The 144,179-nt window shown below is 44.9% G+C and overlaps 1 protein-coding gene across 3 annotated transcripts; it reads right to left on the reverse strand.

Moving 5' to 3' along the window:
• Positions 1-11,813: 11,813 nt before the first annotated feature.
• On the reverse strand, positions 11,814-80,173 carry GOLGA7 (golgin A7). 3 transcript variants are annotated; one of them, XM_029604130.1, is made up of 6 exons: positions 80,039-80,173; positions 77,865-77,992; positions 68,571-68,723; positions 40,324-40,425; positions 37,762-37,826; positions 11,814-12,834 (listed from the first exon to the last, which is right to left on the reverse strand). In XM_029604130.1, exons 2-5 carry the CDS (start codon positions 77,973-77,975, stop codon positions 37,779-37,781), a joined length of 414 nt encoding a protein of 137 aa, XP_029459990.1. In that variant the 5' UTR covers positions 77,976-77,992; positions 80,039-80,173; the 3' UTR covers positions 11,814-12,834; positions 37,762-37,778. The 3 variants fall into 3 exon arrangements, with proteins under 3 accessions (XP_029459990.1, XP_029459991.1, XP_029459992.1); XM_029604131.1 differs by having other exon boundaries at positions 80,028-80,145; XM_029604132.1 differs by lacking the exons at positions 37,762-37,826; positions 40,324-40,425.
• Positions 80,174-144,179: the final 64,006 nt, after the last annotated feature.

Below are 144,179 nucleotides of genomic sequence, written 5' to 3' on the forward strand. Positions count from 1 at the left end.
TTAAGGCCGGATTTTCAAAAGGTTACACACACCGGGCCTATTTAAAAAAGGCCCAGCGGCGCGCATAAAGCCCCGGGACACGTGTAAGTCCCGGGGCTTTACAAAAGGGGCAGGGCACGGGCAGTCCGGGGAAGGGGTGGGAAGGTCAGGCTAGGGGGAAGGGAAGTTCCCTCACAGGCCGATCTGATATCAAAGTGGCCTGGGAGGGAATGGAGGAAGGCAGCGCAGTTCGGCGCGCATGTTATAAAATTGGGCGTACATGTGTATGCGCCAGGTAGTGCGCACATGTAGGCCATGTGCGCATGTTATAAAATCTACCCCTTAATCTCCAAACTTTTTTTTTGCCTCTTAATGATGATTTTTTTTATAAACTGTCAGCATAATAGGTCCTGATGGAAGCCTTTAACACTTTATATGTAAATCCTTATTTTTCCTAGAATTTTATATCTTCCAGCAGATTACTCAGCCTATGCTACATATTGTCTGAATATGGATAGAGATTTGCCAGTTTAGCTAGAGGCTCTAACTATATTAAGTATGCTAAAAGTAGCTAAGATGTTAGAAACTGCATCTCTGGACTCTTACTTCTGTGGTCATCTGCCATCTCTAACACTGAGGGCGAGATGTACTAAACATTTTACCTAAACTAACATAGTAGAAGACGGCAAATAAGGGCCAGTTGACCCATCCAGTCTGCTCAATTGTATTCCTTTCTGGTTTTCTACCTACTCCTGGAGGGATTCTGCACACAAAATTTTAAAATTTTTCTAAATTTTGCAGACTTTTGTTCAGATAATACAATATGATCACTGTCTTTGAGTAATAATTAATTTATAATGCAATACAGAAAAAGTTATTACTCAAAAATTCAGAATTTCCCCATCATAAGGCCTGGCCCCTCCAGATTGCTCTCACCCTCTCCCAGACTCAACATCCCTCTCCAGCTCTCTCACCCTTGTGCCTTGAACCCCCTTCCCAATACGTGATCTCTCCTCCCCTCAGGTCAATCCCCCAGTTTGCTCACTACCTCCATCACTGCAGGCAGGGGCGGATTGGCCTATCGGGGGATCGGGCATCCCCCAGTGGGCCGGTTGCTCCAGTCACGTGGTCTCCGTGCGTGGCCGTGACGGAGCCGCGCTCGGCAGACGTGATGCATCCTGGGCCGGTGAATCCCCGGGCCAGTCTTCCACGGGAATACGCCGCTGGCAGGTATTCCTGGATTCACAAGGCTTCCTCAATTTGCTAAGTGAACTTTTACTGTTTAATATATATTTGAGCCTAGTATAGAAATTGTGTGTGACTAGAGAATTGGATCAGGGAACAGCGCTTGATGTGATTTACTTGGATTTTAGTAAAGCTTTCGGATACGGTCCCACATAGGAGACTTGTGAACAAAATGAGAAGCTTGGGAGTGGGTGTGGGAGACAGTGTGTAATGGTCAATGGAACCTACTCTGAAGAAAGAACGGCGTTAAATGGAGTGGCAGAGGGAACAGTTCTGAGACTGATTCTGTTCAACATCTTTGTGAGCGACCTGGCGGAAGGGATAGAAGGTAAAGTTTGTCTGTTTGCATATGACACTAAGATCTGCTACAGAGTGGTCATGTCTGAAGGAGAGACCGCACAGACCATGGCATCCATTCTTGGGCATGCGAGAAGATATTTGGTTGCCAGGTACAGGGCTGCCAAGGCTCATCCCCCTTTGAATGTGGACTCTGGGGCACTCCATTCCAGGTCAATCAGCTGTTGTGCTGCTTGTAACAGAGGGAAATGGCGAGAGGTCTGTCGGAGCCCTCCAGCAGGGGGTTCGGTTTAGGTTCCCCTGAAGTCCCTGGGCCCGGGATAGCGAGCTCCGTCAGGCATTGGTTGACCAGGTCAGGGAGCTCGTCCTTTGTGAAGAAGCGTCTCATGGTTCGGTGAGGCTCTGTCCCCCGGGGGGGGGGGGGGGGGGGGGGGGGAGCTCCCTCTCTTCTAGGGATTCGGCTTCCTCCTCAGAGATGTCAGAGTCCCCATAGGTGGGGCTTCTGGGTAGTGGTAGCCTGTGCCTAGGTCTTGAAGGGCCTGGGACATGAGAGTCCTCTGGTGGAGCATGTGGCTGGACAGCCAGAGGTTCAGTTTGCATTTGAACAAAGGTGTGAATCCCCTTGAAGAACTCCACCCATGAGATCGAAGCTGGGTCGAAGCTGAGGGGCACTGGATCCTTGGGGTTCCCCCGTCTGTGGGGAGGTCCCCCTGGCTAGGTCCGAGGTACCCCCTGAGGAGCTAGAACTCTGCCCTGGGTGGGACTAGCCCTGAACTGGATCTCCCAGGGCTTCCTCGCACTAGGTGCACAGGGCGTCTGCCTCCTCGCTTTGTGTGGCTCTGATGTGGCATGCTGGGCAGAGGCCTTGAGCTTTTATCTCTGTTTCTGGAGGTGCCATGGCTGTCTGCGCGTAAACTTCTGCGCACCGGTGCGCTTAAGGTAAGCGTGTAGTTGTGCGCCCAGGTGTAGATATGTGCCCGGCTCTGCGCGTGTAACTTATGCGTGCAAGACCTGATGTGCGTGTAAAGCTATGCGCACATGTGCTTTGTGCGCCTAGGTTGGAGTTGTGTGCTCGGGCCTAATGGTGCCAAAATGGCGACAGCGAGCAAGCGGGCAATATGGCGACCCCCTCGGAGAGTCTCCACGTGGGTAGACCCTTGGAAATAACTGGGGCCTGGCCCTGCTAGGGTAGATCAACCCGGTGGCACTGGTCCCGGCCGGCGACCTGTGCTCCTCCTCGAACCTCGGAGACCAGATTCAAGCAGAAGATTTCTACCTTACCTTGTCTTCGGCACTTCCCGGTTGTGTCCTGGGCAGTCTCTGGCTGCGGGGGGAGAGGGCAAATACCTTCACCGCCGCGCTCGAGGATGCATCCGCTGCCTCTCAGCCGTGTCCAAGGGTCGGGGCCTAGGTCCTCGTCGCGATTCGGCCGCCGGACCGAGGCTTACCTCCTAGGGACCACGGAAATCTCAACTGGGGGAGGGACCCTAGGGTATCACCGCAGGAGAGTGGGGCTCCTCTTCAGCTCGGTTTGTTCTTTAAAATTTGGATTTTCTTTTTTGAATTTGTTTGAACGCTGTGAGAGCGTGCAGATAGTCCCTAACTGCTATGGAGACGGAAAATACTGAAGAGCTGCACTTCCTGCAGGGGTATATGTACTAGGGGCTGATGTCAGATTGAAATCTGATCCCTCTCCAACTGCTAGCAGGAGTACACTATACCCATTGGTCTCGAGTCCATCTGCTACACACTAGGAAATTAAACTGATGTAATATGTAAATATTAAAAAAAAAAAAAAGCCTCCCTAATTATTTTAACTACAGCATTCATAGAAACATAGCCATCGTTAGATAAGGTCCACTTGGGCCACTCAGTGTATCTCAACTTTACTCACCACCCCCACCACCAAGGTCCCTTTCTGTCGGTCCCACATGTTTGGATTCTGCCACTCACGAATGGACTCTGACTCTTCCAGGTTAAAGCACCATTAAGCTTTAACCCGTACGCTCTATGATATCACTTTATATTTATTTCCTGCCTTATCTTCTTTCCAGCTTGTTACAAGCTTCCAAGTTCTCTTTCCCTGTTGATTGTAACTTTGACTTATTCCTTCCTATTGTTTATTTTTTACTTACCTGAATTGTTACCACTGTTATACCATTGTTAATTGTAAACCGATCCGATATGGTTATTTACTATGAAGGTCGGTATAAAAAACTGTTAAATAAATAAAATAAATAAAGTATTTTGGCTCCTGTAAGTTTGTTCCAGGTATCCATCTCCCTTCTCTTCAACTTTATATACATGATCTATTGTCTCTAAGGAAAATGCTTTCTTGTGATGTTTATCGTGCCTGATAGATATCTCAGGGTTTCTTATTGCTCAATATCTGTTATTTCCAAATTTGGGAAATGTAGTTTAAAACAACCAATACATCCTGTTTCACAAACTGAACATAGTTAACTATTTATATGCAAATGCTTTCCTTGGACCATCTGTGACGTGCTGCTTCCTCCCTCGGCTGCCAACCCCGCCTCCGGTGACGTCAGCAACGCAACAAAGGGGCCATAAGCACCAGCGCAGGCCTGAAGGCGCCGCGCGCCTAAGGAGTGCAACAAAGGGGCACGCCCCTTTGTGTAGACCCTTAAAAATCAAATATCCTATGATCCAGATGATACTGATTAAATGGTTACTAAATTTGAATTTCCTAATTACAGTCTGTCTGAACAGAAACTACGCCACAAGGACCTCGAGAACCATAAAGACCCATCGCTATCAAAGGAATGTAAGCAAACCCCCGAACCCAAACCCGATCAATATTACTGATGTCAATTTTAACTGCTTTAAGCAACTGGTTACTGCTTTCGTTCTCATAAACATGTAATCCCTTACAAAAAAACCCCCCAAAACTGTATTAATCTCAGTTTTATTATTGGATCATAAACCGGACTTTATGGCAATAACCAAAACCTGGTTAAAAAGCACTGATACGGTAGTGATAAATCAAATATCTAATGAAAATGATGTATTTTCAATTCCGTGACCTTAACGTAGAGGTGGAGGTCTCATGTTCATTGCTAACAAAGATTTTGCTTTCAAGCTCATCCCTAATTGCATTGCACAACAATACGAAATTGTTCTTTTTGAATCGAAAGCATTACAAGTCTGCCTTCTTTATTGTCCTCCAGATCTCCTGGAGCACAATCTCTCCCCAATTACTGAATTTTTTGTAGCATTGATAAACCCCAAGATACCTTCTATAATATTACTTACCTACCCCCCCCCTCCCCCTTTTTAGGACAGAAGACCTAACTTACATATGAATGTTGAACCTCTCTCAACATGCCATACTTTGCTTGATGCTCTTACTGCGCTTAGTTACAATCTGCTGATCACAAACCCAATACACAAAGGTGGTCACTCGCTTGATCTAATTTTTTCCAATATAAAAAAAGTTATTCACTCCTCAGTACAATACACTCCGGTTCCCTGGTCAGATCACTCCTTACTTCACACACAACTGTTACAACTGACCCTGTCCACAACAATTTCAACCAATAACCTTTACTTACCTACCCCCCCCTCCCCCTTTTTAGGACAGAAGACCTACAAATTGAACTGTAGAAAAAGCTTAACTCCCTAGATACATCTAATACCATGAATGCCATTAACGCCTGGGCTCAAATGACATCATCCATAGCAGATAATATAAATCCTAAAAAGACAAAAACAATAAAAAGAATGGAAAAACAAAATCTGTGGTATACTGAACAGATAAAGGACACAAAGAAAATTCTTAGAAGGAAGGATAAAGCATGGAGAAAGTGTGGCATCAGATTTATTCTGAGTAGGTTTCACTCATTCCTGGCCCATTATAAAAAAAAATGATAAATGTCAAGAAAGAATATTACAGAAAAAAGATTGAGAAATTCTCTCATAATCCAAAAACGCTGTTTGACATTGTAAAAAAGCTAACTGATGCACCCCATGAGAGAGAGAGAGAGAGAGAGAGAGAGAGAGAGAGAGAGAGAGAGAGAGAGAGAGAGACTATAATATCATGACCCATAGGCAGGTATTTGTATCCCTACGGTAGGCCCACCTAATAACGAGGTGGGGATTAGGTAAGAGTGTAGGGGGTTAGGGGCCACTTTGACATTCTACGCGACACCTACGAACAGAACAGTGGTCTCTTGTGAAGATTTGCTGGCCTTCGGAATGAGGAAACTCACTCCAAGATGAGATTTGGGCAAGGTTCTCTCAACCTAGCTTGATGGACTCTCTAGCTGGGTAACATCAAGCTAGGTTGAGAGAACCTTGCCCAAATCTCATCTTGGAGTGAGTTTCCTCACTCCGAAGGCCAGCAAATCTTCACAAGAGACCACTGTTCTGTTCGTAGGTGTCGCGTAGAATGTCAAAGTGGCCCCTAACCCCCTACACTCTTACCTAATCCCAACCTCGAGTTACTAGGTGGGCCTACCGTAGGGATACAAATACCTGCCTATGGGCCATGATGATATGGCCAGTCAGTCTCTCTCTCTCAAAAATGGTCCCCCAGTGGTTGATTGCAGGAAATACAACAGGTCTGGCACTTATCGCAGAATCTGAAATGGTATCGCAATTTGCGGTAACTTAGCTCTTCGCACAGGTAATTAGCGCAAATTGCGATAAATACTATATTAGCATAAAACACGCACCTTTTGCTATCGCATGCGGTACTTACCGCATTTTGATAAATCCACTCCTTAGGGCAGCGGTTCTCAACCTGTGGGTCGCGACCCCGGCGGGGGTCGAACGACCAAAACACAGGGGTCGCCTGTGTTTTGGTCATTCGACCAAAACTGGTCTGCGGACCGATCCCAACGGCCCGGTCCGCAGACCAGTACCGGGCCGTTGGGGATTTTTGCCGGTCTGCGGCGCCGTGGCTGCTGCGGGGAGGCGGGACGAAGCTGGAGACCTGCCTCCTCCAACCCCAAAAGGGAGCGCGTCGCGGTGCTCCTCCTACTTACTTCCTGCCCGCAAGACAAATGTTGCCGGAGCCACACGGGCAGGAAGGAGGTGGCGCGTCAGCCGTGTGCAGAAGAGGAGCAGCGGGGCCGGGAAGACTAGGCCCGCTGCAGAGCCCATCCTGTGGCAACCCGTAAAGAAGAGGCCCAGAGGTGAGAGAGAGGTGTGTGCGAGTATGAGATGAGTTGAGAGATTGTGTGTGAGAGTGAATTGAGAGACTGTGTGTGTTTGCAGAGACAGCATGTGAGAGCCTCTGTGTGTGTGAAAGAGACAGCATGTGACAGTGAGAGCCTGTGCTTGAGCAAGGCAGCATGTGGGGGTGTGAGAGAGCCTGTGTGTGAGACTCAGACAGCCTGTGCCAGTGAGAGACTGTGTGTATGAATGATTGCATGACAGAAAGAGCATGTGACAGTGAGATCCTTTGTGTGTATGTGTGTGAGAGAGAAATGCATGTGAGAATGAGAACCTGACTGTGTGTTTGAGGGAAGAAGACAGGTGGAGAGAAAAGAAACAGAAAAAAAGGCAATATAAAAGGAAATTGCAAAAAAATAAAGGGAAGCAGATGTAAAAAAAAAATGTAATTACTTTTTACTGATTGGTACATGTAATCTTTGGGAATGTGCAAGAGTAGCACTTTCTCTATGGCGGATCTCACAATGTACGAGATCAACATGGAGGAAGTGGAAACCCAGGGGGCCTGCACAGAGGAGGCAGCAGAATGGGCTTCAGTGCCAATAGCAGCAATCAGCGCCTCCCCAATAGCTACGTGGCAGCAGTGGCAATAATTAGATTAATTGTTTTACTCAGCTGGAGGTGACAAAGTATGAAGTGGGATGTGAAATCAGCTTGATCTGGTGGAGAATTAGGATTGCTGTTACACATGAACTGTATTTGGCAAACATTAAATTAAAGGGAGCCAGGATAATCAATTGAAGCCTGCAGCTGAGGACTGATTCATTATGACTCATGTAGAAATTAGTGCATTTTCCAGATTAGTCTGCATAACACAATTCTCAACATTCAGCATTATTTCTGCTGCATAGAGTTTTATCTGAGAGCCTCTGAGGTTGTGAGGGAGCCAGTAAGAGTGAGAGCATTAGTGTGTATGAGAAAATCCAGGGGAGTAAGAGTGTGTGTGAGTGGGGGGGGGGGGGGGGAGAGAGTGTCTTACACCCTGAGAGTGTATCAGTGTCTGTGAGAGCGAGAGGTTATGGTGGGTATAAGAGCATGAATGTGTATGTATGTGACAGTGTATGTATGAGAGAGAATGGACATGTGAGTATGTGTGAGAGAGAGAGGATAACCTCCTAATCCTCGACAATATCAGGGTGACTGGAAATCAAGAGCTCCCATGTATGGACAAGCAGGGGCTTTTTAAAATCCTTATTAGTTTTAATTATTGTGTGTTATTTGATGTATGTGCTGTTTTGAAATATTTTATTGGTGTTTGGGAAATTATAAAAATGTATATGATTTTAATTAATAGAAATTCTATTTATCAGTAATTTTAAAGTATTCTTTTATTAGTATGGTTTTACTATTATAACTGATGCTTTATGTTTCTTAATTTTATTGTTTTATGAGGAATGGTGGTTCTGTTTATAAATGTCATAATAAATAAATATGCACTAAAATCCAACCCCATCCATAACCCCGCCCCCATATGACCAAAGCCCCACCCTCGTCCCGCCCTCGCCCCACCCTCGCAGGGCGAGGGCGGGGCGAGGGGTCACCGCAACATGAGGAACTGTATTACGGGGTCACGGCATTAGAAAGGTTGAGAACCACTGCCTTAGGGCCTTATTTTCTAAATGGATCGCACGCGTGCGAAACGTCCCTTATCGCGTGTGATACCAAAATGGGGGCGGAGTCGGCCCCGGAAAAGGAGAAGTCGGGGCGTCACCGGGGCCGACTCCGCGAAGACGCCGAGGACAATGAAAAGGTAAGGCCCTTTTCACGTCCGAGTTCGCGCCCAATAGCTATACCTTCTATGGTGGCGCTATTGGGTGCGAAACCGGCAGCGATCGCACTGTGACGGTGCGATTGCTGCCGGCTAGCGCAGGCCCACCCCTCGTTTCGGCCCCCCGTCCCTCATTCCCTAAAGTATCGCAGGCCTGTGATACTTTAGAAAATGAGGCCCTAAGTCTTCAGCACTGAATCTACACCCAAATAGGAAATAAACATGCAATCAAGGGAAATAGCAAAATGGACTAACTTTGAAGAAACCTCATCAGTAGACGTTGAAAACCTCATTAAACAATTGAATCCAGCAAACCACCCATTTGACGATATTCCAATCATAGCATTAAAACCTTTAGCACATATTTTAGCCCCCACTATCACTTCAATGATAAATAACTCTGAGTCAAGGATACCTACCCGAAATATTAAAAGAAGCAATAATTAGACCCGTGTTAAAACAAAATAATCTTGATCCAACCATACTTAACTACAGACCTATTTCAAACTTTTCCCTCCTTGCCAAACTGATAGAAAAAATAGTTCAGAAACAATTAACAGAACATCTGGAGAATAATGATATTCTTTTCCCGTCCCAATTTGGTTTTAGAAAACATTTTAATACAGAAGCACTTTTGATTTCATTGACTGACAATTTTAAAAGGTTTTGATAATGGCCAAAGAAAAATGTTAGTACTCTTAGATCTATCTGCTGCATTTGATATGGTTAATCATTCCATATTACTTGATAGACTGTCCAGAAATTGGCATTGAACAAACATCTCTACAATGGTTCGCATCCTATCCCAGAGACCACTCATATAGAGTACAAATTAACAATACCACTTCAGATATGATCAAACTAAAGACTGGAGTTCCACAAGGATCAGCGTCGTCAGCAACACAATATCTATATGTTGCCACTGGACTTGTGTACAAGGATGACATACAAATACTAACACCAATAAATGGCTCAATAGAAAAAACTTAAGTTAATTGCGCTGTACCTGTCAATAATCAGTCAGTATTTAATACAAACGAAACTCGTTTTAAATATAAATAAAATGGAAGTTGTTATATTAGAAAGAAAAACTTCATCAGGCACTCTTCCACCATTAATATTAAATAACTCCACGGTTAAGCTTTCTGACAAGGAACGTGACTTAGGAATAATAATTGAACCCGAATTAAGTTTCAAAAAACACATCTCAAATAAAGTCAGAGAAGGATATTTAAAATTAATGACATTAAGACACTTAAAACCGCTTTTAAAACAAAATGATTTTAGAATATTGCAGTCAATCTTCTCTAGCACTGACTATTGCAACGCCTTATTTTTGGACCTACCTGCATCAACAACTCGCCATTACAACTCCTACAAAACGCTGCTGCGAGAATGCTGGGGATAAGAAAAAATTAACATATAACCAAGCTTAATGGCCCTCCATTGGCTTCCGACTGATTCAAGTATTCTTTTTAAAGTTTTATGTATCCTACATAAAGTAATTTTCGGGGACCAGAATGACTGGCTGAAAGCTGCTACAAGATTACATACTCTTCAGAGAAACCTCAGATCGGCAAATAAAGACCTTCTGACGGTGCCATCTGTTACTTCAGCGAGATTAACCTAGTGCATGAGAGAGCCATCTCATTAGCAGGCCCAAAACTTTGGAATGAGTTACCCCCTGAAATAAGAATTCAATCCGATCTTAAAGTTTTTAAAAGAAATTTGAAAACCTGGTTATTTAAGAGAGCTTATAGCAGTACTGGCTGAGTCTTGTTTCTAATCTTATTCTTTTATGTTTTATCATTATTCTTATGTATCTGTTTAATTTTAACCTTGATAGTTAATTATATTGGTAAGTTTATTTTAAAATTAGTTTTACCTCTATTCTTATGTATTTATAGGTTATTTTATATTGAAGTGATGTATTTATTTTCTTAATCATGTAAACCGTTGTGAAAGTTTTACTAAAAAACGGTCTAGAAAACCTGTTAAATAAATAAGAAAAGATATTTGAATAATGAATGCAACCTGTAACTGTTTTGCACTCTGTGTCACATTAACAGAGAACTTGATGATGGTAGATAAAGACCAATATACCCATCATGTCTTCCCATTTCCCTACCTACCTGCAGGCCCCACTCATTTTCCAGCTTTACATATTGCTAAGGGAGCTTCTGTGCTTATTCCAAGCTTTCCTACACTGGGAGTCTATTCCACACCTCCATCACCCTTTCTATGAATATTTACTTACGTTACCCCTTTCAGCCTCATACATCAGCAGATTTTATACTGCGTGTGTACACATTCGCATGAGAGCCTTAACCACGTTTTCTGGAAATTTAAATGCTTTTTTTTTTTTTTTTTTAAATTAAAAGAGGAAATGTGTTCAATCGCCATTGTTGTGAATTATTCCAGAACTCTTATGCTCTGCACACATGCGGCAGCATAATGAATAAAGAAAGCAAAATATTTTAGCCTCTGTTGTGTGGAGAGTATTTCAAGTACTTCCATGGCAAGTGGCAAAGTTCATCAAGCCTTGTTTTCATGTCATTCTCTTGATAATTCTTTAAGCTGGTTAGAACAGTCAAATTACCTGCAGGTTGGCCTGTCATGCTATTTCCAGCTAATTAGTGTGACAATTACCATAGCAAAGCATATTGTGACCACCAGCATGCCACATGCTCCTACTATAAATTAAATTGTCCTAATATAGCTCTCAAAAAAAGGGACCAGCTCATTTTTCTTCATCCTTTCAAGTGGATTAATGGAGAGAATTCTTTAAACAGGTTCTCACTTTCATATGTTACCAAGGAATGTAATGAAAAATGCCAAAGCATGAATCTGTTAGTTTTAAGGCAACTCTTTTTCCTATAAATTATGTTTATTTATAATAAAACCATAGAGAAAAGCCAAATGTTTGTTACAGACATACATTAAAGGTAGAGAAGCCGGGCACTTTAAAACTAACATCTCCGCACTCATTTCAATGTGCTTCCACCATTTACCGAGAGGCAGTCTTACACATTCTGCTGTCTGCAATAGTTATATTAAAATAGTTGATTTTCTCCAGAAGAGAAAAAAGGCATGAAATACTGTTCATTTAGATTTAATTAACAGGAAATCTAAACTGCATTTTCCATAAAAAACTGACTTTATGTCAATATGGTGTGCTGTAATTCTATGAGGCACTCTGAACTGTCTTCATGTACACACTTGCTCTTCAGGAGAGCAGAGTCAGATGGGGGACCAGAGGAGTTGCTTAGCTTTTACAAAAAAAACATTTTTTGGAAGCAGTAGTGCTGGAAACTTCATCCGATATACCGTATAGGAAGCAAAATGATGCTTCAGGGCTGGCCACTAAATGCTCAACAATTGTCTGATCTGTCCAACTTTTTTTTTTTTTGGTTTGTGTTGAAATGATGTCTGAAGATCATGAATGCCTCTGAATTCAGATGGCATGAAAACAAATTAATCATTAACACCACCCAGGCATTTTGCAAATACCCATCTTCCATTCTAATTTTTAAAATATCTGACCTATCACCTATATACAGCTATAAAATCCTACTTTAATTTTGAAGACTGTTTCACCAATACATCTGAGCACTCAAAAGGGAACAAACTTGCAGTCTTGCTATCAGCTTCATTATTTGAATGCACAAAATTTAATACAGAAGAAACTACAGCAGGATGTCCTCAGCCTCGAAAAGGTTTGTTTCATTAAGAGAGTTCACCCTCAAACAGTCTGACAAATCACTTATTCCATCTCCCTTACGCTGCATCCTTAGAGCAAATGCACACAACTTTGAGCAACTTTCACGTGTGCTTCTTTTCAAAAAGTTTTAGTCTTCTACTTGGAATAATTACAAAATTATTGACCAGTTTAAAACCTTTAAGATTAGTGCCAAGACCCATAAAGGGCTCTTCCTGCCAATGCACAGGTGCCAGTAAACAGTGTCCAAACAAACCACTTACAGTCCCACAAACACATTACACAAAAAAGTGTTAATAGCTAGTGGTCACATTAACCACATATCCATCAATCATCTGAACTACAATTTACAAACCAAGGACCACAGCAGTTCTTGCAATGATTAGACAAACAGCTGAAAGAGTCTTTCAATATAGTTTAGAAAAATAAAACTGGATGCAGAGGAAGTAGCTCTCTCTCTCGCCCGGTCTGGAGCACAGTTTTTAGAAAAATGGTCTGTGTCGTAGATGGCACCAGAAGTTTCCACAGCAGACATTAAGGAATGATGCTATAGATGGGAGGTAGGGGAACTTTCAGTGGTTAACCGTTAACCATTTGGACAGAGACGAACCAGCCACAATTTGCCTTGATTCTGTAAAAACAAAACAAAAAAAACACAGTATGTAAGACAAATAAATCTTACTGCAGCCTCTGGCTTGTATTATAAAATGCTTTATGATCATTCATAATGCAAACTTGTAAAAAAAAGTAGATAGGTCCATTAATAACTATTAGAGAATTGGGGAACACATCCTCTTGCTGCCAAAAGCTGGGAATGAACTACATGAAATGGATCCTCTCACCCCCCAATTAGGATCTGTTGGATAGGATGCTGGGCTTGATGGACCACTGGTCTAACCCAGTACAGCATTTCACAACAAACAGAGGCTTTGCCTCTTAATCACAGCAGGCTGAGATATATACTGAATATTCAAAGGAAGAACAGACAGGAAGAGCGTATGATACTTTCCCAGGCAGGGCATCAATCAGGTCATCATTAAACTTGGATATGCACATGGAGTCAAAGAGAAGCAAGGCTTGTAATGCCATGAGGTACAACCAACTGCCAAAGTCTCCTAGTGATTCATGTTGATGCCATAACTCAAACCATTTTAGGATGTACTTTGCGACATCTCATTATAGCACATCTGTGCAAGTGAATGGCTACCAAAAGCCATAAAAAACTAACTTTTTTTTTTCAGCTTTGCATCTTGAGGCATTCTTTGAGTTGTGTGATCATTTTGTGTTTTTCGTACAAGATAACTGCACTCCCTGTATAGTGTGTATTATTCCAAAAGTACTGAAACTGACACAGAACGTATATGATTACTTAATATTCTCATGTCAGGTCATTAGTTTTGAAGTCTTTCTCTGCTGCTTGATGGCAAGACTCTTGACAGAGGGGTGTCACAAAAGACTTCATACAGAATGGCATATGGCTAGACTGTGCATTGCGTATGGTATCACTTATCTTTCAGGGCTAGGCACTTTTCCTCCTGTTCTTTGGGATTCCAGCTCAATCAGAACCAGGGCTGGGATTCAGCACTATAAAGCCTTCATGTGGAACTACTGGGAATTTTTTTTTCCCTATTATACATCTCCTCAGCCAGGGGCCATGCACTAAAAGCTCCTTCTGGTACTCTGCAATCAAGGGCCCTAGATCTAGCAATCAGGTGTCAACTGTTGCATGATAACTGGGACTTCTTCCCTGCTCAGGAGGGCATAAACGCAGCCTCCCTGGAAGCCCCAGCAGACCCAGTAAGTAAAAGATCTGACCAGCAAATCAAAGCCAGGTCCTTCTACAGGGCACTGCCACACTTCCATTGAACCACCAGGGCAGCCCTGTGATGTCATTTTTGATTTGATAGAGCATACGCTCTGTTGCGACTCCCCTGCACATAGCTTCCATGAAGTTAAATACATTACTGTTTAACAGTTTAAAGCAATTTAGAGAGACTGAAACTTAACTTCTATTACTAGTTATGTATGTTTGGGAACATAGCTTAGGGCACAGAGGTTAAAGCTATCCTTTAAGGCAAATCTTACTTGTTTAATGTACCTTATGGGCTGTATTTAAACAAAGGTTGCATACACCCTTGTGCACTGTGTGTGTACAATATAATGTGCTGTTTTAGGTCTACAGAGTCATTAAGGAAGACATTATGCAGACTGTTAGTGTCAAGCTGACATTTAGAAAGTCATTTTACACCCATCAGAGTCTCAAAGCTGGGTCTGCTTGTAGCGAGTGCACAGCTTCTAAATCACAATTAAGCTTAATAAAAATATTTGCCGTTCATGAAACTATCCAGAAGTTCTTAATGTAAATCTCATTTCAGAAATTTCAGCTGTGTTTGAACATTTTGATCAATTAGGCTCTTGTGGGCAAACTGCTCACAACCTCCACCACCTAGGAAAAAACATGCTATGTAGCAGTAATTGCTGTGAAATGACTCATGATAAATGGACTGGGCCAAGCAGATGCAGCTGAGGTGGGGGGGAGAACACACTTATTCTGATGTCACACAATCTAGACCAGACATGTCCTAGTGATGTTACAAGTTTTCAAAAGTGCAAATTTTATTAACTTGGAGATCTACATTTCAAAGAAAAAGCTACTGTTTATAAATTAATAGAGCAGCAAGCAATGGACCCTGCACCCTACTTGCTAATAGAACCCTCAGTTTTACATGTCCAGCAGGAAAAAAAACAAACACACTTTTGGACACCTCTTAGCTTTTGCTTAGAGAGAAGAAAAGATCCAAGTGAAAATTCTTACATTTATGAATGAAATTAAAAAAAAAAAAAATCCCATTAGGATGCAGTGACTGCCTGGTCAAAGACATTATTCTGTAATGTAGCATAAAGACACTCATTACTAGATAGGTGGTATCATGATCTGACCTTCCTAAAAACAAGTTAATAAAAAACAAACAAAAAAAAAACCATATGGACTCACCTCCCCTCATTTTTCATTTATATTTCTAGCCCAACCTTCTGTTGACCACACAAAAAGGGTTACAGAATAGTTTTAAAATGCTTACAACTGGAAGAGAGTACATGCTAACAGTTAAGATGGTTTCTTATCCAGGCACAGGAATGAAGCCCCTGGTTGAATAATCGTTTGATTCACAAGCAGATCGATGCTGGGGGCATTCACTTTGTGCCAACTGCAAGGGACGATCTGAGCTGATTTATGGCCTCATTTTCCATGGTAAAACAATGCTGTTGCTGGCATAAAATGGATGCTTCCAGGAGCAGAGGGCATTCTTCAAGGCAAACCAGTTCACAAGCCATTACAAATTGTAAATACAATCATGAGATGATTTTTACCTAGCAGGACAGCTCTCTTCCAGGCTATCAGAAAGTAAATAAAAAGCTGTTCACCAATGAAATGGAACAATTTGAGCTATCTATGACAAAAACTACATTAGAACTAATCTTTCTGATGGGGCATAAACTTTTTTTTTCAGCCTAGCAGTTTCCTCTTGCTCATTTGGTCTTCCAGTTCTATCAGAACTGGCTTCTGCTGTGGTACAGCACCATAAGCCTTCATTTACAAGTCCCCAGGGCATTTTCCCTAGTTTATATCCCCTCCCAACTCAGTCCAATCATCACAGAAACAGTCCTTGTCTCAAGGCTACAGACTGCATATCTCCGTCTGGAACCTGGCTAAAATGGACTCTTTCAGATTCCCTCCCCCCAGATTCGTAACAGCATGCAGCACTTGCCACGGGGCTGGATGCAATGTTCTTTTTAATAGATCACAATGAAAGCATCTGTTAACTGGACCAGAAAGGAGGATAGCTTTTTAAATTCACACTTGTTTTTTTACATGTAGAATTAAAAGGGTTCTTAAAAATAAACAAAACAAAAAAAAAACAACAAAACCACTAAACTTGTTTAAAATCAAATTAGCAATACAAAATATGTAAGGCTTAAAGATAAAGCTTTAAAAGGGAAAAGTGTGCTGAATCTACGAGTATGAAAAAAATAAGAAAGTTGGCTGCTATATGAAGAATCTTAAGAAACTATGATTTATAAATTATAACATTAAATGTAATTGTCTAGAGCAGCGGTTCTCAACCGGTGCGTCGCGACACACCAGTGTGTCGCCAAGCACCGGCAGGTGTGTCGCGTGGCTCCCGGTCCCTCCCGCTGCTCGTTCTTCCCTGCTGCCGTTGCCGCCGGGCTATCAGCACGTTCAAGCCCAGCGGGAACGGCAGCGGTGCAAAAAAAAAAAAAAAAAAAAGCTGTGGCATCCGCGGCTGCCCTTTTCTTCTTCCCGCGCCTGCATCCCCCCCCCCCCCGGACCCGGAACAGGAAGTGATGCGCGGGAAGAAGAAAGGCCGTGCCGCGTGATAAACTAGCAGGCACGGCCTTTCTCACGCGGCACGGCCTTTCTTCTTCCCGCGCACCACTTCCTGTTCCGGGTCCGGGGTGGGGGGGGATGCAGGCGCGGGAAGAAGAAAGGCCGTGCCGCGTGATAAACTAGCAGCGGCCGCTGCTAGTTTATCACGCGGCACGGCCTTTCTTCTTCCCGCGCACCGCGTATCACTTCCTGGTCCGGGGGGGGGGGGGGGGGGGGATGCAGGCGCGGGAAGAAGAAAAGGCCAGCCGCGGATGCCACAGATTTTTTTTTTTTTTTGCACCGCTGCCGTTGCCGCCGGGCTATCAGCACGTTCAAGCCCAGCGGCAACGGCAGCGGTGCAAAAAAAAAAAAAATCTGTGGCATCCGCGGCTGGCCTTTTCTTCTTCCCGCGCCTGCATTCCCCCCCCCCCCCCCGGACCAGGAAGTGATACGCGGTGCGCGGGAAGAAGAAAGGCCGTGCCGCGTGATGAAGTAGCAGCGGCCGCTGCAGCATCGGCCCCCAAGCTATTGCAGCAGACGGTAATCGGGAGAGGAGAGAGCAGCAGGAGCCTCCCGCGATCGATGGAATTCTTCCTTATTGGCCTGCGGGGGCTGGAGGAGGAGGAGCAGCTACCGTTGGGGGGGGGGGGGGAGGGAGAGAGAGAGGAAGTGAGTGACAGAAAGAGAGAGAAGCAGCCAGCCAGCCTGTGTGTGAGAGAATGTGTGTGATTGAGAGAAACTGGTCAGAGAGCTGATGTATGTGTATATGTGAGAGACAATGAAAGTGACTGCTCAAGGAGATGACTGATGTGTATGTGAGACAGTCAGGGATGTGTGTTTGTGTGTGTGTGTGAGAGAGAGAGAGAGAGAGAAAAAGCATGGAAGTGAGAAATCTGGGTATGTGAGAAAGCATGGGAGTGGGAAGCCTGTGTGTGTGCATGTATATGAGAGAGACTGGTTGGTAAGGTGACGGTGTGACTGGTGTGTATGTGAATGTGAGAGAGAGAATGTGATTCAGGGAATGAGAAGCCTGTGCACGTGGAGAGCGAGCATGGAAATGAGAGAGAGAGACTGGTGTGTGTGTATGTGTGTGTAACAGAGAAAGTGATTATGGGAATGAGAAGCCTGTGCATGTGAAGAGAGTGAGCATGGGAGTGAGAACCTGGGTGTGTGTGAGACACAGCATGGGAGGGAGAAGCCTGTGTATGTAAGACAGAACATGGAAGTGGGAAGCCTGTGTATGTGTGTGTATGCATGCATGAGAGAGATCAGGTGACGGGTGTGTGTGTATGTGTATGTGGGAATAAGAAGCCTGTGCATGTGAAGAGTGAGCATGGGAGTGTGTGAGATACAGCACGGGAGTGAGAAGCCTGTATATCTGAAAGAGAACATGGGAGTGGGAAGCCTGTGTGTGTGTATGCATGAGAGAGATCAGGTGACGGGTGTGTGTGTATGTGTGAGAGAGAGAAAGTGATTATGGGAATGAAAAGCCTGTGCAGGTGAAGAGTGGGCATGGGAGTGAGAAACCTGTGTGTGTGTGAGACACAGCATGGGAGTGAGAAGCCTGTATATCTGAAAGAGAACATGAGAGTGGGAAGCCTATGTGTGTGTGTATATGCATGAGAGAGATCAAGTGACTGGTGTGTGTTTGTGTGTATGTGAGAGAGAGAAAGAAAGTGATTATGGGAATAAGAAGCCTGTGCATGTGAAGAGTGAGCATGGGAGTGTGTGAGATACAGCACGGGAGTGAGAAGCCTGTATATCTGAAAGAGAACATGGGAGTGGGAAGCCTGTGTGTGTGTATGCATGAGAGAGATCAGGTGACTGGTGTGTGTGTATGTGTGAGAGAAAGAAAGTGATTATGGGAATGAGAAGCCTGTGCATGTGGAGAGAACAAGCATGGGAGTGAGAGACTGGTGAGTGTATGTGAGAAAGAGAAAGTGATTATGAGAGTGAGAAGCCCATATATGTAAGTGGAACACGAGAGTGAGAAGCCCATATATGTAAGTGGAACACGGGAGTGGGAAGCCTGTGTGTGTGTGTATGGCATGAGAGAAACTGTTCAGGAAGGTGACTGGTGTGTTTGTCAAAGACTGGGAGATGATTGGTGTGTGAGAGACAGAAACTGGTCATGGGGGCATGACTGGTATGGTGTGTGTGTGTGAGAGACATGGGCCCTAAGGAAGAGGACCATGAGTATAGAGCTTAGCCACTACTGCTGTTTCTGGTGTGTGCTACAGCCTGCATGGAAGAGGAGTAGGACAGCTGCTGGAGGGGGTAAGTAAAGGTGGCTTTTTAAGTTTATTTTTCTTGATTGACTGCCATTTTAATTATTTAATATTATGTGATGTGTCTGCTTTTTTTGAAATATTTTATTGGTGTTTGGAGAATTTTTAATAGTTTTTATGAGTTTTTAATTGTTGGATGTTATTCTGTTCATAGTTGTTGTGAAACATTTATTCTGCTTATTAGTATAGTTTTACAATTATTTCTGTGTGGGGATCTATAGCTGCTTGTTAGTTCTGTTTTCCTAATAAGAGGTGTATTGGTTTTTAGGGCCTGATTTTAATATTTATAGTGTTGCCTTTTCATAGATAGGGTTGCTCCTGTTTGAGTGTATTCCATAATACAGGTGTAACTGTGTGTGGATTAGTTTATGTGCATTACTACAGATCCTGGGAGTATGTTAGGTCGGTTCTGTGTCTGTTACAGAGATATTTTACTAGCATGTAAGTGTTTTATCAGTCTTATTTGTTGCGTTTTCTCAAGAGGACATGCATTGGTGGTAAACTGCTGTCTTTTCATAAGTAGGGCTATTGAGCCTGAAAGTAGAAGGAGTTTGAGTTGCTGTTACTGAGATGACACCAGAACCAGAATATCTTTTTTGTAGATGAGTTGAATGGGGAATGTCATAATTCTGCTTTACATCCATTATTGTGGATCAGGGGGGTTCCCATGGATGCAAACTGTACATTTACATCTAGCCCTGTGACGATCATGGGTCAGTGTGTCACGCATGTGAGAACCATCTGTCAGGTGTGTCCCGACAGAAAAAAGGTTGAGAACCACTGGTCTAGAGAGAACACAATCTAATTTCATGGTGGATTCCATTGTTGGATGTAATAAACTGGCACCAAGTCACTGACAGGTACTGGGAGTGGACTCCATTCTCACTCAAGATGCCATCACTTCTCACTGAGATCAATCAAGCATATCTGCTCGGTCTCAGACTCCCATGTTAGATCTTATTTGGCTCCCAGTATTTAAATTATGGACACTTGGGAAGCTATGTTGCAGCTTGTAGAAAAAGATTAATTTGCCCAATAAACTACCAGTCCTACTTTCTGGATGGTTTGGCCACGTTAAGAAACAACCTTGTCTGTCTCCTGGTATGTGTACAAAGACAGAAGTAAAAAATTATTATTTTTTTTTATTAAACAATGAAATGCTTTTTGTAGTTAATTAAAAATTCCAGGTACCATCCTAAGGCAACTGGCTACAAACCAAAAAAGTTATCTAGTAAATATAGCTGTACAATTAATACATCTGAAACTATCACGCTAAATTATTGCTTAAACAGTTAAGAGTATCTTATGTAGAAAATAACTAATAAAGCCAACACAAAAACATAAGTTATAACCATTAAGTTTGCTTACCGAAAATTGTATTTTCTGTAGATTGTACGATGAAACAGTTATGACATATGGGGCAACTTCATCCGGTTGCACCAAACAGACCTCTCAGCCAGTACAGCTTTTGCTCTACTGGGCAGGTGCAGGAATTCCTACTCTGGCGTTGCTTCGAGAATCCCCTCAGTCACTTTGAGAACTAACTCTAGCTAGGTAGTCGAATCACTTAGGAGATAGGTGGGTATTTAGCATGGCTGATTCATCCTGCTAACTATGGAAAATACCATTTTTTGGTAATTAACTTGCTTTTCCCTCAATAAAGAGGGCTGAATTACCATGACTTGTGGAGAGTCTCAAGCTAAGGGTTGTAGCAGTGTTTACATGGTGAGGTCCAGGTTGTTTTTTCAGTAGAGCGGACTACTGCGTGAACAGGCTACATAAAAAAATGATTGTCTAAATTTGTCATTTCTTGATAAATTGTCCAGAAAGTAATAGGATCAAAAAATGTGTACTAACAACCAAGTTGCAGCTTTGCAGATGTCTTCAAGAGGCACACCTCATAGATGAGCCATGGCTCTCGCTTGATAAGCATTGATAGAGTTTAATCTGGATACCTGCTAGAGCAGTGGTTCTCAACCTTTTTTGGGCCGGGACACACCTGACAGATGGTTCTCACATGTGTGACACACTGAACATATGACCATTATGGGGCTAAATGTAAACATGCACTCTGTATCCACAGGAATCCCCTCAATCCCCAGCAATGAGTGCAGAGCAGATCTAGGGCATTACCCGTACAACTCGCCATACAAAAAAGATATTCTGGTTCTGACAACATCCCAGTAAAAGCAAAACTAACTCCTTTTGCTACCAGGCACAACAGCCTTCCTTATGAAAAGACAGTAATCTACCACTATTGAGAAAACACAACAAATAAGATTGATACAAATGCCTACATGCTAGTTAAATACCTCACATCGGTCACACACCCTTCCAAGTACAGAAAACTACAAATTATAAATATGGAGACAAACTGGAATGGAAAACCAAAAAAGCCACTCTGCATGCAGTGCGAACCTGGAGGAATGGAAAGAGAAATATAGCACCTAACAGACTCTCAGGATTGGCAATAATGCACAGAAACTAATCTGCACAAAGTTACACCTGTATTATGGAACACACTCAAACAGTAACAACCCTATCTAAGAAATACAACTATTAAACCAGGCCCTAAACACTAATACATTTCCTATTGGGAAAAATAAGCCAAGTTGCTATACAGCCCTACACAGAAATAATTGTAAAGCTATACTAAAAATGTTACAAAACAGCTGCTGAACAGAATAATATCCAACAATTAAAAACTCATAAAAATTATTAAAACATGTCCAAATATCAATAAAATATTTCAAAACAGCAGACATTGCATAATACCCAATAATTAAAATCGCAATCAAGAAAAATAAATTTAAAAAGCCACCTTTACTTACCCTCTCCAGCAACTCTCCTACTCCTTTCCCTTCCAGGCCAATAGCACTCACCAGAAACAGCAAGGGCTGCTGAAGCTCTGTCCTCACAGTCCTCTTCATTATCACCCACAGCCAGTCAATCACACACACACACCCCTAATTAGACCCCACGCCCAGCCTCGGTCTCTCTCACACTAGTCATCTTCCTGACCAGTCTCTCAATCACACACACCAGCTCTCGCGCAGGCACCCATTCACACCCACACACACCAGCTCTCGCATAGGCACCCATTCACACCCACACACACCAGCTCTCGCCCAGGCATCCATTCACACAAAGACACACCAGCTCTCACAAAAAATGTCTTCCTTCACTGCAGGGATGGGCTCCAGTTCCGCTGCGGCTTTACTCTGGCGGGCCTTCTTTTTTCACCGCCACGGGAATGGGCTTCCGTGGTGGCCTTGGTCTGGTTTCCTCTTCGCCGCCACGGTCCCGTGGCGGCCTTGCTTGGTCGGGGTTGGGTTTTCCTCTTCACCGCCATGGGAATGGGCTCTCGTGGCGGCCTTGCTTGGTCGGGGTCGGGTTTTCCTCTTCACCGCCACGGGAATGGGCTCTCGTGGCGGCCTTGCTTCGCAGTTCAAAATTGCTATTCCTCTCATCCCACCCCCGCGCTACGCGATGCCTGCCTCACCGGCCAATCAAAGGCTTCCTCCCTACTTCCTACTCCCACTAGCAGGTAGAAGGGAGGAGGCTTCCAATTGGCCCGCTGGGGCTGGAAAAAGGGAGAAGGAAAGTACAATGTGGCAGTGGGACACCGGGAGACGTGACACACCTGCCAGTGTTTGGCGACACATCAGTTGAGAAGCGCTGTGCTAGAGTATAGCAATGCGCAATACAACTGGCTAGCCAATTGGACAATGTTCACTTGGCTACTGCTATGTCCAGTCATTTAGGATTGTAAGAGAAAGGGCTGTGAAGCCTGATGTGGATTGAATAGTTTTTTTGGAATAAGCCAATGCTCTTACAGTCCAAGGGGAGGAGGGCTCTCTCTCACCTTCATGTGCATGTGACCTCAGGAAGAACAAAGGGTAGGGATGGCCAATTCCAGTCCTTGAGAGCCACAAATGGGCCAGGTTTTCAGGATATCCACAATGAATATGCATGAGATTTATTTGCATACAATGGAGGCAGAGCATGGAAATCTCATGCATATTCATTGTGGATATTCTCAAATCCTGGTGTGTTTGTGGCTCTTGAGGACCGGAGTTGGCCACCTCTGACAAAGTACAATGGCTTGATTAATATGGAAAGCCAGAAGTATTCTATATAGATTGAACAATGAACTAAACCACGAAGTTCATTATCCCTCCTTGCCAACATTACTGCTACCAGGAATATTACTTTCCATGTTTTGACCTTGAGAAAACCAGGAGTCCAGTGATTCAAACGGCAGTTTCATAAGTTGTGCTAGGATCATGTTGAGAACCCATGGAACATATGGTTTTGTGACTGGAGGCTTAGTCTGCTATAAAACATCATGAATTTTGACACTAAGAGATGAGTGGAGATGGCATTTACCTTACTCATCTCAATAGTAAACTTAAGTCTTAAAGAAGTTAGAGAGAGCAAGTGTTTAAGTTCTTGGTTTGCATAAGAATGGATCCAAGGAATTTTGCTGATGCCATGTTAATGGTTCTCTTGCATGCTAGGATTCCTCAACTTCCTTTGGTAAGGACAATCCAGTATTTATTGAGCACTCAGACAAGCTGTGAGACTGAGGGATGGCAGATTTGAATGAGACATCCTCCCTCTTGGGTTAATAAGGATGGATCTAATTTGAGATGGATAAGAAGACTGTTGGATATCTGCACCAGATATGCAAATCAAGCTTGTCTGGGCCACAATGGAGCTATGAGAAACAGATGGGTCCTGTTTTAGATATTAGTGGGATTGGTGGAAACATACATGAGATCTGCGGTCCAGTTGAGCAGAAAAGTATCTTGAGCTATTCCGCGTTTGCTCGGAAGAATGGAAAGGAACTTTTCCAGTTTTGTTCTGACGCAAACAAGTATTGCTGGAAGACCCTATAGACTAAACAGCCTATTGGCTATTGATTGCTGTAGAAAAAAATTTATGTGGTCAAAAGACTGCTGAAATAATCTGCTTACATGTTGGAAATCCTTGTTTGTTTACATAGAACATGGCAACTTGATTGTCAGTCTGAATGAGGATGCTCTTTCCCTTGAGTTGTCGGGTAAAGGTTATTAAACTGCATCTAATCACCCTCTATACAAGGAGATTGATTTGAAAATGTTCTCTCAAAATGACCAAGTCCCTTGGGTCTGAAAGGGGCCTGTGTGAGCTCCCAAATGTCATTAGGTGTAGGAGAAAAACATAATAGTGCCCCCTCTTGAACAGTGAGAGGGTCCAGCCACCAGCATAGATCCTGTTTCATTTCTATCAAAATCTGTACTTTTGTAAACAAAGGCTGAGTGAGCTGATTCCACTGTGCATGAAATCCCTATTGTGGATGTCGCATATGAAGATGGGTTAGAGCAGTGGTCCCCAATAGCCAGTCGGGTTTTCAGGATATCCATAATGAATATGCATGCAAATTTTCTCTCATGCATATTCATTGTGGATATCCTGAAAAAACCAACTGGCTGGTGAGCCCCCAGGACAGGGTTGGGGATCACTGGGTTAGAAGAACATCTTGGATTGCTGCTGCCATGTCATCTAGAACAACCATCACGTCTCCGGCTGTCAACTGATGTGTGCGCAGCAGTCTGTGTACTAGTGACTTGAGAGCATTTACTCAGTCAAAGGGAAGAAACTCTGTCCTGCAGCAAATCCATGCATGCTCCAATTAATTTGATCCTCCGAGTAGCAATTAGAATTGGCTTCTCAAAATGTGTTAGGTTATGGCATGACTTGTCATACCTTCTTGTTCCTTGCTGGGTTTTTTTTTTTTTTCAATGCCATCTTAAAGGAAGGGGAGAATATGATTTTTTCCCTCCAACAGCCAATGCCCTTGTGCTCAGCTGCCCATTACAGCATTTGTATCCAGGATCACTTCTGGTATGCAGGACGCTGAAGGCTGATGCAGAGTCTAGTGAGGAAGCGCTCAAAATCACCAGGAGAGGAAACAGAGTCCTCTGGATCTTCAGCCACCATAATCTGGGTGATGCAGCACTTTATTTAGGCTAGGTGTGGTATCCAAAGATGAGATCATCAGTGTGATCGTGCAAGAGGGAACTTCCATTGTAGCTGTTCTGGTAGAACAGCTATTGCACCAGTGGAACTAGATTCTGGGTCTGAGGAGATTCTGTGGCTCTCTTCTGCTGGTGTTTGAGGAAATTGGAGTTGCTCACCCTAGTCGTATATTTTCATTGGATCTTACACTTTCTACTGGTGCTCCCTATGGAGCTTCTACTGGGGTTAATGAGACAGGCAGTGGTTACATTGGACTCTGTGGGATTTGTTTGTGGGAAACTGATTTCAGATTTCTCTACTAAACTTGCAAGTTTGTCTCAAAAGACTGAGCCTGTAGTTTTGCAACATGTGGGGCAATTAAAAGAACATGGCAATAAGATTTCTAAGTTGGAATGTGATGTCAAAAACCTTCAGTCTCTTAATGCAACTATATGGTGCAAAAGCAGGGATCCCTTTCCAGATGGGTTGGGTATCTGGAAAATCGTGAGACATCTCATTTTGTGATTTTTGAATTTTCCTAGTGTGGTGGGTGAGCTGCCTCGTGTGACAACTCTCTCATTGAAATTCTACACATAACTGTAGATACTATTCCCTTATTTAATAAGGTGTATTTCCTTCCATCTATCGCATTCCAGGCTCAGGTTTCCTCAGTTTCTTTCGATATGTCTAATTTAACCAATTTCCTGGAAAGTTCCAATACTGAAATCTCAGAGGGTACAACCTTTCTTGATTTACGTACCGTTATGAAGTTATATTAATGTAAGTTTTCTTGGTCAGGTTGTAAGAATATTCCCAGATTTAGCTAGAACAACCCAGGAAAGGAAGAAAAGATTTCTTGCTAAGAGACCAGAGGTTTGTGTATTAGGAACTTCTTTTTTATAAAAAGGTATCCCCTATAAATGAGTTATCAAATACAAATGGGTTTTTTTTGTCCCAGAGCAATTATGTGTTTTTCTAGATTCTAAAATCTTGGTCATTAATTCCAAGTTAGGACTTTCCAGATGTACATAATATTTAATATGCAGAGTTAAAACATGCCTATTGCAGTTTCTTTATAGTTTCCTTGATCTCACATTTTTCTGCTGGCTTCCTTCCCTTTTTCTATTTATGGGTTACATCTGCTGAGGAAATATGTATTTGTATAAAATTTACAAGTTTTTCTTTGCTGTTTCTGAAATTTGTATCTCAGCATCTTTCTGAATAAGCAAATTTGCATACCGTTAACTGTGTTTTCTGTAGATAGCGGGATGAATTAGCCATGCTATCTGGGAACGACCCTGGAGGCCCGAGGCAGGAATTTTAGAATGTACAGAGCTTTGCTCCTGCACACCTGTGAGGTGCCTTCCCACGCGGCTGCCTGCATCGCTCAGTTGGGTATAAAGCATAGAGAAGCAGAGTACCGCAAAGTAGAATAAGAGCAGGCAGAAGGAAGAAGGGCGGGGATGCATGGCTAATTCATCCTACTATCTACGGAAAACACCATTTACGGTAAGCAAACTTGCTTCAAACCCCCCCCCCCCCCCACCACCACCACCACCACCACCACCGATAAACAGGCTGAATTAGCCATGCTGTCTGGGAGTCCCCAGCCAGGGAAATGAAGCACAGTCACATGTCCAACCAGGAATGTTTTGTATGTCCAGATTTGTGAAGGATCATCTGTGCAGCAGATCCCTTTGATTGGTGGACAGTTAAGAATTAGTAGCATGACGCAGTACCTTCTGCCCCACGGACGCATCTGAACTGGCGTGTTGGAGGCAGTAGTGAGATGTGAAGGTATGCAGTGATGACCATATTGCAGCTTTGCATATGTCCTGAATTGGCATCTGCCGAAGGTGGGCAATTGAAGCAGCCACAGCTCTCAGCTGGTGGGCCTTGATCTTTGATTCTAGACGCTCCGATCTGGTAAAATAGCAGAAGTGGATGCATTGAGTCAACCAGTTCGCTAGTGTCTGTTTTGTTACTGGCAATCCCAGAGTATTCAGGTTGAAGGAGAGAAACAGCTGTGAATGTCTGTCTGGTGAATTAGCCTACTATAAACAAAGGACTAACATCCTTTTGCAGTCCAACTTGTGTAGCAAATCTTCTCGGCTGGATAGATGTGGCTTAGGAAAGAATATTGGCAATGTTATGGCTTGATTCAGATTAAACGCAGAGACCACTTTCGGAAGGAAGGACGGATGGGTCCGCAAGGTAGAATTGCAGATAAGGCTAGTAGTGAACTAGTGCTTGAAGTTTGCCTACTCATCTCACAGACATTATTGCTACTAGAAATAATACCTTCCATGTAAGATGTTTGCATTGGCTCAAATGGTGGAAGCATCAGTGTCTCCAGAACTATGTTCAAGTCCCAAGGTATGGCTGGACGTGAGATAGGAGGACGAAGCCTCAAGGCACTTTTCATGAAGTGAGATTTGAGGGGGTGCATGGATATGGCAGTTCCCTAAACAGAAGGGTGTGTACACTACTATGGTGCTGAGGTGTACTCTGATGGATGAAACCACCAGCCCTGAGATGTACAGTAAATGTAGGTATTGAAGTAACTGTTCTGGTGAGAACTGAAAGGGGGGGGGGGGGGGTGTCAAGCGACATTGACACCAGTGACTATCTATGCCATTTAACTGCATAATTTTTCCTGGTGGATGGTCTTCATGAGGAGATGAGAATGTCCTGAATCACTGTTGGGATAGGAAGATGGCTCAGTACTTCCCTTTCAATCTCCATGCTGTCAGATGAAGGGAGTCTTGCATGGGATGAAGCAGTGTCCCCTCCTCGTGTTAGGTTTGCCCTGTGTGGAAGAAGGACCGGCAGTTGTATGGAGAGGTGTGCATGAGGTAGGCATAACATAGCTGTCTAGGCCATGGCTGGCGCTATGAGGATAAGATCTGACTAGTCCGCAATGCATTTCTGGATCACCCAAGTGATTAGTGGGCTTGGAGGCAGTGCATATAACAGGCTCTCCGCCTACATGAGCAGAAAAGTGTCCTGAACCACTCTTCGATTGCTTGGATACAGACAGCAAAACTCTGCCACTCAATGCAACACAGAACTACCAAAGAGATCTATACGGGTTGTTCCCCCCATCTCTGGAATAGGGAGGCCGCCATGTCTCGATGCAGTTCCCACTTGTGAGGATGAAAGATCCTGCTGAACCGGTCGGCTTCCATGTTTTTATTCCTGGCAGGTAGATGGCCTGCAGCTATATTGAGCGAGTTAGCGCCCACTCTAATGTCAGGGCCGATTCTCTGCATAGTATCTTGGAAAGGGATCCACCTTCCTTATTTATGTAAAACACAGCCACTTTATTGCCCATGATTGTTTTGTGTTGAAGAATGTGAGGATGGCATACCGTATGGCTCATAGTTCTAGTAGTTGATCTGAAGTGCTCTCTCGCTAGGGGATCAAAGGCCTCGTGTTTTGAAATGAAGCACATGTGCGCCCCACCCCTTTGCAGAAGCGTCTGTAGGTAGTACCATCTGATGAGCTGAGATCCGGAAAAGGTGCGTCCCATTGTAAAACGCCGAGCCTCAGCCACCAGTCCACATCAGCCATCATTGGTCAAGTCAGAGTCACAGTTCTCGACAAGGGATGGAAACATTGAGACCACTGGGATTTCAGACCCCACTGCATACAGAATATGTGAAGGCACATGTGAGGAATCACATACACTGCTGCTGCCATAAGTCCCAAAACAGTGAGAATTTGACTAGCTCTGGGATGTGAAAGGCTCCAACGTTGAGGCAAGACTCTGAAAGGAACGAATCCTGTCCGCCGGAAAAAAGGCTTTGCTAAGGCGCCTGTTTATGATCGCACCTATAAATTGCAGGGTTTGAGAAGGGTCGAGATAGGATGTCTCATAATTTATGATGAAGCCTAGATTTTCCAGGCAGGTTATGGTCTGAATTTGATGGACTTGGATCAGCTTTGGGTTCAGGGCTATGAGTAGCCAATCGTCTAAGGAAGGAAAAAAGCTTTATTTCCTCCTTCCGCAGGTGGGCCACAGCTACTAGACATTTTGTGAACACCCTGGCAGCGTTGGGTGCTGACCTGAAAACAAAGGTAGCGCCAGGAAGAAGGGTGCATTGCTATGTGGGCATAGGTATCCTTGAGGTCTAATGAGCACATCCAGTCGGGCTGCAGAAAGGGTAAAATGGTCTTCAGAGAAGTCATCTTGAACTTTTCCCACAAGACGAAGTGATTGAGGGCCTGGAGGTTCAAAGTCTGCTGCAATCCTCCCCTTTTCTTGGGAACGAGAATGTACTGGGAATAAAATACTTGGAGCTGCCAATGTCAAGGCACTATTTGAAATCGCCCACCGATGAAGTAATGATTGGACTTCCTGTAGGAGGAGGAGGAGGAACATCTCCCGTGCCCCTTGAAGGTGGAGCAAGATGTGGAAACTGTCCGAAAATTTAGGCAGTAACTATTTTGGATGATGTTGAGAACCCAACAATCCAATGTGATTTGACCCCCAGCCTGAACAAAGGAAGTGAGGCATCTGCCCACTGCTCCAGTTAGCTGTGGTTGAGGTAGCTTCAAGAAGACTTTTGGGATTTTAGTCTAGTATTTTACGTCAGTTTTTGTGTTCACTGGGTTTGGCTAAGAGCTCGCGATTGGGTTTGTTGTGGCTGTGGCCTTTGTTGGTATGGGGGAGGCCTGTAAAGAGAATGGCTTAAGGGGCGCCTTGGGTAGAAGGGCTTCCTTTAGGTAGGGTAGTATCGCTTCGCAGGTGTCTGTTCTGCTGGCAACATGAGGGAGGACATCGCGGCACTCTGCTCCTTCAGCTGAGATATTGTCTCGCGAAGCTGGTCTCCAAACAAGCTGTCACCTTTGCATGGAAGGTCCGCAAGTTTTTCCATGTACATCCTCACAAATAGCACTTTCCCTAAGCCAGGCTATCCTTCTGGCTGCGATGGCTGCTGAAGTACATGCTGATGTCTCAAACCTCTTGTAGATCATGCGAAGTACATATCACAAGCCCTCTTCTATGTCAACTATACCAGCCTTTGCGGCTTATCACCTGCAGCCTGATCTCCGTTGGACTTCAGAGCTTGAAGGCATTCATAGAGGTATTGCATTACATAGAATTGGTGTTGAATCTTCGCATGCAGCATTGATCCCTGGATCATCTTATTACCAAAGTCGTCTAGATACTGGCCATCCTTGCCCAGGGTGGGGGAAGGGAGGTGTGTGTTGGAAAAGAGCCTGGTCTTTCTGGCTCGCTTCATTGTGGATTCCACCCCCACAGACATGCGGCAACAGGACCGGGCCATAATGGGTGGACTTTCTCATCCTAAACTTTAAGTCTGCTTTCCTGGAAATGGCAGGTGCGGAGAACGGCAATTCCCATGCTTTATCCATAACCCCATCCAGGACTAAGTGCGAAGGCAGGGCTGTAGGCTCTGATGGGACATCAAAAATCTTCAATAACCTATGGACCTCTGCTCTAGGATCAGGCATCTTCTTGGTCTCCAGGTTCTGAATGTGCCTACCTTTTCTATGAATCTGGAGTACGAGAGATCCTCTGGCAGTGATGTTGGTTCGGGTGAGAAGGGCAAACAAAATGATAAAGGGGGTGGAACAGCTCCCCTATGAAGAAAGGCTGAAGAGGTTAGGGCTGTTCAGCTTGGAGAAGAGACGGCTGAGGGGGGATATGATAGAGGTCTTTAAGATCATGAGAGGTCTTGAACAAGTAGATGTGACTCGGTTATTTACACTTTTGAATAATAGAAGGACTAGGAGGCATTCCATGAAGTTAGCAAGTAGCACATTTAAGACTAATCGGAGAAAATTCTTTTTCACTCAACGCGCAATAAAGCTCTGGAATTTGTTGCCAGAGGATGAGGTTAGTGCAGCTGGGTTCAAAAAAGGTTTGGATAAGTTCTTGGAGGAGAAGTCCATTACCTGCTATTAATCAAGTTTACTTAGGGAATAGCCACTGCTATTAATTGCATCAGTAGCATGAGTTCTTCTTTGTGTTTGGGTAATTGCCAGATTCTTGTGGCCTGGTTTTGGTCTCTGTTGGAAACAGGATGCTGGGCTTGATGGACCCTTGGTCTGACCCAGCATGGCAATTTCTTATGTTCGGGTGGATCTTCTAGGGGGACTAAGGGTATACCTGAAGATCCTGGAGAAGAATACACTGGGTCTCGGTTCAGTCTAGAGGCTGGCGGGCTCAACTCTATCACCAGCACTTCACCCTCCAATGTTCCCCGGAGTGGGAAAGAAGGAGCGGAATGTTCTGAAACCCCTACTGATGGGCTAGAGGGGGACTGTGGATGTTGAGTAGACACTAACATGTCGATGAAGGTCTGAAGAATCTCGATCTGCCCCTGTAATGCCTGGGAAGTAGATGATGTTGTCGTCTTCTTGGCTGGAAAATAATCCTCTGGGCCTAGCCTGGGAGACTCAGATGCTCGAGGCCACACAGTTTTCAGATGAAACTGTGTAGATGACTCATGTTGTGATCATGGGATCTATCCCTTTATTACTTCAGGACCACTGAATGTCCCTGGTCGAGGCTGAGGAAGAAGAGCGGCTGGAAATGCATGGAGCATCCACCTCAGAAGCACCTGAGCCTTCCAGATTAAAGAGCGGGAAGGCTACTGGTGAGTCCCTCGAGCGGTGGGAGCTTCCCCCGGCAGAGACTTGCAATGCATGATGCTCGTGTGTCTAATGCGTTGACACCACATGGTGGGATTTGCTTTTAGCCTTCACTTGCATGGATTGGGCTTTGTCATTGCCTTCGAAATCTGCCTCGGCGCTGGTTGAGTCGACGCAGTTCTGCTTAGCATGCAGACTACGCTCTCTGTTGGGCGATCTGCGTCGATTGTCTCCATGCGCCGGGTTAGACACCTCGGCTCTGTGCCGGTCTTCCATAATGAGCATAGAGGTTGGTTGGCTCCTTGCCCCCTCCTCTGTATATAGTATTTATTCTATTTTATTGCACTTTATATATTTATTGCTCCGCTCACCCCTTCTTTTTTTCCTACTCCAAGTTAAGGCTTCCTTGTTATAATGTAACTGTATGCTCTGTATCTCTGTTGATTGGTTAATTGTATATTCTACTTAGTTCATTGTAAACCGAATTGATTTGATTTGTATCAAGAAAGTCGGTATATAAAAAGCCTTAATAAAATAAATAAAATAAATAAATAGTGGTCAATGCACATGACGCAGGGACACCCTTTTTACTCCACTCCATGGCGTCTGAGGCTGTGCAGGCCTGTAGAGGCTTCCTACCCCTGGCCTTGCATCTAGACTCCTTTGGGGGTTTTAATTACTGAGACTTCCTGGTAGATGGCTCCAGGGAAGATGCCTGCATTTTCTCATTCAGCCTCCTGGACTCTCGGCCTGGGGAAGATTGTGTGGAGTGCTGAATGGGGGCTCAAGAGCCCAATGGGACCTCTTCAGACTCCTGAAGCTTGACAATCTTTGCAGCTCACTGGTGCTGTGCCTGTGGAGACATCCTGCCACAATCCCAGCAGGATGTCTAGTCATGGATCAGCCCCAGGCATAAAGTAGCAATAATTATGTCCATCTGTAATGGACATAATTTTACCGCACTGGCAAAACTTAAAGCCTGGGATCTTAGGGGCCATAGTAGCATGGAGTTCATAGAGGTGAGAAGGAGAAGAAAGAGAAAAAAACCCAAAGAGGCAAGAAAGAAGAACCTGCATCCGTTAGCTGAGCGGAAAAAGTGAAAACTGAGGCGATGCAGGCAGCGGCGCAAGAAGGCACCGCACAGGTGTGCAGGAGCAAAGCTCTGTACATTCTTCTTTTTTTTTTTTATTGAAGTTTCAATTTCAATACATTGAAAACATTAAGAAAAACTAAATACAAGTGACTCAAAAATATTATAATTCAGGAAATATGATTAGTTACATATTATAAGAATAGTGGGAGAACCAAATATCAAGCGGATTCACAAGAAAATAATCACAATAATAGTAAGCTGTATCACCATGTCATGCAGCATATATTTTCATAAACCAACCCCTCATAGAGCAATTTAAGTGCGAATCCAAGTATACATGTAGTAGTTGTGAATCTGAAAAGATATAGTTATCATTTTGATATATCAGTATACACAGACAAGGGAACCTTAAATAAAATTTGGCATCCCAAAAGAGCACCTCATTTTTCATTGAAAGAAAAAAGACTTCCTTTTTTCCTGCGTCTTATTTGTAATGTCAGGAAAAACTCTTTTTTGATATCCATAGAAAAGCTGTTGTTGTTTCCCGAATGATCTCAGTATGTTATCTCTGTCCAGCGCCTGTATAAAGGTCACAAACAAAGTTGCCCTTGCTTCAATCTTGGCTTCGTATGGTTTTTCCAGAAAATCTGTAAGATTATCATAAGCAGTATTATCCCGTTCCTCTTGTGGTTGATTTAATTCTTTGCCAGGGAGGTAATAGATTTTGGAAATCTCAGGCAGATTGTTTTCTGAAAAACCCAGGATATTGGTTAAATAACTTTTAAGGAAGTCTTTTGGGTTCGCCCATTTTGTTTTAGGAAAGTTAAGAAATCTTAGATTATTTCTCCTTATTCATTTTCCAAGAAATCCATCCTCTTCGTTGCCAAATCCTCGGATTTTATTAAATTAAATTGAACTAATCTTATATCCTTAATTTCCATTTCAGCTTTATTAAGGGGCTTTTCAACCATCTGTAACTTATTTTCCAGGTTATGTGTTACCTCCATGTTACGCTTTACAGCATTTGTTAAATTATTCATTGTAGTGTTCATCTTTATAAGAACTTTCCAAATTTCAGCCAGGGTTAATTTTGTCCAGCATTTCCAGCACAGTATTTAATACTACATGTATCTCAGTCTCCTTACCTCTTGTCTCCATGAGGCCCTCCTTGCCTAAATCCACTCGCTGTGCTTCATCCTTGTTCTCCCTGGAGCCCAAATCTAGCGGGCTCTCAGAAGTTGATGGAAAACCCCCATCCCTTCTCTGGGAGTCTCCAAGGCTTTCAGATGGTTGCGGCTGCGGTGGTTTTCTTGGATGTTCTGTCCCCCCTTCAATCTGGGGCCTGTAGGACAAGAAGGGAACTGTTGGTGCACCGGGGCCGAGTGACACTTCCTCGGCCTGGGCGTCCGACGGCCGCTCCCTGTCAGCAACGCCAGCGGCCTCGCCCTCCGGTGTCTGCTGCATGGTCCGGAAAACCTCTTCTATCCGCTTTTGTCGCATGGAAGCATCAGGAGTTGAGGTAAGGATCTCACGAATTCTTTCCTTTCTTTTCGAATGAGGCATCAGAAAAATAAGCTCTGTACATTCTAAGAGAAGTTCCCGCCTTGGGCCTCCAGGGGGCACTCCCAGACAGCATGGTTAATTCAGCCTGCTTATCTGCAGGGAAAAGAAAAGATTTTGTCTTTATATTTATTGAATTTACAAAGTTGAAAAAAAAAGTGTATTGAGTCCCAGGTACTGTAGAAGTTTACAACGAGAGCAGTACAGCTTCTTGGGAATTTAACTTCACCAGCCAGTCATTCAAATAAGGGAAGACTCAAATGCCCTGTTGTAGCAGATGTGCTACTACAGCTAGCCACTCTTGGTGCAGGGAACACTTTGTATTGATAGTAGGAAAAAGTAAACTATAAAATGCAGATAATGCCAATGGTAGGGATATATGAGAATAGGAACATGTGTATCCTTTAGGTCCAGAGAACAAACCTATTGATTTTGACTTTGTCCTGGAGTTTGTGCTTGTTCAGGCTTCTTAAATCTAGGATGGATCTCAGACCCCTAGATTTCTTGGGAATTGGAGTAGAACCCTTGGCCATATAGATAGCAGGAATTGGTTCTATCACTCACTGTTTGAGGAGAGACTGCATCTCCAGACGGAATTGCGTCAAATGAGACAGATGTGGCTTGAAGTCTGAACTATGAGACAGTATGGGAAGCTGGAAGGAATGCAAGCGGTATCCAGACTCCACAATTTTGAGAACCCAGAGGTCTTTCTTGATCTTGTACTACCAGTGTGGCTGGTTGCTTGGTTTATAAAAGTGGTCAAAACTTTGTCCAGGTTTGAGCTAGACTTGAATGCCATTGACTAAAAGCCACACAAGTTGTCTGAGAAGAGATGGAAGTTGTGTCTCTTGAAGTGTGGTTTTTATAAGAGCAGAAAGGACATCTTATGGCGGTTGTGATACTGGTCTGCTACATTCTGTTCCTTAATTTGCACCACTTCTCCTTGAGCTTTTCTCCGAAGTATGTTGTCACCAAGACAGGGCACACCTGCCAATGTTTTGGGGCCATTATGATGAAGGCTACTGGCTCTGAACCAGGTAACATGGCATGCTCAGAAGGGGCTCAAGACAACACCTAAGTGGAAATTCCCTGCACATGCTCAGTAGAGCAAAACGTCTGCTAGCCAGCAGATCGATCCAGTAAAGTGCGGCCGCGTTTACCCCACTCCTAACTCGCGTTCTACTCACTTTCTGGCTGCGTTAGCCCTTCCTTCGATACACTATCCCCTTTAACCTACTCCTACCGCGTCCTAAAATCCCCGGGCAACCCCTTCCGCTCGCGGCATGTATATTGCATGCAAACGATCGAATTAGCTATTCCCTATCATCCAGTAATGTGCGCCCCGACTATCCCTTTTTTACCCTGCCGTTTTGCCGCGCGTTTAACCTGCTAACTTACCGCCTACCCCTACCCCTGCGTTAGAGGCAGGGGTAAGGGTAGGCGGCAAACTTTCCCCCAGCCCCCGCTCTCCTGCCCTGGCCGCGTCCATGGGTGCTGGTCTCCGGGGCAGCCCCAGTCCTCTCCCCTCCTCCCAAAGCAACAAAAGCAAAAAAAAAAAAAAAAAATCGAAAAAAAAAGTTGCAAGAGAGAGAGGGGAGAGAGGACAGGCAATCCTACGCTCGGGATGGCCAGTCCCTCACCCCTCCTCCCGAGGCAAGGCGCGAAAAGCAGCCTTGCTCCGGGAAGAGGGGGAGAGAGGACTGGCTGTGTGAAGCGACCAAGCGACTTACTTTTTTTTGCAGCCCTCCGGAGGAGACGGCCATTAGCAGAAACGGATCGCGGCTCCCCTCCCCTGCCTCCCGGTAAAGATGGACGCCTGCACGGGGGAAAAGCGGCCCCTGTGCGTGCAATTGGCCGCTCAAGACGTGACGTCGTGGCGTCACATCTTGAGCGGCCAATTGCACGCACAGGGGCCGCTTTCCCCCGTGCAGACGTCCATCTTCGCCGGGAGCCGCGATCCGTTTCTGCTGATGGCCGTCTCCTCCGGAGGGCTGCAAAAAAAAGTAAGTCGCTTGGTCGCTTCACACAGCCAGTCCTCTCTCCCCTCTTCCCGGAGCAAGGCTGCTTTTCGCGCCTTGCCTCGGGAGGAGGGGAGAGGGACTGGCCATCCCGAGCGTAGGATTGCCTGTCCTCTCTCCCCTTGCTCTTGCTACTTTTTTTTTCGCTTTACACTGCCAGTCCTGTCTCCCCTCCTCCCGGAGCAAGGCTGCTTTCGCGCCTTGCTTCGGGAGGAGGGGAGAGGGCTGACAATCACCCGCCCGCCGGCTCCCACCTCGATGACAGCACGTCCGCCCGCCGGCTCCCGCCTCGATGACAGCCCGCCGGCTCCCACCAGTAAGTTAACTTTTTTTTACACTTTTGTTTTAATTTTCGCCTGCGCCTTGCTTCGGGAGGGGGGAACCATCCACTTCCTGGTACCTGTCATTTCAAATGTCAGTTGAAATGACAGGTACCAGCGCACCCAGGATACTGTATAGGCGCTGTAGTAAGCGCCTATACAGTAAAATGGGTTGCGTGGGCCTAACGCTTCGCAGACGCGGCTTGCATTTGCAAGCAATTTAAATAGAGTATCGAGCGGTATGTGAGCAGGACTGTGCGTGCGGGGGAACGAGGGTGCGCCCGGCACTGCCGCACTCTAACGCGGCCTTGCTGTATCGACCTGTAAGGTCCATTTGGTGCCACCGGATTATATCACCCCACATCTTGGCTAATTCAGCCCTACTTATCGACAAAGTTATTTACAATATAAAGTACAAATGAAGCTAAATCAATGATTTAAATCAAGGCTTTCTACTTAGTAAATTACATATCAGCTTGACTTAAATCAATCCAGTCTGGCTCGCAGTTTTTAGCAGCTCAATTTTGGTCAAATTTAAGTGAGAGACAGTGTTTCCTCTGCTTCCTCTGATTAAGCAAGCTTGCAGATTTCTGCACTATTGGGTTTTCCCAGACTTAAAAGAGCAATATTTCAGAATCCTTTTTTAGGATGCAATTTAAAATGCCATTAGAGTACTTCTCAAATATTTCAAATTTGTAATTAGTCTGCATTAACTGAATCCAATTTTCCACTAGTTAAACAGCAAGGTTAATCTTTACAAAGCTAATATGCTTTGAGATCTTGCTTGGACAGAAGCATAGGGCCCAGAGAAATGCTAAAAAAACCCCCAAAACCCCCCCCCCCCCCACAAAACAAGGCCGTATTTTTAAAAATTGAGTACATCTTGCTTTCCAGGTTTCGAATAAAGAATGGACGATGAGATTACTGCTCTAATTATTAAAGCACCTCCCAGGGCTCCAGTAACAAAGCCGAAAGCAAGTTACAGTACAATTAAAGGAAACTTCTCTCTAATTCATACTTTACATTTTAAACCTGGATTTAATCAATATCATCTGTAGTGCATTATCCTTTAAGCTGTACACTGTCAAGCCAAGATTTTCATATCCTTTCATTTTGGCTTTCACAAAAGTAATCCTGGCACATGATTTATTTAAAAAGTGAAGTGATTACATGCAGTGGTTGGTTAAACAATACCCAATGGCAGGGAATGAAAAACCTGCTTCTTTCCAATGCAAAGAAGTGTTGAATGGAAAGTTAATATTTACCTTAGGATGCCCTGTTTTTATCTTCCACTGCTCATACTTCTGTCTTCATAAATGGTGATTTCGATCTGTATAGTGTGGCTGTTAAGAAAGCACTAAACAAACATGTCCCCCCCCCCCCCAAGACTAAAGAAGAAGAAACATTTAAGTCAATTTAGTCATTCCCCCCCCCCGCTAGTCAGATTTTCAGGATATCTACAATGAATGTGCATGAGAAATGTGCGTAGATTGGAAATCCAGTGCATGCAAATGGCTCATGTATATTCAGAAATTCTGAAAATTCCTCCAGGACTTACTTGTTACCATGCATGTCTCCTGCCCCTCCCCCCCATTCACTCCCCCACTTTGTTTGGAGGAGGAGTATATGGTGAATATTTAAGTGCACATTTCCTCATGCTTCCTCCTCTACTCTTCTGATCCAGGTGCAGTTTTCTCCTCTTCCAGTATCCCCACCACTGCAGTCATCTTGCTCTCTTGCTTCGCCCCAGCATACTCTCTCTTCTCATTCCTGCCTAGCCAAGCCCTCACTCTTCTACTCTCCCAGTCCGTTGCTGGCGCAGACCCCAATCAAGGTTGCAGTTATATCCTTCTTCACCTCCTGGGCCCCAGTCAGGGTGTTTCCCACTACCACAGCCAGCTCTATTATACTATTTCTGCTTAGTGGGAGAGGTGGTGGTAGTGTTTCCTCTAGTTTACTCTGCTGCACTACTTCCTATTCTTCTCAATTGCCATGAAGGTCCCTGCCGCTAACCAATTCCATGCTGCAGGAAGGGTTCTTTAGCCTCATTTTATCCATTAGCTGGCAGTCCAAACAATAATAAAATTGCTGGTGGTGAGCAGGTGACTTCATTTTTGAAAGCCTGTGCATATTCTTGAGACCATTGCAGTTGTTGATTAATTCTGCTGAATGACTGATTTCTGGTGTGAATCGGAGAGAACATTTGCATTGGCTCCCTATTCAGCAACACGTCCAATACAAACAGCCATGATTGTTTTTAAACTGCTTTACTCTGATGCAGTGGTTCTCAACCAGCGTGACATGACACACCACAGTCGCTGAGCACACGCAGGCGTGTCGCCACACTTCCCAGTCTACCATTGGTCTGGCTGCTCACCTTTACCCCAGTGAGATGCAAAGTCTTCTTCCACCCAGGCTTGAAATGCCGACAGCTCAGATGGAACATGGCAGGAGAGCTGGAGTCAGCAGCACTAGCAGTATGGTCTTTTCTTCCTACCCTCCTGTGGCCCAGAAGAGGAAGTGGTGTGCAGCTACCATATGTGTGAGAAGAGACCATGATAATTTCCATGTGTGGACAGCATCAGCCCCCACGGCAGATGAGAACTTTCTTGAGGTTATGAAGCTTGGAAGAAGAGGCTGCTGCCGCCGCCACCAGTTGTTCTTTGGGGGGGGGGGCTGGGGGATAGAAAGAGTGAGCATGTTTGAGATGGCATGTAACTAAGGCTGCGTGGTGTTTGTGAGAGAGTCAGCATGTGTGCAACTGTGTGACAGAGCCTGTGAGAGAGCATGTGTGCGTGTGACTGACATCCTTTATTATGTGACAGCATGTAAGTGTGTGTTTGGGAGCCTGCATGTGTGAGTTATTGAGCCTATGTAGGTGAGAGCATGCGAGTATGACTGACAGCTTGTGCGTGTGTGTGAGAAAGACAGCATGTGTGTAAATGGGTGAGAGTCTATGTGAGAGAGAGAGTGTGAGTGTGTGTGTGTGAGAGAGAGAGTGCTTGTGTTTGACAGAGGAGAAAGTTCAGGACCAGTGGGTTATGCACATCTACCAGCAGATGGAGAGGGAGATGGAGCAAACTAACATTACAGTATATATATTCCTGCAGTGACATCAGTCTGCCAGTATTCTGTTCAAAAGTTGCTACCCTTAAAAGAAAAATGGGGGTAACGGCATGGCATGGCAGATACTACCATAAAAAGCTTGCTAGGCAGACTGGATAGACTATTTGATCCTTTTCTGCCATTGTTACTATGTTTTTTATATTGTGAGGACCTGTGTCTCTCTGCTCCCTGTGTTTTAAAATTTGGAAGAGAAACACCAGTGGTAATTTCAGTACTTTCCTAGATCTTATTTTGGCCATACGAGTCCTCTCCATGCCCGCACTGCCTGCTCCATGGGGGCTGGTGTGTCACACATTTGTAATGTAGGTGTGCCTTGGGCTTGAAAAAGATTAGTAACCACTGATCTATGATATTTTACCAGGAAATAAAATAGGCAATCTGGATGGGTCTTGTGATGCTTACCTGCATTCAGATTCTATATTGCTATGCCAGCATGCTTGGGATCCTGTAAGTTGTATGAAATTCAGGCCTGACCAAACTTCTTGTTCCTGTGGGATCAGTAAAAACACTCCATGCAGCTTTAGAAAAAGAAAGAAAAGCAAAGCAACACACCTGATTTGGAAAAGCAGGAGAATTAAAATCTCAAATGTATAAAAACACTGCCCTAAAAGGTAGTCAGGTATCTTCGGAAAAAGCCAGTTAAGATATATCTTCCTGTTAAGCTCTGTAGAATGGAAAGAATAACCATCACCAAAGGATACAACTCTCAGTCCTCTTTCGAGAGGATCTGTTAGGAGAAGCCCTTGTGGAGCATACACTTTTTCATTCTGTTCCTGGATGAACTTGGTAATCTTCTTCAGAACCTACTCTCCCCAACACACACACACACACACACACCAAAAAAAAAAGTAAAAATAATTCACCAAAGTGAGCAAACGGGTACATTTGCAGGGTTTCCCACTTTTACTTTACTTATAAGATCAGAAGACAAAATTCTTTGAGCAGAATAGTCCTAACAGCCATACAGATAAGCAGCTGCAAGGGAAAATTAAAGGGTAAGAGGTTAGATGCACATTAGGATAAGGAGCTTGTTCCTACCAAACAATAAAAAGGTCAACCTGGGACCCTATAGGTTTAGCCCCATGTGGGCAGAAGCAGAGAGGACACGATACTGGTCAAATATTAACTTTAAAATAAAAATAGATTTTAGAACATTGGGATAAATTGGGAGCACATTGTCTTTAAAGGTAACATGTAATGGTTTTAAAGAATCTGGTTCTGTCAGTCTAGCCATCTTTACATTAAAACCACTTAAACATCCCCCAGTGCTTTTTTTGTGCTCTGGAAACTACATTTGAGCGTCCTTAATGCCCAATGCCAAGGACAAGCACCTTTTCCAACATCTGTTTAAATTGCCCCATGATTGCCAAAAACAAACATGCACCCAGCGTGGCCTCCACTTCCACCCATTTACATCCTCTCTTCGATGCAGGCTGGCAGGAGATGCATATTGCCTCAGCAGCCAATTACCCATCCTGGGCAGAACATGGAAAACACAGAATGTTTTTTCATGGACAGAATGTGCCTGCATTCTGTCCATGAAAAGCCTCTGTAGCTGCTGCTGAAACAGCCAGAGTTGAAATGATGCTCCTGAGGAAGAGAAGATTCAGTGCCAGAAAGCTATGACAGGAGGAGGGAATTTGGGACGAGAGATGGCTGCCTGAGGTAAGAAGAGGGTTGGATGCTGGGCCCTGGTAAAACAATGGATTCAGCCTGCCTCCTGGGAGGAGGAAAAGTGGGACCCTCTCAAGTCTCTCCCAGCAGGCAGGCTCAATACCCTCTTTTTTTCTCATGGAGTCTATCCATCACTCCTCAGATGAGAGAAGAGTAGAAGGTGTTATACTGGGGCAACAGAGACCCCCCTCCTCCCCCTGTGTTGGGGACACCAAGCCCCTGTCGTCATCGTAGCAAGGGAGATGATAAAACCCAAAATGTTCAGACAGAAGCAGAAATAAAATTATTTATTTGTGTCAGCTTTGGGAATGTGCATCATCTCTGAGCTCTTTACAATTTGCATAGTGCAGGAGCTACTGCTCTTTCTCAAAGTGTCGCACCTCATGCAATGTGCTTCTTAGGGTTTGCAATTCAATTTTTGTCTGTACATTCCTAGGTCTAATTCAGGGTTTCCTGGGGACCCCACAGCCAGTGAGATTTTCAGGATATCCACAATGAATATGCATGAGATAGATTTGCATCTAATGGAGACAGTGCATGCAAATCTCATGCACATTCACTGTGAATATCCTGAAAACCAGGCCTGTTTGTGGCTCTTGAGGACTGAGTTGGCCACTCTTGACTTATTCCGTATTTAGTAAGGGTCTGTCCATGGCAAGGTATTCTGCTACTGTGTAGATTTTATGTAGGATCTATAACCAGAGCCCCCAGTTTCCTGCAGATTTTTAAAGTTTCTGCAGAAAGAATTTTGCAATGGATTTTTCAAAATTCTGCAGTAAATCTGGGCAAAATTGCAAATATTAAATGTAATTTTTTCACTTTATGAAAAGTAGTTTTTTTCTGACATTTCTGTGTCTAGTTTAGTTCTTAGTGATTAGGGCTGGGGAGAAAGGAGATCTAAGGAGGGAAATGAGGAAGGGAGGGCTGGAGGACAGAGGGAAAGGATGTAGGATTCAGGGAGGATAAGAAGAGGGAATTAAGAGGAATTAAGAATGGGGAGGAAGAAGGAGGGAGAAAGGTAGTATTGGGGATGGGGCAGAAGATGAGGACTAAGGATGGGGGAGGAGAAGAAAGGAAGCACAACACCCCCCATCCCCTCTTTACCTTGTCCCCCACAGCACAATGCCCCCTCCAATCTTCTCATTTACATCCTACACCTCCTCCAGTCTCTTCTCTACTTGCACCCTTGCGAATCCCTCTCATTCACGCTCTACACACTCCAAACCACCTCACTTTCACAACTGTGCTCTCCCATATCCCACAATTCCTCAGTCACTTTCTTCTCACTCACTTTTCCTCACTGTCACTCTTCCACCCAGCCAAGATTCCCTCACCGTCCCTCACTTGCTTTCTCCCACCCTCCCGCATTCCCTCATTCATGTTCTCCCCCCTCATTCTTTCCCTTCCTCTGCAATTCCTTCCACCTTTCACGTTATTCGATCCCCTCACACACCCTGGTTTACTTCCTCCCCCCATCCAACAAACCCTTCACCCCCCACCCTGGCTCATTTGCCACCCCACGTTCTCATCATAAACACTTATTCACTCCCCTCTGCCAATCCCATTCTCTCACTCTTGTCAAACAGGAAAATGATAGGTGGCCTTGCAGTACCTCGGGGGCATCCTCCTTCCCTGCTAAGGCCTGAGGCATCACACTTTGATCTACATGGTTTACAGAGTGACATTCAGGCCCCAGCAGGGAAGGACAATGAGACACCCAAGTGCTGCAATGCTGCCCTCCTGCTCCCGTTTCCCCAAGAGAAGAGAAAGATTGTACCCTTCTTTAATGTTTTTCTCTTCTTCCTGAATGGGGGTGGAGAGGGAGGCCAGAAGAGGAACAGTGAACATAAGAGACGCCATATTGGATCATAGCAAGAGTCCATCGACCCAGTGTGCTGTCTCCAACAGTGGCCAATCCCAGTCACAAGTACCTGGCAAGTATCCAAACATTAAATAGATCTCATGTACTAGTGCTAGCAACAAGAAGTGGTTATTCCCTATTGATTCCATTGAATAAACTTGTCTAATATGGGAGGAGTCAGAGCACTGAAGGGGATTACATTCAGGTACCGTGTGTGGGCACCTGCGGGACTGTTCCTACCCACCGCCTGCCCCTGAGACCGCCCACTGCAGCCCAGCGCCGCCCAAGGCTGCGGCGCGAACACCAGAGGCGCTTGCGCCGAGAGGCATGTGCCCTTGGCGCAAGCACGGAAGAGCATAACAAAGGAGCATGCCCTTTTGTGTGCCCCTTCATGTGCACCTGAGGTGAGGCCTGCAGATACTTTTCTTTTCTGCTCCTCTATCCTGACAATACAAGGAAAGTGGTGCAGGAACACCTCACAACTACTAGGATTGAACAAGGCTCACATAGAAACCTTAAGCGATTCCATAAAATCAAACAGCAAACACTAACCTCATCTACCCCATGAAAAAGGACTCCTCAGCAGCTAACCCTTACTTAATGTTCTCACTGCTTCTTCTAAATGCGCAGTCTATTCCGAAAAAAATGCCTCTAATAAACAATTTACTTGAGGAATTAACCAGGCCATTTTCTGCATCATTGAAACCTGGCTGAACAATAACATTCTCTTAAGTCAAATTGAACACTCCAACTATGATGTCTTTCGCTTCCCCAGGCCTAAACGTAGGGGACGGGGGATTATTAATTATCAGTTTAAAAAAGAAAAAGGAACTCAAACTTATGCCTTGCAAGTTAGAAGTTAACCCTCTTTACGAAGTGGCCATACTTAAATCGTCACAATTAAACAAACATCGGTATCATCTATTGTCCCCTAGGAATACTTCAAAAAGAGTGTTCACCTCTCATTGAAGCATTCCCTTCACCCGAATCCACCCTCATAGTAGGTGACTAATATACATATTGAAAGAACAACCAAATCCTCTGTATGTGAAATCTTAGGAACTATGGACACAATGGGATAGTCACAATTTGTATCTGATCCACCACAAAGCTAGACATACTCTAGATCTCATATTCGCCAATCACAGTAACTGCACGATAAATACCTCTCACCTGATTCTGCCTTGGTCTGACCACCAATTATTAAAAGCTGATATAAATAACCATCCTCAACACAACAATACAAAACCCAATCAACCAGACATTCACCTTCAGGAAAAAAAAAAAAAAAAAGTGCCAGAGCTACCCGCTGACACTATAAAAGATAAACTAATTAACTTCAACTTTCCTAATGCCTCTGTATCATTTGACACATGGTGTATCATGGTTGATGAAATAGCAAACAGAATCAATCCAACCATATCAATGTTCCTTTAAACAAAAGAAACCTTGGTACAATGAACATTTAAGACATGAAAAACAATTATTGAGAAAATCTGAGGAACTTTGGCGGAAAAGCCAGACCTCAGAATCATTTGGAAAATACAAGTCACTATTCTCTCAATACTGGGCTTCTAACAACAAAGCAAAGAAAGAACACTATGCTAAACAGATTCATGGACTGATTCTTAACTCTAAATTACGCTTTGATGTTGTTTAACACCTAATCAAGGACCCGTCATCCTCAATCTCGAGCAATAACTGCTTCTCTAAGAATGCATGCGACTACGCCAATCTTTTATCAGAAAAAATAACCAGACAAAAAAAAACCCCTCAATTTTCTGCATACCCACCATCAAAGAACAAGAAGAAAATCATGAACCAGCAAAATGGACCACTTTCGACAGAATATCTAAATTACAAATCACACCAATAATTTCTAAGTTAAAACCTGCAAATTACCTTCTTGACCCCATCCCAGCTAGCTCCTTAAAACTAATTCATAACACGATCACTCAATCACACCCTTGATCACTAGTGGAAGGTTTAGTCCCAGACAAGGCGAAACAAGCAGTGATAAAACCTATTCTAAAAAATAAAACCAGCTGTATTGACTAGGAAAATTGACCAATATCTAGCCTGCCCTTTCTATCCAAAATTCTTGGAATATTCTTCTAGTTGTGATAATAAGACTTTCTAGATTGGGAGGGGGGGATGGGGTGGGAGGAAATTGCTCTACCGAGACTCTACTCCTTTCCTTAACCAACCCCATATTACAGAGATTTAACACATCACAAATCTTACATGCTGGGGCTAACTGACCTCTCGGCTGCCTTCAACACTGTCAACCATACCCTTCTATGCCATCAGCTGAGAAAAATCAGAATTGACAGCGATGTAATGAAGTGGTTCACCTCCTTATCAAAAAGGATATTCCAATTCAAACTGGGAAGCCATATTTCTGACACCCTCCCAATCAACACTGGTGTCCCCCAGGGTTCAGCACTATCTGCAACTCTATTTAACATCTACATGCTTCCACTATGTAAATTACTATCTGATCGAGGAATAGACTTTCACCTATATGTCGATGACATTCAGTTCTATATACCATGCACCATTTCTGTTGAAAATACAGTACGGACACTAGCATCACACATGAAGGCTATTCAACATGAACTATCCAATCTTAAAACTATCTCTAAACACTAAAAAAACAATCATTTTGTTAAGAAGAAATCCTCCAAACACACCTCCACAGACACTTGACCTGGGTAACTTCAATATTACCCCCTCAGACCAAGTGCGGGACTTAGGAGTACAGGAAAAACACGTGAACAAATTAATCAAAATCAGGCTATGCTAAACTGCGATTACTACATAGACAAACCATTGCTGACTCATGTAGGACTTCTGTACGATACTACAAACCCTCATTTTTTCAAACTTAGACTACTGCAACTCTTCTACTTGGAGCACCTAATGGTCTTATTAAAAAACTATAACTACTGCACAATTCTGCAGCGAGATTCCTAACAGGATCCAGGAAATTCGATCACATCTCACAATCACGCATAGCTTTGCACTGGCTACCGATATAATCCCGAATCAATTATAAAGTCAAACATTAATACATTCCTCCCTCCATTCTGTCAAGACTGGCCTGGTAGGGGTGGCACTACAACCATTCAAGCCACAGAGATCACTAAGATCTCATAATAAAGGATTACTAGCTGTGCCATCATTACAGAATGCACATCTGACAAAAATAAGAGACCATATGTCCTCCACTGCAGGCTCTACACTTGGGAACTCCCTACCTGAGACTCTTCATCTGACTAGTGAAACAAAAATTCATACATGACCTCAAAACGTGGTTATTTCAAAATGCCTATAATCTAACAACCTTCTGAAATCATTACTTGTTCCTACATGGGCCAAACTCAATATGAACCTAACTAAAGAACTCATCACCACTTTCTTTCCAACCCAGCCCAAATAAATATATTGGAAACATCTTCTCTCAACCCCCTTTATATCCCTCCAGCACATTTTAACACTTTTTTCTTTTTTAAAGTGCTTTCTCAGCCCTGCTGCCTCATCCCTTTCTCTTTCCCCTAGCCACCTTAGTCAATGTATCTTTTGCCTAAAATGTATGATATATGAACACATCAAGTGAATGTAATTAGTACCTATAATATTCATGTCATGATGTAAATCATTGTGATCTTCACTTGAAATGACTATATATAAAATGGCTAAATAAACAAAACATTAACAGTTTATGGACTTCTACTCCAGAAATATATCTAAATCTTTTTTAAACCCAGCTATAACTACCTGCCTTAACCACATCCTCTAGCAATGAATTCCAGAGCTTAATTGTGCATAGAGTGAAATCATTTTCTCTGATTTGTTTCATATTTATTTATTTTATATACAGACATTCGATCTGGTTTAGATTCAGGTACTGTAGTTATTTCCCTATCCCCAGAGGTCTTACCTGAGGCAATGGAGGGTAAAGTGACTTGCCCAAGGTCACAAGGAGCGACAGCAGGACTCGAACCCTGGTCTCCTGGTTTGTAGCCCACTGCACTAACCACTAGGCTATTCCTATGTGCTACTTGCTAATTTGAGTGCCCCCTAGTCCATGTATTAACCAAGAGAGTAAAATAACCATTTCACATTTATCCATTCAACTCCTTTCATGATTCTGTAGACCTCTATCATATCCCCCCTCAGCCATCTCTTCTCCAAGCTGAACATCCCTAACTTTTTTAGCCTTTTCTCAAAGGGCATGGAATTTCCTTTATATCAACTTTGGTTGCTCCTCTTTCTCCAGTGCAACTATTACCTTTTTTGAGATGTGGCGACCAGAATTGCACATAATATTCAAGGTGTGGTCTCACCATTAAGCGATCCATAGGCATTATGACATGCACTGTTTTAATTGTGCCATCACTTCCCTAATAATTCCTAACATTGTTTGCATTTTTGACACCCCCCTCAAAAAAAAAAAAAAAAAAAAAAAAGTGGTGTGAATGTATGGTACAAATTCAACAAACTATTTCAGAACACTCTTTCCAAAAAGAAAATATGCTAAGTCTTTACAAAAATTTTTAGAAGAATCAATCTACAAATGTCATCACAAGCACACTTTACAAATGCACTCACCATAGAACCAAATTCCATACCACACAACCATTCCTTAAATATACATAATAAATTTCAATCACAGAGGTCCCTTCCCTCCCTCGTGCAGAGGAATGAGAACTATGGCTCCTAACATTCACAGGCAGTCGAGAGTTTGAAGCATGACCTGCTTCTTCTCTCCCAAGGTACAGGGAGACACCAAAAAGAGGCTTCGGAGGGGCAGTGCAAACTCTAAAGCTTGTTTTATCATGCTTAGAATCCACTGGCCCACCATGATCATGGCCCACTCCTTGGAAAATTGAGCAAGATGACCCCTATTACCGGGACTGAGGAGTGAGCCTGCCTTCCTACATTGTACAGGCTTAGCTCCACAGAACTCTGGCTGGAGCTCTCCCTGCCTGCTCTATGGGCTCAAAAGGACAGGTTCCAGGACTGCAACCTCCCCGAGGCTTGCCTTTACCCAGCCGTTTGAGCTCTGCTCTGCCGAAAACAACTCTAGGCCTGATACCAAGCGGAACAGGAAAGACTTCTTGGGCTTCTCTTCGGCAATTTGTGCACCTTACTCATCAAAAGCTTTAAAAACTGCTCCATACCTTCTCCAAAAAGGAGCTTGCCCTTAAACGGTAAGGCTCCAAGCTGAGCTTTGGAAGAAACATCAGCTGACCAATTCTGCGACCACAGAAGTCTCCTGGCTGAGACTGCAGACATCATTCTGGAAGAAATACGGATGAGATCATACAAAGTATCTGCGCCATAAGCGACCACGGCCTCCAGATGCTCCACCTGCTAAGACTCAGAGGGCAACAGATCTCCGTTTTCCTGTAAACTGCTGCACCCAGCGCAGAGACACATGAAGCATAAAACTATTACAAACAGCAGCCCAGATGCCCAACACAGACACCTCAAATATCTTTTTAAAGGTACACCTCAAGCTTATCTTGCACATCCTTCAGTGTCACAGCTCCTGCAACTGGAATGGTCATCCTCTTTGTGACTGCCGAGACAGAGGCATCCACCTATGGAACTCGCAAGAGCTCCAGAGTGTCCTCACGCAACGGATACAGCTTGTCCATAGCCTTGCTCACATTAAGGCCACTCCCTGACCACCAATTACTTCACAGAGTTATAAAAAGGAAAATTCATGGCCAGACCCCACAAGCCCGCCATGACTGGGTTCACTTCCTCCTGATCAGGATCTCCTTGAAACATTGCTGGCAGCCCCCAACACAGACTGCCCACGGACTTCGCGAATCCTTGTGGCTCCGGAAACCTAGGCTCTCTTCTTGGGCGGGGTACCTGCTGCCTTGCACTTGTGAGAGGGCTGGCCTGCAGCCTTGCAAGCCAAACATGCCTTGTTTTAATGCACAAGAAACTCGAGAAAAAGGAATAAAAAAACCCTCTCCGAATCCTCTGCTAGAGGATCTGAGTCCTCCTACAACTGCCCTGTGCGGGCACCTGGGCCTCATTGGGGCTGAGATTGGCTGGCAAAAGTGTGTGCAGGATGTTCCCTCCCCCTGCTGCACACTGGGTTTGAGCCACGAAGGTCTGCAAAATGGCCACTGTTCCCACATTCAGCGGGATTGGATCATGAGCCTTGTGCAGCACAGCTTTCGGTACCCCTAGACCAGTGCTGCAAAAACTATGACGCCACAGCCCCTCCCGATGTGCCCGGCCGGCACGGGAGAGGCAGGTGGAGCTCTCCCCACACTCAGAGCAACGGACCCTCCCCTTGGCATAGCTAGATGCCGTGTCACCCACGCAAACACCCGAACCCGGGGGGGGGGGGGGGGGGGGGGGGAACGACGACACACAAATGACCACAGGGAAAGCTGGATAGAAAAAAAAAGGTCTACCACCCAAAGCTGCCTCCCTGCACCACCAGAGAAAGGCTGATCACTGCCCTCTTATTTTCTCCCCCCCCCCCCTTTTTTTTTTTTTTTTAAATTTATAAACCACAAGAAAAATAGAAAGAATACAGTTAACTGAAGAATGGCCAAGGCTTCTCCCAGAGAGGTGAGGGACTGGACCACCAGCTTTCACCTCCAATATGGTCCAAAGAGCAAGTTGGGGTCCCCAACCCCTGCTTATCCATCTCTACAATGAGGACGGATGGTCCCACCAGGACCTGCCAACCTCCTGGGAGAAGAACTCTTTCTGAAGAAAAAAAAAAATCTTCTGGCTGAATTTTTTTTTCTTTTTAAGATTCAGAACTGCAGATTTTGCACCTCCTCCATCTGCTGGATACAGAGAAATACTGGAGGACTGCAGGTGCTACGCCAGGTTATGTGCCAGTGGCTGTGAAAATTTGTCTTCATTTGCTGGAAGGAAGGCAAAACCAGGAGTCTGGACTGATCTGGGTATGTACAGGGAAATAAGAATTTTAAAATAAATAATAATAGGCGCTGTGTCCTGTTGGAGAGGGCATGACCCTGAGCACTCATCCCTTTCTCCAAGGACAGCCTTGCATGGAGTATACTGGCACATTAACTGATGAGGGGGGAGGCGGAACACACTGCTTAGTGTGAATGCACAAGAATCCGATGCATTTGTGTGTGTGAATTAGTCATGTATGTCACCAAAAAACATTAAACCAAGAAGTTGCAAAATATTGGTAAGTCACAAAAAAATAACCCACATAAAAATTACAATACAAATTGATACCCGTCCTTTAATTCAAAGCCCTCCTAAAATAAGGCTGAGAATCCAGTAGACAGACTTTTGACAACGGGGGAGAAACACTAATCACAATGGACACAATATACACACTGTATTCTGTAAATTAAGAAATTTCATTTGATAAAAAAAAAAGGGGCAGGTTACTTTTACACAAAGCTCAAACCTTCTCTCTCAATTTAAAGTTTAATTTCACCCTGCATTTTCAGCTCTGCTTCCTATCTTTCCATCATGGTATGTCAATCATCCACCAAACAAAAGCTAGGCTCAGGTCTCTCCAAATATCCTGCATGGGCCAGCTGAAGATGGAAACTGGAGATGCTGTATCCATCTCCCCAAATCCATTACTCCTGCATAAGGCTCGCCAGCCCAATAACTACATGAGTGATTCCAAAGAAAGAATTCCTTCAGCATTTAATCTATCTTTGTCTGAAGGATTACTGCCAGCCAAGTAGCTTTCTGCTTTATTTTAATCAAATTTAGCTTGTAATGGCCAGGCTTTTAATTTAAGCAGAACACCAAGAAGAGAGAGGAAAGTATTCCCCGAAGAAGCCCTGCAGTTCACATTTATACTAGAGCTGTTACTAATTCCTTCAAATACATCCTGGACTAATGACACCCCCCATAGGGATGTACTGGAAGTCTTCAGACTTCACAATTGGTTCCTAAAAACCATGGTCTTAAACTGAAATGTTGTAAGTCAAAACCAATTGTTCCATACGAGTAAGGTTATAAATGGGGGGATTGCTTCCAGCACCAGGGCCCAAATAGCTAATTTTCACCAAGCTCACTAAGAATTTAGTAATACAGAACTGTAAAAATGCAGACATTTTAAAGCCTCACACTTTTTTTGGTCTGAAGAGTAAAGTACCAAAGCATGCCTACAGAGCATTGCACCGACAAATTTGAGGAGAAGAATTCCATGGTACACTTCCTACAGGTGTCACGGTCATCAGCACACTAATATGTCCCTGCCGTAAGTTGGATAATGGGTGTCAATTTAGAAACGTACCTGAATCGTAACTTGAAATGCCTTAAGCTGAGGAATTCCTGTAGAGTCAGATTTTAAATTTGACTACAGTTATACAAACAGCAAACACTGCAGAAGAGGACAGTGGCATGGTTGAAGAGATCAAAGTGTGCCTGAGTGCATGAAAATTAATGCAGAAAAGGTATGTCACTAGATACAGAAGTTAGTTCAGCTTTAACAAATTCAAAGATGCTTTTAATATATTTTTTTTTTTTTTTAGTTAAGTTACTGCTCCTGTGCCACATATAAAAACCCAGTTAAACGATTCACAAAAGGATAGTTATACAGTATGATCATTTTATGCAGCATCTCTGTAATGGTATCTGGCATTCTTAATACAAACCAAACTCTGTATGTGCAAAAGGTTCTCTGGCACTTTTCAAAAAATGGCTCCTCCACGGGGTTAGAAGGATTGCAGATGGGGCATCTTCTCAAAGAGTTTCATAAACAGCAACTTAAAACAGTTTGCATGACATAATTGTAAACTACTCTTCAAACAAAACACAGATCCAATTTCAATTCTGTGCAGTAATACCACCAAATATATATTTTAGCAATTTAGGGGAGGGGACTTTTCCCTCTGGTCTCGATCACAAGTAGAATTTTAGAGGTGTATGAAGTTTGACAAAGCCTGTGTTTTCGAAAGAGAAAGGATCTCTGGATTTTGAACCTGTGCTGGCATTATCCAATTCACACAGTACATGAAACTAGCTCAAGAGATTTTGAGAGGGAGAGAGAGAGAGAGAGAGAGAGAAACTAAAATAGTGAATGCAGTGACAAAAAAAAAATAAAAAAATTAAACTCAGGTGTGTGTGTGTGTGGCTGCCATTTTTAGGACATTTGCTATTACTGTAGAGATATGAATAAGGTGTGCAAATTAAATCACTGAATATTGTACCAGACTAAAAATTTGCCTTCAGCTTGGATTTGCAAAGGCAAGTAATTAAACCTATTTAGTTATTTGTTTATATTGAGCGTTTTGGTGCTTCAAAGCAGATTACAATCAGGTACTGTAGGTATTTCCATATCCCCAGAGGGCTTACAATCTAAAATACATAGATTTGCCAAAAAAAAAGGAATAAAAACAAAGTAAACAGTGACTGCTGGCTGTCAAAGCAGCAGCTAATGAGGACTGAAGAGCCCACATGCAATTTGCAGAGTTGCTCAAGACCTCAATGCAAGACTGGACAACTGCACCAGTACACTGGGAAATTTCCTGGTAGGGCTGATGTAGCAATCCAAGCCCTGGAAGTCATCAAACTAGCATCATTGGAAACACAGAGTACAGACTTTTACGTCCTGCAGAAGCTTCCACTATTTTCTCAACAAGAAGTGCAAACTGAGGGTGGACATGGAGCAGAAGTCAGGACTTTTGCTATGTCCCCCACACTGCCAGCCTGCACAGATGCCCTTCGTACCAATTTCTGTAGCCCATGAGATAAATGCTGAGAGCTACTGGCTCCCAGAGACACAAACCAGGCAGACTAAAACCACTCAGGGACCACTGAGCAAAGGGCCCCACAATGCCTGAAGCCATCTTAGGAGACAGACACTGCTAGGAGATGTATGGAGGTTTAAGGGAACAACATTAAGAATTATTTGATCGCTCGGAGGAGGAAAGACAAAAAAAAAAGAGAAGTCCAGAAGAGCAGAGAAAGGGAGGATTGATTCAATAGGACTATGTTTTCTAAGCCAGTTAAGAATGTAGTCTAATTCAGCCTTAGTGGCTGCCGACCACCTTCTCTCCTAGACGTAGCTGTCTGATTTTTACCTAACCATGTCAATTTTTCTGTTAAGTTTCACAGGTTTCCATTTGGATTGAGGAAATCTGAAAGAATAAAAATAAAATACAGAAAGGAGATGGGGGAATAGGACTGCCAAAAGGCAGAAGCAGTAATGAAACAGCATGTTGAGATTTTGAAGAAGATACAGGGAAGCCTTCTGCATCTTTGCTAATTAGTAGGCCAGATACTGTTTAAACTAGCATCACTTCTTAAATTTTTCTCTTTTCTGTGTACGGTTCTGTAATGTTTAAGCTCAGAAGTTTTCATGGTGGCGGAGGGATGTAATTACAGCAGAAGCCTAGGAACTTGGGACTTCCTTAGTTTAAACTGCCAAATGACTTTCTGCATGCGTTTGGCCAAACCTCCTCATGCTTCTGTCCAGATTAAGCCATGCGGGGCAAGGAGGGTAGGTGCAATTTTCAGTAAGCTGACCATGTGCAAGACAGGCGGGCACTCTGAATCCATGCAATTTACAGGGATTTCCAAAGAGAAAGTACAAAAAGGTACTGCATTAATGAGCTGGAGAAGGATGCAATAAGATTAAATTTGCAAATACAAAATGATTCAAAAAATAGTTAAAGCACGAGCAGACTCTGAGGAATCGCAGAGCCACGTTGTAAGGCTGGGGAAGGAGGCATCTAAACTGCCGATGATATTCAACGTGACAAGTACAAAGTGATGAGCATGGGAAAAATAATCCTAAGGATATATACACAATGCTGGGTTCAATATTAGGATTTACCACCCAGGAAAGAATCTTGGAAGCAATGTGGACAATAGACTGAAAACCTCAGCTCAGCAAGCGGCAGCAGTCAAATAAGCAAATGCCATGTTAGGATTTATTCAGAAAGGAATTTAGGGGAAAAAAAAAAAAGTGAATCAGAATACCTCTGTATAAATCCATAATGTGACCACACGAATGTATGTGGCTGCCCCACCTCAAAAAAAGAGATGTAGAGAAGGGCAACAAGAATGATTAAGGGGATGGAACAGATCCCTCATGAAGAAAAACTAAACAGTTTAGGGCTTTTCAACCTGGGGGAACACACAGTAGATGACAGATTTAAAAATTCATGACTGGTGTGGAATAGGAAATGATTATTTACTCTTTCAAAAAGGTACTACATACGGAACACACCTTTAAATTAACTGGTGGCACATTTAAAACAGTGAAGTATTTTTTTCAATCAATTCATAAGTAAGCAATGGAATTTGGATAAGGTGGACAAGGTTAGTTTGGGGGGAAAAAAAAAAGTTTGAGTGTCTGGAAGTCAGGTCCATTAGCAACTTTTAACCAGGTAGACTTGTATATACCGACAGCAAACAGCTGTCGGTATATAAAATTCTCTAAATAAATAAATAAATAAATAAATAAAATGAGCTATAAGAATCCAACTTCCCAGTAGGATCTGTCAGGTATTTCCAAGGGACCTACACTGGTGCTGGACTTGATGGACCAGTCTGACCCAACATATCACTTACGTTAAAAAAAAGTGCTGCTGGGGAGTATATCTTGTTAATGTAAGTTGTTTTAATGTGAATAGATGTTCTATGTTATTGTTGTAATCCACTTTGGACAGTTTTTGTTGAGAAAAATGGAATATACATTTTTAAATAAACAAACATTAGTTACCCCAGCTAGATATTGTTGCAAATTAATATGCAATTAGGAATTCAGATGAAATCTGTAACACAAGAGCACAGACAAATTGTCCTGATGGCATAAGCAAATCGGTGATAGTTTGTTTCATTTTATACTGTGCCCCAAATTAAAAAACTACATATGAATATTTTAACAAACACTCATACTACTCCCTCCACTTGCAAGTCTGTTTCCTCATGGAGATTGGTGGCTTGGTCTTAGAGCAGATGTTTTAACTTTTGGTTCTTCAGAGCAGAGCTATGTGATTTTTTTTTTAATTGGTTATTCTTCTTTAAACTGGGCAGTAATTTATAACAGCATTTAGTTAAAAGGTAATCCAAGTGATTAGTACAGTACAAATTATCTATGTGCTGCAATGCTAGTTCTGGACTACAGCAGAGTGGCAGATTCTCTTCATTTTGAGGGTCATTTATAAAACTCTCCATCTATGATAATGGGAAGTACATTCTTCTCGCTCTTCTTTGTCATAGGGCCATACTAGATACTTAAGAGGCAACAGCCTACATGTTTCCAAAATAACGATTAATGCAAACTGGGATCCTGCTGAACAAAAAATCCTGCTGTACAAAAAAGTTGGTTGCGTTTAATTCAAAGATAAGCCAAAACAAAAACGTTTATGGAAAAGAAGCAGGCTTGTAATTTTTTTGATACTGCCATGGTTCCTCAGATTTCATAAGCTGGCCCATGAACATTTGAGAAAGTATCTTTCAGCAACTGGTCCTTTGATGAGATGTTACCCATTTCACTGAATTCCTTAAACCTGATGACAAGTATCCTTGGCAAATCCAAATATCAAAACAAACCGCAAAGTCTGACACATCGCAGTACCTCATCTTTGAAAACCCTCAGTCTAAACTACCAGCTATTTAAATGCTACTGAGCTTCTCTTTAAAGCACACAACTGTAATTTAAAAAAAAATAAAATTCTGTAAACTAAAGCTGTGACAGACAGAAAAAGAGAGCTAAAAGGACACCGACTGGACTGTTTCATTAACACTTACTCTCACCAGAGCCATGCCTTTGGCCAAGTGAAAAACTAGCCCGCGCCCATTACACAATACCATGAGTTAGGAGACCGTTCAATGGGGCCGATGCAATGTAAAGCGAGGAAAGCGAGCACTGAAAAGTCAGCGCCCACAAGGGGGGCACCATGCAATACTCAAATTAGGGGGTTGTGCAAGCAAGGAGGCGCTAGGGTCACTTGCATGACCTTAGCGCCTCCTTGCTAACGCGACCCCACTGCAGCTGCCGGTTATGAAGACCGACGCCGGTAAACTCAGCGTCAGTTTTCATAACCGGCCGTCTGCAGAGTTATTTTATTTTATTTAAAAAAGAAAAAGAAAAAGTAGTTTCTGTACTTTTTACCTGTGCTCAGCTATTAACGCGCATCTCAGCTATTTATCGCTCAGCTATTTTTTTGCATGCGGAGTGAATGAGTAATAGGCTCATTCACATGTATTTGTATGTGATGAGCACTATTTCACTCACTCCGTGTCAGACGTGGGTTAAATAGGCACTAATCCCCCTATTGCATTAGGAGGTAGATCAGCACCTATTTAACCCACGTCGGCTTAACGCACTATATTGCATTGGCCCCAATGTTTGTACAGCAATGCTCTCAGCCAGTGCAAGGGTATTAGGTGCCCTAGGAAAACCTTACAGCCTTGCACCCCCCACCCTCCTCACACACACACAATTAAAATTATGCATTTATAACAGATTTTATATGAAAAAAGACATCATTCAAAGCACAGTCTTCTGAGGTAACGATATCACAATATGTATATTTACATGCACTGCTGTAGTGCCAACCAGAAAACTCTGAAAAAAGGAAGAGACACTTGGAAGCTATAAAAGGTATGTCTACTGTAATGTTTCTTGGGCATGACCCTCAGAGAGGCACAAGAAAATAGAATTACAATGCAATAAACTTTCTATATCAAAAAACTACCAGCACTCAAACTCTACCTATGAAAGTTAATACTGCAAATATTACACCAGGCCTAAAACAGTAATACATCCCCTATTAGGAAAACTGAACAAGCCAAGCTGCTATAAGATCTCTACATACAACCTACACACTATTGGAATACCTCACTTCAGTCACACATGCAAAACCCAGATAGACCCTCAAATACAGAATAAAGAGACCATAAAGTATAAATAGAAGTGTACAGACAAACTCTGAACTGGAAACTGCAACAAGCCAAAATCTGTATGCATAGCAACAATTAAAACACAGAAGCATTACCATTCCTCAAAACAAAATTAGTAAAACCATACCATAAAATGAACAATTCAAAACTAATGAATAGAATACCATTCAATAATTAAACTCATAAAAATTTTCCAAACACCAATAAAATATTTCAAAACAGATTCAAATTACACCCAGTTTTAAAAAAATCCCCCATTAACCCTATGTGGGAAATTTTGATTTGCAGATGCTCTGAAATAGTGTCATGGATTAGCAGGCAGAGAAGAAATGAGGTTCTTGTGCCCATACATGCTCACACACACACACACTTTCTCTCCCCTTGACTTCTGCAGGAGAAGATCTGCCGGTAATGGAGTCCTTTTCTACCTCCAGCTGGATCAATTTGCAGCTAATGAGCAAACCCCTGCCAGCACTGACCTAGCCATTGGAGGCATCCAATCAGTACTTTCACGAGTTGATACAGCAATTTTGAACTGTGCTTCTGATGTAGCTCTCCTTGTCAAGAGAGTTGCCGATATGGGTAGATCTCAAACAAAAGAAATTACAACTCTGAAAGGGAAGGTGGAAGAGTCATAATACCTCTGTATCGCTCCATGGTGAGACCGCACCTTGAATGATGTGCACAATTCTGGTCACTGCATCTCAAAAAGGATATAGCTGCACTGGAGAAAGTGCAGAGAAGGCAACCAAAATGATAAGGGGCATGGAACGGCTGCCCTATGAGGAAAGGCTAAAGAAACTACGGCTGTTCAGTTTCGAGAAGAGACAACTGAGGGGGGATATGATCGAAGTCTACAAAATCATGAAAGGACTTGAACGTTAATGTAAATTGGTTATTTACTCTCCAGGACAATAAAAGGACCAGGGGCACTCCATGAAGTTAGCAAGTAGCTCATTTAAAACAAATCAAAGAAAATTCTTTCATTCAGTGCATAGTTAAGCTCTGGAATTCACTGCCAGAGGATGTGATTATAGCAGTTAGTGTAACTGGGTTTAAAAAAGTTTGGATAAGTTCAGAGGATAAATCCATAGACTGCTATTATGGTAATAAATAAGCAATAGTAGCTTGTGATCTAATATGTTTGGGTACTTGTGACTTGGATTGGCCACTGTTGGAAACAGGATGCTGGGCTTGATGGACCCTTGGTCTGACCCAGTATGGCAATTTCTTATGTTTATGAATATTCAGGACATTAAGAGTTTAATGTTTAATTCAGGATAAAACCCTGACTCATAGGAAAATTGGAGAACTATTCAAGAAACTTGAACTTAAGATTTCTTAAATTTTCCTAAACACTCCTGTCTTTTCTCCTCGGGATATGCTTAAGTACTTCATGGATATTTTGGACATTTCTGAAAATAATATTCTCCTTTGAATAAAGTTTTCTACATACCTAAAAAGACAAGTTAATGTCAATGAGTTCTCCTACTCTTGGCACTATAACCTGAAGTTTTAATGTATCTGCTTTATTGGATAGCTCTATTTCTGAAATTGAGGAGAGGGGTACTCTTATAGCTACCTTTGTATTTGAAGAAGATCTTGATATGATCTTAAACTTTTTTTTCCATGCATTTTAAGCTTTGTAATAAGTTAAACATTTGGATCTCATCTGCATATTCTACCCAGCAGTCCCCGGGAGAGGGCTCCAGAGATCACAGCAAGCAATCCAGGCTTCGAATTCCACAGCTCCAGCTTCCAGACTCCCTTAGAAATTTTAAATAGATAACAAATCAACAAAAATGATGATGCAAAAAGTAGTCCAGCTGTGAGGAGGCGGCTTTCCAGTGTTTTGATTATCTCTCAGCTGGTGAGAGGTCGTATGTGTGCTAAGTGCAAAGAGCTCCAAGCCCTCAGAGAACAAATCCAATCTCTGGAGCCTAGCGTGGCAGCCCTGGAGGAGCTAAGGGAGACAGAGAGGTATATACAGGATACTTCTAGGGTCATAGTAGAGAAATCCCACCTCCAGTCTGGTAGCCTCTGTGCTGCCTTGGAGGAGAAAGGTCACCTGAAAGGAGATCATCAGCTTGATGAGGCAAGAAGCAATCCTGTAGTTAGAATCTGCCCTCAAGGAGATGTACCATCCTCTCGCACCAAGGATAGATCTCCAAGTGGCCAGGAGGGAAGAGTTAGGACGGCTGTTATAGTTGGTGATTCAATTATTAAGAAGGTTGATAACTGGGTGGCTGATGGCTGTGAGGACCGCCTGGTAACTTGCTTGGGTGGTGCGAAGGTGGCAGACATCACCTAGATAGGATTTTAGATAGTGCTGGGGAGGAGCTGGCTGTCTTGGTACTTGTGGGTACCAACGACATAGGAAAATGCAGGAGGGAGGTTCTGGAAGCCACATTTAGGGTTTTAGATAGAAAGCTGAATTCCAGACACTCCAGGGTAGCTTTCTCAGAAATACGCCCCATTCCATGTGCAGGACCCCAGAGACAGGCAGAACTCCTGAGTGTCAATGCGCGGATGAGACAATGGTACAAGGAAAAGGGTTTTAGATTTGTTAGGAACTGGGCTTCATTTTGGGGAAGGGGGGGGGGGGGGAGGCGGTGGGCTCTATCTTAACCAGCATGGAACCATGCTGTTGGCACTAACCTTTAAAAAGGAGATAGAGCAGCTTTTAAACTACATGATGGGGGGAAGCCAACAGTCAGACACACATGGTTCGGAATGATGTATCTTTGAAGGATACTAAGAGAACAGAGACAATAGGGCATCCCAGTAGAGAGGGTGCAATAAATACCAAAAGGGGACCAGGTGCCTTTAAGTAAAGTGCAGAAAGATGCCAAATTACCCCTGTCAACTGATAAGCAGGGTGTTAAGAACATAAGAAATTGCCATGCTGGGTCAGACCAAGGGTCCATCAAGCCCAGCATCCTGTTTCCAACAGAGGCCAAAACCAGGCCACAAGAACCTGGCAATTACCCAAACACTAAGAAGATCCCATACTACTGATGCAATCAATAGCAGTGGCTATTCCCTAAGTAAAATTGATTAATAGCCATTAATGGACTTCTCCTCCAAGAACTTATTCAAACCTTTTTTGAACCCAGCTACACTAACTGCACTAATCACATCCTCTGGCAACAAATTCCAGAGCTTTATTATGCGTTGAGTGAAAACATTTTCTCCGATTAGTCTTAAATGTGCTACTTGCTAACTTCATGGAATGTCCCCTAGTCCTTCTATTATTCGAAAGTGAAAATAACCGAGTCACATCTACTCGTTCAAGACCTCTCATGATCTTAAAGACCTCTCATGTGTTAATACAAAACAAGAAACATAAACATCTATATACAAGTGCTAGAAGTCTAAAAAATAAGATGGGAGAGAGAGTGTATAAGCACTGGTTGAAGAGGTAGATATAATTGGCATCTCTGAGACCTGGTGGAAGGAGGATAACCAGTGGGACACTGATCCAAGGGTACAAATTATATCGAAATAAGATGGATCAAAATTGGAGGGGTGGCACTGTAAAAGAGAGCATTGAGTCAACCAGGATAAAAGGTTCTGCAGGAAACAAAATACAATGTTGAATTTTTAGAGATAGAAATTCCAGGTGAAAAAGGGAATAAAATAATAATGGGGGTGTTTTACCGACAACCTGGCCAAAATGAATAATAGACAATGAAATGGTAAAAGAAATTAGGGAAGTTAACAAAATCAGCAGCACAGTAATAATGGGAATTTCAATTACCTCAGTATTGACTGGGTGAATGTTACATCAGGACATTCTAGAGAAGTAAAGTTCCTAGATGAAATAAATGATTGCTTCATGGAGCAGTTGGTACAAGAACCAACAATAGGGGAAACTATTTTAGACCTAGTCCTTAGTGGAGCACAGGATTTGGTGCGAGAGGTAACGGTGTTGGAGTCACTTGGCAATAGTGATCACAGCAGTATCAAATTTGACTTAATTGGAAGGAGTGCAAAAAAGAAATCTACTACGACAGCCTTTAACTTTCAAAAAGACTGATAAAATGAGGAAAGTGGTTAGGAAAAAGCTTGAAATGAACAACTGCAAAGGTTAAGAATTTAGCTCAGGCATGGATGTTTAAAAATGCCATCTTGGAAGCCCAGAACAGAACAATTTCACACATTAGAAAAGGTGGAAAGAAGGCTAAACTACCACCGGCATGGTTGAAAGGTGAGGTGAGAGGGGCCATATCATTTAAAATATTTTTCAAGAAATGGAAAAGGGACCCAAATGAGAAAACAGGAAACAGCATAAGCACTGGCAAGTCAGAAGCAAAGCACTGATATGGAAGGCAAAGAGAATTTGAAAAGAAGCTTGCCATTGAAACAAAAAAAAAAACTCATAATAAAAAAAAAATTTAGGTAAATTTGAGGTAAAAAGCCTGTGAGAGTCAGTTGGACCATCAGATGATCAAGGGGTAAAAGGAGCACTTAGAGATGACAAAGCCAGAGCAGAGAGTCCAAATGAATTCTTTAGTATTCACTGAGGAAGATTTAAGATAAACCCATGCTAGAAATGATATTCAAAGGTGATCATTTAGAGGAACTGAAGCAAATATCACTGAACTTGGAAGATGTACTAGAGCAAATTCACAAACTAAAGAGTAGCAAATATTTTGGGCCAGATGGTATACATCCCAGAGTGCCGAAAGAACTGAGAAATTAAATTACAAATTTCCAATAGCAGATCTGCAAACTACCAATAACATCTATGGTACCTGAAGACTGAGGGTTGCCAATGTAATGCCAGTTTTTAAAAAGGAATCAAGGGGTGATCCAGGAAATTATAGACCAGCGAGTGACGACAGTTTCTACCATTTATCGTGGCACAATCATAAAGAACAAAACTGCTGAACGTATAGATAGGCATAGTTTAATGGGACAAAGCCAATATGGATTTAGCCAAGTCGAGAAGGGTACCCCGATAGGATATCGGGATGCCCAAATTAATATGGGCACCAGGCACGATTCGTGCCTGTACCCAAGAAGGGAAGGGTGGGCTGCTAGGCATTGAAGGAGGGGCTTCAGCACCCAGCGTGCCAGCCCATTGGCTGGCAGGCACGGCGAGGTTTGAATCCAAACCTCAAGGGAGAGAGAAGGGAGCCTATTGGTTCCCTCTATCATGGGCTGCCCAGCTGGGAGGAGTTATATGGGGTGTGTGTGTGTGTGTGTAAGGGAGTAACAGTCAGCTTCACTCGCCTGCCGTTGCTCCCCGAAGCCGCTACCCTCCCACCCACTCTCACCTGTATTGACTGTATTTGGGGTTGAGTTTGTTCAGGGCTGTGTTGTCGCTGCTTGGGGTGGGGGGGTTGCCCAAGCCACTCTGGATTCGGCGTGATCTTGTATGGTATGACGACCCGACAGATGTCAGGTCTGAACTGCAGGCAGGACAATTGGGTGCAGTTGTCCTGCGTGATGCTCCTTGCTGGCAGGGATTGTGGGTGAATCTGGCAAATGTTATTGGTACAAGACTGGCGGGCCTGAACATGTGCACCTTTCTGGTGCTCCATGATGAGGCCTATGTATATTTAAGTTTACTTGAGTTCGGGCACCTGATTTGTTGGTCAAAGCTGTGGCCTGTTTGATCCCCAATTGCGGTGTGTGTGTATTATTACTGAGAATTGTGAGAGGGTGTGTGCAGGGAGAAGAGAGTCCTGGCTACCCATATTATTGCTTCACGAATTTGCTACATTTTTTGAAGATGTAAATAAATATGTGGATAAAAGGTGAGCCAGCTGATACAGTGTATCTGGATTTCCAGAAAGCATTTGACAAAGTCCCTCATGAGAGACTTCTTAGGAAATTAGCAAGTCATTCAATAAGTGGCAGTGTCCTATTGTGGATTGCCAAATTGCAAAAAAAAAAAAAAAAAAAAAAAAAAAAACAAAAACAGACAGGAAACAGCAGGGCTAAAAAGTAAACTTCCCCCAATAGAGAATGTGAGTAGTGGAGTGCCCCAGGGATCTGTTCTGGGACAGATGCTTTTAAATATAATGTTTAAATGACCTGGAAATGAGAACAAATTTGGTTATCAAACTTGCTGATTTCACAAAATTATTCAAAGTTGTTAAATCACAAGAGGATTGTGAGAAATTGCAAGAGGACATTGAAAAACTGGGAGACTGGGCATGTAAATGGAAAATGAAATTTAATGTAGACAGACAATTGTGAAGTGATGCATTTAGGGAAGAGCAACCCAAATTATAGCTACAAAATGCAAGGTTCCATTCAGGACAAGGATCTAGGTGCTATCGTTGAAGATACGTTGAAATCTTTTGCTCAGTGTGCAGCAGCAGCCAAGAAGGCAAGAAAGCAAAGAAAAGGAAAGGAGAATAAAACAGAGAATATCATAATGCTTCTGTATTGCTCCATGGTGCAACCTCATCTTGAGTACTGTATTCAGTTCTGGTCATCTCTCAAGATATAGCAGAATTAGAAGTGAAGGTTGACCAAAATGATAAAAGGGGATGGAACAATTCCCCTATGAAGAAAGGCTAAAAAGAGTTGGGACTCTTCAGCTTGGAGACAGCTGAGAAGAGATATGATAGAGGTCTATAAAATGAGTGGAATGGAAGGAGTAAACAATCAGTCGTTTACTCTTTTTTAAAAAAAAGTACAAAGACCAGGGGACACAGGTAGTACATTTAAAACTAAAAAGAATATTTTTTTTACTCAATGCATAATTAAGCTCTGGAATTCCTTGCCAGAGGAGGTGGTGAAAGCTATTAGCATAGATGCATTTAAAAAAAGGTTTGGACAAGTTTCTGGAGGAAAAGTCCATTAACAATTAAGGTAGAGTTGCAGAAATGCACTGCTTATTCTTGGGATAAGTAGCTTGGAATCTATCTACCCTTGGGATCCTGCCAGGTGACCTAGCTTGCCTACTGTTTGAAACAGATACTGGGTTTGATGGACCCTTGATCTGACCCAGTATGGCAAGCCTTTTTTTTTTTTTACTGAAATAAAATAAATTGTACTTGCAGGACTGTAAGCCATAGTCAACCTTAGTATTTACCAGATCAGAGATCAGAATTAAAAACCCAGGAGGGGTGAGCTGGTGGCTCAGTGGCAGTTACATGCTGTCCTAAAGGAGAGGACCAGCACTCAATGGTCAAATCAGCTCTTCTGCACTCCAGATCATCTGAGAATGCTGCATTCACCGCTGGTCTCAGTGCAATGGTGACTGGAGTTAGGGCCCAGGATTGCAAGGTAGTAGTAGTCCTGAATTTGATCACCCAGTTGAAGACTATTCCTGCAGTGACTTGGCTAAGCAGGTTAGGAAAAGGATAAAATAAGGGAAAAATTCTGGACAGTTGTGAATGAAGGCTTATGGGACTTCCAACAAAGGCTGATTCCAACTGAGCAGCAGGAAACTAATGGGCAGAGACAAAAACAAAATAGAAAATCAGGAATAAACAACCCCTATCCCCATATGGTTGGGGACATAGAAGAAATGCAGTCATGAGCAACTTTCAAATCTCATCAATTGTTAGATGTTAAACTGCTGTTGGGGTCAGCAGATGGAAGGCCATTAATCTGTGTCTCTTCTTCTACTATTGACTCTACCCAGAGATAGAGACATACAAAATCATTTCTTAATTATGTCAGGTCCTGCTCAGGTACCCATTTAGACTATGTTCTCAGGGCAGAAACTTTCACCCTGTATGTAATTTGTTGTACAGCTGCCTATATTAGAGGACTCCTATAAATACAAAACCAATATTTACAAAACAAGTCAGATGAGGGCTTGAATAAATGCTCATATATTACTAGGAACAGCCTAATGATAGCAGAATAAATCAGTTTGTTTCAGAAAGGCAGGATTTATCATGGAGATCTGCAGTCATCATGAAAGGAGTGTATTCATATATGTCTGATGTCTAATATACCCAGTGATAATAAAGAATAAACCAGACTAGATTTCTGGTAGCTGGGTGTGGTACAAGTTACTATAAATAAAAAACAATTAGGTCACAGCAAAAAAAAAAAAATAATAATAATAATATTAAATTATTGGACTTCTAGCCCCAATGGATGGATGGCTAGGCTAGCATTTGTAAATACTCTCATGGGAAGGGGTACACTGAACTGATTTGTAAAATGTTTTTAGTCATTTTGTTTACAGTTTTTTGGCCCAGTAGATGGATCACACCCAGCAGCAGAAGAGTGGATATTCTAACCGGACTGTGCAAAGCTGATGAATAGCAATGATTCTCAGTCTTCTGAATCTCGTTGTTTTAATTACATCTTCCAACAACACGCCTGTTTCCTTTCAGTCACCCACAGAAGGAACTAATCAATGTAAGATTCTCCGATCTTGAAAGGACAGAAGGCTCCGCAATGCCTTGCATAACAGTTTGAGTGGAAAATGATTACGTACAACGAGAAGCGGAATTGTAAATCCTGAACACACACACACTGGAATCACATCACTAAAATATTTGCAAGGTGATATGCAGCAAGGCAGTTAACTGTGTGCTCATTTCTTCTGAATGTTTTCAGTTAGCATATATTAAGGCAGCGGATGCACGTCTTGCACAACACTATGACAAAATTTACATGTAACATGAGATATTAGTACTATGCATGAAACCAATTTCCCTCAGGTTGCTCTTAACATTCTTTTTAAGAAGTAATTTATACTATGGAAGGCACTACTAACTGAGGATTTTTTCTTAAGTGTATAAAAAGCAGAAAAGAAATCTTTAAGAAGAAAGCCCTCATAGGTAACTCTGTAAAGTACCCTGCAGTTTAAGCATTCCAGCCCCTCAACTTTACACCTTTAATGTTTGGAATCAGACAGCTTCCAGGGAATATAACTAGGCCTTTGCTTGTGGCTTTAACAACCATCCAAACTTATTTTTTCTGCTAAGAACTTTGAAGTTCATATTCAGCTGCTGTGCAGCTGACCTAGTTAGCCAGATAAACCTAACTTAGCCAGGAACATCTCTAAAGGTTAGTTGGAGAAGTCTATCCAGTTATCTTTAGGACAGGTCTACGGCCTGACCAGAGTTAGCCAGATAAGTTATCTGGCTAACTATGAATATTGGAGGTGGTCGGATAACTTATCCGGTTCACCAATCCCTCCCCTTTACACTCCCATCCCCCTCACCACTTAGCTAGATAAGTAGTAGCTGCTGATCCCAGGCAGATATTCAGCTGCCACCACTTAAGCCAGATAAGTCAAAGCTTATCTGGTTAAATGGCACTGAATATCTACCTCTTTGTACTTTGAAAACTGTAAGCAGTTGATTCAATAATGCAGGCAACATTACAAGGAGTTTTTCATTTTTTGTTTTTTATGAATTGAAAAATGTATTCTCTCTGAGACTGAGGGTTACCCATTTCTCCACCTCAGTTCTTCCCTTCACACTAAGCTATCCTCCCCCCAGTGTCTCATCACCACCAGCACCTTCAGAAATCAACCTTTGCATTCTCTCCATTGTCTCATCTCTCCTCCACTATGTTGTCAAGGCAGTTTTCTCTTAGCACACTTTACTCTCCTCTGCTTTAGACGCTCTTGCCCTTCCCCTTATTCAATGAGGCACACCAAACCCCCAGCCTTGGCAGAATTCACATCCTATGTTCTTGTGCCCACTCTGCAGAACCTCTCTGGCTAAAACTTCGTACATTTCAAATTCATACTGATCTCCTTCCAAGTCTGCTATTGTACTTGCCAAGCTAGACTACTATGCCCATCTGACAAACTCTTGCTTCCAACCCTCTTCTCTTTGCCACACTTAATTCCCTCCTCAAACTTCTTTCACCTCCCATCTCCCCACGCCCCCAGACTATGGCAGACTACTTCCACGAAATATAGTTCCGAGCTCTCAACCAGATCAGCTTTACCTCACTTCTTTCCTACTATCTTTCCCCCGGCCATCCTCTCCTCCTTTTCTGAAATCACAGTGGAGAAAAAACACTGCTCATCTCCTTCTCCTCCTCCAAACTTATTGCTTGATGTTCTGACCACATTGCTCAGTTATTTCCCCTGCAGTCATCCCTTCCATCTGTGACATCCTCAATCACTATACACTGCTACTGTTGTCACTGCCTTCAAACATGCTATGATCAAAACCCCCTCACTGGATCCTTCCTGCCCTGCTAGCTATCTGATCTCCCTCCTACCTTCTGCTTCCCACTACATGCTCCTCACTGCCATTGCTTTGACTTTCTCTCAAGCCATTCCAGTCTGGTTTTCACCCTCTGTTCTCCAAAGAAATAGCCTTCGCCAAAGTCTCAAATGACCTGTTTATGGTTAAAACCAAAGGCCTTTACTCAATCCTTATTCTCCTACACCTAGCCACTGCTTTTGATACTGTTGATCACTATCTACTCCTCCTATCTTGGTTTTTTTTTTTTACCTCTCCCACCACACTTTTAGTGTGTCCTCTGGTGGATCCCCCTTTACTGTCTTACCACTATCAATTGATGCACTTCAGAGTTCAGTCTTAGGCCCTCTTTTCTCATTGTATACTAATGCCCCTGGTGCTCTGATCTCCTCTTATGGTTTTCAATACCACATATGCGCTGATTCCCAGACTTAACTCTACACCAGAAATTTCTTCAGGAATTCAGTACCAAATCTCAGCCTACCTGTCTGACATTGCTGCATGGATATCTTACCGCCACCTTAGACTCAACATGGCCAAGAGAGAACATCTCATCTTTCCCTCCAAATACACTTCCCCTCTTCCTCCTCTCTCAATGGACAACACTATAATCTTCCCTCAGTCCATATCCTTGAGATCATTTGACTTCTCTCTACACATATCCACATTTCTATCGCTATATCACCAAAATCATCCCCTGCCTTAACACTACCAGAACCCTTATCCATCCTTTCATCACCTCCCACTTAGAGACTACTGCAACCTGCTCCTCACAGCTGTCTCAGTGAACCATCTCTCTCCACGTCAATCTACCCAAAATTCAGCTAACTTCTCTTGCAAAAATCACTATACCCATATAGCCTCTCTTCAAGTCACTATTATTGATTTGTATTTGGAAACAGGGAATCAAACTCCTCTTACTTACAAAAGCCATCACTCTGTAGCTGTTCACAATCTCTCCTTTTTCTATACTCCTCATGCACCCAACTCACCAGGCAAGTCACTATCTATGCCCCTTATCTACTGCCAATTCCTGACTCCATGCTTTCCATCTGGCTGCACAGATTCTTAGAATAGACTTTCTTGCTCTTATCACTATCCTGTGCTACAGGGGATCTCCTAGCTTTCAGTCATAAGTTTGATCACCTTCAGGTGAAAGGAAGAACAACCCCACAGAAAGCCTGATCCCTAGCCCCTATTAGTGCAAATAATGGATGAGTTTCTCTGTGGGAAGCAAACCCCCCCCCCCCCCCCCCACAACAAAAATCTGGTGATCCCTCCAGCAACAAAGAACTCAACTTCAGGTCATCAGTTTTATGGATTGGGGGGGGGGGGGGGTGTGAAAAAAAAAAGCAGTACTTACCTTTTCATAATGTGTTTCCATGCATAAGAAGATCGTGTAAGCTGTCAAGCAAGCCAGACAGCCTTCGAGGTATGACTGCCCACCTAGCTTCTCTGCTTCTGCATAAAGGTTATTTAGAGTTCGAACTGTCTCTTCAAACTGTTGCCTGTCAATCTGCAGGAAAGATCACTTTTAACAAGAATGCACAGCACAGTTCCCACCATTCATTGCTTACTACACTTCAAAAACCAAGGCCTACAGCTTATTATCTGTCATTCAAGTGCCATGTGACTGCCACCGGTCCATTAGCTAAATACAATAAGCAAACATCCAGCTCAGAACCAGTGCCTGGTCTTAAACAGAAAATGACTTGTAGAAGCACACTGTGTGGTTCCTGGTTATCTACCAGTTACTGAAATTGATTTAAAGTCACTTGATCTGCTGTGTATATCCTTTTAAGAAATTAGATAATAAGCTGGCATTGAAAGCAAAGTCTATGTTAGATAGACCAGTAAGACTTCAGATTACAAACAGCCCATTATAAATGCTCGCTCGCCAAAAGCAAGAAAAGTGTCTCATTTATTCCCAGGGATGTTTTGTTTAAGCAATAAGTCTGGGAAACAGGCATTTCAAAAGGAAATTAGAATTTTTGTCAAACTCAAAAATGTTCTTCCAAAAACTATTGATATTATATTTTTGGCTAAGTAGCTTGAGGGCAGTGACCCTCCACCGAAAGCTCAGGCTCTTCCCTCTATTTTTGGAAAACAAGGAGTATAAACTTGAGGAGCTATATGAATCAAGTTTGCTTACCATAAATGGAGTTCTCTGTAGACAGCAGGATGAATTTGCCATGACACAGTGACGTCATCTGACGGCACAAAACGGACCCATCTCTCTAGCTCAGTAGAGTTTTTACTATTGAGTATGCACCCCTTAGTCAATTGAAAAGCTTAGCTTCAGCTAGTCGACTCCAGGGAAGCAGGCAGGTATTAAACATAGCCAATTCAACCTGCTATCTAGGGAGAACCCCATTTACAGTAAGCAAGCAGGACTGAATTAGCCATGATACATGAGGAGTCTCAAACTGAGGGTTGCAGCAGAGCATTTAAGCAATTTGGACCCTCTCATGAAGAGTGGACTACTGGGTGCATAGGATGCACAAAACTGCTTGCCCACAAAGTTGCCGTCACTTCTTGCAGATTGCCCAGACAGTAATGGGATATTAAGGTGTAAACTGATGATCAAGTTGCAGCTTTGCAGATGTCTCCAATGAACAAGGCTCTCAAGTGAGCAAGAGGTAGCCATGGCTCTTATTTGATGAGCCTTGACAGTCTGATCTGGAGGCTAGCCAGAGCATACTAATGCATGATATACTGAGCTAGCCAGCTGTAAAACATGTGCTTGGCAACAGCTATTCCCAATCTGTTAGGGTTGTAAGAGACAAAAATTTGAGAAGCCCAATGTGGTTGAGTTCTCTTCAGATAGACTAAGATCCTTCTATAATCCAGTGACTGGAGGGCCTTCCCTCTTATGGGCATGAGGTTTTGGAAATAAATTTCAGCAAAACAGGATCAATTCAAATGAAATGCTGAAACCACTTTCAATAGAAACCTGGGGCAAGTAATTGTTGGTACGGAGAATAATGAACCAATGCTTGTACCTCACTGACCCTTCTAACCAAAAAGTGACAGTAACTAAAAAGTACCACCTTCCAGCTAAAAAATGATTGGAAAATTGACTCCAATGGCTTATAGGGAAACTTCAGCAGTTGTGCCAAGATGACAGATTCCATGGCACTGGCAGCTTTGCAACCGGAAGTCTCATATGCCGGATGAAAACTGGCTTTCCATCCATTTGAAGCATAAGTAGCAAAGACACCGAGACTCACTTTGACCAATGATGTACTAAAGCCCAAAGAGGAGAAGGAGAACAAGTACTAAAGCAGATCTTTCGGAGCACAGGTGATTGGGTTCAAGAAGCCTGACTGACACCAAGAGGAAAAGTGTTTCCATTGGAAACTACGCTCATCTGGCAGACTGCTTCCTGGCCACAATCATTATGTTTGCAACTGCTTTAGATAGTGACAACGATGAGACTAGTGAGCACTCAATATCCATGCCATTAAGCTAAGGGAGGGGAGGTTCATATGACAGACGAGCCTCCTCCTAAGTTAGTAGAGCGAGATCAAATCCCAGTGGTAAAGGAGGACAGGCTGATAATCTGATGAGGTAAAAAAGAACCACACTTGTCTGGGACAAGCTGGAGCATGAGGATAAGATGTGCCAGAGCTTTGAGTACCTTCTGTACTGCCCTCGCTATCACTGGAAGCGGCAGAAAGGTATAAAGCAGATTTGCAACCCACTTGAATAGAAAAGGGTCTGGAGCAGATCTGAACTTGTCAACAGATCAATTGACGGATGATCCCAGAGGTCAAACAGACTGTCTGCCATACTCTGGTCCAGGGACCACTTGGGGGGATGAAAAACTCAGATAATCCATCAGCATGTTGGAGGTTCCAGGAAGATAAGTTACTTGCTATGATTGTGAGCCCACTCCCAAATTTTCAGAGAGATTCCTGGCAAAGGATGCAGAGTTGAGTCCCCTTGTTTGTTTACATAAAACATTGCCACTTGGCTCTCAGTTTGGATCAGATTTCTCCTTCCCTGAAGGAGATATAAGAAAACAATGCATGGCAAATGGTTCTTGGCTCCAAGAGGTAAATCTGAAAGACATTCCAGATCCAGATGATCAGATCCTTTGAGTTCAGAAAGGGCCCATGTACACACCCCACCACCTGGTGGATGTATTCATCACCAATGTTACCTGATGAGGCAGAGTATGAAGGGTAGCATCCACCTTCAGGACTCTGATCTAGCCTTCACAGAAGAGACATTTTCATGAGGCATGTCAAGAGGCTCACATACACTGCTGCCACCATGTGCCCAAGAACAACTAGGATTGCTCAGGTCAGGAATTTATTCCACTGCAGTAAGTTCTGAACTAGTGCTTGAAGACAGGACGCCCAATCTGATGGAAGGAATGCTTTCTTCTTTACTGAGTCTATCCAAGCTCCAATGAAATGGGTGGGAACCACATTTGACCTGACAAAACTGGATTATGAACCCTAGGAACTGAAGAAACCAGACCGGCTAGTTACAGGAACTTATCAGGCAAGGGTATTGGACTCCCTGCAGAAGACAATCATCCAGGTAAGGAAAAAGCAATCCCCTGGTGACAAAAGTGTGCTGCTGCTTCCGCTAGGCATTTCATGAAGATCCTCTGAGCCCCCAACAGCCTGAAGGGAAGAATCTTGTATTGGTAGTGAGAGGAATCCACCACAAACTAATGACTCTGAAGGATGGTTACTTGAACATATGCATCTTTCAAATCCAGAGCACATATCCAGTCTCTCACCATGATGGAGGTTTTTTTTTAATTCTCCCATAAAATAGATTTTTTTCAGACTTTGTAAATCCAGGATGGGTCTCAATTTCTGACTTTTTGGGGATAATGAAATAGTGGGAATAGAACCACTTGTCATGGTCTTTGGGAGGGACAAGGTTCTATCATCCGCTGGTTGAGAAGCAAAGCCTCCTCGAGACAGAATTAGATCGCGTGAGACATTTCAGTTGAAGGCTAAACACCGAAGTAATTCTAGGAGACAGAAGTACAAAATGATACCCCACAATTTTGAGGCTCAATGGACCTTGGCGATCTTCTGCCACTCTGAGGAACAGGTGAATTCATCCTCCCTTACTGAAGGGAGTCGAGTTCTAAGGACCGAGACTTGTCAAAAACTCAGTCTTGGCTTGGGCCTGCGGTGGCACGCCAGGGTGACATCTCTTACCAGACATCCACAAAGCTACTGTGTCAAAAGTATAGGTGGGGCACGATACCGCTGGAATTGGCAGAAAGGGCATCTCTGGAAGAAGGGATGCTTATAAAAGAGAAGGACATCTAAATAAAGACGGCTATTCTGCTCCTGTCAATAAAGATTGAATGGCTGCTTGCTGTTCCTGAATGTGGGCAATGGCTTCTCTCACATTGTCCCCAAAACAGGGGACATTGGCCAACTTTACATGAATGTCCTCATGTAGGCTGCTAGCACTTAGCCAGGCCATCCAGCATATTCCAATTGCTGTAGCAGCAGATCTTGCCATGCTGTTGAATGATTTATACACTGACCAGAGGAGAAAATGCTTACACTTCTCTTCATTAAAAAGGAGATATCCCTCCCTCCTGTACCTAGTCGAAGAACTCTACGAGTCTTCAATTTAATTGATGCTGCCATGTAAGTTTTGTACCATGTAAAATTGGTAAGCAGCAAAGTGGGCATTGAGCTCTAGAAGAGCTTGATTCCGAAGCTATCCAACAACATAGGATCTTTGCCCAGGTGGGGAGGAGAGTAGGGTACTGGAGAAAATCCTGATCTTTTTAGCCTATTTCAATGCAGACTCCACAATCATGAAGTAATGCAGCAGCTGGACCACACCAAAGCCTGGACCCTATATTTGAAGTCCAGTTTTCTGGCCACGATGGGGGGGAGATCCCAAATGATCGACTGAATCAGTATTGCTGCTGGCTAAGCAGGAGTTTCAAAAATCCATAGTATCTCAGAGACCTTTGCACAGGGATCCTTGCCTTACAGTGTTTCCAATTGCCTTACCCAATTTATTCAAGAATTTAGAGTTTGCGGGGTCTTCAGACAGAGAGGAGTGCTCCAGTGGGTCAGGTAAGGCCTTCCTCAGAGTCCAAAGGTGGAGGGACACTAGCCCATAATGCCAACAAAGACAAGGCCAATCGGGGCTGGGTCCTCAGACATCTTGGAGAGGAATTTCTCTAGCAGTTTCTCTCTCTATCCTAAATTCAGCTGCACAACTTATTTATTTAACACTTTTCTATACAGACCTTCATGAGTAAATTCAAATCAAATCGGTTTACATGTAACAAGGGGTAGAACTTAATCAACCATTTAACAAGAGGCGAAAGTTACATATAACAAGGAGGTAGTAACTTGGGGGGCTAAGTTAGCCGGAGGCAAAGAACAGCAAAACTTATTTTTCATCAAAGTTGCTACACTCACATAGCCTTCTTCTGAAGTTACTGCATTGGCTCCCTTTCTGATCCTGCATACAGTTCAAGCTCCTCTTTCATTCTGCAGCACCTTACTACTTCTCCTCTCTCTCTACACCCATCCTCGTGCACTCTGCTCATCAGACAAGCCACTCCTATCTGTGTCCTTCCCTACCACCAATTCCCGACCCCATGGGTTCCACCTGGCTGCGCCGCATGATTGGAAGTCTTCCTGAACTGGTGTATCATGATCCCTCTCGCGCCATGTTTAAATTCCATCTAAAGACACACCTTTTTGAGGCTGCTTTTAAATCTTAGGCCTGATTGTCTGCTTTAAGCCTCATTAACTAACTTTCTCTTTTCTTTTTTAAACCAGTCACTTTATGAAATGCTCCAAGTCTCTTGTCCTACATTTGTCTTAATAGATTGTAAGCTCTATTGAGCATGGACTGTTTTTTGTGTGGTGTTTGCATGGCACCGTAAATGTCATGTAGCGCTATAGAAACGTTAAGTAGCAGTAATAGAATACTCCTGGGGCCTACTCCATATGGTGGTGTTCCGGCCTCCATTCTCTGCCTGGCTCTAATGAGAGCTCCCCCTTGTGGGAACAAATCTGATATCTTGGATAGGAGATGTTGAAGGTGATCTCCTTGTCACTGGCCATCAATGGGTAAGGAAAGTCTTTACCATATAGCTCCCTGGTCAATGGGCTGCTGTGCCCTTTGAATCAGAACTAGGGGAAAGAATTGGTGCTTCTTTTTATTCTGTGTAGACAGGCCCTGTGAGGAAAGGGAAATACCCCAGTGTGCAGAGAAGATTGCAGATACCTGCACTTGATGCTTCGCATCTTATTCGACCCTGAACTACAGCAGATCTGGAGCCCAGCACAACAGTTGAAGTTGTGCCCAAGAAGCTTCTTCTCAACTCAGCATACAGCCCGAGGAGGCCCAACTCTGGGAGGAGGAATGGCTCAGACTGACAGACATACAAAGCACTTCCATCTTCCAAGGCCTGTTCCTCTGGGACTTTGTTGACATTTGACCACAGTCATAGCAGTTGGCTGAATCGTGGTGAAGGACTGAGGTATTGGTAACAAATATCATGGCGGTCTGTGATAGACATCTTTCGGCCACAGACAGTTCTTGAAGCCACTGGAAATGGCCTTATTGGAGCTGGTCAGTTTTTGTTTTTTTTTTGTAGCAGCACTAAAAAATGCTGTCAAGGGGCTGCTGAAGCAGTGCAAACGAGTTAGTTGAAGTAAGTAACTTTTGAAAAATGAAAAAAGGTAGCAAAAAAAAAAAAAAAACAAAAACAAAAAAAACCCCCCAACAAGAGTACACATCTAAGTAGAAGTTTGGACAAAAGAGGGGTTCAAAAGGCCGCACACACACGGAACTCCTGTGCATGCTCAGTAGTAAAAACTCTAACTTAGAGAGATGGGTCTGCTTGGTGCCAAATGATGACACCCATGTGTCATGGCTAATTCAGCCTTGCTAGGATTAAGGCATGACGTTAAAACTTAACTCAGTGGGTGATAAAAGCATGGCTGCTGAGGGACCCATTCAGGATACCATATGGGATTGGTAAGCAGAGTGGGAGCAAACAATATAGTGGAACCCAGTGTAACTTAATATACAAAGAAACCTAGCACCCTGTCTGACTAAAGAGAGAAACATTAAGGCTTTTCAGAACCAACAGTTGGTTCTGGAGAAAACTGGAACCTTACTATATTAAAAGCTCTATTTTCTTACATACATGGTGAATAAATGGTGCCAGTTATCTGAAAGCCCTTTGCTTCCTAATCCAGCCACTTCCCTTCCAGGTAGCAGCATGCAGTGAACAAGTGAGGCTAGAGTGGACAGGGTATACCACATTAGAGAACTACTCTGCTCCCAAATTCAGCCCTTCCCTTCCAGGGAACAAGAAGGGAAGATGTGAGGGAACACTGGACAAACCACAGAGAAAGATTACTCTGCTTTCCAGTCAAAAAGTATTAGAGATAGTTTAACTGGCTGGAGAATTTTCATTCTGATCACTTGCAACAGGTTTTTGGTTTGTTTTTTTTTAAGGAATAATCTTCCTCTCCTAGAATTCACAATATAGGATTCCACAAGTAGCTATCTCCTAGCCTATTTAATCTTTATATCAGAGCCCTCACAGATCTCATCTGTTTTGAAGGGGTCCAGTTCCAGATGTATGCAGACATACAACTGTATCTGGAACTGGCCACCAACAGGGAGAAAGTCAGTCAGCATAATAGCTATCTATCAAAAATTGCTTCCTGGATGAAACAAAACCAGCTAAAATTGAATGCCCAGACCACCAGGGTTTTGTGGGTCTGGAAGTCTTCAATTCATACCATTCAGCCTACTGAATTACCCTACTAGGAGATTTGTAACTCAAAAGGAGCAAACAAGCTCAGATACTAGGAATTTTGGTTGACCAAGAATTGACCATGGTGCCACATATTAAGTGGCTAAGACCATTTTTTCTCCAATTATACCAGGTTCATCAGTTGAAAGCATTTTTGAAGAAGCCAAAATGTGACTGTACTTATCCAACCACTTGATATTAACAAGTTAGATTACTGTAATCATAAGTGATTCAGAACACAGTTGTCTGTTGTTGGGTTTGGAGCAATGGGATCATATTTTTCCAGCATTAAGTTCATTATACTGGATCCCTATAGAGTTTAGAAGCAAATTTTTAAATTGTTCCTTAGTCTTTAATATCTTACATGATCAAGCACCTAGGTATCTTAACTGTATCTGATAGTCTCCCAAAGGGCAAATTATGATAATCAGATGAAATTCTGCAGTGTACCCTTCCAGCTTCTGCTACAAAATTGATTTCAACAAGAAACCACAGCTTTTTCTCTTATTGCTCCAAACTTATAGATTTCCCTAGATTGTATGACTAGGAATATCCATGAATATTGTATTTTTCAACACTCCAGTGTGAAACTGCTGAATTGGAACTCGTCAAAAAACTCAACCACCATCAACTTAGGTCTGAACAGTGACAATGGCTTCATGGCACACTACAGCTATAACTTAACTGTTCTCAGATCATTCTGTCTGTTCACACTCAAGTTGTCAGTAGTCTGGACTATGCTGCTATTATCACAGTTTCCACACCTTGCCTGCCTACTTCGATGCCTTCTCTTTGTTCTTATCTACCCATTCCCCCCTATCCCCATATATTTTACCCATCTCTATACAACACTTCATGCATCTGATGAAGTGGACTCTGTCCTCGAAAGTTTATGCCTCAAACTGGTTAGTTTTTAAGGTTCCACCCACTTCATGTCATTTTTGTTACACCACACTAACAAGACTATCCCTCTAAAGAATGGCAAAGGATATTACTTCAATGACAGAGCATAAAAAAGCCCCAACAAGACTGAAATCATGAAGGAATAGTCTGTTGTATACCTGTATATACAACCAAATACATTAAAAATTATAAGTTGAGGATTTTTACTAAAAGCAAAATTCTAAAGATTTGCTAACCCTTCTGTATTAAGTTTATAAGCAATGACAACATGGAGGAAGCAAACAATATGATAATTACCCCAGGTTTTTGAAAATATCAAAATTTCAAATAAGGAGGCCTACTTACTGTAAGCAAGCAGTAGAACAATGAGACTTCCATTCATAAATAACTGGATTGACCCAGGAATACAAACACCTTACCTAAAATGCCTCAGTGGAAACAGACATGGGAAAAACTAACCCATAATTTAAACATGTTTGGACTTCTTTTTTGGAGTTAAGTACAAAGTGAGAAGATTGTTATTCATAAATCATTAGCACTTCTATTCATAGAAGTGAAGTTTGGGAATTAAGTTATTCATCAACTTTGCAAATAAAAATTACACTCTATTCTTAAAAAATTAATCTCAGAGAGCCTGAATAGTTCAGTAAAACAAAATAAAGCCCCTTTAGTGAGGAGTTTAGGCTGGTCTGTTCTGGATCATGTAGTATTGCTACATCATTACAATATACATGACCCTCATTAGGTCTTTCCCAACATGCAGAATTTCTTTTATGTCATCAACATCTGGTATTGGGTGGAGAAAGCATAACAGGCATGCTCACACCATGTTGTCACCAAGAGGTGACAAGAACATTTGGGTACATCTGGATCACCCAGCTGGCTCATATAAATATTCCCATAGGACACCAAGGTTATCAACACAGTAAGCATGATACATATAAAGTAGTAATTATCTTTACTTACTCTATTCTCAAGCTCTGGAGGGAACTTGGTCTGAAACTGGCACAGCGTGCCGTTGGTGTAGTCTCTCTGGATAAACACTTTTCCCGCCACAGCTGCCTGCTGCTGCCTCATGGCCGCTTCCTGAGTCTCTGTGGGTGGGGGAAGACATGATGAGAAATTGTAACCCCAAAACGCAAGCCTTGGTGTCCTTACAATCTAACAACTAAAGAATTTCCAAACTCTTAACATCCATCACATAAATTGGGTCTTAGATTCTAAAACCTAAAAAATAAGCTAATAGAAAAAGAAAAATTACTATTATCCAATTAGTTGCAAGTGCCAGAGATTTACTGGAGAAGCCCACTGAAATTTCACAGCTAAAATAGATATGATAAAAACAAAGAAAGAAAAATTAAGATAGTACAGAAAATTTTAAGTTTCCTTCACAAAAAGCAGGAAGTCCTTTAGTAACTGAGTCATTAGAATAACTGTTTTGACTTTGTTAGATAGCTTAAACTGGAAATCACTGAATAGGATTATGGACAATTCTCACAACAAAGCCTTTGGGAAACAAATACAAACTTTCAGTAATGCACCCCAGGACTGCATCTAAAGCAAAAAGAGATAACAGCCAATAAACAAGCTGCACTAACTGGACTAACTTTTAATTAATTTCTGACTGACTTTCAAAAGCTCTGCTCCCTTCATCAGATCATCTATACTGACTTGATGAAAGAACATAGCTTTCAAAAGCTTGTCAAAAAACTGTAATTAGTCCAACAAAAAAAAGTTTCACCTACAGCTTGTTTTGTTTACCTTTATTTCTACTATCAAAGTCCACATGACTTTACTCAAGAAACAAAGAAATTAAACTACTAACATTCCTGCAAGAAACATAATCCATACTGGTAGGTGGGAAGCACATCAGAATCCAAATACAGAAGAAAATACCAAGCTAATATCATCTGAATTTTTCAAGAATTTCAAAATGTCAATGTTCTTAGAGCAGGAGAAAGCAAAGAACTTTGAAACAAAAAAAACATCACCAGCACTGGTAACCCATCTGAATGGTAAAAAGGAGCAAGAAAAGAAACTTCAATACAACAGTTGAAAACAAAAGACTAAAATTTCAAATTATTAGCACCAGGAGAAAGAAAAAAAAACCCAGAATAAAAAAAAAAAAAAAGAGGACCCAAGCCATAACAGGAACTTAAAAACAAAAAAAGAACTAGCAACACTAACTTAAGAAAAATATTCTTATGGGCCAAATGTACTAAAGGGTTTTCCTATGTTGTACCTATGGGAAGAATGCTTAGAATCACATCCTTTAGTATCCCAAAGACAGCATTTAGGAGACTAAAAATAAGGCAATTTTAATAATGATGAGGGTACAGATCCTATCAAAACTCTTAACTCTCATCTCTCTCACAGCACGGAGGACAGTGGGAGAGAACATAGACATTAAGAATGATTGTCCAGTAACTCCTTCACATATACTCTCCTCCCCCCTTGCCTGCAAGGCCAATAAAAGAAAAAAAAATTAACAAACCACAGAATACAACGGTACCCACTTTTTTGTCTCTCTAGGTCGGTGCCAGAGACCAAGGAACACTTCCTGCTCAAACGAAATCTACGCTGGTCCGATGTCAGGACCTACAGGCAGTGACTTTTTTTTTTTAAACCATTTCTGGAGGTTAGTAGTCAACAGAGAAAATGTTTGGAGGAAGAAGTATTGCTTGAAATAAGGGAGTCGACTCCCTTCCGCCAATGGGGTTGAGGTAATAGGTGGGGGGGCCCAGGTAGATAAAGAACAGAGGAAGGTTTATCGAACCCAGCATCTCGACTCCGATCGTAACTTCTCAGCAGCTCCCACAAGGTACAGAGGAAATAAAGTATAATAACCCTCATCACCTGCCACCGAGCAAAAAGGAAAATAAACGCTCCTCCCCACCCGAGACTAGGGTTCATTGGTACTGCCCCCGGTCCTGGCTGGGCCAACTACCTTACACAGGGGCAACTCCTCGCCCCACTAACAGCGCCTCCGGCTGGGCCCCTCCGCTTTTTCCCGAGGGAAAGGGAAGTAGTTTACGGACACACAGCGGCAAACTCCACACAGACCGTGGCATACAAGGGCTTCGCGTTATTAATACTGTACAATAAGGAGAATAATAATAAAAATAAAACCTTCCACTGACAGGCGGCGTCCCCCGGGCTCGGCCTTGCCTCACTTCCGGCTGCCGTAAGACTTTGGTTTTACGGCGGAAGCTGTAAAGAAGGAGGGTTGGGCGGGACTTTCTCTGGAGCCGCGCGCGCGCAGCCCTGGCTCTATTTTATCATAAACCGAGAAGATCATAGTGGAAGTAAATATCGGGTTTCACAATGTTAGCAATGCTGCTAGTAAGAGTTGCGTATTAATGATGTTATTGTTATTATCAGTAGTCATAGCAACACCACATTTTGAACTTTAACCTTAGTTCTTGGGGAAACAATTGTTTCCTACTCTCAGAGCTTTTGATAATTTAGTGTATATATATATACACTATATATATATATACACTATATATATATATATATATATATATATATATATATATATATATATATATATAAACTAGAAAACAAAAAGGCAGTTAAAATATGGCCTCAAGTGCTCAAAACAAATATATTGTGTATCATCAACAAAGTACGAGCACTCATGTAACACCAAAATATCAATTATGTTAATACATCATAAAAAATTGTTATTGTTAACATACAAAAAGGAGTTTTAAATTAATACTATTTAAATTAATACTATTTAAATTACAAACTAATTAGAAAATTTAGAAAAAAAACAAAATCTAAAGATGTCTGCAAACTCCTGTCTGCCAATGGCGTACTTGTATATTAATGAAGCAGAATGTCCTAGAACAGTGGTTCTCAACCTTTTTCCCATCATGACACACCTGACAGACCACACTCACATGTGTGACGCACTACTCATTACAATTCACGGCGGAAATGAAAAATAAAGACCCAGTATTATTTTTATTGTTAAGAATGACACAAGGGAAAGATACATATACTGTCTGAACAGAAAATGCATAAATAGTAAACATCCCACACCAAAACAGCACCAATTTCCAGTACTCAAACAGTAAATACCTTACTTAAGAAAAGGCAACACTGAAAATATTATACCAGGCCTTAAGACATCAATACACCTCCTATTAGGAAAACGGAACAAGCCAAGCTACTATAGAGCCCTACACAGAAACTACACACCAGCAGAAAACCTCACCTGAATCACATGTGCTAACCCTCACCTACAAAGAATAAAGGGGCAGATTTTAAAACCTGCGTGCGGGCGCAGATTTGTTCGTGCAACCTGGCGCAAACAAATCTACGCCCGATTTTATAACATGCGCGCGCTGCCGCACGCATGTTATAAAATCCAGGGTCGGCGCGCGCAAGTGGGTGCACAATTGTGCAACTTGTGTGCGCCAAGCCGCACAGGCTGCCTCCATTCCCTTAGAGGCCGCTCTGAAATCGGAGCGGCCTCTGAGGGAACTTTTCTACCACTACTCCCCCCTTCCTCTCCCTTTCCCTATCTAACCCACCCCCCAGCCTTAATTAGATACCCCCCCCCTTTATTTCAGAAGTTACGCCTCCCGAGGCCTGTGTCAGAGGACTCGGGACCGCCCCTGAACCGCCACCATGCCCCTGGACCGCCCCTGACCCAGGACCCGCCCCTGGACCCGCCCCTTCCCACCTCTTTTTCAAAGCCCCGGGACTTACGCGCGTCCTGGGGCTTGTGCGCGCCACCGAGCTTATGCAAGATAGGCTCGGTGCGCGCAGAGACAGCTTGGGGTAGCTTTTCAGGGGTTACGCGCATAACCCTTTGAAAATCTGCCCCAAAGAGACCAAAACGCATAACTAGAAGAATACAGACAAAAACTGAATTGGAAACTGCAACAAGCCAGGGTCTCTGTATGCAGTATAACAAAGGAAAAAGAGAAACATCACCAATCCTTCTAAAACAAATCAAGAAATATAAAATCAATAACAGCAAAACCATACTAACAAAAAGAACAGATTATTTCAAAACAGCTGATGAATGGAATATCCAATAATTAAAAACTCATATCAAAAATTTCTAAATACCAATAAAATATTTCAAAATAGCAGATACAAAGACCCAGTAATGAAAAATAATAAGGATACAAAAAATGTTTTGCTCTGCATACCTGGGAATGTTTGATATCTAGGTGCCCTGAGATTGTTTTGAATTAGCAGGAGGAGGGATGGTTTGCTTGCTACTTTCTCCTCTGTCTCTCTCACACTGGCTCTCAATCACTCACATATACACATGCTTTTTCTCTCTCACTTATATAGGCTCTTAATTACACATTTACACATATGCTGTCTGTCTTTTCAAGCTTACACATCAGGCTTTCAATCGCATACACACATGCTGTCTTTTTCTCTCACCCACAGACTGTCATTCACATGCTTACACACATGTGCTCTTTCTTTCTCTCATTTACAAACAGGTTCTCAATCACATACCCACATGCTTCCTCACCTAAACCAGCTCTCAATCACACGCAGACACACATGGTCTCTCTTTTACTTATACACACAGGTTCTTAATCATACATACACATGATCTCTCTCACACACAAAGGATCTCAATTACACACACATACTCTTTCACACAAACAGGTTTTCAACCACAAACTTACACATACAGGTTCTCAGTCATGCACTTCCATTCATGCTATCTCTCACACACAGGCTCTCAATCATACACATACTCTCTTTTACATATACAGGCCTCAATCATTCACATACATGCTTTCTCACTCACACACACACACACAGAGAGCACCTCAAATACATATGCTTGCTCATTCACTCACCCCCCCCCCCCCCCGGAACTAGCAACAGCAGCAGCCTCCTCCACTTCCAACCCTAAAGGCAGCTGCAGCCTTCTTCACTTTCAGCCCTTGCGGAGAAGGAGTCCCAATGGCTGTGGGGGTTGACATTGTTCTTCGTTTTTCTCCAAGCCGTGCTGCTCATTCCTCAGTCTATTCTCTTCTTCGGGCCGACGCTGCCTGCACTAGCACCTGTTCTTATCTGAACTTAGAAGCTAAGCAGGATTGGGCCTCATTAGTACTTGGATGGGAGACTGCCTGGGAATACCAGGTGCTGTAGGCTAGAGATCTCAGTCTCTCGCATTGCCAGAAAAGAAAACATAAAAGCAGACTTTCTCAGCAGGGAGAGTCTGGGGCCCAGGAGAATGGGTATTGTCAGATGAGGCATTTCAGCTGATAGTGGATTGCTAGGGCCTTCTGTTCCTAGACCTGTTGGTGACTTCTCACAATGCGAAGGTCCTCAATTCTTCAGTCACAGGAGAGATGTGAGATCCTTGGGTATTGATGCTCTTGTGTAGGTCTGGCCAGAAGACAAGCTGCTGTATGCCTTTTCCCCATGGTCTATGTTGGGCAGAATACTTCACAGGATCAAAGGCCACAGGGGGATGGTGTTCCTGGTGGCACCAGATTGGCCTAGAAGACCATGGTATGCAGATGTGTGAAGACTCCTGATAGAGACCCCCCTACATCTTCCACACACAAGAATCTGTTGCAGCAGGGACCTGTCCTTTACAAAGATCCTACTCAGTATTGTCTTAGGGTATGGCCTTGAGAGGGCTTGCTTGTTGAAGCGTGGATATTCTTCTGCAGTGATTTCCACCTTACTACGAGCTTGAAAGTTCTCCACTTCTTTAACCTATGTGCGGGTTTGGGGAGTGGTTGAGGTTTGGCGTGAGGATCAAGGTGTTCTTCCTGGTTCAGTTAAGATCCCACTCATTTTGGAATTTTTGCAGGATGGGTTAAATAAAGAGTTGGCCCTTAATTCCTTGAAGGTACAGGTTGCGGCTCTTGCCTGTTTCAGGGGCCAGGTGAATGGTGAATCCTTATCGTCTCATCCTGATGTGGCCTGTTTCTTGAAGGGAGTGAAACATCTTCGTCCTTCCTTGCAGTTATTGGTTCCTTTGTGGAATTTTAACCTGGTGTTGGATTTTCTGGTGGGCCCTACATTTCGACCACTGCTTAGCCTTTCCTTGTGATTATTGACCTTGAAAACAGTATTTCTGGTGGCGATATATTCTGCGTGTCGAATTTCCGAGCTACAGACCTTGTCTTTCCAGTAGCCGTTTCTTTGGGTGATTCCAGGAGCCATACAGCTGCGGACTGTTCCTTCTTTCTTGCCTAAAGTGATCTCGGATTTTCCTTGCCGTTCTTGGATAAGGAAAGAGATGCAGAAGAATATCGCCTGTTGCGTCCCTTGGATGTCAAGAGGCATGACATGAGGTATCTGGAGGTTTCTAAATCTTTCCAAGAGACAGATCGTCTGTTTGTCCTTCATGGTGGAGGAAAACAGGGTGAACCAGCATCGCAGGCTACAGTAGCTTGCTGGATTAAGGAGGTAGTCACAGCCACGTATGTGGATGCTGAAAAGCCATTGCCTACTCAGGTTAGGGCTCATTCCACTAGGGCTCAGGCAGTGTCATGGGCGGAAGTTAGATTGTTGTCTCCCATCGACAGTTGCTGAGCTGCAATGTGTTCTTCCTTACACATCTTTTCCAGGTATTATCGTCTGGTTGTGCAGGCCCGGGAAGGCGCAGCCTTTGCATGTGCAGTGTTGACTGGACCGCGGGCAGCCTCCCACCCTATTCAGGAGTAGCTTGGGTACATCCTACTGGTCCTGAATCCATATATCCACATGTTAGGAATTGAGAAATGACTACTTTTCTGATAATTTCATTTTCCTTAAGGTGGATAGTTGGATTCAGCTTCCTGCCCTGGGCTGCCGAGTGATTGTGTGATGGTCCTCCTGTGTGGTTATGTGTTCCAGGGGACTACTGGTAAGTGTTTGACCAGTCCCTAGACTAGTGTTAATGTGCTTATTGTCTGAGCTCAGTGTTTCATGTTGGCTGAGTATTGAAATGGTTATCTGTTATTGATCAAGTTTTGCTAGTCTGTCCCCAGTTGCTTTTGAAGAGAATACTGGCAGGCCAAATTCACTACAGGGGTATATATATATCGTGATGTCAGTTTGTTCTCCGCCTTCATCTGCTGATAGAAATGCATAACCCACTGGTCCTGAACCCATCTATCCATCTTAAGTAAAAGGAAATTATCAGGTAAGTAGTCATTTGTCATTAAATCTTTTTCTCCTTTAATTTAAAAAAAAGTCATACTTCCTGAGAAATTTAGTAAGCATGTGATTCCTCTTTAGTAGCCTAATTTCCTAAAGGAAACTGGCTTTATAAGATCATCATGTCTGCATACCTGGGAACTTTTAACTTCCAGTCACCCTGAGATTACCATGGATTAGCGGGGGCGGGGGGGCGGGAGGGCAACTGCACAGTGGCTCCGGATGCTCACAAATTTGCTCTCATAAACACATGTTCACACTTAATTTCACTGCTCATTTACATTCTCACATGTCCATTTACACCTTTACTTCTGTCATTCTGCCACCAACACACACACACTTACGTGTCTCTCCCTCTTCTAAACACACATGCCCACTCACTTTCACGCCCATGCTCACTTGCACTCAGCTCTCTCCTACTCACCTACATACACTCTCAGATCTCTTCTTCCTACACAAATGCACACTCACTCCCTCTCACAGACATGCTCATTTATTCTCTCTCCCCTCCTTTCAAAACACACTAGCAACAGCAGCCTCTGACTTGGGCTCCTGGAGCAGCAGCAGCCTCTTCCTTCTCCTCCTGTGCTGTGGAAGTGGACGCTGCCTGTTTCTTACTCCTCATTTGATGCAGGGCAGGAAATCACAATGTCGATTGGCCAAGGCAAACAGGATGGGGTGGGCAAGTGGCTGGATACAGGAAACAGGCTGTGCAGGAGCAGGTGGCATCACGAGGAAGCAAAGTTAAGAGTTAAAAAGGTCTGGAGATGGTAGAAATCACTGTCGAGTTCCTTCTTTTTCAGCCGCACAAGACCAATGATGTTCCTTTCTTCTTTCCGGGTCCAAGCAGATTGGTTTTGCTGCAGCACCCAGAGATTTCCGGTACTGGCCCGGAGACCCGGGAGTTCTTTTAGAATTCCGGAGTCTCCGGGCCAAATCCAGAAAGTTCCCAGGATTGCATATCTGTCTTTCACTTCCTGCCTGATATCCTTTGAGCCATTTATCCAGTTTCATTCTAATTTCTGCCCAGTGACCCCTGGCTCAACACCATATACAACAATTGTATAAAAAAAAACAACAATATGATTGTTAGCATACATTGTGTGTCACTGGGGGCCTTCTAATGAAAAGGGGGCTTTGCCTTGTGATCACAGGATTATAGATAAAAAAAATAATTTGACAGGTTTTTAAATTTTTTTTTTCCTTTAATCCTTCCATCTTCAAACCCCCAGCCCAAATGGCAAGTCTGAGTGGCTGTGGAGATCCTCACCTTCCTGACTGTCAGGAGCTACCACTGTAGAGATAGCAGCCTTCCCTACGTCCTCAGGCCCAAATGCTTTACCTATGCACACACCCAGAGGGCTTACTAATTTTAATTAGAAAATTACGGTACTTTTTTTTTTTTTAATTCAGAAATTTCATTTTGGGGTGGGCTCTGAATGGACATAGAAAGTCAGCTGGTTGGTTTCATTTATATATATTTTTTGTTCCAGTTAGGAAAAACTGGTATCCAATGTCTCCACTAGGACTAGAAATATAAAGCATGTAGAATTTATAGAGATCTGTATAAATCAGTGCAGATAATACAGTCAATAAAATGCTTAACTCTAGGGGCCTTATCGCTATAGATGACTGGAATATAAAGGGAGGTTATATATCTGGCTGCCTTGGTATAAAAAGATCTCACTAGGGATAGAAAATAGAGGATGAATGGCTTTAAATATGCAGGGTGCAGAATATGAAGAAGCTTTTCGGGCTGGAGTAGTGTTAAGCAGTTGGACATGACAGGGTATGTCTTGGGTGCATTTTGAACTTGTGCCTTAATCCATCCAAGAAATACATCACATGCCAGTGTTATAATGCTTTTCTTTGGTAGGGGATATAAAAAGAAATTGTAACTCTAAAAGAAAGATATTGAAAGAGAACTTTTATTTGTGACTTCTCTCCCACAAAAAAGGAATCACTGAAAAAATTACTTTCTTGTGGGAAGGGGCTTCCCTGTTTGAGTGCTTCTCTTCCTTTTCCTTCTCTTGCTTGTTGTCTGTACGCTCTTTTCTCCCCAATTCCCCTACATCATTACACGTCTCAGATTCTATCTTATACTGGTTCCCAAAATTCAGACGTCAAAAATACCTCTATTTTTACATCTTCCCTGTAGACTACTAGTTTGAGAAGTTAATAGGTTTTGTGTGAGCATCCTGCAGAAGTTCCTAATAGAGGGGCATTTTGTGCACATCTATAGATGTCCTTCTGTATCTTGGCTCCTTAAATGAAAACAGTTTTGCTTCTTGTGGATTTCCGGGAAATAAAAAAAAAAGCTTGCTGTTCTGTTTCTGGAATGAATCATAATGTGTTTCAGAGAAGAGGGCTTAAGGTTTTAATCTGGAAATGGGTTCCCCTCTCCACATTCATCTTAAGTCGAAGCATACGGACTGACATTTGAAAGCTCTTAAGAGGGGGATACAGGGCAGAGAGTACAACCTCTTAATCTGCTTTTTGAAACCACTGAGGTAAAGACAATATTGAGATGAAGGAAGTAGAAAATGGTACTTTTTAGGTAAAATAAGATTGTCAGGAGCATTCATTTCATCCCCTCCCCCTCCAATTAAGCAGTGTAAGCTGAGGTAAAGTAGATTTTAAAATACATTCTTTGGTCAGCCTTTGTACCATTCAAGAAACACACTTTATCATTTGCCTCAAAAGCGTCTTGTTGGGCTGCCATTAAGGACTGGAGTGAATATAGTAACTCTTGATTTTGAAAAGCCAGTGGAATTCAGATGAAGGCAGGCAGAATGAAAGAAGCCCACCCTCTGCCTTTGGACCTGATCTACTAAGCTTTTCCTCCTATAGACTGAGACTGGGAAAAAACCTATAGTAAATATGGCCTTTCTTTGACTGACAGACTCCAGGAGAGAGAGAAGCAGGGGGTAATGAAAAATGATTGATTGGAAATGTTGAGCAATTAGGTCAGCAGGATGTGTTGACATGGCTCCAGGTTATTAAAGCTTATTGATCTGGTCGCTTAATGGTAGCAGGAGCCTCTCCAAGGACTTTCAGGGCTGTGCTGGAGAGGTGCTGTTTTGTTTGATATCTACTGATATCAAGATGCAGGACTTGAATGTGGAAGAGATCCTTGTGAAATGCAGAATTCAGGGCAGTGAAAGTGCTGAGGAGAAGATGAGCACTGTGAAATGCAGAACACAAACACTGAACACACCAGGTATTTTGCACAATGTTTATTTTGCATTGTAGTTTTAAAGAACATTCTGATCCTGATGCCTGGTTGAATGCAAATCATAGCTGAACACATGAAACCAGACAACTATAGTAATTTAGAACAAACCTATTCATGAAAGCATAGTTAAAAAATAAAACAAACACTTTGGTTCCAAAACCAGAAAAAATATTTTTTTTCTATAATATATCCAGTTTTGTTATTGTTTGAGTCTTTCTATAAATTAACTGCATAGTGTTCAGGATTTCCTGTTAATATTGTTGCGCTTCCCGGCCGTATTGGTGCCGTGGCCGGGCCTGCTCATCTGGCGTGCCCGTCTACCAGCTCCTCACTTGCGGCCTCACCAGCGCTGCTTGTCCGCAGCATCCCCGGGCATTTCCAGGCCCATCAGGGCCTTCCCTCTCGCAGTGCTCCTCTCGCTGGTGCTCGGCGCCCTCCACGGTGTTGGCCCTGCCCCTTAGTGCGCGCATGGAACTCCTGGACATTTAAAGGGCCAAGCGCGGGAAACCCATCTGCGGCACACCCCGTTGATGTCACCTGAGCCCTGTATATAATCAGGGCTCAGACTACTGCTCTTTGCCTTGGCAATCGGGTTGACACTGTTGGTGTGCTAGTGTGCCTCTGTTCCAAGTGTCTCCTGTTCCAATGTCTCCAGCCCCAGCATCTCCTTGTTCCTGTGTCCTTCCCAGGTACTACCTATCCAGACTGACTTCTTGGTACTGATCTCTGCCTGCCTGACCATTCTACTGTCTTCCACCTGGAACTGACCTCTGCCTGCCTGACCATTCTACTGTCTGCTGCCTGGAACTGACCCTCGCTTGTCTCGACTACACATGGACTGATACTGGTATTGACCCTCGCTTTGTCTGACCTCTCTTGGACTGATACTCTGGCTCTGACCCTTGCGCTTCACTCGGACACTCTTTTTTGGCCCCCAGTGACCTTCGGGCCAATGTACTTGGATAACAACTGCGGCTTCCACATGGCTAGACCTGGAGGTGCTGCCTGTCTCATTCGGTGGACCTCTCTGAACTGTTACCTTTCCGAGGTCTCTGGAGCTTCTGGTTCAGGTTTAGCTTCTCTGCTCTGTATCAGCCGCACACCCTTGCTTGTGGTGGGCACACCTCTCCGATACCTCTCCAAGAGACCACCGGAAGCCCATCTAAGTCCAGGCAGCCTGGGTACCCAAGGGCTCAACCTGCGGAAACCCCGGACTGTTATTGGTGAAGCTCCAGCTAGCCTCTGTCTCCTTGAGTGCTCCGCCTCCTGGTGGCAGTCGCTCTATGGGTCTGACCAGAGGGACTTACCAATCCTTCACCAGGCCAAGGATCCACCTTCAGCGCAACAGGTTGCCACAGCCATGGACTCGGCGGAATCCCATAACTTGCAGGCCATTCCTGGCCTGGCTAATCGTGTCCAAGAACAACAATAGGTCCTGGAAACATTAGCCTCCTCCGTTGAAAAGCTACGATCTCAATTGGAGGAGTCTGTCATGGCCAATTCAGGTGGTCTTGCTCAAAGTTTATCCTCTCATGCACTACTGGCCCTCCCAGCTCCACCCCGCTTCAATGGGGATCTACTCCTGTGTTGAGGCTTCATAAACCAATGCTATATGCAGTTTTCTTTACAACCCTCGCTGTTTCCTGATGAAGCTACTAAGATTACCTTTATACTATCTCGCCTTGAGGGGAAGGCCCTGGCATGGGCTTCCCCATTGTGGGAGCGTTCTGACACCATCCTTCGCTAGCTCCCCCAATTCATCTCTGTCTTCCGACGGACCTTCGAGGATCCAGGCTGACAAGTGGTCGGTGACTATCACCTTCTCCACCTCCGTCAAGGCTCGCACCTGCTGACTGAGTACACGGTAGAGTTCCGAACATTAGCCACTGAACTAGGTTGGCAGGAAGATTGCTTAAGGGCACTCTACCTTGAGGGACTATCTCCGGCTCTTATGGACGAGCTGTCCGCCCGCAAGATTCCCATCTCTCTGGAAGAATTGATCTCTCTAGTGGGTAGAATTGACCACCGTCTCTGACAGCATCATCAGGAGGTGATGGTCCTCCGAACTCCCGCTCCATGACCACCAAGTGCAGCTAGTCCTTCATTGAAGGCTTTACCAGCTCCTCAACCGCCCAAGGAACCCATGCAAGTCAGTCTTGGCCGTTTGACCCCTGAGGAATTTCTCTGATGCAGAACAGCAGGCCTCTGCCTTTATTGTGGCAGTTCAGGGCACCTCCTTCAAGCCTGTCCTGTGCATCCGGGAAACTCCAAAGCCTGAGCCCAGCAGGGGTCCTGAGCTTAGGCGTCACTGTTTCTGTTCCTCAACTATTGCTCATTATATCCCTCCTAGGGGAGACACGTTCCTTTGCCACTACCACCCTCATAGACACTGGGGCGAGTGGAAACTTTATCATGGAAGATATCGTTAAAATTCTCCAGATACAGACCCAACTTCTATCGGTACCTCTCTGTATCGCTTCGATCCAGGGGAGCATCTCCCCAGTCGTATTACCCACCATACCACTACTATTCGCGTCACTGTTGGAACCCTCCATGACAAGGAAATCTCTCTTCTGATTCTGAGATGGTCTACACACCCTGTAATCCTTGGACTTCCCTGGCTCCAGTTACACGCACCCCACTTTGACTGGCAGTCTCTACAACTAACCCAGTGGGCTCTCAATATCAGAACCGATGTCTACGGCAAGTTGCCTGCTCCATACTCCGAATTCAAGGATGTCTTCTCCAAGACTAATGCGGATATCTTGCCACCACTTTGAGAATTTAATTGTCCCATAGACTTACTACCTGGAACCATGCCTCCCAAAGGCAGAACTTATCCCCTATCACTTTCAGAAACAAAAGCCATGTCTGCATATATTAGAGAACTTAGAGAAAGGTTTCATCTGACCCTCTAATTCAGTGGTTCTCAGCCGGTGTGTCGCGACACACCAGTGTGTCGCCAAGAACACGCAAGTGTGTCGCTACACTTCCCGGTCCCCCGCTGACCCAGCTGCTCCCCGGTCCTCCTCCGCCCGGGCTTAAAATGCTGTCAGCCCGGGCGGAAGGCGGCAGATCAGGTGGCGTCAGCGGCACCGGCATGAGAGCCAGTGTGAGAGAGACGCTGGTATGTGACTGAGAGGAGAAAGTTCCAAGCAAACCACCCCTCCTCCTGCTAATTCAAAACAATCTCAGGACACCTGGATATCAAACGTTTCCAGGTATGCAGAGCAAAAACATTTTTGTATCCTTATTTTTCATTACTGGGTCTTTGTGTCTGCTATTTTGAAATATTTTATTGGTATCTAGAAATTTTTTATATGAGTTTTTAATTATTGGATATTCCACTCATCAGCTGTTTCGAAATAATCTGTTCTTTTTGTTAGTACAGTTTTACTGCTACTGATTTTATATTTCTTGATTTGTTTTATAAGGATGGGTGATGTTTCTTTTTTTCTTTATTACACTGCATACAGACTCTGGCTTATTGCAGTTTCCAATTCAGTTTTATCTGCATGCTTCTAGTTATGCGTTTTGGTCTCTTTATTCTTTGTTAGGTGAGGGTCAGCACATGTGACTCAGGTGAGGTTTTCTGCTGGCGGGTAGCTTCTGTGTAGGGCTCTATAGCAGCCTGACTTGGTCCGTTTTCCTAATAGGAGATGTATTGGTGTCTTAAGGCCTGGTATAATATTTCAGTGTTGCCTTTTCTTAGGTAAGGTGGTTACTGTTTAAGTGCTGGAAATTGGACTAAAAGACATCGGCATCTCAGACTTAGCCCTCCTCTGGTTCTCTTCCTACCTCTCCAATAGAAAATTCCTTGTAAAAATAGGTAATGCCTTATCAACCCCCCATCCCCTCCTCCATGGAGTCCCACAGGGCTCATCCCTTTCTTCCACCCTTTTCAACATCTACCTCACCCCACTATGTCATCTTCTCTCAGATCTCAAACAAAAATTCTTTCTATATGCAGACGATGTTCAAATTGTCATACCTATACACACCTCCATATCCGATGCCTTAACCCACTGGAAACCTGCCTCAAAGCAGTCAACTCCCTTCTCACCAATCTCCATCTTGCACTAAACACTAATAAAACCGAGCTACTACTCATCTCTCACCACTCCACCCCTAAGCCTTCATTAACCTCTGAGCCAGCTTTCAATCTCGTCTCCGCACAACCTTCTGTCAGAGACCTGGGAGTTCTTATTGACCAACAACTAAACATGAAGAAACACGTCAGCTCCACCCTTAAAGACGGATTCTTCAAACTTATGGTGCTAAAGAAACTCAAACCCTTACTACACGCCCATGACTTTCGAACTGTAATCCAAACCACCCTATCATCAAAACTGGATTACTGCAATTCACTATTCCTAGGACTCCCCTCCTCTACCATAAAACCACTACAAATGCTGCAAAACGTCATGGCAAGAATCATATCAAACATCCGCAAAACTGACCATATAACCCCCATTCTTAAAGACCTGCATTGGCTCCCCATCCACTCTCGCATTCTATACAAAACGTTCACAATTATCCACAAAGCCATTCACTCTCACCACTCTAACTGGCTTGACCACCCTTTCACCTCTACACAGTCAAATCACCCCACCAGGTCAATCAACAAGGGATCTCTTCATGTACCCTCTCTAAAAATGGCACACCTTTCCACTACAAAAGAACGTGCCATCTCAATTGCAGGCCCCTCACATTGGAACACCCTGCCATCAACACTACGTCTCGAATCCTGCCATTTCAAATTTAGAAAGAAACTAAAAACATGGCTATTCACACAAGCACACTAACCACCCCCGCCCTCCCCTAGACCATTTTCTGTCCTCCCCTCAGCCTACTACCCTCTATCCTTAATACCATGCAAATCTGTACATCTATGCACTCCTGTACATATTGTATATAATTAACATATGTTTATTGTTATCTACCTAGTTATACATTAATATTTGCTTCTTAGGTTCTGAACCTTTCTGCCAGTTACTCTATATTTCTATGCCTCTCTATTCGTTCACATGGCCCATGCCTTATTACTTCCCTGTTTAATGTACATCCCTGTTTAATGTATTTTCCAAGCTACTGTTATAATGTAAACCGATGTGATGTACACACTAACACCGGTATATAAAAAAATGTTAAATAAATAAATAAATGTATCTTTTCCTTGTGTCATGTTAAACAATAAAAATAATTACCGGTTCTTTACTTTTTATTTCTGCTGTGAATTGTAATGAGCAGTGTGTCACACATGTGAGTGTGGCCTGTCCGGTGTGTCACGATGGGAAAAAGGTTGAGAACCACTGCTCTAACTCCCCGGCAGGAGCCGAATTCTTCTTCGTAAAAAAGAAGGATGGCAGCTTGAGACCCTGCATAGACTACAGAGGTTTGAACGCAGTGACTCGTTAGGATCACTATCCACTGCCGCTCATTAGCGAATTATTTGACCGTCTGCTGGGTTCACAAATCTTCACGAAATTGGATCTCTGAGGGGCATGCAACCTTGTACGAATCCAACCAGAAGACATATGGAATACTGCCTTCAACACAAGAGACGGCCACTACGAGTACGTAGTAATGCCCTTTGGGCTTTGCAACGCCCCTGCAGTGTTTTAACGCTTAATGAATTAGATCTTTCGAGACCTTTTATACTCCTTTGTCATGGTATATCTGGATGATATACTAATATTCTCCAAGGACCTAAATTCCCATCGTTCCCACGTCAAAATAGTCCTTCAACGCCTCAGAGACCATCATCTCTATGTGAAATTAGAGAAGTGTATTTTTGAACAACCCAGTCTTCCATTCTTAGGCTACATCATTTCCAAACATGGCTTCACCATGGACCTTGATAAACTTCAGGGTATTCGAGATTGGCCACAACCAGTGGGCCTCCGTGCCCTGCACATTTCCTTGGATTTACAAACTACTATTGGAACTTTATTGCTAACTACTCCTCCCTAGCCGCTCTACTTACCGCCATGACTAGGAAGGGATGTGACCTCCGAGTGTGGAGTCCTAAAGCCCAGTCTACATTCCACGCCTTGAAGGAAGCCTTCTACTCTGGTCCATGTTTACGTCATCCGGACCCTAACCGTCCCTTCATTGTTGAAGTTGACGCATCCGCCATCGGAGCTAGAGCAGTCCTAAGTCAATACTCCATTAAAGGAACTTTAGTCCCATGCTCTTTCTACTCACACAAATTCTCCCCCACGGAACAAAATTACACTATAGGGGACTGTGAACTCCTAGCCATGAAGCTAGCCCTCCAGGGGCCTGGTTAGAAGGGGCACAACACAATATTTACTGACCACAAGAATCTAGAGCATCTAAAGGAGGCCCAACTACTCAATCCCAGACAAGCCCGCTGGGCCCTGTTTTTTGAATGCTTCAACTTTGAGCTCCACTATCACACAGCAGCAAAGAACCTTTGGGCTGATGTGCTCTCTCGCCCCGTCGAGCCGGAGGATACACCCGAGACTCCTGGACACATCATCGGCCCGGCCTGCACATCCATTGCAGTCACCACCACGGTATCAGCTGGGAAGACGGTGGTCTCCGTGAGTGTGTGCTCTGTTGGGCTCACGATTCTAAACTAGCTGGTCACCCTGGCTGAGTCCGGACTCTCGAGATGCTTCAAAGGCACTATTGGTGGCCTAGTATGATAAAGGACTCCCGTGACTATGTGGACTCCTGCACAACAAAAACCTCCGACTGGCCACCCATGGGGCCTCCTCCAACCTCTGCCTACACCCACTGAACCTTGGTCAAGTCTCGCTACTGATTTTATAGTGGACCTGCCTCCCTCAAGAGGAAACACTGTCATCTGGGTGATCATTGACCGTTTTTCTAAAATGGCCCACTTTGTCCCACTGCCTGGTCTCCCCTCAGCTCTAGAACTAGCCAGACTCTTTCTGACCAATGTATTTCATCTGCATGGACTCCCACAGGAAATAATTTCCGATGGGGGTCCTCAATTTGCTGCCAAATATTGGAAATCCCTTTGCAAGAAGTTTAATATTACATTTCCTAGCATGTAGCAGATGGATTCAGGACCAATGGGTATAGTGTGATAGCAGTTAGAGATGGAGTCAGATTTCAATCTAACGTCAGCACTACATATACCCCTGCAGGAAGCTCTGCTCTTCAGTATTTCTCCATCTCCTTAGCAGTTTGGGACTCTACACACGCTTGCTCAGCATTAGGAAATCCAAACCAAAGAAGAAAGAAAATTCCAAAATCTTACCTCTACAAGATGAGCCCCGCTCTCCTGCAGTGATACCTAAGGGTCCCTCCCCCAATCGAGAATTCCTGAGGTGATTTCCGAGATCCCTCAGAGGTAAGCTTGGTCCGGTAGCCGGTTCCCAGTGTGGACTTAGCCCCCAGGAGGGAGCGGCTGAGAGGCAGCGGGTGCAAGACCGAGCGTGGTGGTGAAGGTATTTCCCTCTCCCCTCGCAGCCGGAGACTGCCCGGCACGAGACCGGGAAGTGCCGAGACAAGGTAAGGTAGAAAGCTTTCTCAAAGGCTCAGATAGCCGCATAGATCGCCCCATCGGGTTGAGCAGCCCTGTCCAGGTTAGACCCCGATTCGGTAAGAGGGTCCTCCCTCGTGGAGACCCTCCGGGGGTCGCCATCTTGCCCGTGTTGTCGCTGGCGCCATCTTCCCCCCTTGATTGCCATATTGTCCGCACAAGTGACACTTGCGCACAGCGGTGAGCCGGGCGCATAAACTACTTGTGCGCATAGCAGCGCGCGTACCTGTGCCATGCGCACAGTGATGCGCATAAAGGTGCCGGGCGCACAGCAGCACGCTCAATGGTGCTGGGCGCACAAATCAAGCCGGAGCGCACATCTCACCCTAGGCGCACATAGTGGCCTGCACGCACATCTTCAACGCACCCAGAGCGCATATCTAAGCCTCCCGGCGCGCGCACATAGGCGCACAGATGAGTTTTGAATGACTCCACGCGCCAAAATCATGGCACCACCAGCCAAGAAAGCGAAGGGACAAGCTTTCTGCCTAGCCTGCCACCTGAGAATGGCACAGCAGGAAGTGGCTTCGGCCCTATGCCTGCAGTGTGAAGAGGCCCTGGGGGAACCAGGACAAGGCCCTCCCCAGCCAGTAGAGGAATCCGGCTCCACCAACGACAGTATCCCGGACCTCTCTATCCCCGGCTCAGTCCCTACTCAATTGGGCACCTCAGGGAATGCCGCTGGCTTCAATATGGGCCCAGGAACCTTTTCCTGGGTAGAATTCTTTAAAGGGCTGCAAACCTTTGTCCAGACACAATTGGTGCCACTGGCGACAGAGCCACAGCCTCCACCAGAAAACCAGAACCTTCTAGGCCCCTCCTAGCCTCCCTGAGACATGCCCCCTCCGGACAAAAGCCTCCTCTTAGGGGACACAGATACCTCGGATGAAGAACCAGACTCCCTGGAGGAAGGAGAAATCCCTCCAGGAACGGAACCATACTGAACCATGATGCGTTTCTTCTCCAGAGATGAGTTACCAGACCTCGTGTCTCTGTGCTTGAAGGAACTGGCCATCCCAGGCACAAGCGCCACAGCGAAGCCAAAGACGAACCCTCTGCTGGTTGGTCTCTGTCAGGCCTCACGCCATTTCCCATTGCTACAGGCCGTACAACAACCGATCGACTTGGAATGGAATGCCTTGGAGGCCAGTTTCAAAGGAGGACGGGCCCTAGAAGCCCTATATCCACTGGAGCCCTCAGCCAAAGAACTCCTGGTGTTCCCCAAAGTGGACACCATGGTCTGCACTGTCATGAAGCGCACTACTATTCCAGTCGAAGGAGGAGTGGCACTCAAGGATACCTAGGACAGACGTTAGGAATCCATCCCTAAACAGTCATTTGATGCAGCAGCTATGACACTACAGATCGCTGCTTGCTGTGCCGCGGTGACCCGGGCCTGCTTATTACTTACCAGGAACGCTACCACGCCCATTGAAACATTAGAACCAGCAATATCCTTCCTCATGGATTCGACGTCCGACCTGGTGCGCACCTCAGCCAGGGGCGTCTCATCCATTGTGGTAGCCAGAAGACAACTCTGGCTCTGAAGCTGGTCAGCCAACGCGACCTCCAAGACGAAACTCACGAGAATGCCCTTTAAAGGAGCCCTCCTGTTCGGAAGCAAACTGGAGAAGTTAGCTGACAAATGGGGCGAATCCCCAGTACCTCAGCTACCGGAGGACAAGAACAAAAGAAGCCATAGCCTCTCTCCCCGAAAATCCAAGGGTAGAGGATTACAGCGCTTCAGACCGTACAAGAATACATACCAAGCACCTCACCCCGCAGGTAGAGGCCAGTCCTTTCGGAACAAACACAACAAGAGGGGAGCCGGCTCAGGTCCAGGCCCCAGCCGCACCCCACAATGAGAATCAACAGACCCATCCACAGGAAGAAACCATAAGGGGCAGGCTTGCCCTATTCTACCAAAGATGGGTCGAGATAACTTCAGACAAGTGGGTCCTAGCCATCATTCGAGAGGGATACTATCTGGACTTCCACAGCATCCCCCAGACAAATTTGAGAAATCCCCTTGCCACTCCCCCTCCAAGAGGACGGCAGTGGAAACCACACTGACAAAATTGCTCTCCATAGAGGCTATAACACCGGAGCCCACGCACCAACGAAATACTGGGCACTATTCCATCTATTTTATCGTCCCCAAGAAAGAGGGAACGTTCCGGCCCATCCTGGACCTCAAGTCTGTCAACCACTACCTGAGGGTACCACACTTCCGCATGGAAACCCTAAGTTTGGTCATAAGGGCAGTACAACCGGGAGAATTTCTGACCTCCCTGGACCTGTCAGAAGCCTATCTGCACATACCGGTCCATCATGACCACCAGCACTTCCTACGCTTCGCGATCATGGACCACCACTACCAGTTCCGGGCGCTACCCTTCGGACTAGCTACTGCTCCTCTGTTGTTCACCAAAATCATGGTGGTAGTGGCAGCGACACTGAGGAAAGAAGGAATCCTTGTACACCCGTACCTGGACGATTGGCTGATCAGAGCAAAATCTCCAGAAGAGATTCATCAGGCAACCACCAGAGTCAAGAATCTACTACAGAATCTCGGGTGGGTTGTCAACACAACCAAGAGCTGCCTGCAGCCCTCCCAATCACTAGAATACCTGGGAGTCTGTTTCGACACCCAACAAGACAAGGTTGTCCTTCCCCTTACAAGGAGAAGAAAACTGATGAACGGCGCACGCTCCACAGTATGGGACTACCGCCAAGTCCTTGGCCTCATGACATCGACCCTAGAAGTCGTCCCATGGGCAAGGGCCCACATGCGACCACTACAACATTCCCTATTGTCACAATGGAACCCAATGTCCCAGGACTACACCGTTCGCCTCCAGCTACCGGCAGATGTACAGATCCAGCTCCTATGGTGGCTACAAGAAGTCCATCTGAGCAAGGGAGTAAGGCTATCCCCACTGATCTGGGTCTTGCTTACCACGGATGTGAGCCCTCGAGGGTGGGGAGCCCACTGCCAGGAACTGACGGCCCAGGGACAATGGGACAAGGAAGAGTCGGGATGGAACATCAACCGACTGGAAGCCTGCCTGCGATTCAGCCACAGACTCCGGGGAGAATCGGTCAGAGACATGTCGGACAACGCCACAACAGTGGCCTACATCAACCGCCAGGGAGGAACCAGAAGCCAACAGGTGTCCCTGGAAATAGACCCCCTAATGGCGTGGGCGGAAGCAAACCTGCAAGGGATCTCAGCCACCCACATCGCGGGAAAAAACAACGTCACTGCGGATTACCTCAGCAGAGAAAGACTAGACCCAGGGGAATGGATGCTGTCGCCCACAGCCTTCCAGTTGATAGTAAACCACTGGGGAACACCAGCCATGGATCTTCTGGCAACCCAGTCCAACGCCCAAGTTCCCAAGTTCTTCAGCCGCAGACGAGAACCACAATCCCAGGGGATCAACACCCTCGTCCAGACCTGGCCACAGGAAGACCTGCTGTATGCCTTTCCTCCATGGTCACTACTGGGCAGAATCATCTGCAAGATAGAATACCACAGGGGGCTAGTACTTGTGGCCCCGGACTGGTCAAGAAAGCCGTGGTACGCAGACATGCGAAGACTTCTGTGTCTACCTCCACACAAGTACCTGCTCCAGCAAGGACCGATCCTCCTTGAAGACCCAACTCGATTCTCGCTTATGGTCTGGCCATTGAGAGGACTCGCCTGAAGAAGAGCAGATACTCGGTAGCAGTGATTGTCACCTTGCTCCGAGCATGCACGTTTTCCACATCTTTAACTTACATACAAATATGGAGAACATTCGAAGCCTGGTTTGAAGACCGTGACATCCTTCCGCGGACAGTCAAAATTCCCATGATCCTGGAATTTCTGCAGGATGGCTTGAAAAAGGGGTTGTCTCTCAACTCCATTAAGGTTCAACTGGTTGCGCTGGCCTGCTTCAGAGCCAAAGTGGACGGCATCAGTCTATCTTCCCATCCAGACGTCTCCCGCTTCCTGAGAGGGGTCAAGCAAATCCGACCACCACTAAAGTGGCCGGTACCCCTATGGAATCTCAGTCTAGTACTTGACTTCCTAGCGGGAGCTTCCTTCAGACATTCACGCGGTCTGTCCCTACAGCTCCTGACCTTGAAGACTGCATTCCTAGTGGCAATATGTTCAGCCCATCGCATCTCTGAACTTCAAGCACTATCCTGTCGGGAACCGTTCCTCAGATTCACACTGGGATCCATACAGCTACGCACTGTTCCCGCCTTCCTTCCAAAGGTGGTTTCTCATTTCCATCTAAACCAAACCATTTCGCTGCCATCTCCAGACGAACATAAGTGTTGCGACTGTCGGTGCTAGACGGCTTCACCCCGTTTGCCTCACCTTGTTCACGGCTCCTCCCGCATCCCTAGGGAAAATGGCTGCTGCCGCGTCACAAGCCGACCTCTCCAGTGTCCCCGGAACGGCTATGGTGGTGCCTCCCGCCATGCTCCTCCCAAAGGCCTACTAGGGTGCGCACGCGCACGCCACCCACGTCTTTATTCCAGCAATGGCGCAAATCTCGGGGGTGTTCCCCTCTACTGACGTCACTCCATCCGGGTATATAGCCTGTACTATGTTGCTAGCTCATTGAGTTAGCAAGGACTTGCTCTCAGCCAGTCTAAGCTACTCTGCTGCTTCCATGCTGCCACTGGAAGGTCTCTCTCTGCCCTTTGGGGTAATTTCTAACTTGGGTACCCGCTCCTCGGGGGCCCTCTGCTTTATTTCAGGTGCCTTACTGGGATCAGGTACTCGCTCCTCGAGGGCCTGCTCTCCTTGCCTCAGTACCTGTACCATCTTCTTCAACCTGGTGGAATCACATACCTACTGCAACCATCTAGTGAGTAATCTAACTCTCAGTCTATCTCATCCTCAGTACTGCATGACTGGAAGACCTACACCGGAATTCCCTTTTACCAACGGGGTGAGAAGGGTCCCCTCTGCCGAGGGTCCTGAGACTGCTACATCCAGACTACCTCACTACTGCCACCTCTGGTGGTATACTTCAAGCTGTCTAATAAAGAACTAATTCTGCATTTGTACGTCCTGTGTTTAGCCCAGTACTGTGGCTCCTCACGGGGCTCCTCCCCGTGGGCGTGGCCATCTGCCACAGTACCCGAGAATCCACCCAAACACCGCTTAACCATAACAATAAGGACTCAGAAGACTCACGTCTTCTTCGCCATCTTAACGTTGGCAGACTCCTAGTCCGATACCTGGAAAGATCGGAATCCATACGAAAGACGAACCACCTATTCATCATTCACAGCGGGAAGAAACAAGGGGAAGCGGCCTTGCGGGCAACCATAGCCCGCTGGATCAAAGAAGTAATCAAGGCGGCCTACGTAGAGGCAGGCAAGCCTCCACCTCTATAACTCAAGGCCCATTCCACCAGAGCCCAGGCAGTGTCCTGGGCAGAAACCAAGATGCTGTCACCTGCTGAGATCTGTAGGGCGACGACATGGTCCTCTATTCACACCTTCTCAAGGTTCTACTGCCTGGATGTTCAGGCCCGGGAGGATACAGCATTCGCAAGGGCAGTACTAAGGCTGAGGGGGGATATGATAGAGGTCTTTAAGATCATGAGAGGTCTTGAACGAGTAGATGTGAATCAGTTATTTATACTTTTGAATAATAGAAGGACTAGGGGGCATTCCATGAAGTTAGCAAGTAGCACATTTAAGACTAATCGGAGAAAATTCTTTTTCACTCAGTGCACAATAAAGCTCTGGAATTTGTTGCCAGAGGATGTGGTTGGTGCAGTTAGTGTAGCTGGGTTCAAAAAAGGTTTGGATGGGTTCTCGGAGGAGAAGTCCATTAACGGCTATTAAGTTCACTTACAGAATAGCCACTGCTATTAATTGCATCAGTAGCTTGGGATCTTCTTAGTGTTTGGGTAATTGCCAGGTTCTTGTGGCCTGGTTTGGCCTCTGTTGGAAATAGGAGGCTGGGGTTGATGGACCCTTCATCTGACCCAGCTTTGCAATTTCTTATGTTCTTATGTTCTTAAGGCAACACCATTAGCCACAGGGCAAATTCACAAACCCGGCACAGGATGGAATACCACAGAGGACCCTCTGCCCAACTGATAAGAACATAAGAAATTGTCATGCTGGGACAGACCAAGGGTCCATCAAGCCCAGCATCCTGTTTCCAACAGAGGCCAAAAACCAGGCCACAAGAACCTGGCAATTACCCAAACACTAAGAAGAATCCATGCTACTGATGCAATTAATAGCAGTGGCTAATCCCTAAGTATAATTGATTAATAGCCATTAATGGACTTCTCCTCCAAGAACTTATCCAAACCTTTTTTAAACCCAGCTACACTAACTGCACTAACTACCTTCTCTGGCAACAAATTCCAGAGCTTTATTGTGCGTTGAGTGAAAAATAATTTTCTCCGATTAGTCTTAAATGTGTTACTTGCTAACTTCATGGAATGCCCCCTAGTCCTTCTATTATTCGAAAGTGTAAATAACCGAGTCACATCTACTCGTTCAAGACCTCTCATGATCTTAAAGACCTCTATCATATCCCCCCTCAGCCGTCTCTTCTCCAAGCTGAACAGCCCTAACCTCTTCAGCCTTTCCTCATAGGGGAGCTGTTCCATCCCCTTTATCATTTTGGTTGCCCTTCTCTGTACCTTCTCCATCGCAACTATATCTTTTTTAAGATGCGGTGACCAGAATTGTACACAGTATTCAAGGTGCGGTCTCACCATGGAGTGATACAGAGGCATTATGACATTTTCCGTTCTATTAACCATTCCCTTCCTAATAATTCCTAACATTCTATTTGCTTTTTTGACTGCTGCAGCACACTGAGCCGACGATTTTAAAGTATTATCCACTATGATGCCTAGATCTTTTTCCTGGGTGGTAGCTCCTAATATGGAACCTAACATTGTGTAACTACAGCAAGGGTTATTTTTCCCTATGTGCAACACCTTGCACTTGTCCACATTAAATTTCATCTGCCATTTGGATGCCCAATCTTCCAGTCTTGCAAGGTCCTCCTGTAATGTATCACAGTCTGCCTGTGATTTAACTACTCTGAATAATTTTGTATCATCCGCAAATTTGATAACCTCACTAGTCGTATTCCTTTCCAGATCATTTATATATATATTGAAAAGCACCGGTCCCAATACAGATCCCTGAGGTACTCCACTGTTTACCCTTTTCCACTGAGAATATTGACCATTTAATCCTACTCTCTGTTTCCTGTCTTTTAACCAGTTTGTAATCCACGAAAGGACATCGCCTCCTATCCCATGACTTTTTAGTTTTCGTAGAAGCCTCTCATGAGGGACTTTGTCAAACGCCTTCTGAAAATCCAAATACACTACATCTACCGGTTCACCTTTATCCACATGTTTATTAACCCCTTCAAAAAAATGAAGCAGATTTGTTAGGCAAGACTTCCCTTGGGTAAATCCATGTTGACTGTGTCCCAATAAATCATGTCTTTCTATATGCTCTACAATTTTGATCCGTCTTGGATCTGTGAATAAAAAGAACAACTGAATCCTCACTAATATGCGCATGCTGAAATAGAAGACCAGATGCATCAGACCCCTTGGTTGCCCGTGCAACCAACTCACTAATGAGAAAGGCACCTGTGATACCCTTGGAGTAGTCTAAGACAGGAGAAGGTCAGAGAACAGACCAGGCTGGAGACTGTTCCGCTTTTCAACAGTTTAATTACGAAAAGTTCAGCAAGACAAAATCAAAATGGCTGCCTACCTCAGCAGACTGACAATGCAAGAACAGTTTTCAACAAGAGCACAGCACTCCATTACAGCTTCCTTCTTCTCCCTGGTGCCTATCTAACTTTCTCAGGGCCTCACCTTTGTATTCCTTACCTCAGGGAAACGCCCCCACCCGAGGATCCCTTTCCTGTCTGTCTTAAGGTGGACCGGGCTAGATAGCTGGAGCTGGTCCGTTAAGGCAGTCTGAGGCTCTCTGTCATATACTCTATCTCAGGCAGTCTCTCTGTCATATACTCTCACAGCACCGAAAAAAACCAGACGGAATAGACAACATTCATATTTGTTGTCACAAACATTGGACAGCACGTCTCACAATTGGCACAGAATAGCATGGGTAATGGGCAGGCGTTTGTCCTCCACTGGAAGAGAACCGCAAGCCCAACCCACCAGTAACCGACAGATCAGGAACCTTCCCACCGGAAAACCCCAACCTTGAGCCCTCATGAAGAATGAAAATCCAGCCAGCTGTTTGTAAACCGCCGTCCTGGAATCACCTGACACTCTAGCCCTTTCAGCAAACTGCACCAGGAGCTCATCTGAAACCGGACCCCACTGCCAACCCTGACTTGCTAATAAGGTCACCACCTTGTTCGCGGACTTCACATAACAGCTCCAGTTGGAAGGTGCTAACGATGCCTGGAGCAGCTTTATGCTTCTGGGTGCCGAAGCTCCAGAGGAAAGGCGGCACCAACGCTCCCTGCTGATCCACTTCTGGTGTGAGCTCCCGAAACAAGGTCTACTTGCAACGAGAAAGAGAATCAGTGACAGAGTTAGATATACCGGGGACATGCTGAGCCCATACAGTGATATTCAACCCCATACAACGCAGCACGAACTCGCGCAATAATTCCGATACCAATACACACTTGGCTGCCAGCTTGTTGATTAGCTCCACGACCCCCTGGTTATCGCACCAAAAGACCACCTTCCTGTCCCGAAGCCGAGAACCCCACAGGAATACAGAAACCATGATAGGAAACAATTCCAAGAAGGTAATGTTCTTGGTGACCCCCGCCTCCTTCCAATCCTCCAGCCAAGTAGCCACGCACCAAGCACCCCCAAAGTAAGCATTGAAACCCACTGAACCAGCAACATTTATTTATTTATTTTATTTAAATTCTTTTAATATACCGATGCTCAAGACGAAGTCTTATCGTACCGGTTTACAGCAGAACCAGGGGAAAACATTTAACAAGAAGAAAGAAAGTTACAATAAAACAGGGAGTATAAATTCAGGATCAATAAGAGAGAATTAGTTTAACGTAACTCAACTAAAGAGGTAATGTAAACAGCAGACAACAATTGATCAGAATAGGGTGCTGATTTAGCAGTTGATTTAAATAAGCAGTTCAAGCATAAAAGATCCTTTGGATTGGGGCAGGGGAGGAGTCAGAAGGTGCGATGGGGGACGGGTATCGGGGAGGGAGCAGGGGGGAAGAGGTTATAGGGCCAGGTGAGGAGGAGATGGTAAAGAGGAGGTGAGATCGCCAATGCTGGTTGGGGAGAGACCCTTTAAGGGTAGGCTTGAGAAAACAGCCAGGTTTTCAGTTTCTTTCTGAAGGATTGATGGCATTGTTCCTGGCGAAGATCTGGGGGTAGTGAATTCCAATGATGAGGTCCAGCGGTGGACAGTGCTCGTTTTTGAATGGAGTTGTGGATGGAGGATTTGTTTGGGGGAGCCTGGAGGGATCCTTTGTATGCGGATCTAATCGGTCTTGAAGAAGAGTGGAGTTCGAGTGGGATGGTGAGTTGGAGTGAGGATTGCTGATAGATGGTTTTGTGAACGATGGTCAGTGTCTTGAACAGTATTCTATAGTGGATGGGTAGCCAGTGTAGGTTTCTTAGTATCGGTGTGATGTGGTCCTTGCGGCGAGAGTTTGTAAGGATCCTGGCTGCGGCATTTTGCAGCATCTGTAGTGGTTTAGTTGAGGAGGCGGGGAGACCGAGTAGAAGCGCGTTGCAGTAGTCAATCTTTGAGAACAGTAAGGCTTGAAGGACTGAACGGTAATCTCGAAAGTGTAGGAGAGGTCTCATCTGTTTTAGAACCTGTAGCTTAAAAAAGCATCTGTAAAGAGTTCCACTTCGTGGTTAGATACTGCTTCACTTTGCCACAACAAACAACCATTAAAGACTGCCAAAAATTGGTCCCAGATGAACAAGTCTTCTTGCAGCCGCTGAGTTATGCGAATACGATGTCCACTTTTTCGCAATCCGATTATACTGTAACTCAGCCTACGGAGAAAAACTCTGGCCATAGGGATCACGCGACACACAAAGTTGAGACTCCCTACTAAGGACTGCATCTGATGTAGAGTTAACTTCTTTGCCCGCACTGCCTGGGATACAAGATCTCACAACAATACTAATTTGTTGGCAGGCAGCTGCAAAATCATCTCAACCGAGTCCAATTCGATGCCTAGGAAGGCCAAACAAGTACAGGGGCCTTCCGTCTTGCGTCTAGGGATCCTGAAATCTGTAGCCATACTCTGAAAGCAATGTAATAACTGCAAACAAGTTTCCGAATATGCATCACCCACAAACAGGAAGTCGTCCAGGTAATGAACAAGGTTTGCTACCCCGGCTCTTTCAGCAACTACCCAATGAACAAAAGAACTAAAAGCTTCGAAATAAGCACAAGCAATGGAACATCCCATAGGCAGGCATCTATCAAAGAAAATGCATCCTGAAAATGAAAACCCAACAAAGAAAAACATTCGGGGTGGATCGGGAGAAGCCTAAAGGCAGACTCGATGTCCACTTTAGCCATCAAGGCCCCCATGCTGCAGCGACGGACCATCGCTACGCCCTCTCGAAAGACACATACCGCACAGAACAGAGATCCTTCGGAATGTAGTCATTTACTGAGTTGCTCTCCGGGAAAGAGAGGTTGTGAATCAGATGGAACTTTCCCGGTTCCTTCTTCGGTACCACCGCCAAAGGGGAGAAAACCATATCAGCTATTGGAGGGACCAGGAAAGAACCCACAATTGTACCCAGAGCAATCTCACCTTGTAATTTTGCAGTGACCAAGTGAGCCAATTTACAAACTGATGGACAATTCTGTTCCCCACCAACCCCAAACGGTCCCTCGAAAGGAATGCGAAAACCTTGTTCAAAACCATGAAACAAAAGATGAGCAACCTCCACTTTTGGCATGGCGTCCAAATAGACAAAAGTAGGCACTATCCTCAAAACTTCACTTAGAGGTGTTCTTAGGAATGGCTCCAGCCCCAGTCCCGCTGCCCATTCGCTTTGGACACTTGGAGGCAGGCTGACCCAATCCGCAGCCGGAACAGGTGTGCCTAAACTTTCAATCGGGAAAATTGCAGGCTGAAAGGTTGTACTTCCAACACACATCCGGGAAGCTGGCTCCCGCTCGATTTCCATTTGCAGAACCTGCGCAGGACCGAAAGGACCATATTCATACGCTAGCAACCTTAACAACCTCCGCGACTGCAGTAGACCCCAATTTAGACCCCATCTGGGTCAGCCACAAACCAACATCACTAGTTCCCCAAGTCATGTACTTGTTCTCCTCCATTTGGTCTCGAAAGTGCTCATCATAATTGAGCCACGACCAAACCTCATACGCCCGACTAGCATCCAAAATGGCATTGGTGTAAGCAAGCAAAGGCCCATACTGGGCTGGGTCACGATGACCCACTACATTAACCAGAGGAACGAATGGGTCAAATTAAGCACATTATGAGCTATCCTTCATTGAACACCCTGCGGTCTATCACCACCACTCTTTCTTCTCTTTTCCCTTCTCTTCCCCCTGCGACCCTCCAGCAGCGTAAAGATATCTATGTACTATTGTTGTCTGATCTTCCACCAAAGGGACCTCGGAACATCCTCCCACAATTCCGATAAACTGACGAGCGCAGGTACCCCCCCTGGCCTGCCCCTTTCCAATGGCCCCACTCTTCAGGATGACACCCCCTGCGAAGCACTAGATGAGCCCGAAGAGGATGAAGAAAAAGAGGAAGAACGGGAAGAGCTGGAACGGGAGCGCTTCTTTTTTTTTTTTTTTTTTATTTAATTTTTTTTTTTATTTATTAACTTTTATTTACCGACATTCGTGAAACACATCATGCCGGTTTACAAAAAACTCAAAGGAGGAAAGTTACAATATAACAATAACACAGTAAAACTGATAAATAGGTAAAACAATAGCGTAGTAGAGCAATAGTAGAGGGGAGGGGAGTGGGAAAGGGAGGATACCGGGGAGTGGGAGAGGGGAGGCTAAGGGAAGGGCAAAGGCTGGACAGAAAGGAGTGAAAGAACACAAATAGCTGCAACTATATACAGTTGATGATAAGTACAGTCATAATCAAAATTGTAGAGCTAAGGAGGTAATGAGAGACATTTACTTAAAGTATTCACTTAAATATGAAATAAGAAGGGGGTTAGGATGATTTAAGGGCGGTATAGAAGGGAAAAGGGTTAATGGGTTAGCAAAAGGGTATTGGAGGGGCAGGGTGAGTAGGGCGGGAAAGGGTACAGAGATTTAAATATACAAGGATCTCTTTACCTACGTAGGGATACGGAGGGGTTGAGGGAAGGTAATCACTGGGAATCACCAGGGAATGCGTTTTTAGAAGGTATAAAGGGAGTAGCGGGGAGGGGGAATGCTAAGGGTGGAGGGTCGGCCAGGTGACAAGGAAAAGGGGGGAGAGGCTGGGGGGAGGAGACGAGGGAAAGGTCGGGCGGAGGGTAGGGTGAAACGTGGGAGGCCGAGTAGGGAGGAGCTGAGAAGGGGGCAGGGGGGTACAAGGTTGAGCAGGGGGAGCTGAGGGGGGAGAGGTTAGGTTTGGTTTGTGTCGGGATAGGCCTGTCGGAAGAGCCATGTCTTGACTCCTTTCTTGAAATTGTGAAAAGATGTCTCTTGGCGTAGGAGGGTGGGGAGGGAGTTCCAGAGGGTGGGACCAGCAACGGAGAAAGCTCTTCCTCTGGTGTGGGTTGAGTGCGCTACTTTGAGGGTTGGGATGTGAAGGGTGTCTGTAAGGGTTGTTCTTGTGGGGCGGTCGGAGGAGCGGTAGCGAGGCATTTCATCGAGCCAGGTGTGATTGTGTTTATGTAGGGAGTTGTGAAGGATGGTGAGTGTTTTGTATTGAGAGCGGTAGGATATTGGCAACCAATGTAGGTCCTTTAGTATGGGGGGTAATGTGGTCCCTTTTGCGTGTGCCGGTTATGATTCTAGCCATGGAGTTTTGTAGAATCTGAAGGGGTCTGACGGTGGATGCAGGAAGTCCTAGTAGCAGGGAGTTACAGTAGTCTAGTTTCGTGAGCATGGTGGTCTGTACGACTGTACGGAAATCGCGGGTGTGGAGGAGGGGTTTGAGTTTTTTTAAGATGTTGAGTTTATAGAAACCCCCCTTTAGGAGAGATTTGATGTGGGGTTTAAAGCTCAGGTGTTGATCTATGAAGACGCCCAGGTCTCTTACAAACTGGGTCTGAGAGAGGGCTGTAGTAGAAGTGTGGGGGGTGTCCTGTTGCAAGGGGATCGTGAAACGTTCAGGCTGATTAGAGATGACGAGTACTTCTGTTTTGGAAGTATTTAGAGCTAGATGGAGCTTGGATAGTAGGGCACTTATAGTGGTGAGGCAGGATTCCCAGCGTTGCAAAGGTTCGTTTATGGACCCTTGAAACGGGATGAGGATCTGCACGTCATCCGCATAAAGGAAGAATTTTAGGCCTAGGTCGGAGAGGAGGTGGCATAGAGGTAGGAGGTAAATATTAAAGAGGGTGGAGGATAGGGATGAGCCTTGGGGTACACCTTGCGTGATAGGTATGCGTGAGGATTCGTGCTTGTCGAGTTTTACTATGTATTCTCTGTGTGTGAGGTAGGAAGAGAGCCATGAAAGGGCTGTACCGGCGATACCTATTTCTGCTAGGCGGGTCATAAGTATTTGATGGTTGACTGTGTCATAGGCAGCTGAAATGTCTAGTAGGGCGAGTAGGTACGAGTTTCCATGGTCCATACCTTTGAGTATGGTGTCTGTCATGGCTAGTAGTAAGGTTTCGGTATTACGGGCTTTACGGAAACCGAACTGACGAGTGTGGAGGATATTGTGGTCTTCTAAAACATCCGTCAATTGTTTGTTAACAACCCTTTCTAGGACTTTGGATAAGAAAGGGAGATTGGAGATCGGGCGGTAGTTGGCAGGATCGGTGGGGTCGAGGGTGGGTTTCTTTAGGAGGGGCTTAACTATGGCCAGCTTGAGTGGGTCTGGGACACTGCCTGCGGTGATAGAGCAGTTGATGAGGTCCTTAATAGGTTTGGTGATGGCGGGTGTAATGGAGAGGAGTGTTTTTGAGGGGATGGTGTCAGAGGAGTGTGTGGCGGGTTTCATCTTCTTTAGGATAGTTTCTACTTCTATGTTGGTGGTGATATCAAAGGCTCTAAGAATGACCTTATTGTCATTGGGAATGGGGGCGAAGGGGGTGGTGTTGGCAGGGAAGCGAAGTAGAATATTGTCGATTTTGTTTTTGAAAAAGATGGCTAGTTCTTCGCATCTATTTTTGGAGATGGTTTCATTGAGGGTAGGTGTATTAGGATTGGTGAGTTCTGCAATGTAAGTGAATAAGGTATTTGCATTGAATTGGTAGTCATGGATCTTTGCTGCGTGGAAATCACGCTTGGTTTGGGTGATCGCATGACGGTATGCGTGCAATGAGTTGTAGTAGGTAGCTTTTAGAGTGGCGGATGGTTGTTTGCGCCAGGCGCGTTCTTTAGCTCTTAGGTCTTGTTTCATGGTTTTTAACTTGGTGGAAAACCATGGTTTCCTTTTCTCACAGTGTGCAAGGGGTACTTCTTTGTGGATCGTGGGGCAAAGGTCGTTGGCTATGGTCGTTGTAAGGTTGTTCCAGGAGTGAAGTGCGGTGTCTGGATTGGTGAGGTCGATGTTGTTGGTTATTTTGTCGAAAGCTAGGGTAAGCTCTTCTGTACTACAGTGTTTACGGAAGGAGATGGTTTTGTGGAGTTTTTGTGTGGAAGGAGTGGGGGATTTGGTTTCGAGGGTGGCATTAATTCTTCCTGTGCCAAGACTTTTCCCGCTTCTTGGGAGCCAAGGAACTAGAAGCCGGGAGCTCAGAGGTCCCTGCCAGTGGTGCAGCATTCGACTTGCTCGCACAAGCGACCGGTATCACGACATCCCCACCAGGAGCCGTTAACTCACCTATCTGACCACTGGCAGGACTAGTCGCCACAGAAGCTGAAACCACGGAGCTGGATGTATTCTGTTAACTGACAAAACCACTCACGCCAGAAGATGAACCCACTGTGCCAGATACATTGGTAGTAGCAAACACAGGATCATTCCGCCACTCCTCACAACACGAAGGTCCAGGACCGTCAATCGACTCACCCTCTGGAGGAACCTGTGATAAAAAGGAGCAGCAGTCGCAGGCTCAGAAAACCCAAAACCAGCCGGCCTTACCTGCGATCCCTCAAAGAAATAAGGCCATCCCCGAGGACCTCTACTCGAAGAGGCAGGCACCGGGGTTCCCCGCCACGGCCTGGCATTGGCACCCCAAGGGGGCACTGAAGAGTCAGAGAACCATCCCGGAGGGCACCCATACCATGACGGCGAGGGACCCTCATCCCATACAGGAAAATAAGGTCCCCAATGTCTCCCGGACCCCAACCATGCCCTGGGCCCCCACTAGCATGCCGCCACCCCCATTATGCTCCAGAACCCGGGGCCAGATTAGACCCTAGAGCCCCAGGAGGGCGCAAAGCCAGGTGTCCGGCAACTGGATGCACCCCAGTCCCCGGCCGAAACGTCCCCAGCCCCTCCAAACCTTGAATCAGACTCAGCGCTGGGCCTAGGTTCAGGGCAAACCAGAGCAGCCTCAGAGGCTGCAGCCATGCTTGCAGCAGCACCGGACAGCTCCATGTGCAGAGGCACAGAAGCTGCCGCCTGCTGTGAAGCATCAAGAGGCAGGGGGGAGGGCCCGAAGCTGTTCGAGAGGAGAGCAGAGAAACCGCGGGAGAGCCTGCCCTCTTCCCTACCAATGCGGCCTTGCCCCCACGTGCACGGGACCGGGAAGCCTGCCCCCGGGTCACACTCCCACCAGAACTCACCGCCGGCACAACAGACTGCACTCCCGCACCAATAACCCGTTCCTCTGACGCCGTCTTCTCTACCTCCTCTGTTGGCATCACGGCTTCCTCAGACGCCATCTCGGCCCTCACACTCGTGACAGACTGGTCTTCTCGAAGAAAATACTGATTCAATGCCTCAGGAACAAGCGACCACGAACCAAAAGCGAGGACAAGTGCACGAACCCGCAAGCACCACGATGCAGTGCGAAAGACCCAGCCGCGGACAGAATGCTACCCCGTGGAACGCTGGGTAAACTCCCCCCCCCCTTGACTCCTCCAGCCCCAGCTGAAACCGAACGCGGGAACCAATCAGTTCCCTCCAGGAGGTGGTTTAAATTAAACCACCTAATCCCTGCCCTGCTGGCTCATGGAGCCCGTGCGGCCGGCCGGCCACCCGCAGCCTCCCCTCCCTCCCACCTTCGGAGTTGAACATGCCAGGCTTGCATAAGTGAGCTTGGCACCATATTACAACAGCCGGGCAGGCATGAAGCCTACTTGGTCTCATAATCTTGCTGTACTAAGGAAATTTACTTTTGGTTCCCCTCATCTGCTGCTTAATTCACTTGAATTCTTTTATGATATTAGTACTTCAGATCTAGACTCTTTGATGCTTAATTTGAATTATAACATGATGCAGATATTAGCACAGCCCTGAATAGCCATATGTGAATACACTAGTATGAAATCCCAGCTGCTATAGCATCAGAACTGATGTTGCAGTACCAACTGCCATCTGCCCCTTTATCACTGCCAACACCACGCCATCTGCGTCTGCCCCTCTATGTTGCGGTTCCGACCGCTTCCCTGCTGTTAGGGCTCAGGCCCGCCTACCTCCGCTTCAGTGATCACCGCATTCCGCCCGCTCCGGACCCCGGGGGCTTCTCTCACTCCACGTGGCGGCCGCCATTACGGGCCTGCTTCCCTTCGGTCTCGCGCATGCGCGAGGACGTCCGTCTTGAGCGCCCAGCTCCCGGAAGCCCAGCCCCGCCTGCGCTGCTGACGTCACACCCAAGTCCCGATATAACCGGCGTTCAAACTCTCTCTTATCGCCTTGCAACGAGGTTCACAACTCCGTAGTTGTTCTCAGTTGCGTTCCTGTTGATCTCCACGTTGCCTGCTTCTGACTCCGGTTTGCTTCTGACTCCGCTTCAGCCCGCTGCCTGCCTCCGACTCCGGTTTGCTTCCGACTCCGTTTCAGCCCGCTGCCTGCCTCCGACTCCGGTCTGCTTCCGACTCCGCTTCAGCCTGCAGCCAGCCTCTGACTCCGGTCTGCTTCCGACTCCGCTTCAGCCTGCAGCCAGCCTCTGACTCTGGCCTGCTTCCGACTCCGCTTCAGCCTGCAGCCAGCCTCTGACTCCGGGTTGCTTCTGACCCTGCTTCACCCACTGCCTGCCTCTGTCTCCAGTTGCTACAGACTCCGCAGCCGCCCGCTGCCCTGCCTTCAGCCGGTCCTCGGCCCTGTGCAGCTGGTTCCCTGCCTTCCGGGTACCTTGGACTTCCTATCCTTTCTGCTTGCTCTGGTCCCGGTCTATGTTCATCTCAGCCTCTGGACTTTCTGTTGTCAGTTCCTAGTCCCGAGGACCCGGGGCCCTACGGGCTCCTCCCGGGGGGTCCCTGGTTCCTGGGTGAACCCTTCCAGCTTGTGGCTCCGCCCCCCGGCCTACCCTGTCTCCCTAGGTAGGCCGGCCCAAGGGTCCACTATCTCTCCAGCAGCATCAAACTGCAACACTCTATCCCTGTCATCACCATGCTATCTGCCCCTCCTTCCTTGCCATCATCATGCTACCTCCTGTCTGACCTTTAATCCCTGTCACCATGTCATCTGCCATCTGCCCCTCCATTCTTGCCATCACCATGCCACCTGCTATATGCCCTGCATCCCTGCTATTACCATGGCACATACCATCTGCTTCTTCCATGATGTCACTATTCCACTTGCTACCTGCACCTCCTTCCTTGCCATCATTGCTGTATGCACTATATGTTCCTTCTAACCTACTGAAACCACTCCAATCCACCATTTCCCTGTACGTACCCGGATCAGTCCAGACTGCTGGGTTTTGCCTCCCTTCCAGCAGATGGAGACAGAGAAAAACTTCAAGAGTGTCCTCTCTCGAGACACAGGACGTTCGCTTGGCTCTGGAAAGTTTCCTCCCCCTTCTGCGCCATCAGGCAGTTGGAGTTCTGTCGAACATTGCGACAACAGTGGCCTATATCAACCAGCAAGGAGGAACAAAAAGTTGCCCCGTAGCTCTAGAAGCAGATCTATTGATGGCCTGGGCAGAACGCCATTTAGAGATGTTAGCGGTGTCGCACATTGCGGGGGCGGTGAACATACAGGCGGACTTCCTCAGTCGCCACCAGTTAGACTCGGGAGAATGGGAACTGTCCAATGATGCCATGCGTCTGATATCTCGCCGGTGGGGCAAGCCTAGGGTGGATCTCATGGCGACCCACGCAAATGCTAATGCGCTATTCTTCTTCAGTCGCAGGAGAGATCACGGAGCGGAAGGAGTCGATGCTCTGGTAGTTCCCTGGCCTCTTTTCGTTCTCCTGTATGCATTCCCTCCGTGGCCACTGGTAGGAAGGAGGATTAAGCTTCACCCAGGCTGAGTCATGCTCATAGCTCAGGGGTGGTCGCACCATCCATGGTTTGTGGATTTCGTGATCCTGTGTGTAGAGGGACCCCTAAGGTTGAGTCATCTACCGAATCTTCTTCGAGAAGGTTCCATATTTTTCGATCAGGCAGCTCGCTTTTGTCTTGCGGCCTGGCATTTGATAGGTTGCGAAAAAAAGGATATCAGGATGAGGTGATCTCCACTCTTCTTAGGGCTCGGAAGACTTTTACCTCCCTGGCCTATGTTCGTGTTTGGAAGGTTTTTTGAGTCCTGGTGTAAGTCTCGGGGGTGGGGGGGGGGGGGTGGATCCTCGCAAGGCCTTAATTCCTCTGGTCCTTTCTTTTCTGCAAGATGGGCTTCAGAAAGGGTTGTCTTTTAATTTCCTCAAAGCCCAGATCTCCGCTTTGGGATGCCTGTGGGGACAGATTCAGGGCTCTCTTCTCACAGTTCATCCTGACGTTACACGTTTCCTTCGCGGAGTGAAGCATCTGCGACCACTGACTCGGCAGCTATGTCCCTCCTGGAACTTGAACTTGGTTTTTCGGGCTCTTCGTGATGCGCCCTTCGAGCCTATTAAGAGGGCTATCTTGAAGGACCTCACGTTGAAGGTGTTTTTTCTGGTGGCAATCTGTTCAGCCAGGATGGTGTCAGAGCTTCAAGCCCTATCCTGTAAGAAAGCTTTCCTGCACATCTTGGACACTGGTGTTTCACTTCGACTGATCCCATCCTTTTTGTCAAAAGTGGTTTCTGCCTTTCATCTGAATCAATCAGTGGAGCTTCTGGCTTTTACGGATGTAGAGTTGAGGGATCCTCATTCTAGAGAGTTAAAGCGTCTGGATGTTACACGAGCTTTATCACAATATTTGGAGGCTACCAACAGATTCTATTTATCAGATCATCTTTTTGTTTTATGGCATGGCGCTAAAAAGGGACAAAAGGCGTCAAAAGCCACTATTGCTTGTTGGTTAAAGGAAGCCATTGCAATAGCATATATCTGTATTGGTCACTCAGTTTCAGAAGGACTGAAAGCTCATTCTGCTCAGGCACAGGTGGCTTCCTGGGTCGAATGCCAACTGGTTTCCCCGCAGAAAATCTGCAGGGCAGCTACTTGGAAGTCTTTGCACACTTTCGCTTGACACTACCGTTTAGATGTCCAGCAGGAGGAGGCCTGCCATTTTGGGGCCAGTGTCATTCGAGCGGGACTCTCGCAGTCCCACCCTGTTTAGAAGAAATAGAGTGGTAGTCGGTCCAAGGTAGCCACGGAAGTGAAAAAACAGGAAAGAAGACCAATGCCTTGGAAAGCAAGTTTATTCAATGATACAGTACCTGCCCGACTCTGGCCGAGTTTTGCCCTTACGGCTGCATCAGGGGCACTAAAAATACAATAAATATATATTTTAATATTAATAAAACAACCCAATAAAAATGAACACTAAAAATATATAATAAATGCAACATGTAAAAAATTCAACATATATAAAAAATGATGAACAAAGGAGACAACATATTCAATTTAAAAATTAAGAACAGAGGAAAGATTACCTTGATAATGGATAGTTACTAGAGTATATACTCGGGTACAATGTGTGATTTTTGAAGGAAACACTAAAAAAGTAAAAATAAAAGTAATTTAAGAGTGACACATTAAATAAACCTGTAAAAATACAAATCAAATGAAACCAATTAAATAGTGTTACTTTGTAATAGATTTCTAGACTATATTCAGACACAATTTTGTGATTTTGGAAATGTATGCTAAAAAATAGATGAAAAATAGATAAGAAATAGAAGCTAAAAATTAAAAGTTAATTAAAAAGGACACATAAGTTGTACACTCTATTATATTTTTGTATTGTATTTAATGAATTGAATGCTTGTTGGTTAAAGGAAGCCATTGCATCAGCATATATCTGTAGTGGTCGCTCAGTTCCAGAAGGACTGAAAGCTTATTCTGCTCGGGCACAGGCGGCTTCCTGGGCAGAATGCCAACTGGTTTCCCCGCAGGAAATCTGCAGGGCAGCTACTTGGAAGTCTTTGCAAACTTTCGCTCGACACTACTGTTTAGATGTCCATCAGGCGGAGGCCTGCCATTTGGGGGCCAGTGTCATTCGAGCGGGACTCTCATAGAAACATAGAAACATAGAAACATAGAAATGACGGCAGAAGAAGACCAAACGGCCCATCCAGTCTGCCCAGCAAGCTTCACACATTTTTTCTCTCATACTTATCTGTTTCTTTTAGCTCTTGGTTCTATTTCCCTTCCTCCCCCACCATTAATGTAGAGAGCAGTGATGGAGCTGCATCCAAGTGAAATATCTAGCTTGATTAGTTAGGGGGTAGTAGGGGTAGTAACCGCTGCAATAAGCAAGCTACACCCATGCTTATTTGTTTTAACCCAGACTATGTTATACAGCCCTTATTGGTTGTTTTTCTTCTCCCCTGCCGTTGAAGCAGAGAGCTATGCTGGATATGCATCTAAAGTGAAGTATCAGGCACATTTGGTTTGGGGTAGTAACCGCCGTAACAAGCCAGCTACTCCCCGCTTTGTGAGTGTGAATCCTTTTTTCTTCTCCCCTGCCGTTGAAGCTATGCTGGGTATGCGTGAAGTATCAGTTTTTCTTCTCCCCTGCCGTTGGAGCAGAGAGCTATGCTGGATGTGCATCGAAAGTGAAGTATCAGGCACATTTGGTTTGGGGTAGTAACCGCCGTAACAAGCCAGCTACTCCCGGCTTTGTGAGTGCAAATCCTTTTTTCCACATTTCCTCTTGCTGTTGAAGCTTAGAGTGATGTTGGAGTCACAGTAACCATGTGTATGTTTATTGAATAAGGGTATTGTGTCCAGGCAGTAGCCATCATTCTGGCGAGTCACCCACTCTTCATTGGCGGCCTCTTGACTTTATGGATCCACAGTGTTTATCCCACGCCCCTTTGAAGTCCTTCACAGTTCTGGTCTTCGCCACTTCCTCCGGAAGGGCATTCCAGGCATCCACCACCCTCTCCGTGAAGAAATACTTCCTGACATTGGTTCTGAATCTTCCTCCCTGGAGCTTCAAATCGTGACCCCTGGTTCTGCTGATTTTTTTCTTATGGTAAAGGTTTGTCGTTGCCTTTGGATCATTAAAACCTTTCAAGTATCTGAAAGTCTGTATCATATCTCCTCTGCTCCTCCTTTCCTCCAGGGTGTACATATTTAGATTCTTCAATCTCTCCTCGTACGTCATCCGATGAAGATCCTCCACCTTCCTGGTCGCCCTTCTCTGTACCGCTTCCATCTTGTCTTTGTCTTTTTGTAGATACGGTCTCCAGAACTGAACACAGTACTCCAGGTGAGGCCTCACCAAGGACCTGTACAAGGGGATAATCACTTCCCTTTTCTTACCTGATATTCCTCTCTCTATGCAGCCCAGCATTCTTCTGGCTTTTGTTATCGCCTTGTCGCATTGTTTCGCAGACTTCATATCATTAGACACTATCACCCCAAGGTCCCTCTCCTGCTCCGTGCACATCAGCCTTTCCCCCCCCATCGAATACAGTTCATTCGGATTTCCACTCCCCATATGCATGACTTTGCACTTCTTGGCATTGAATCTCAGCTGCCATATCTTCGACCACTCTTCCAGTTTCCTTAGATCCCGTCTCATTCTCTCCACTCCTTCCGGCGTGTCCACTCTGTTGCAGATCTTAGTGTCATCCGCAAAAAGACAAACCTTACCTTCTATCCCGTCCGCAATGTCGCTCACAAAGATATTGAACAGGACCGGTCCCAACACCGATCCTTGCGGTACACCACTTAAAACCGCTCTCTCTTCAGAGAAGGTTCCATTTACCATCACACATTGTCTTCTGTCCGTCAACCAATTTGCAATCCAGGTCACCACCTCGGCACTCACTCCCAAGCTTCTCGTTTTATTGACCAGTCTCCTGTGCGGAACCGTATCAAAAGCTTTGCTGAAATCCAAGTATATGATATCGAGTGCTCTTCCTCGATCCAATTCCTTGGTTACCCAGTCAAAAAAGTCAATCAGATTTGTTTGACAGGATCTTCCCCTGGTGAATCCATGTTGCCTCTGGTCTATCAATTCTCCAGACTGTAGATAGTTCACTATTCTCTCTTTCAGCAGTGACTCCATTACTTTTCCCACCACCGAAGTGAGGCTAACCGGTCTGTAGTTGCCAGCCTCCTCCCTGTTCCCACTCTTGTGAAGCGGGACCACCACCGCTCTTCTCCAATCACTCGGCACCACTCCCGTTTCAAGGGATCTATTGAACAGGTCACACAGCGGACCCGCCAGAACATCTCTGAGCTCCCTCAATATCCTTGGATGAATCCCATCAGGCCCCATGGCTTTGTCCACTTTCAGGTTCTTTAGCTCTTCCCACACATTTTCTGCTGTAAAAGGATTTTCATCTATTCCATTTCCTTCCAGTTTCTTGTTGTGTAGATATGGTCCTTCTCCAGGGTCTTCTTTAGTGAACACAGAGCTGAAGTATTCGTTTAATATTTCTGCCATTTCTTCGTCTCTCTCCACACATTGATCATTTTCACCTTTCAATTTCACTATACCACTTTGGACCTTTCTCTTTTCGCTGATGTATCTGAAAAATGTTTTGTCACCATTTTTTATCTCCTTGGCAATCCTCTCTTCCGCTTGACTTTTTGCCAACTTGATTAATTTCTTTGTCTCCCTCAGTTGAATCAAATATTCTTCTTTGTGTTCCTCCCTTTGGGATCTTTTATATTTCTTGAATGCTGTTCTTTTAGCTTTAATTTTGTCAGCCACCTCCTTTGAGAACCAGATAGGTTTAGAAGCTTGGGTACATCCCAGCAGTCTCGACTGATCCGGGTACGTACAGGGAAAGGAAAATTGGTTCTTATGTGCTAATTTTCGTTCCTGTAGTACCACGGATCAGTCCAGATGCCTGCCCACTGTGGGTTGAAGGGTGTAGAAGAGTCCGCTTGAATTGGTCTATGTTTTCTAATCTTTCCTGAAGAGTGGTATAGGCTTGTCCTATCCGTTTAAAGCTGATTTTTGGTCTGCTTTCAAAGTTCTGTGTTTTCACCATCTGCTCATTTGGGGGATAAAGCTTAGGTTAATTCATGTGTGGTTTAGTTTACAAATTGGTTCTGCTTGGGTATGAGCAAATACTGAAGAGCAGCAGGTGGCTCACCAGGTTAAGAGAGGACACTCTTGAAGTTTTTCTCTGTCTCCATCTGCTGGAAGGGAGGCAAAACCCAGCAGTCTAGACTGATCCTTGGTACTACAGGAACGAAAATTAGCAGGTAAGAACCAGTTTTCCTTTGTTCCTCCTTCTTTGAATCACTGCTTTCTCCTCCTGTGTCGTCACACTCTACACGCCATCTCTGGTGTGTGATCCAGTTTTGCAAATCATGATACAAAGCAAAACTGGATCTTTATGTGGTGTCCCAATAGGTTTCAGCAACTCAAACCTTGTCCATAATGGCAATCAACGGGGCCACTCTCGAGCAGCGACCAGTATGGCTGCCTAACCTCACAGCTCTGTGAGACCTCACCGCATTTTACCCTGGAAACCTACTAAATATGGACAATTTTTTGGTCTCAAGCATTGCTAAACAACTCTAATCATGGCTATTGGCTACTGCCAAATCGGGTAAAATCGAAGCTGTCTTTACGGCATCCGCGGGCTCCAAATGGGTGAAGCAAGACTCGCCATTGCCTGGTAAGGCCGTGCAACCCAAAACAATGGCATCAGCCGACCTAGTATTATTGGAGCTTAAGCTTCTTTTTTTTAAATTTTTAATTTTCAATAATTATAACAACGTTATATGTATATACTGAAATATGATTATACAATAATAATAATATTTACTTTTCACAGTAACAGTTAATCATTATACCATGCATAAATCAGTATTATTTCTTAAAGAAAAACCGTAAGACATTAGTTATTTAAATTGACTGATTCAAGGTATTTAAGAGAGTATATAACACTCTCTTCTTTCAAAGAAAATCAGAGACACAACAAATCTAATAATTGCTCTCAACCATTTGCTGCATTTAGGGGGTGCGTATCTAGGAATGCCTGTAAAGCAGTAGTCTCATAAAAAATATATTTATGTTCCTTATACCATATTTCGCATTTGCAAGGGTACCATAAGAAGAATTTAGCCTCCCTAGCAATAGTATCAGATTTTAACCTAAGAAACTCCTTCCTTCTTAATTGAGTTACCCTTGCTAGGTCCGGGTACATCCAAATTTGTTGACCATGGAATTTTTGTAATCTGTTTCGAAGGAATAAATGTAACATTGTGTCTCTTTCCGCTGGAAAGATAAATGAAACAAATAAAGTTGCTCTTGACAATATCCCTGTTTCAATAGTTGTTTCTAAGACATCTGAAACATTCATGAACTGCTCTGGTTGCATGTCTCCCGTTCGTGGTCTTTGTTATATAATATATTTTTGCCAGGGCTGGTATAGACTGACTTGGTATTTTCAAAATGTGCAATAAATATTCTTTGAACATTTCTCTAAGAGACATAATTTTTAAATATGGGAAATTTAATATCCTTAAATTGGAATATTTTAGGCTATTCTCCATATATTCTAATTTTTTCAAATTGGACATCTCCATCTTAGCTATATTTTTTTGGAGAGATTCTACTTTTTCCAATCATTCATCTTGAACTTCCAATTTGTCATTATGATGGGAAACAGATTTTTCTACATCTAAAACTTTTTGTTGAAATTCTGTATTAGTATTAATCAACTTTATTATTGCTGTCTCGAGAGACTTGATCGCAGCCCAGACTATGTCCATGGTTACTTCTGTAGTCTTAATTAGTATAATAACATTCATTTTAGACATATCTTCCTTGCCACCCCGTGCAGCTTGGTTCCCCTTTCCTATTTCTGCATTAGGTACAACATTTAAATCAGGAGATTTCTCTTCAAGCAGAGAATCCCCAAAGATCTTTTGAAGCAATTGGTGGGGATGGGGTATTTGGAGCTCCGGGGCTCAAAGAGATGGCTTCGGCCTGTAGTACGGATTCTCGCTCATGAACCGTCTCCACTGCGGCCCTTTCCTCCGGTGGTACATTTGTTGCTGTCATGAAGAATGAAGAAATCTGAGGTTGGGTTGGGCCAGGTAAGGGAGATGAAGACATAGCCTCCCTTATTTGGACCTTCCGCTTGGTATGAGGCATAAGAAGTGAAAAATCAGTATTTTCTCCCTCTTTATGATTAACTCTGATTAATTTCCCAGTCTAATGTCTTTCGGATTGAAGGCAGAAAGAGGAATAAAGAAATAAAACAGATAGACAGACTCGGAGTAAGGGTGGGGGCTCTCCTCACCCGCAGAAGTGCCACAGAAAGTCCAAGCAAAAAGTTCCAGGGAACAAACAAACAGGACCGGGATTCCTCCTCACCCCAGGTAAATCACTCTCCTCTCTTGCCTCCGGAGCTTAAGCTTCTAAAGGATATGATTCAAACAAATATGGATACCACCGCTGCTATATGAAGCGAAATACAATGTATGGCTTCTCAACTGGCAAATTTTCAAATGCAATTAGAAGGCATGGAGACCCAGACCTCATCTTTGACGATCGCAACTGCGTCACTCCCACGCATATCCCGTGATGTGGAAAAATTGTAAACAGAAATTGAAGATCTTTCTAACAGGAATCACCGTAATAATATTCGCATCTTGGGGGTTCCTGAGGGGGCAGAAGGTTCGGATATGATGGCGTTTCTGTTAAAACTAATCCCCTCATATCTGCAGCTTGAGTTCGACCAGCCTTTCGAACTGGAACGTGCGCATAGAGTTCCATTGAGGCCTCCCCGTGCTGCTAAATACCCGTGACCCATCATCTTTAAGATCCTGCGATACCCACAGGCCTTATTCATACTAACAACAGCCCGCACCAAGGCACCGATTCAGTTTCAAGGTAATAATATTTTATTTGTCCCTGACCTGGCTAAGACGACGGCTAGCAGGAGGAAGGCCTTTTTAGCCTTGCGCCCTCGCTTACAATCATTGGGGGCCAGGTACGGGTTATTATATCCAGCTCAAATGCGGGTAACGTGCCTCAACCAAAGCAAACTTTTTTCTAAACCTGAGGAACTTGACGAATTTTTGTGCTCTCTTGAACACGGTCAATCTATGGTTACTTGAAACTGCCTATTTCTTCTTTTATGGTCTTTTTTTGGGCTTCTAGCCAGCGACCCAGTCTCCTAGTGAGGCTGCCCCTATTATACATGTTCTCTCTTTTCTACAAAGTATGGTATACTTTACTTTTTGATGGTCTTCTACCATCTAGCCCTATATGGGCTCCGCAAGGAGGAACTTTTTTTTTATGATGGCGTGAGACATAATACCCTAAGTCCTTTTTTCTTTGGACACTTACTATGTGGTTTCCTTATTTTAGTTCTTTTGCAACCAAAGTACTCTCCGGTGAGGCCTAGGGAGCCATTGGTCCGCCTAGAGTCCCCTTTTATGGTTCTACTAGTGCTCTGCACTTTAAGATGATGCTTGTTTTTGCTTTTCCCCTTTTTCTTCATTGCTATAACTTCTTTTTCCTACGGAGACACCATATTTTTTTGACTCATCTACCTCTCAGTTCCATACTTCACTTTCCTAGGGTCCTTGCTGCTGTTACCAATTTTGCATATGCCACTCAAGTGATCCCTGTGGATTCTCAAATGGCTGGACATATTCTAAGCACCTTTCGATGTTTTTTCTCATGGCGTCAACTACTCCTGCATTTACACTAATCTCATTAAATGTGAATGGCTTCTCTCATCCAATTAAAAGGAAGAAAATTCTGACATACTTGAATTCCCTACATGCTGATATAGCTCTCATTCAGGAGACTCACCTATCTGCATCTGAATCACTTAAACTTCAACAACATTGGGTTGGCCAAGTTTACTTCAGTCCTGCTTCTCACAAAAAGAGGGGCACAGCCATTCTTATTCACAAATGTCTGGATGCACAAGTTTCTCATCAAGCAGCTGATCCTGATGGTCGCTGGAACCTAGTGCAATTAATTATATCATCTGAGAAGTTTACTATTTTGAACATCTATGCACCGAATACTGAGGACCCAAATTTTTTTCATTCCTCCTTTGCACAACTTCTAACATTTGATTCGTCTCCTTGCTTCATCGGTGGTGACTTTAACCAACCCATGGACCCATTCCTAGATAAAACTACCTCTCTTCAGACGACTGTCTCTAAATCCTCTGTGACTCTCAGACACCTTTGCACATCATTTGATCTATCGGATCCCTGGCGACCGATCCATCCTTCCACCAAGGACTACACCTTCTACTCTTGTCTGCACTCATCCTACTCCAGAATAGACTTTTTTCTTACTTCTCACGTTTTACTTCCCAGGATATCTGCTGCGCAAATATGCCCCATCCTTATTTCGGATCATGCTGCTGTGGTTCTCATCTGTTCTCTGCAATCACCCATTTCCTCCAATAGACGGTGGCGCCTCAATCCCTCTCACCTAGCTGAGCAGGATTTTTCACCTCTCCTCCAAGCCAAAATTTCTGAATATTTTAACATCAATACTACTCAAGATGTTTCTACTCCTACCATCTGGTCGGTGTTCAAGGCTACTATTCATGGAGAAATCATCAGCTATTCCATCCATCTCAAAAAATCCCGGTCTGCTGCTTTAAAATCCTTATATAATTCAGTGTCTTCCTTGGAACAGTTACACATACGCCATCCATCAGCTACTTCACTCCAAAATCTATTGAAGGCTTGATATCAGTATAATCAAATGTTAAGCTCCCAAGTAAATTTGGGCATCTTTAGATCCAAAGCACTCTATTACACTGAGAATAATAAATGTGGACATTTACTTGCATCTTTTCTCAAAAAGAAAATAGAGAAGAAACAAATCGTCAAAATATTTAACAACGCTCAACAACCGGTGATGATGAACTCAGAGATTTTGTTAGCATTTCGTGACTTCTACTCTTCAGTGTACCAATCGGAAGAAACTGCTAATCCGGACTTATTTCAAGCTTTTTTCTCCACACTATCTCATCCCACCCTTTCGGAGACACAATCCTCACTATTAGATAAGGAAATCACGGACATTGAGATTATGAAGGCTATCACTTCTTTATCCGCAGGCAAAGCACCTGGTCCGGATGGATTTTCTTCGGATTTTTATCATGCATTTCAAAAAGACCTGACTCCTCATTTACAAAAGTACTTTTTGTCGCTCTCATCTACTCCCGCTGCTGTTGGACCATTCACTGAAGCTTGTGTTGTAGTGATTCCAAAGCCAGGAAGAGATCCCACAGATGTTGCCAGCTATAGGCCCATTTCTCTTCTCAATACCGATTATAAAATATTTGCCAAAATATTAGTCACCATATTATCTCATCCCCTCTGTTCCATTGTCCACCCTGATCAATCGGGATTTATTAAACACCGGCTAATAGCCAATAACGCCCGTCTTTTTTTACATGTTCAGATGCAGGCTATCTCTAGTTCCGACCCCATGGTGGCGGTCTCTCTGGACACAGAAAAAGCCTTTGACCGTGTCGAATGGCCTTTTCTGTTCGCATCGCTCCAGTGGTTTGGGATCGGACCCAAATTTATATCTTGGGCCAGACTTTTATATACAGATCCATCTGCTTTTTTATATATCAATGATTCGGTTTCCCCTCCATTCCCCCTTTTTAGAGGTACCTGTTAAGGATGTTCCTTGTCCCGACTTTTATTCAATCTGGCTTTGGAACCACTACTATTGGCAATTCGCCAATCCCCACTGATTGAAGGGGTGCATATTGGATCTGAGGTTTATAAGTTATCCGTCTATGTAGATGATGTTCTTCTTTTTCTAACTAACCCGGCTTCTTCTCTCACTAGTCTTTTTGACTTAATCTCTCCTTACTCCTCCCTATCCGGATACAAAGTCAATTGGAGCAAGACAGAGCTTCTACCCTTAAATTTCCTAGGTGCTGTGACAGATATTCCCAGTTTTCCCCTGCAGAAGGTCACCAATGGTTTGAAATATCTGGGAATCATTTTTTCACTGACCCTGTGCTCACGATCACTAACTGTGAGACTGTCATACTTCAGCAACTACAGGATACTATCCTAAAGTGGTCCCCCTTATATCTCTCTTGGTGGGGGAGACTTGATACCATCAAAATGGTATTAGCACCTAAAATCTCATATCTCCTTTCCATGATACTCATTTTCTTTCCTAAAGATTTTTACCACAAATTGATAGACTCTTCCAGAGATTTTTATGGCGTAATAAAGCCCCTAAGATAGCTATGAAAACATTGAAAACCGCTAAGTCTGCTGGCAGTGTCAATTTTTCTGATTTTTATTCATACCACCAAGCATTTGTTCTCCAACAAGGGTTTCATTTCTTTAAACCTGATGAAGACCCTTTTAATCAATTAGATGGCTTTCTATTGAATGCCATCTGATGCGGCCATTCCCTACCCATTGCTTTCTTGGTATGCATCTCCCCCAGATTGGCCTCAAATCCTATATTACGAATGATTCATCACGCTTTTTTGGAACTGGAAGCAATGCGACCCCCTAGCACGTACAGTTGGAAGACTTCCAAATTAGCATCTATTTGGCACAACCCACTTAACAAAATAGGGAACCGTCCCGTAAATTGGCCACTATGGCAGTCCCTTGGGATATGGACTCTTACATCTCTTCTTCATGAAGACAATATTAGGGCTTTCTTAGACCTTCAAACTGAATTTGAGCTCCCAAAAATGCAATTCTTTGCCTGGCTTCAGCTCCAAAGCTCCCTTTCCATACAGAAACCCATACAAACCTCCTTACCTATTAGTTAAATATTGTGAATTTGGACCCAAAGGTCATCTTGCTTCTCATTTCTATAAACTCAATAAAGAACTTTCTGTTGCGTCCGTCGGTCCTAGACGGCTTCGCCGTGTTTGCCTCACCTTGTTCACGGCTCCTCCCGCTTACCTTGGGAAAATGGCTACCGCCGCATCTGCAAGCCGCCCTCTCCGGCATCCCCTGAATGGCTATGGTGCTGCTTTCCGCTATGCTCCTCCCAAGGGCCTACTAGGGTGCGCGCGCGCGCTACCCTCATCTTTATTCCAACTTTGGCGCGAATATCAGGGGTGTTCCCCTCAAGTGATGTCACGCCATCTGGGTATTTAGCCTGCCCTTACTTGCTAGCTAGTGAGTTAGCAACGATTGGTCTTGGCCGGTCAATGCTACTCTGCCACTTCCTTGCTGCCGCTGGAAGCTCTCTCTCTGCCCTTCGGTGTACTGACTAACCTGGGTATCTGCTCCTTGGGGGCCCTCTGCTTTATTTCAGGTGCCTTACAGGGATCAGGTACTCGCTCCTCGAGGGCCTGCTCTCCCTGCCTCGGTGGCAGTACCATCTACTTCAGCTTGGTAGAATCGCATTCCTACAGCTACCATCTAGTGAGTAATCTATCAGTCTGTCTCATCTACAGCATTGCCTTGCTGGGAAACCTACACTGGAATTCCCCCATACCAACGGGGTGAGAAGGGTCCCCTCTGCCGAAGGTCCCGCGACTGCTACATCCAGACTACCTCACTACTGCCACCTCTGGTGGTATTCATCAAGCTGTACAATAAAAGATCTAATTCTGTGTTTGTGCGTCCTGAGTCTAGACCAGTACTGTGGCTCCCCACGGGGCCCCTCCCCGTGGGCATGGTCATCTGCCACAGTACCCAAGAATCCACCCAAACACTGCTTAACCATAACACTTTCACTACACCATTTCCCTAAGGTTTTACATTCAACCTGGCTCTCTGATTTGTCTGGTTTCCTCTGATGTCAATTTGTCCTATGTCTGGAATGTCTCCGTCCATATCTTCTTATCTTCTAGTTTGACTTGGACATTCTTCTTCATTCTCCATAGAGTTCTCTGGACTCCTTGGAAGTTATATAGAGCTGGCTTATTGCCCTCCCATGCTTGCTGGTCTTGCACTTCCCCCAGGGCCTCTCTCAGTACATGCTTTTTTATTATCCCTTTGTGCGCCCTTTTTGGGAACAAATACGGTCTGTGATTTCTTCTATCCTCAAGCTCCACCAGCCCATAACATATTCCCTTATTATACTCAAAGGAGCTGATCCTTCAATCACTCTCCCCTGACACAGTCCTGGTTACTTGATTTTCTTTTGATCGTAGGTCTCCTTAACATTATGTCAAACTGGAAGAGAAGTGATTTACTAACTGAACACCTTTGGTGGAACTCTGTTTGTATTTATTGTAAATATGAGAAAGCCATGGCGATAACATTTCATAGAATGGGGACTTGGTCTCAAGTCTGGAAACCTTTAGACTCTTATACGAATCTGACAACATAATATGTTTTATATGACCAGCCACCTATTGTCATTGTAATGGTTATATTCTAATTACTTCTTGCTTTGCTACATTTTGTGAGATGTCTCTACTCTTCTATTTTGGTGTCTACCTTGCCTTTCTCTCCTCATCTTCTCTTTCCCCTTTCCTTCCATTCCCTTCCTCTCTCTCCTCCCTTCTTACTATATCTATTTCTTCTTTTCCCCCTCCTGCCGGCTCTAATTTTTTTAATATGATATAAGTTGTTCTGGCTCACATAAAACATCGTGTTTTATTATCCAGGCAGCTAAACTTTCCCCCCAATCAGTCCTCATGACAAAGATTCTGTAAGTCTGAAATTGTTTATTGTACAAGTAAACTTACAATTGTTGCACTTCAGACGCAAGCCCCAGGCAAGAATGTTTGGTAACTTGAATTATTATAGGAGAAGGGAGGAGGGAGTTTCTTGTGTTGCAGGAGTTAGTTATCGTAGAGGTGGGAAGGATGAGGGGAATATGAGGCTGATTTATCCATTGAAGATGGCAATAAGAGGGAAGGTGAAACCCAATCCGTTTCAGGGGGTATCACACAGAGCACACAGCTACTCAGAGGCAAGCATGGATCAACTGATTCTCCTCGAGAGCTGCCAAAAGAAACGCCTCCACAAGCTAGAGGGTCCAATGGCAGCGAGCCTAAGAACCATGTAACACAGGGGGAGCATGAAGGGCAGTCCTTTGAACCTATAAGGCACCCTGGAAAACTTAAGTTAGATTGAATAGGATTCAAGCTCTCCCGATGGTGGGAGAAAGTAGAGGGGGGCCTCTTAAAGACAAAGGCTCACAGATTTTTACCATAGGTTACAAACAGTGCTTCAGTATTAAGAATCCTCAGAAGGGAGGACTGCACTAAACACAGTTAAACTACAATATAAACAGATACAAACATGTACCCATTGCTGGGGACAGAACATAAGTTTATTTTAGTAAGTTACGCACATGATTGCTGATACTTCCATTCTGTTATAATATTTGGCTTTTGTAACTTGCTCGTCGTGATTTGGTGGAACTGTTTATACTTTTCTTTTCCTTAAACTCAATAAAGAAACTTAAACACATAATGGCAATCAACAGATTTTAAAAGGTGTTTTAAAAAGGCTTTGATAAGACAATAAATTTTTATTTCTAAGACAAAGCTGTTAAATAGATGATCATTATTTTTAAGAGAGGGATTTTAATTGGCTATTGTTTTGTCATCCTATTGCAAGACTTTGATAGAATACTATGACATCTTTAATGCAAGTCTTAATTGGATGATGGCTTGGTCCAGCTAAGATAGTCATAGAGACCAGCAGCAGAGGATGGCTAACAATCCTGGCCCCGAACAGTATCATTAAGGCTATGGTTATTTGTTCACTTCTGCTAAATATGTAATGTAATGCAGTTGGCCTGCTTTGCTATGAAGTTGTAGAACAGTTTGAAACAAATGACTTGCTGGTTGCTGTCTTGGTGAGTTTCTTTGTCTAGCCCTACACTGCTATTTGCCCTGATTCTTGATTGCAGGATATTTGTGGTTGATAACTCTTAAATAATTTTTTCATAGATTCAACAAGGGAGGAACCAATGGTACAGTTGCTGCTCAGTTTGAACATGTTTTATATCTCTGCAGGCTTTAGATAGGTAAACCAAGACTACCTTCACAAGGCATTTGATTGGATGAGGGGGCCTGGTCTTTGATGGACTGCAATGTTATCTCTAAAACATAGTTTTCAATTTAAGGATAGGAAGTTAATTTTAGACAAGGTAGTTGAATTGATTCCTAATAAAGATATGTATAAAACAAAAGCATGTGATTGGATGGAAGACTAGTAGGGATGTGAATCGTTTTAGGACGATTAAAATTATCGTCCGATAATTTTAATATCGTCTTAAACCGTTATGGAACACAATACAATAGAGATTCTAACGATTTATCGTTATAAATCGTTAGAATCGTGAGCCGGCACACTAAAACCCCCTAAAACCCACCCCCGACCCTTTAAATTAAATCCCCCCCCCTCCCGAACCCCCCCCAAATGAGTTAAATAACCTGCAGGTCCAGCGGCGGTCCGGAACGGCAGCGGTCCGGAACGGGCTCCTGCTCCTGAATCTTGTTGTCTTCAGCCGGCGCCATTTTCCAAAATGGCGCCGAAAAATGGCGGCGGCCATAGACGAACACGATTGGACGGCAGGAGGTCCTTCCGGACCCCCGCTGGACTTTTGGCAAGTCTCGTGGGGGTCAGGAGGCCCCCCACAAGCTGGCCAAAAGTTCCTGGAGGTCCAGCGGGGGTCAGGGAGCGATTTCCCGCCGTGAATCGTTTTCGTACGGAAAATGGCGCCGGCAGGAGATCGACTGCAGGAGGTCGTTCAGCGAGGCGCCGGAACCCTCGCTGAACGACCTCCTGCAGTCGATCTCCTGCCGGCGCCATTTTCCGTACGAAAACGATTCGCGGCGGGAAATCGCTCCCTGACCCCCGCTGGACCTCCAGGAACTTTTGGCCAGCTTGTGGGGGGCCTCCTGACCCCCACGAGACTTGCCAAAAGTCCAGCGGGGGTCCGGAAGGACCTCCTGCCGTCCAATCGTGTTCGTCTATGGCCGCCGCCATTTTTCGGCGCCATTTTGGAAAATGGCGCCGGCTGAAGACAACAAGATTCAGGAGCAGGAGCCCGTTCCGGACCGCTGCCGTTCCGGACCGCCGCTGGACCCGCAGGTTATTTAACTCATTTGGGGGGGGGGGTTCGGGAGGGTGGGGGGTTTAATTTAAAGGGTCGGGGGTGGGTTTTAGGGGGTTTTAATGTGCCGGTTTTGCGATTTTTAGATTTTTCACGATTTTTCACGATTTTTCACGATATTTTACCCCCCCAAACGGCAACAATACGATTCCCTCCCCCTCCCAGCCGAAATCGATCGTTAAGACGATCGAGGACACGATTCACATCCCTAAAGACTAGTACCTCTAAGGCTTGAACTGAGGATTGTTTGTTATTTCTAAGGTAAGGTTACTGATTTGATAATGGGTTATCTCTTTATTAATAGTGGGCCTAATTCTGGTTTACAAAACTGAGAATTTATGGCACTTTATAGCCACTAGACAAATCCCGGAGCACAAAACATCTATATATCTGCAAAAGATCCATGCTGGCAATGATTGTGATGCATTGCACAATTATAAATATCAAGAGTTGAAACCACAAAGGGCTAATGAACCCCTGATGGTGTTCCAATTGGAAAATTAACCAAGATCACAGTTATGGAGCTGATTGTTTTTAAAGCATAGTTTAAAAATAAAACAAATACTTTGGTTCCAGAACCAGAAAATAGTCCTCAAGGAATCCATTGAACAGCTCTTGTGCATTTTAGCTCTATAGCTTTCATCGCATTTTATTATAGAGAGAGAGAAAATGAATGGGGTAACCTACCTCTACTGATTATTCTCTTTGTCATACAGGGAGAGTTTTAGTAGCCTCATTTGTCTTGGAGAAATCTAGATTTTTTTTGCAGGTTGTGATACCTTCTGTTGAACTATGAAAAGATATTACGGTTTGCCACACTTACTGACGAAGACCAAAATTAATTCTTTAAAGCCACTGAAAATCCATTTACTTACATACAACTAACCTATATGGGTTAAATTTATTTTTACCCGCATACAGGCAACTATGTCTACAAATTTACGCCAAAGTGACTTTACTAAGTTTACACAGAGAATCGGTGAAAGAGCAGAATTTGAACTTATGAGTCTTCAGAGTTTTCCTGATTCACTGTCTACTTCTGTAACTAGTCGGCCATGTTGCGTGTCCTGTCCGCGCCCGGGCCTGCTCACCTCACTAAGTCCTCCAAGGGTCCCGGGTTGTCCTCCCCAGCTGCAGCAGCGAGTACAGCCAGGCCTCGGCGTCTCGCGGCAGTGGTCGCCGGGCCTTCCACCTCCAGCCAGGTCTCACGGCGGGGCTCAGCGTCCTCCGTAACGTTGGCCCTGCCCCTAGGCGCGCGCGCGGATCTCCCGGTCCCTTAAAGGGCCAGGGATGGATCCCAGTTCCGCGGTGCGCCCTGATTGAACGCTGTATAAGAGGAAGTGCCTGCCTGCACTTCCTTGCCTTGGCAATCGGGTCACGCACACTGTGATTTCTAGTTTGCCTCTGCGTTTCCAGTATCTGAGGTGGGATATGATAGAGGTCTTAAAATCATGAGAGGTCTGGAACAGGTAAATGTGAATCAGTTATTTACTCTTTCAGATAATAGAAAGACTAGAGGGCACTCCATGACGTTTAGCATGTGGCACATTTAAAACTAATCGGAGAAAATTCTTTTTCACTCAACAATTAAACTCTGGAATTTGTTACCAGGGGATGTGGTTAGTGCAGTTAGTGTAGCTGTGTTTAAAAAAGGTTTGGATAAGTTCTTGGAGTAGTCCATTATCTGCTATTAATCATGTTGACTTAGAAAATCACCACTGCTATTACTAGCATCAGTAGCATGGGATATACTTAGTTTTTGAGTACTTGCCATGTATTTGTAGCCTGGATTGGCCACTGTTAGAAACAGGATGCTGGGCTTGATGGACCCTTGGTCTGACCCAGTATGGTAATTTATGTTTATTTATTTTTTATTTATTTAAAAACTTTTCTATACCGTCATTAAGTTAGGGACCATCATAACAGTTTACAATAAGGCACAAATAATAATATTGGAAACTATAATAAAATCTATCATTTAACAGGTGCCACGATTTTACGGTAACATAGCTCGTTTATAATTACTCATAATTGGAAGTGTTGTATCATAATATATCATGTCCATTCTTTATTATAACAGATTTTAAAATTCTAAAATCAAGAGCAAACATGTTTAAAATAAAAATAGAATACATATACCCGTGTAGATTGGGGTAGCGTGCTTGAGTGTTCTGCAGATCGCTTTTCTTATTCTCTGTGTTCTACTCTCCTTTCTCTTTGTTGTACGCCTGTTTAAATAACCATGTTTTTAACTGTTTTCTGAAGGTTTTGATGTCTCTTTGCAAGCGGATCTCGACGGGCATGGAGTTCCATAGCATAGGGCCTGCTAAGGAGAGCGCTCTTTCCCTTACTTGGGTTAGTTTGGCTGTTTTGATTGTGGGGATGGACAGTAAAGCTTTATTAGCTGATCTCAGGTTTCTGTTAGGGATGTGTACGTGGAGGGCTGTATTCAGCCAATCAGCATTTTCATTATGTATTAGCTTATGTATTGTACACAGGGTTTTATACTGTATTATTTGCTCAATAGGTAGCCAGTGTAATTCCATCAGGGTTTCAGTGATGTGGTCTCTTTTACTTTTACCAGTCAGAATTCTGGCGGCCGTGTTCTGCATTATTTGGAGTGGTCTGATTGTTGTGTATGGTAACCCAAGTAGGAGGGCATTACAGTAATCTGTGCTAGCGAAAATAAGAGCTTGTAACACTTATAAGGGAGGTCTCCAAGGCTGAAGAATACAGCGATTGTAAAGCACAGGAATGCGGGAGGGTTCAAAGGTTTCAATGGTATTTTTGGGCACGCCAGCTGGCACGTTTAAGGGCATGGACGGGTGCTGACCCATCACAGTTGTGGTTGGAGTTGGAAAGACAGGTGGCAAGGGGTATAGTTTAGTATCTCTCCTTTATATGCCAGCTTCTTCGAATACTTTAAGATCGATTATGAGGGATCATTCAGTAATAGCACACACTTTAAGGGTTTGGAGGTCAGTTCAACGACATATGAATTTACCAGAGGGTTCAAGATCTTACATGACTATTATATGGAAAAACCCACAGATATCTCAGTGTACGTTTTCTCTGGACATAGAAAAGTGGGCAATGATGGGTTTAAAATATCTGGGTCAATTGTTGGACAGACGGCTGAAATCTTTCACGGATTTAATGGAGGAATTTCAGATTCCACTCTCCATTAGATATTTATACATGCAATTGTGTAAGGATATTATAAAGAGAATGCCTATGGACTTCATCTTGGAGGAATGGAGAGAGTGAAGGGGGGTCTGTGTTGTAAAATAAGAGTGAAAAATTTTTATATCAGTACCATATATATCAATTTGAGCTGGGTTGGAAGAACAGGGACCTCTTCTGGCCTGATACAATCCTGAAATGAAGATTTGGGTGTAGACAGGGATGGCAAAAATTGTAAGGCTTTGGAGAAGGTCCCATAACAATATGTTGTAAGGGACAAGAACATAACAATATGTTGTAAGGGACAAGAACATAACATAACAATATGTTGTAAGGGACAAGAACATAACAATATGTTGTAAGGGACAAGAACTCTTGTATAAACTTACACTGAATGTACCGTACTCCAGTTTTCCTTACTAAATTCAGTGAAGTAGGGAAAGAATGTTGGAGAGGTTGTGGGTGAGATGGAACATACATACAAGTGGTGGGAATGTTGTTATATGCAAGCTGTACTGAGGAAATTTGTGTTCAAATGTTGATACCAAATCCTGTCCTCTGTCTTACAGGGTATTGGCATGACAGGCCCAATATGGAGGGAAATTGAATGCTGGTTGGTCATCTTTTGCATGCAGCCTAACTATGGCTCAATTGTGGAAGAGATCTCCTACAATCTCATGTTGGAAGATTAAGGTAGCAGAACTTGCTCAAATGGAAAAACTTACATATATGTTATGAGATCAAGCGGATAAATATGATAAAGTATGGGGACCTTATTGGGAACGGCTTAATAAATATATTTATTTAATATTTATTTTATTTAGCCATTTTATATACCATCATACCAAATAAAGATCACAACAGTTTACAACATGACATACATAATATACATCAACAATTACATTGATTTTAATGAGGTCAAACAACATACACATTAAACATTGACATGTACTTAGGCTAAGGTATTTAGAACAAAGGATAGGTTCTTAATATCATTATTCTTGAGGGTACATGCTCTGGAGGGTAAGAGGTACTTTTTATGGTAACAAGATGGAAAAGGAAGAATTGGTACTTGTGTTTAGCAAAGTTCACAGGAATGCAATATTGACTATGTATCTTTGTAACTGGCTGAAGTAGGTCCATATCTGTGATGGTGAAACTATGCATTTTGTATGTTTGTGCGGTTATAAATAAAAGTTATAGAAAAAAAGGATCACTCTTGTTTAGGAGTGAGTTGGAAAAAATGGCCAAGAAGTGTTAGGGTTAGTGGACCCTTGGGCCGGTCAGGACAAGGGCTGGAAGCTGTGGAAGCCCTCAGCTACAGGTCCCAACCGGGAGGCGGCTCGGAGGACCGGGGTAGGCTCGAACGCTGGAACTGGATGGAGTCCTATGTGACCAAGGACCCGAAGATGATGCGGAGGCTGAACAGCGTTGGGCCCTGAAGCAGAGATCTCTTCACCCTGGAGACCGGCGCCCCCCCGAGAGGAGCTCGTAGGAGCCCGGCCGCTGGGACTTTTGGAGATTCGCCCTGGAAGCCGGAGTCCCCCCAGGAGGAGCCTGTAGGGACCCAGCCGCTGGGAGGAGAATCTTCGGGCCAATGGAGAGGTGAAGAACCGAGACGGAGTCCAGGAAGGCAAGCACTTGGATACGAGGATGGAGCCGAGTCGGCCAGAGATCAGAAGTGGTACCAAAGCCAAAGGACAATTCCAGAAGCGGAGTCAGGGACGGAGCCAGGTCAAGCCAGAGATCAGAAGTTGTACCAAAGCCAGAGGACAATTCCAGAAGCGGAGTCAGGAACGGAGCCAGGTCAAGCCGGGGATCAGAAGTCGTACCAAAGCCGAAGGACAGATCCAGGAGCGGAGTCAGGAACGGAGCCGGGTCAAGACGGAAAGAATGGATAGCAGGCAAGCCGGGTTGGAGCAAAGCTGTAACCAGGAAGCAGCAACTGAAGACAGGAACCCTGTGAACCTCGTTGCAAGGCCAGGAACGCTGTGGCTGCAGGGCTTAAATAGCCCTGCAGCGTCTGACGTCACCAGCCGGCTCCCTGCATTTCCCGCGCTGGCCCCTTTAAGGGCAGAGGCTTGCCGCGCGCGGCTAGGGGGCGGGGCCAGCTGCGGGAGAACGCCGGCAGCCATCTCGGCGTGGGAGCGCCGCGCCAGGGGCCTGCATGGCCCGAACGCGGCCCGAGGAAGCCCTGAACCGAGCCGGGGCAGGCGGCGGACCGCGCCGGGGTAAGCGGCGGTCCCGGGGACGGCCCAGGATCGCAACAGTACCCCCTCCCCTGCGCCCCCTCCCCGGGGGTCGCGGCTTGTCCGGATGATCCAGATGGAACTGGCGGATGAGATCTTTATCCAGGATATGGGAAGCGGGTTCCCAGGAGTTCTCCTCGGGCCCGTAACCCTCCCAGGAGAGCAAGTATTCCCAACGACGGCGGCGGACCCGAACGTCCAGGACCTCTTTTACAGTATACGTGTCTTCTGGGTCAGCAGTGGAAGCCTCGGGTTCCGGAGGTCGAGGGTGGAACCGGGAAAGGACCACCGGTTTGAGTAAGGAGACGTGGAAAATGTCATGTATCTTCAGAGTGGAGGGCAACCGTAATCTGTAGGCCACTGCCCCAATACGTTCGGCCACGATAAAGGGACCGATATAGCGGGGTGCTAGTCTCATGGAAGGGACGCGCAGCCGAATATTTTTTGTGCTCAGCCATACCTTGGTCCCTGGTAGGAACACTGGAGCGGGTCACCGGGCTTTATCTGCGAATCTCTTGGATCGTGCGGCCGTCTGCTGAAGCTTCTCCTGGGTGGAGTGCCAGAGGTGGTGTAGCTGGTTAGCTGTCAGTTGCGCTGCCGGGGACGAGACCGTCAGAGGCAATGGTAAAGGAGGTTTGGGAGTCCTCCCATACACCATCTGGAATGGGGACTGTAGGGTAGCGGAGTGTCTGTGGCGGTTGTATGAGAACTCCACCCAAGGTAAAAGGGCGACCCAGTTATCCTGTAAGTCACTGACGAAGGCACGGAGGAAGGTTTTCAGAGTTCGGTTGGTGCGTTCGACCTGGCCATTGCTCTGGGGATGAAAAGCAGTGGTCAGATTCAATTGTACCCCGAATTTCCTGCAGAGAGCCCTCCAGTATTTAGCTGTGAATTGTGGACCCCTGTCCGACGTAATGTGCAGAGGCAGACCATGCAGTCGAAATATATGTTGGGTAAATAAATCTGCCAGTTCGGGAGCTGTGGGAAGTTTCGCAAGGGGCACGAAGTGGGCCATCTTTGAGAAGCGGTCGACGGTGACCCAGACCACGGTCTTCCCCTCCGACGGGGGTAATTCCACTATAAAATCCATGGATATATGGGACCATGGTTCCCGGGGAATAGGGAGCGGCTGGAGGAGGCCCCAGGGGCGGCCTGGCAGGGGTTTTTGTCGAGCGCATGTGGCGCAAGACTGGACGTAGAGTCGAACATCCTCCTTGACCCGTGGCCACCAGTAGAATTCCGTTAAAAGCTCAAGGGTCCGGACCACCCCTGGATGTCCGGCGGTTAGCGAATTGTGCGCCCATGCGAGTACCCTTCTCCTCGAGCGGGCTGGAACCACCGTCTTCCCGGCTGGTGCCACTTCGGATGCAGCACGAGAACCTTGGCTGGATCTAGGATATACCGGGGAGGTTCAACAGTGTCGTCCGTCTCGGTGTTCCGGGAGAGGGCGTCTGCCCTGACGTTCTTAGCCGCTGGCCTGTAGTGGAGCGTGAAATTAAAGCGACTAAAGAAAAGGGACCAGCGTGCCTGCCGGGGATTGAGACGCTGAGCACGGCACAGGTACTCCAGATTCTTGTGATCCGTGTAGACTATTATAGGATGCTGTGCTCCCTCCAGCCATTGGCGCCATTCCTCGAATGCCAGTTTGATAAGCGAGTAATTCTTTGTCCCCGATACCGTAATTCCTCTCGGCGGGGGAAACTTCTGGGAAAAATATGAGCAGGACCGGGATTGACCCGTCTTGGAAAGTTGGGCTAGTACAGCCCCTACTGCCACGTCAGAAGCGTCGACCTCCACGATGAATTGCTCCTGAGGGTTGGGATGGCGGAGACAGGTATCTTGTAGAAAGGCCTCCTTGAGAACCTGAAATGCTTGTACGGCCGCGGGTGGCCAGTTCCGGGCGTCGGCCCCTCTCCGGGTAAGGGCCGTCAAGGGAGCTACCAGGCTGGAGTAATGTGGGATGAACTGACGATAGAAATTGCCGAAGCCCAAGAAACGCTGAAGCGCTTTAACTCCCTGTGGCTGCGGCCAGTTCTTAATAGCGGCAACTTTGTCGGGATCCATATGAAAGCCCGTGGACGAGACGATGTACCCTAAAAAGGGCAGAGCCTCCTGTTCGAATTGGCATTTCTCTAATTTGGCGTAAAGCCGATTCTCCCTCAGTTTCTGGAGTACTTGGCAAACGTGTTGTCGATGAGCCTTAAGGTCCTGGGAGTATATTAGTACGTCGTCGAGGTACACTATAACGAAGGTATGAGGCATTTCACGAAGTACCTCATTCATAAGATTCTGGAACACAGCAGGGGCGTTACAGAGGCCGAAGGGCATGACGAGGTACTCGTAATGACCGTCCCTGGTATTGAAAGCGGTCTTCCACTTGTCCCCCGGACGGATTCTTATGAGGTTATAGGCCCCCCTGAGGTCCAGCTTGGTAAATACTTTGGCCCCTTGAAGGCGATCCAGGAGTTCGGGGATAAGAGGCAACGGGTAGCGATCCCGCCGGGTAATTTGGTTCAAGCCCCGGTAGTCGATACAGGGCCGAAGAGACCCGTCTTTCTTCCCCACGAAGAAGAATCTGGCCCCGGCCGGGGAATTAGAGGGTCTAATGAAGCCTCGGTCCAGGTTTTCTTTGATATACGTGGACATAGCCTGGGTCTCAGGCAGAGATAACGGATACACTCGTCCGCGGGGTGGCGGGGTGCCCGGCAACAGATTAATAGCGCAATCGAAGGGCCGATGCTCGGGGAGCAACTCGGCCTTCTCTTTGGAGAAGACGTCCCGGAAGGCGTAGTACTGCTGAGGTATAGCTAGCGGCGCTGTCAGAAGTGGGACTGTAGGTCGTAAGCAGGCAGGAAGGCACTGACGGAAGCAAGTGGTCCCCCATGACGTGATCTGGAGCGAGCTCCAGTCAATCACCGGAGAATGCTTTCTTAGCCACAGTAACCCTAAGATAACAGGGTGAATGGACTTCTCCAGGATGAGGAAGGAAATCTGTTCGGTATGAAGGGCCCCGACCTGCAGCTTGAGAGAATGAGTCCGAGTGGAGATGGACCCGGGAAGCGGGGTCCCCTGGATGGAGGATACCCGTATGGGCGGTTCCTGAGGCTGGGTCTCCAACTGAAGTTGTTGTACAAGATCTCGGAGAATGAAATTCCCCCCGGACCCGGAGTCGAGCAGGGCTAGAGCTTCGAAGGCCCCCTCCGGGAGGCACAGTCGTACCGGAATAGTACATGGGGAGTTTGAGGAGGTGTTGCCTAGAGTCATCTCCCCGCTAGACTCTAGGTTCGGGCGTTTCCCGGGCGCTCGGTACAGCGGGCCAGAAAGTGCTCCTTACCACCGCAATAGAGACACAAGCCCTGGGAACGACGCCTCTTCCGTTCCTCTGAAGAGAGGGGACCCCGGCCCAACTGCATGGGTTCTTCACCCTGAGAGGTAGTCGAAGCGGGCGGCGACGGCCGACCCCGAGGAGGTGTGGTCCTGTGGGTGGATGGTCCCTGGGTGGATCTCCGCTCCCGGAAGCGGCGCTGAATCCGTCGGTCGACACGACCTGCTAGTTCTATCAAGTCATGGAGGTCATCCGGGAGATCTCGTCCGGCCAATTCATCCTGGAGGCGTGGAGAGAGCCCCTCCAGGAAAATGCCATGCAGGCTGTCGGCTCCCCAACCCAATTCTGTGGCGAGGGTCTGAAACTCCATGGCATACTCCTCCAGAGGACGGTTCCCTTGTCGTAGTTGGAGTAGTTCCGAGGCGGCCGTGGAAGCACGAGACGGTTCGTCGAAGATCCTACGAAAGGATTTGACGAACTGGACTAGGTTGCCCAAACGGGGATCCTGGTGCTCCCAAAGGGATGAAGCCCAAGCCAGGGGTCTCCCATCCAAGAGAGAAATGATGTAGCTTGTCTTCACGTGGTTGGTGGGAAATTGTGCAGGCAGCAGGTTAAACCGGATGTAACACTGGTTGAGGAAGCCTCGACAAGACTTTGCGTCCCCCGAATACCGGGACGGAGCAGGCATCTGGACAGGGACGGCGGGTCCGGGACTGGTCCGGGACATAGACGCCGTAGAGCTGGCTGCGGAGGGCCCCTCGACTCGGTCTGCTAACCGTTGGACCGTCGCCATCAGAGTATCGAGGCAGCTCTGTTGTTGCTGGAGCTTCTGGGCAATGCCCGGGATGGTCTTCAGGCCTGCGAGGTCCGCCGGGTCCATGGCCTTGCAACTTGTTAGGGTTAGTGGACCCTTGGGCCGGTCAGGACAAGGGCTGGAAGCTGTGGAAGCCCTCAGCTACAGGTCCCAACCGGGAGGCGGCTCGGAGGACCGGGGTAGGCTCGAACGCTGGAACTGGATGGAGTCCTATGCGACCAAGGACCCGAAGATGATGAGGAGGCTGAACAGCGTTGGGCCCTGAAGCAGAGATCTCTTCACCCTGGAGACCGGCGCCCCCTCCGAGAGGAGCTCGTAGGAGCCCGGCCGCTGGGACTTTTGGAGATTCGCCCTAGAAGCCGGAGTCCCCCCAGGAGGAGCCTGTAGGGACCCAGCCGCTGGGACTTAGGAGAATCTTCGGGCCAGTGGAGCGGTGAAGAACCGAGACGGAGTCCAGGAAGGCAAGCACTTGGATACGAGGATGGAGCCGAGTCGGCCAGAGATCAGAAGTGGTACCAAAGCCAAAGGACAATTCCAGAAGCGGAGTCAGGGACGGAGCCAGGTCAAGCCAGGGATCAGAAGTCGTACCAAAGCCGAAGGACAGATCCAGGAGCGGAGTCAGGAACGGAGCCGGGTCAAGACGGAAAGAATGGATAGCAGGCAAGCCGGGTTGGAGCAAAGCTGGAACCAGGAAGCAGCAACTGAAGACAGGAACCCTGTGAACCTCGTTGCAAGGCCAGGAACGCTGTGGCTGCAGGGCTTAAATAGCCCTACAGCGTCTGACGTCACCAGCCGGCTCCCTGCATTTCCTGCGCTGGCCCCTTTAAGGGCAGAGGCTTGCCACGCGCGCGCGGCTAGGGGGCGGGGCCAGCCGCGGGAGAACACCGGCAGCCATCTCGGCGTGGGAGCGCCGCGCCAGGGGCCTGCATGGCCCGAACGCGGCCCGAGGAAGCCCTGAACCGAGCCGGGGCAGGCGGCGGACCGCGCCGGGGTAAGCGGCGGTCCCGGGGACGGCCCGAGATCGCAACAGAAGTGTGGTGAGTCCCAGGTTCCTCGGATACCAGAGGATAAAAAGCAGGTGCCTCACTCATTCGGTGCAGGAAGTCATAAGAACATAAGACATGCCATACTGGGTCTGACCAAGGGTCCATCAAGCCCAGCATTTTGTTTCCAACAGTGGCCAATCCAAGTCACAAGTACTTGGCAAGTACCAAAACATTAAATAGATCCCAAGCTACTATTCCTTATTGATTAATAGTAGTTTATGGACTTCTCCTCTGGGAACTTATCCAAACCTTTTTTAAACCCAGTTGTACTAACTGCCATAACTATATCCTTTGGCAGTGAATTCCAGATCTTAACTATGAGTTGAGTGAAAAATAATGTTCTCCAATGTATTTTAAATGAGCTACTTGCTAACTTCATGGAGTGCCCCCTAGTGCTTTTCTTGTCTGAGAGAGTAAATAACCAATTTACATTTACTTGTTCATGTCCTTTCATGATTTTGTAGACCTCTATCATATCCCCCCTCAGCTGTCTCTTCTCCAAGCTGAACAGCCCTAACCTCTTTAGCCTTTCCTCATAGGGGGAGCTGTTCCATCCCCTTTGTCATTTGGGTCACCCTTCTTTGTACTTTCTCCAGACCAATTATATCTTTTTTGAGATGTGGCGACCTGAATTACACATAGTATTCAAGGTGTGGTCTTACCATGGAGTAATACAGAGGCATTATGACATCCACCATTTTATTCGCCATTCCCTTCTTAATAATTCCTAACATTCTGTTTGCTTTTATGACTGCCACAGCACACTGAGCCAATGATGCTTAGATCTTGTTACTGGATGGTAATTCCTAATATGGAGCCTAACATTGTGTAACTATAACAAGGGTTATTTTTCCCTATATGCATCTCCTTGCACTTCTCTACATTAAATTTCATCTGCCATTTGGATGCCCAATCTTCCAGCCTCACAAGGTCCTCCTGCAGTTTAAAACCATCTACTTGAGATTTAACTACTCTGCATAATTTTGTGTCATCCACAAATATGTGATCACCTCACTCATTGTACCTCTTTCCAGATCATTTATAAGTATATTAAAAAGTATCGGTCCAAGCACAGATCCCTGAGGTACTCCACTGTTTACCTTTGCCCATTGTGAAAACACACCATTTAATCCTACTTTCTGTTTCCTGTCTTTTAAGCAGTTTGAAATCCACAAAAGGACATCTTCTCCTATCCCATGACTTTTTAGTTTTCTTAGAAGCCTCTCATGAGAGACTTTGTCGAATACCTTCTGAAAATCCAAATACACCATATCTACCAGTTCACCTTTGTCCACATGTTTAGTCACCCCTTCAAAAAAATGTAGGAGAGATTTGTGACACAAGACTTCCCTTGAGTAAATCAATGCTGGCTGTGTCCCATTAAACCATGTCCATCTAAATGTTCTGAGATTTTATTCTTTAACACAGTTTCCACGATTTTTCCCAGCACTGAAGTCAGGTTCACTGGTCTATAGTTTCCCGGATTGCCCCTGGAGCTCGTTTTAAATGTCGGGGTTACATTGGCCACTTTCCAGTCTTCAGGTACAACGGATGATTTTAATGATAGGTTACAGATTAATTGTAATAGGACTGAAATTTCATTTTTTAGTTCTTTCAGAACCCTGGGGTGATTACCATCCATTCCAGATGATTTACTACTCTTCAGTTTGTCAATCTGGCCTACTACATCTTCCAGGCTCACTGTGATTTTGTTCAGTCCATCTGAATTGTCACCCTTGAAAACCATCTCCGGATCAGGTGTCTCCCCAACATCCTCTTCAGTAAACACAGAAGCAAAGAATTTGTTTAGACTTTCTGTGATGGCCTTATCTTCCTTAAGTGCCCCTTTAACCCCTCTATCATATAATGATCTAACTGACTCCCTTGAAGGCTTTCTGCTTCAGATATATTTTTAAAAGTTTTTATGAGTTTTTGCCTCTATGATCAACTTCTTTTCAAATTCTCTCTTAGCCAGTCTTATCAATGTCTTACATTTAACTTGCCAATGTTTATGCTTTATCCTATTTTCTTCTGGTGGATCCTTCTTCCAATTTTTGAATGAAGATCTTTTGGCTAAAATAGCCTCTTTCACCTCACTTTTTAACCATGCCGGCAATGGTTTGGCCTTCCTTCCACCTTTCTTAATGCGTGGAATAAATATGGACTATGCTTCTAAGATGGTATTTTTTAACAATGTCCATGCCTGTTGCACACACTCTTAACCTTTTTAGCTGCACCTTTCAGTTTTTTTAATCTATTTTTCTCATTCTATCAAAGTTTCCCTTTTGAAAGTTTAGTGCTAGAGCTGTGGATTTACTTTCTGGCCCCTTGCCAGTCATTAATTTAAATTTGACTATAATGTGATCACTATTGCCAAGTGGTACCACCACTGTTACCTCTCTCACCAAATCCTGCGCTCCACTGAAAATTAGATCAAAAGTTGCTCCTTCTCTTGTCAGTTCCAGAATCAATTACTCCATAAAACTGTCATTTAATCCATTCAGGAACTTTATCTCTCTTGCATTTCCTGATGGTACATTTACCCAGTCAATATTGGGGTAATTGAAATCTCCCATTATTACTGCACTACCAATGTGATTAGCTTCTCTAATTTCTCTTACCATTTCACTGTCCGTCTCGTCATTTTGGCCAGGTGGACGATAGTATACATCTATCGCTGTACTTTTCCCCCAACACAAAAGGGATTTCTACCCATAAAGATTCAATTGTACATTTAGGGGTAGATTTTAAAAGGTTCGTGCGCGCGTCCATGTGCGTGCGCTTCCCGGCATGCGCACATGGACGCGCTGATTTTATAACATGCGCTCGTCGGTGCGCACATGTTATAAAATCCCATGGCCGCGCACACATGTGCGTGGGATTTTATAATCCGCGCGCACATGTGTGTATGTGGCGCCCGCGGGGGGAGGGGGCCAATTTTATAACATTACGAGTGGCGATGCAATCGGGCCTCCCTGAGTTCCCTCCCAGGATCAAGAGACACATGGGGATGGTACTTCTAGTGACACTGTTACGACTGTCGCTGCCCGACATCTCCACTCCTCCCACCTTACCTTTTTTGCGACTACTCCCGCGGTTGATGGACGTCTGGCTGCC

Source organism: Rhinatrema bivittatum, chromosome 5 (genome assembly GCF_901001135.1).
Source record: "Rhinatrema bivittatum chromosome 5, aRhiBiv1.1, whole genome shotgun sequence".
Lineage (NCBI taxonomy): Eukaryota > Metazoa > Chordata > Amphibia > Gymnophiona > Rhinatrematidae > Rhinatrema > Rhinatrema bivittatum.

Bases quoted from the DNA above. Each gene is read 5' to 3' on its own strand.
- GOLGA7 (XM_029604130.1), bottom strand. From the start codon at position 77,975: ATGAGGCAGCAGCAGGCAGCTGTGGCGGGAAAAGTGTTTATCCAGAGA. The intron at 68,724-77,864 runs GTAAGTAAAGAT...TCTTTCCTGCAG, and splicing joins CTCCAGAGCTTGAGAATAGA to ATTGACAGGCAACAGTTTGA. The intron at 40,426-68,570 runs GTAAGTACTGCT...TGGGGAGAGTAG, and splicing joins TGGAAACACATTATGAAAAG to GTTCTGAAGAAGATTACCAA.